Consider the following 144179-nt stretch of genomic DNA (forward strand, 5'->3'; position numbering starts at 1 on the left):
ATAAATGCGAAAGTCTGTGTGTTTGTATGTTTGTCCGTCTTTCACGTGGAAACAGAGCGATGGATTGACGTCATTTTTGGCATAGAGATAGTTTATGGACCAGATAGTGACATAGGCTACTTTTTATCCCGGTAAAATGCACAGTTCCCGAGGGAACAGCGCGCGATAGCCTAGTTCCACGAGGGGGAAGCTGCGGGCAAAAGCTAGTTTTTATAATGAGCTGTGGATGAGGGTATCTCTAATAACGCTAGGTGGCGTTATGTTTGGGATTTTTGTGTAACTAAATAAGCCAATCCCAAGCAAGGCTGTTACGTCAAACAATACTATCGACCGCCATAGAAAGCTCTAACTGTAACGTGACCAAAATATAACAAGATTAAAACATTCAATTCTTATGTAAGATACTGTACAGATTTAAAAGGCAGAAAAAAAAGAAGCCAGAAGAAATCATCATTTCAAATGTTCTTTTTTTCGAGCTACGGACCTTAATATAGTTTACCTATTATATTTAGCAGTTCTACATTGCATTTAATTATTGTTTTATTACTAATTTTCTCTTTGTGAAACTCCAGTGCAACTCCACTAAATTAATTAAACCTTATCATTAAAAAAGTCCATCTATTACAATAACATCAACTTAACTACGTCCCCTATAACTATAAAAGTTGGTACGTTTTTGTGTGGAAGTCAGTGTTACGCCATACTGATAAAAAAACATTAATATTGAGAAACAACTTTTCCCATAATATTCAGTAAAATAACAACTTTCAAATTAATTACGTCGATATAATCTAATCTACTTTTTACTTCTCGTAACTAGAAGTATATACGATTAACAAAAATAATCTATAATATCTCTAATTTATGATTGAACTTTATCGAGTCAAAATTGAATCATAAATTAGACATTATTATATATTAACTAGAAATGTTAGTAGATACAGACGGGAGGCTTTCCGAAGTTAAAAATTTTGCCATGCGAAGTTCTACGTTTTTTAAAGAGTTCGTTGCGATAACACAAGCAACTTGCAGTATCAGAAAATCCGATTTGGCAGATGTTGGGCGATCGGACTGGTAATAATAACCCTGTTTCTCAACGCTTACAAGTCTAATAGTATTAGTGTTTTGTCTCGCAACTTGAATGAGAAAATGAAACAAAACACTAATATTATTAGACTAATATGCTTCGAGAAACTGGGCCCAGGCCGACACTCTTTTCGAATTGATCGTGTGAGTTCTTTCAAAGAAACCCGACGTTTGTGCGTTGTTTTCCAATATGGCGTAACGTCAATTTAAAACACGTGCTGAGATCAAGCCGTATGTAAGGGTTCGAGGCAATACAGTGTTTCCAATTACTAAAGGGGCAAAATTGCCTACCAGCCGACTGATGACGGTAGTACAAAGCTCCTCCTAAAATTTCAAAAACCCCATTAATTTTCAATCCAATCCATTTGGATTTCCACCAGTAAGACTAGCGATTATGTTCAACTAAAGTGAACATTAGTTTAGAGCCTCAAAATTGATTGAGTTGATTTATGACACAGAAAACGTTTCAAACGTGGGCGCGTTGGACCATCTCAAATAATATGAGCAAGTTGGCAACGTCTCTTGCGACCCATAAGCAATAAACTGTTCTCAAAAAATTTAGCGTTTCAACGCTAACACGTTTGAGACATTTCTTATGATAGAGAACTAATACAGTCCAGGTAGACTACGGGAGTTTTGTGATTTTGAGAAACAATTTAAAAAAACTTTGTTTGTTAGGTTTGATGTATTAAAAGTATATTAGTTTATTTGGGAGCGTGGACTGTAGATTTTTGTTCTGGTCTTCACAATACAAGTCTGCTTTACACTGAGATGTATTCATTAAGCGAACACCAACACATATTGTACAATGAGAGAGCAAATAATAGGGAACACAAGAATTAATTAGTCTGATTCACAATATTCGAAGATCACCATGGGCAATCGGATCTAGCAGTGAAAAAAGGTCTGCCAACCTAAAGCTACCAACTTTGTGTTGGCAGCAACATTTTTGTATTACTGTAATTATTATTACAGTTCTCAGAACCAACCCGACTAATAAGTACTCACTGTTGCTTACTTATTATATATTAAATCTATATCGTCTGAAACATTTAGAATCTAACACAAAGTAAGAAAGATTCGAACTAAATTTATGAAGGAAACTTAGAAAATACGACGCAAAAGTAAAGTTTGTTATAATGCTGACGATACAATTCCCGAAGTATCACAAACAAATTCTCCAATACAAGAAACTCCAGCAAGACTTCATTATTCTAAGCTAAAAGTTATCTTAAGAAGTAAACGTAAAGTTGATGTTTTGTTCCTCTAATAATTCGTATCATAGCAGTTCATTTAACTTGTTTACTGTTTCTGCAAATTAAATTGTGGCATCATTTAGGTTGTGAATGTGTTGCCATATGGTCGTGCGGTGCGGTGAAATTAAAAAAGTAATTTAAGATACTTTTAAAGTGAATTTACAATTTTGTGTTATGCCTAAATAATACCACTTAATTCAATTTCAAGTATATTTTCTGTTATATTCTGCGGTGGAAGACTTAATCTGCGTTGTTAGAACGATAATTGAAAACAGATTTATTCCATTTTTGCTTAAGTAGAGTTTTAGTTGAAGATTTACGTAGAAGCTCCGATCGGGATCCAAGGAAAGTGAAATCAAGATTCGTTTCGACAATGTATTTATAGATATTACGTGCCTTTGAAACTTAATGGTTCATGAAAGTAGTATGTTTATTGTTGTAGATTGTTTTAAAGAGGTCAATTACATTTCATATGTCATCAATATTTTGTAACAACGCTAATTGGGACCTAAAACTAAATATTTTACTAAAGTAACTGTAGTATTAAAATAAGTCGTAATAAATGCGAGTTTTGAGAAAAACAGTTTAATAAAAAAAACAAATTTTAATACTAGGTACTTACTTTTTCGCTGGCTGTACTTTTTAGTGACTGTACTTTTGTTGTCACCCAACTTACATACGAGTAATGCGAGTAATTCAAGTGAATCCGACCACTGTATATGGGTTAAAATAAACATGCGAGATTTGACCCAAACTTAAATAAAAGTTTATAAAAATTGAAGATTATGTCCACAACGTTTCCTAATTGAAGTTTATAATGCATCATAATCAAATCTTTACATTTCATAAAATTGGTAATACACTTAAGTGAATTGAAGGTTTTTTTCCATAACAACGTAAGTAGTAAAAATAACTATACAGATAGTTCAAAACACAAACTTTAAGAACAGAAACTATTAGCACATTTTTCGGGGTAAGTAATAGAATATACAAAAACAAAACATATAATATTCATTACATATAACTTCACTTTCTATATTTTTTTAAATATAACATACGTTTGCTATAACGCTCATAACGTATAAAGATAAAATATATAATTTCATTAAGTATATATAATGAGCTGTGGACATAAATACATTGAGCATAACGATTATTATATAATATTCGCAACCTCTAACAATCAAAACATATAACATTCATTTAATCTTACAACGGAAAACATAACGCTTAAAAATATAAATCAGAAAAAAATGTTTCACTTCTACGATTTCTTCACTGCTATAACAAAAACCTTAAACAGGCTAACACTTCGTCTTAGCCTGAACCTAAACTATCCAAATCGCTTCTGCTCCGAACCGTCATGCTCGCTCGCTTCGCTCGCTCGCACAAATTTTGTAGTAAAACCTAGAACTAGAATATATGGTCCTTGGTAATACTAAAAAAAATGTGGTTTAAAAATTTATATCACTTGATGTTATATCATATTAATGTTATATAAGAAGTTATTACGTATTATAAGCGGTATAATTTATGTAAGTATGTTATATTTTATGAATTTAGCCCATAAACATGTTATTTCTTATAAAACAACTGTTATACCAATCGAACGTTATACATAATGTAATTATACATAATGAACGTTTAAATATCTAAGGTTTTTATATAACTTGGGACGCACCCCATTTTTCGATTGTTTTAGCGATTTCTTCAACAAATTGAGAAACTGAAAGAAAATATAACGAGTTTGTCCATTTTAGTCCAATAGTGTGTAGCAGTGTAGGTACGTAGCATACATCCTTATAAATCCGGGAGATCCGTAAATCTTAACAAACACTGTTCGGCAAAACTTTCTTTCGTTTAATCAACATTATCAGACCGTTGGAATCAGTTATGAGTTCTTGAACGTTTCAAGTTCCCCCGTTGGGCAATTAGTGATGTTAGTTATCCCCTTAGGAAATGCTTATCTATCATACCTACACTATGTTTAGTTTCATTTAGACGGTGTTAAAAAATTAAATTCTAATTAGAATATACGAACACTATTTAGAATTTCGTACCTCAAAATTAAAAACCGGCCAAGAGCGTGTTGGACACGCTCGAAATAGGGTTCCGTAGCCATTATGAAAAAATTAAATAATATTTTTCAAAGGATTTCGTATTTTGTACGGAATACTCCAAGTTTAGGTATATTTTATACCTTAGGCTGCTATTTACTCTTAAACTACTAATAATTCTAAAGAAAACTTAACCGTTATAGTTTTCCTTGTAAGTTTGATATACTTATACTTTGACAGACAGACAGACATGGCGAAACTATAAGGGTTCCGTTTTTGCCATTTTGGCCGGGAACCCTAAAAAACTAGTTTTTTTATCAAGCACAATATCAAGCAGAGAGCAGAGTAACCCTACTATGAATGAAGATACTTTCCTTGCGGTTACGTAAGTCCTTTAAAAGTTAGTCATGGAAGGATTAACGAATTACCCGAGCATTAACTTCTACCTCTATCAAATAAAAGGCATATGCCAATTTCAATTAGGTCCGTACTTTATGGAGGTTTTGTCAAAAACTCTGGTAGTACGAGTAAACCGTTAATTGCCGCTTTATATATTTTTTTTACTACTAGGAGGGATGATGGAATCTTCACTTTTATAACTTTTTTTTTTCTGGATGTGCCTTTTACTCGTATTGTTGACTTTTCTTGCATTGTCCATCCGTATCTATCTTGTTTCAAGTGTATTCAACAATTCTGCCCGGACTACCAGAATTTTATTACTATAATTATTATATTGTACTGCCGCATAACTGACGTATTTATGTCAAATTTCAGTTATTTTTATTTAAAATACCTAAACCACAACTTACATCCGCTCGTTGCAAGTTAGAAAAAATCTTTCAGAAAGTTAAATAAAATAGTAGTAAAGGCCTCGGAAAAAATGACCTACAAAATACTTATGTCGGTGGCCGATCGTAAAATCCGCCAAATCACGAAATTCCAAGGCATTACGTGAAATGGCGCCATTTCATGAATTGGCTAAGGGACATCCGCCATATCGTTCAAAACTCAACGTTTAATGATTTGCCTAGTCACGTGTAGGCAAATCATGAAATTCATAGGCATATCATGAAACGCCGCAATATTGGTTCTGGCACTTCGCCGGCCGCTGCCGCGGCACGCTCGCTTCGCTTTATGGGCTGGTGCGTTGTGGTCACAATTAATACCTGTTTTCTGTATCGCTTACTTTTTCTGATGTACAATAAAGAGTATTTGTATTGTATTGTATTGTATTGTAATACTAACCACTCCTCGCTTCGCTGGTCGTACCAAAATTTTCATTATTTTCGGCATTTCACGATGTGCTCGGTATAGAGCTAGGAATATCGACGAATGCGTAGCTCTAAGCGATCTGCCGTATTGTTTTCTCAGGCACATCGTGATATGCCTGGCCAACTTTTAGCCATTTCATGATATTATGCCTAGGAATTTCGTGATCTGGCGGATTTTACGATTGGCCGCCGACACTTATACCGTTTCCTTTTGTGAACACTTAACAATTTTAATTGTCCTTAAGTTGTATTTGGTTTAATTTGACTTTGATATTATAGCTGTTCGAAGGAAACTTAAAAGAAACAACGAAACAATAATTCAAACGACCTATTTCTTTTAAATCTCTTTGGAACCTAGCACAAGGCATAACTTATGGGTTCATTTTTGATATAAAAGAAAATAAGATTGAAAAGAATCCTTATAAAATTGTGGTTGGAATGAAAATATGATTTTATTATCCTCTTTTTAATCAAATGCAAAATTACTACCATGACTTGTAACTATGAGAAAAAATACAGAAATATTCATAAACTTTCCGCACAGAACTTTGAGATAAAGTCTGACCGATCGCTACTGAATAAATGTTATTGTGTTCTTTTTTTTTATTCGACTGGATGGCAAACGGGCAAGTGGGTCTCCTGATGGTAAAAGATCACCACCGCCCATAAATATCTGCAACAACAGGGGTATTGCAGATGCGTTGCCAACCTAGAGGACTAATATGAGATACCTCAAGTGCCAGTAATTTCACCGGTTGTCTTACTCTCCACGCCGAAACACAACAGTGCAAGCACTGCTGCTTCACGGCAGGATTAGCGAGCAAGATGGTGGTAGCAATCTGGGCGGACCTTGCACAAGGTTGTACCACCTGTCTTTAATTTTATTTTACACACAAAACGCTGTATAGGTTAAAAATAATCATAAAATAAGTATATCATAATCTTGAAGCTATTTCAGTCATATCGGAAACGACGTCATTTACTTTATAATTTGTTTATCGAATTGCTATCTTGTTTTCAATAACATGAAATTATTGCGTCAAATATACCATTGACGCACTTAAACCCTCGTCAATTTTGATCCGACAATAATATCGTCTACGTATAAACTCAAATTCACCCGATTATCATTGCAAAATAAGAGTAAGTAAATTATTTTACCTGTGACTTTAGAGTTAAGGAAATAAGGGTCAGGATGCCAGAGGTTGTCGAAAAATTCCGGAGGTAGGGTGACGTGGTCGTCGCCTTCCTCGAAGATGTCTTCCGGGAGTTGGAGACGACTCTCACTCCACGTCTGTCTGATGAACATGTCTACTCTGAAAAGGATTGGATAAACTTTATTATAAAGATATTAGTGGTTATTTATAGGAGGACTAAAAACTATGTAATTTAATTTGAAGGGTCCACGGAAAGAACATATCTAGTCACCTAAGCAACTTTTTGAGTTATAGCGGTTTGAAAGTTAGTCATCACGAACAATTACTATGGTTACCATTTCTTTAAAAGTGAAAAATATAAATAAGTATATTGCTTTCAGATATCCTTAATTCAATGGTAAGTCATAGTACTTTGCGACCTCTACATTTTGAGATTAAAATCTTAATTAAAAAAAAGGTGACTGGACATGTTCTTTCCGTGGACTCTTCATTTGATAATTTTATTTCTTTGTTCTTAATTTGTATTTGTATGATCCGAGTCCACCAGGAGTTACCAGGGATCTGTCTGTTAGTCAAAGACGGTTGATGAAGGTAAACACCGACGACGGCAGAATCATTTTATCTAAACCTTAGCTGTCGGGGGAAGTTGACAGGTTTTATGGACAGCTATAAATACACGACAACCCAAACACCCGTCGAAAATGAAGCAAAAGACCCGAGGGCTAGATTAACCCGACACTTCACACGTCAGCCTGTACGAGATGTATGGCCGCCTATTGCTTACCTTAGAAAATCTGTATGTATATACCTGTGTTTTCAGTACTGCTTACTGTGTTGGTGTGCAATAAAGAGTTATTGTATGAGTGTATTGTATTGTTATTGTATTGGCCCTCAAACAGCTGAAGAATGGCAAAACCCCGGGTGACGACAGAATTACAGCCGAACTCCTGAAGGCGGGTGGTAAAGCAGTCCATAAGACGCATACGATGCAATTACTCTTTATTGTACACCAGAAATAGTAAGCGATACAGAAAACAGGTACACAGAGAAAACCTACTCAAATAAATCTAAAACTAAACTGCCCAAATAAAACAAAAATTCTAAGAAATAAAATTAAAATATAAAATGAAAAAAAAATAAGTACAATAAAATAGTAAAAAAAACAACAAACACTAAAACTAAAACCTAAGCTACAAACTAAAAACCACCGTTCCGCGTCGTACCCGGCTCAAAAATGCCCAAATTCAAACTCAACAAACAAACTAACAACATCGAAAATTCAAATTCTCAACTTACGACAGTGAAATAGAGACTCACTACAGACAAAAAAAACGTCTTTTCCTTAAAAGACCTCTTAAGAGAACCCTTGTTCCGTAGCCAAAATGGCAAAAATGGAACCCTTATAGTTTCGCCATGTCTGTCTGTCAGTCCGTCCGCGGCTTTGCTCAGGGATGCACGAATATATGAAAACTATGCCGACAAATTGACAAAAAATTAAAAAAAAATTTTTTACACTACTTCCCATAGACGTAAAAAGTGGGGGTAATTTTTTTTCTTATCCAATCTTGTAGAGTGGAGTATCGTTGGATAGGTCTAGACATATTGTTATAGACAAATAAAATGTATAGAAATATATTGGTACTGTAGGTACGTATTGTGACCTATCCTATTTCGTAAAGGTGGTTGGGCAAATGGGATGTCTATTATTTTTTTAGGGTTCCGTACCTCAAATGGAAAAAACGGAACCCTTATAGGATCACTTTTTGTACGTCTGTCCGTCTGTCTGTCTGTCAAGACCCTTTTTCTCGGGAACGCGTGGAGGTATCAAGCTGAAATTTATATCAAATACTGAGGTCTACTATCCCTTGGAGCTGTTAAAATATCAAACTTCTAACCCAACGCAATCAAAAGATGCAACCGTTTATGCTGCCAATTTCTGCAAATTTTCGAAACTCGCAAGGGAATCAAAACCTACAGAGTACTTCCCGTGAACTCAGAATCTTGAAATATAGTATGAAGGTAGCTATTATAACACAACCAACTAGAAAAGTCTGAAAACTTTGATTTACATGTCTGTCTGTAAAACTCATCGACCAATATAATCTGACCCCACACTGCGTACATTTTGCTTAAGAGTAGGGCTCTGCATACACTGGATGTATTTAATCACTCGGAAAAAGCGAGACTATCTTCAAGACACGATTCCCGTTTACTTACATAATATTTATAAATGTGTACGGAACCCTCGGTGCGTGATTCCGACTCGCACTTGCCCGGTTTTTTAGTATGTTTCGGGCACCAGAATCCACGTTAAGACCTAGATGTGTATAATCCCATTATATGTAGTACAAAGTTTCGTATTATTAATCCGGCACGTTGTTTATAAGTACCTACGAGTACCTACCAATGCAATGAAGTTACTCGCGTCCTGGCAACAATTAAGAAGTTCAACTAGCCATAACCAACTTATTTAACAGAAATAACTGCGGTAAAAAAAAATTGCCTCTTGTTTACTGAAAAACAAAGTAAGTATCAGTGTGGAATTTCTTAACTTGCAAGTTTTTGGTAATACCTACAATCTGAAATACAAGCTTTTTTGCTGACTGTACTTTTTGTCGACTTTACTTGCATTGTCATTTAAACTACATTTGCATACCTACCTTTCAAGTCGATGCTATTAACCGTTGAAGAGTTCCGTCCTGCGGAGACGATCCTGGCCGGACTACCAGGATGTCACTACTAGATTATTGTATTGTCACGCAATTTACACAAGTAGGTATTCTGAATTTCAAGTCAATCTGACTACTAAAAGTTGGTCAAATTTAACTTGCAAGATTTGATTACAGACAGACAGAGAGACAGACAACGGGACAGGGGAAACTGAATAAAAGCTTGTAATAAATAATACGTTTTTTATCACCCTAGCACCCTGAAATTCTTAATAAAAGGTAAAAAAGTTCTAGTCGAAGTATTGGCCATAAAATATTGAGCATTCATTGGTGAATAAAGTTTCATTTATAAATTCCAACCACGTCCCGACAAGAATTTGTCTAATGCATTCTAAGCCCTGAAAAGGTTGAGAAAAAGTAGTCAATATATTATAATAGTAAAATGCAAAGTGCCTCCATTGAATAGTTTGAGCGACAAAAAGATCACTAAAACGTAAGGTCAGAAGAGCCACTTACCATCGTAAGTGAGGCACTTGGAGTGGGTTATAAAATATTGGACCTTTTGCAAGGAAATTTGAAGTAGAAGTACGACTTCTGGACGCTTAAGCACTCAGTTGTTTTGTGCGGAAATCGCAGCGTTAAGGTAAACGTCCACTTGTCGGTATCGTACGCATCGGACGCATCGCACGCAACGGATCGTAGTATTCTTTGTATAGAAACTCATATAAGTGCGTCCACCTGTCCGCATCGTAAGCATCGCACATTTCTGTACAAAGCAACAAATCCGATACGTCCGAAGCGTACGATGCGGATAAGTGGACGCCTACCTTTAGGCGGATGCGATTAACGGAATGCGTTTCCGCGTCCGCGTCTCGAACAACGCGGCATTATTTTTTGCGGCAAGCGCGTACGTTGAACGTTAAACGCATACGTTTAAACTAAACACGGTAACTTTGTTTTATGCATAGATACAACGCTGCGTCTGTAACGCGATTTAAATAATTTGCAATTACCGCAGCGGTAGAAAGTATTTTTGGAATTTAGTGTCTAGTAAAGCAGTAGTAGTGAAGCCGTGGTGGCCGAGTGGTTTGACCTATGGCCTCTCAAGCAGAGGATCGTGGGTTCAAACCCCGGCTCGCACCTCTGAGTTTTTCGAAATTCATGTGCGGAATTACATTTGAAATTTACCACGAGCTTTACGGTGGAGGAAAACATCGTGAGGAAACCTGCACAAACCTGCGAAGCAATTCAATGGTGTGTGTGAAGTTCCCAATCCGCACTGGGCCCGCGTGGGAACTACTGCCCAAGCCCTCTCATTCTGAGGGGAGGCCTGTGCCCTGCAGTGGGACGTATATAGGCTGGGATGATGATGAGTGTCTAGTTGGTGAACGTGTGCGAATAAAAAAAAAACGCAGTTAGGAAGCACTAAGCGCTTGCGTTGAACGGACGTATTTCACGCAATAAACAAGAATACACGTATTATGCCGATAAATTATTTTCTATGTGCGTTTGACGCATCGCCCCACCCCTCGATTACCGCTGCGTTCACCGCGTAAAAAATGTAAGCAATTAGATTATCTGATGTAAAATCATGTGCGTCCAACTCATCGCGTTTGACGGAGCGTTTGTCGTATTATAAACGTCACTTTGATGCTTTTTTTATTTTTATTTTTTTCAGATGGTAAAGAATTTATCTAACTATGTAAATAGGTAATGTAATTGTTTTCAAGCCTTACCGAAAATCCATGTCTTCCACATTAATAGAGTTGACATCCACTACGTATATACTAAACTCCACCATGACAGGATGTCCTTTGCGAGCAGGAGGCCGCATTTCTAAAAAAAAAACTATCGGTTAACATGTGTGAAAAAGCTGTCACATTATTTCGAAGAAAAAGGTGCACAGGTGTAGTCCAGGTAATGTGAATTGACCATCTGTAAGCTTCACTAAGTACATGACAAGTTACCAATTCATATTTCTTGAACTATATCTAAGTTGTCCAGACAAACGTAACGCTAGTGAGTTAAAGCCGAGTTTAGACTTGCAAGAAAAATCGTACGGCGCTCGATTGACAACTACAAACTCATTGGCTTTACGGCCTCGCAATGTAATGCAAGTTGCACGATTTTTCTTCGGCTTTAAGTTTGTATTCATTCACCTCTCATAGAATTTCCATACCAAGGGGATTATATGAAAATCATTTTATATGGAGTGAACTCCACAAAAAACAGACAAATTGTGATTTTCTTTTTTGATTTTTTTTAAACCCGTGAGAGTAATAAATATCATGATAACGTCTCGGAAAGTCGGAAGTGCGACTATCATTTAATTACCGCACACTGTATGACAGACATCGCTTACTCGCGCACTGAGTTTCTTGGTACAGTCAGAAATAATATGTAGGTAAGTATTCGAACAACTCATAATAAGTGGCCACGGTCTTATTACGTCGGAATATATAATAAGAGTCTGTGGTACAATATTTTTGAAGGATTAGATAAGTCCATATTTTTGCACACGACTGTACCAGACATTCACTTTTTGGCGCACGCGGCGGCCATACTGTTATTTTTTGTGGAATAGGCTTCAAGTGAGTCGTTTGAGTGTTTGTGTATTATTATTTATTTTATAATACAGTTACATACTAATTTTTTCCTTAAAGAATCCTTGATTTTCTGGCGAATATAGCAGTTCGGATTAGAAAAATGATGACGTTAATAAAATAAAACGATCGCCGACCGGTAGCAATTTTTCAACGAAAGTAATACATGAACAATACAATACCATAACTCTTTATTGCACATCAACACATAGCAAGCAGTACAGAAAACACCGGTATATACACAGAGATTTTCTGAGGTGAGCAATAGGCGGCCTTATCGCTAATAATAATTCTATTCACTTTCGTGCACAATTTATATTACATAATTAAAAATGTATATTTCTTATCAAGTTTAACATTTCTATTATGATTTCTATCATTAATTAATTATCTATCGAACGAAAATGTTTACGTCAACTCATGTCTTGCACTTGTCTCATTGACGTTTCTATATTATTTTACATTATTTTACACATTAATTGTACCTATAAATGAGCGTGAGTTTTTAACAATTCAAAGTTTTATTTTTAACAACACAGACTTATCCATATTAAGATTGTATTTTTGGAATTTTTTTGTTTAAATTCCAAATTTTTACTTTTCCGGTCATCCCGTAAAACCTAAATTGAAAATACAAACTGAAATATAGATGCACAGAAAAATCAGGTTTTGATTGCTTAGTAACGACATCTCTTGTCCGGGTGAGCGGTTAGTTCCAATGGAGTGCCGAAAAAAGTTTCTCGATGAGGGCTACGGTATAGATGTCGCTAGCGTCACTGCTTAAGTGGCTAAAATAAGAAACAAACAAGCTGAGATATGAGGTGCATAGGGGAAATTCGTGTCTGTGCCTTTGACCATCAGTGGTGTAGCGGTATAGCACGCGGTACGGAATACCGAGGACCTGGGTTCGATTCCCAGTGATGGTCTTATTTTTCTGGTTTTTCTGTGCATCTATATTTCAGTTTGTATTTTCAATTTATCCATATTAGTCATTACGTTGGACTTCAAAGTGACATAAAATTCTACTGGTCGATCATTACTCATGATCAAAAAGTATAAAATTAAAGTTATAGTTTACCTTTTACATAGTTTTCTGGCAATACTACTCGAGGTTTGAGTGTGTGGTTTCTTTTCGAGACAACGTCATTGCACAGCCTGTAACAAAATAAAAGAAAATGTTTTATCAACTTTATTTTATACATTTTTGGCTTTAAGAGCGTTTATACCTGCTGAGCTGGCAACGTGAGCTGGCAATTTTTAGGGTTCCGGAGCCAAAATGGCAAAAACGGAACCCATATAGTTTCGCCATGTCTGTCTGTCTGTGCGTCCGCGGCTTTTCTCAGTAAATATCAATGCTAGAAAGCTGTAATTTTGCACAAATATGTATGTAAACTATGTCGACAAAAAGGTACAACAAAAATAAAAATAAATTTTTTTTTACTGTACCTCCCATATAAACGTAAAGTGGGGGTGATTTTTTTTTCTCATCCAACCTTGTAGGGTATCGTTGAATAGGTTTTTTGAAATCATTAGGGGTTGCTAAAACGATTTTTCGATTCAGTGATCTGTTTGCAAAATATTCAACTTTAAAGTGCAAAGTTTCATTAAAATACAGCGACCCCCCCCCCCCGCTAAAATCTATACCGGTAGGTGGATAAATTTGAAAAATTCAGAATGGTAGAAACTTTCAAGGAAAACTAAAACGGCTAAGTTTGCTTGAGAATTTTATAAGTTAGTTATAGATTAGAAATAGCAGCCTAGGTATAAAAATATACCTAAACTTGGGAGATTCCGTATAAAATACGAAATCCTTAGAAAAATATAACTTATTTTTTTCCTAATGACTACGGAACCCTATTTTGGGCGTGTCCGGCACGCTCTTGGCCGGTTTTGTTAGTATTTCTCGATTATTAATAATTGAATGAAAATTAAATATGTGGTCTGATAGAACTGTTTTTTCTTACTAGGTATATAAGTTAATGTGTCTACTCCAATAATTATGCGCGATAGACTTTTATTTTCTGTAAAAACCGTTAAAACATTTGTTCGTTTTTAAAGAATATAAAAGTCTATAACGAATAATTATTGCAGTATACACATTAACTTATACATTGAGTGAAAAGAGTTCTATCAGACCACATTTTTTTTATTTTCATTCAGTTTTTATGGAATAATCGAGAAAAACCCAAAAGTTATATCGTGGAGTTAATTAACGTCACAACACCGGCTAAACATCATCATCATTTTAACTGTAGGACGTCCACTGTTGGACATAGGGCCTCCCCCATATACCTCCAGTTGCTTCGGTTGGAAGCGGTCTTCATCCATCGTGAACCAGTGGCTGAATCACCGGCGCTAGTATGAGAGCTAATGATCTAGTCTACGAGGAGATTCGTTGTATGGAGACTTCCGAATAATGCTCCCGCCTATGAAACTTGGCACATTATGAAAATAGGTAATACAGATTTAATTTATTAGTTTACGTTTTTTTTGATATTTTGTATTTTTTATAAGTATAATTGTTTTTTTTTTATTAATTATTATTTTTTATTTTTGTATTTCGTACTTTTTCCACCTTTTTTCTCACGAATAAATGGTTTTGATACAGATTCTAGATATACAATAATCCAACAAATTTTCTTACTAGAAGTTAGGCATTTTTACCTAAAAATGAAAAATCGTTTATAGCTCACTGCGAAAAATTCCTCAGACTGAAATTCTTTCTGTATACGTACCTATGTACTTCTTAGAATATGTATTTAAAACTATCCAATTATTTTTCGATTTCAGAGATATCGCAAAATTTAACTTTTAACATTTTGCACTATAACTTCTACTGAATTTTTTTTTCAAGTTATAGTGCAAAAAGTTAAAAAAAATTGCGGTATCTCTGAAATCGAAAAATAATTGGATTTTTTTACATATACATTCTAAGTAGTACATAATTTCAGTCTGAGGAATTTTTCGCAGAGAGCTATAAACGATTTTCATGTTAAGGTAAAAATACCTAACTTCTCGTTAGAAAAGTTGTTGGATTATTTTATATCTATAATCTTTGTACCTATTTTCGTCATGTGCCAAGTTTCGTAGACGGGAGAATTATTCGGGTAGCAAAAGCCTCGTTGGTCGTACTATAATCTGCTTTACCGATTGAGTAGGACATACTGCGTCAACCTGTCAACCTGCTAAACATAATCAGGTGACCATAGCAACCCTACCAACTACACCTTGGCACTGACAAACACTGACAATTAAATAGAACATTATTTGATTGAAACTTTTACGAAGTTGTTTATTAAAAAGGTTTTGTATTGATATGAAACTAGATATACTTATGTTAGAGTTGTATACTATTTTACCCTTGTTATCATGTCAAGTAAGTATAATTTGATAATGCACTTGTCTACTTAGTACTTTGGCTTCAAAACGTACTAAGAGTCTATGACTGTAAAGGAATCAATATTAATAACTGACGAAGGTTTTCCTACCCCCACTGTACATACGAAAGTTGCAAGTTTAATAAAGTCATGTAAAAAAATATGCACGCATATGCCTTCTGGCAATATCACTTTATTCAGAACTTTAATACCATGGGACGAGGATTCAATATAACGTAGTACTTACTGAAAACTCTGACGTAAATGAAAATTATCATACTGCCAGCCTAGCACGAGGATATTTAAATGTGTGCTATTTATACTCGCTGGCGTGTTTTTAACCTATTTAACGCTAAAATGAGTAAACTGAAAGAGTTTACTAGATATATCTAACATTCACACCCTTTTCACGGACTTTCCTTACTTCATTTGGTCTGTATTTTTACCCCCCGACGCACAAAGAGGGGTGTTATAAATTTGACCGCTTTGTGTGTCTGTATGCCTCTGTGTCTGTGGCATTGTAGCTCTTAAACGGATTTGAATGCGGTTTTTCCATTTGAAACCGAGTTTTCTTGCAATGGTTCTTAGACATGATTTAAAAAAAAACGGTTCAAGCAATCGATCGTTCTTCAAATTTCAAGTCAATCCAACTACTGGAAGTTGGTTGAATTTAACTTACAAGATAAGATTACAGACAAACAGACAGAGACAGACAGTCAGACAACGGGACAGTGAAACTAAATAAAGCTTGTAATAAACTCGCTCATCAATGGTTGGCAGTCAGAACTCGAGCTCACTCCGAGAAAACAAATGGCGATCAATTTATTCTACAAAGTTCGAGTACGAGCGTCGATTACGAGCACATAAGACTGGAGACCTAAATACATGCGAATTTGAAAGAAAACAATTCTGTCAACAAGCTGAGGTGCTGGGGGAGTTGCGATCGGTTCGAAGTGCTCCGAAGTATTTCGAACCCGATCGCTAGGGCGTGCATTGTAATGACTTTATGTTTTCTATCGATATGGATAAAAAGTTTTGCAAAAAGGTTTTTCAAGCAGTAGGTACACTCAGGTAAAATATAAATGCCAACTTTGAATCTTATTTAAGCTTTAACTAAACAAGTTAAAAAGTACTTTTTCTCAAACATGACATGAAATATTGACGTTGTGTTACAAATAATAGGCCGGGATGTATCGCAAGTATGTATAGGCAAGTCACTGTACAGTTCACAGAGTCGGGTCACCTACCTTCTACTACGTCTCTAATCTTATGTGCTCGTAGCCCGTCGCACTCATATAGCTTAGTAACAATAAACTATCAAAATATTAAGAACAATTGTACGCTGTACCTACTTACTATTTTGATGAACAAAACTAGCGGGATTACGCACAAACCTTTCGCCGCTTACCCATAATTATCTAGTTTGTAACTATACTCGTTTGTTATTCATCATCAGTGTTGGGACAAGTGCTTATACTCTTACATTATATTCATTAAGACTATATAGGCACGAATTAATAAGGTATTAAGAGTACCAAGGCACGAAGGTACCAAGAAATTACAATAAAGTATTTTTTTTTTTTTTTAGAACAAAAAACATTTATCAAGTATAACTATGTAACCAGTTGCATTGGTTATAAACCGTGTCGCAACTGTTTACGCCCTCCTCAGAACATTTATAGAGCTATGTTCTAATAAAAAATACATACTTGTACATGCATGTATAAAATTCTTAGGTTAGTTTTATTACTTTAAATATCTATGTTAGTATTGTAAATATTTTTTAAGAGAAGTGTTTTAAGTGAACACGTGCTTTACGCCCACTTACAAGCGTGAAAGTGATACTTAGATAGCGTCATTCACGACGACGCGTGCCGTAGTTGTTATAAAAATGTCATTAATGTCTTATTTTGACAGCATCATGCGTCTTCGCGGATGGCACTTAAATATCTATGTTAGTGTTGTATATATTTTTTAAAGAAAGTGTTTTAAGTGAACACGTGCTTTTACGTCCACTTACAAACGTGAAAGTGATACTTAGGTAGCGTCATTCACGACGACGCGTGCCGTAGTTGTTATAAAAATGTCATTAATGTCTTATCTTGACAGCATCATGCGTCTTCGCGGATGGCACTTAAATATCTATGTTAGTGTTGTATATATTTTTTAAGAGAAGTGTTTTAAGTGAACACGTGCTTGACGCCCACTTACAAACGTGAAAGTGATACTTAGGTAGCGTCATTCACGACGACGCGTGCCGTAGTTGTTATAAAAATGTCATTAATGTCTTATTTTGACAGCATCATGCGTCTTCGCGGATGGCACTTGGTACAATTAGTTAAGATTGTTGACAGTTAATTAAATTACCAATTACAACATATCACCCCAAATACTTGCGCTAGTTTCGTCTAATTACTAACTCAGTCTCATGATATGTGAGATTTAACAGAAATTTAGTAACCTTACTTTTACATTCGTAGTTATGAGAGTGGGTAGATGTTCAGTAACCTATTCAACTCATTGTATATGTGTGCCGAAATATAAAGAAATTGTGTTTTCACAAGTGCAATACGGAATTTTCTAATTTTGCAAATGCGGCCACCCCCTCGTTAAATAGCGACAAAGGATAAATTGTAAAGTTAACAACGTTAGGACTATGACATCTCTGGTACAGTCACCAGCGGTGTACTGCCTTTTCGGCGAAATATGTTTCGCAAAATGTCACTTAGCAACCAACCTTTAGCCAAAGTTTCATTTGGCAAACTAATATTTGGCATAACTTTACTTCGCATTTTTTTTATTTCGCAACATTTTTACATTGCAAAATTTTACTTCATCACACATTTATGTGGCAAATGATTGGCTTAGGCAAATAACAAATTGTCAAATAACATTTGGGCAATTTTTTACATTGCAAAGTTATACTTTAATTTGATTTATACGAGCGAGCGAAGCGAGCGAGCAAGACGGTTCGGAGCAGAAGCGACTTGGATAGTTTAGGTTTAGAAGGCTAAGGCGGGAGCGAAGCGGAGCGTAGCTCCCGCCTAAGCCTTCGATGTTAGGTTTTTTTTTATAGCAGCCAGGATAAATGACACTAGAAAAGTAGGTTGGATGCCATTCAATAAGTTGCTAAATTAAGGTATGCCAATCAATACATTTGACGAAAACATAAATGACATCTTAAAAAAATTCCAGGTAATAATTTGCATAATAATAATTTATCGAATCATTAGTTGGAAAATGATATTAGTGCGAAACGTTGAGTTGGGAAATAACATTTCGCCTAAATAAAAATATGGGATAAATAGTTTGGGAGTTAATAATTTGCTAAATATTTTTCGCCGATACATTAGTAAACCGTCACCAGCACCAATATCTGACACAACAAGCGTGCATAAATTTCTGATACGTCTCTATTTCTAGGGCCGGAAGGACGTGTCAGATATTTTTGCACGCTCCGCTGTGGCTGATATTAATGCAGGTGACTGTACAACACCGTTTCACGCAAAGGGAATCTAACTTCATGTTCAAATAGGTCATTGGGTGCGTAAAGGTGCACTACTGATTCCCAACCAACGATCACTCTAACAAAAAATGGAACCGACTTCAAAAACCTTGAAAATATTTTTATACTAGTTTGAAGACGGTGCCTCAGCATGAGCCAGCAGGAGTGGTGGAGTCGTCTACCTCACCTACATACTATATATTGGGCTTCAAGCACTCCTGCTGGCTCGTGCTGAGGCACCGACTTCAAACTAGTAGAAAAATATTTTCAAGGTTAAAGTCGGTTCCATTTTTTCTCAATTTTTTTTTCCATGGTTTTTAGTAATTTGTCGTCAAAATGCATCTCATAACAATTCCATTAAGCTCAAACACAGCATAGTTATATCATTTTATAACATACCGGTACCTACGGTCCTTTATCAGGGTCCAGTTCACTAAATGATACTTTCTGAATGTAAATACTTGACTTGATGTTAAAAATGCCAAAATCGCTATAGGTGTGCTTTAAAAATTTGAGGGTTGCCCTCGATTTGTCTAAGATTCAATCATCAGATCCTGACTTGGTGTCAATGAGACCACCCCGGAAGTATTTCCTTTAGAATTAACGTTATCGCGTAACAAACATAAAAAAAACACTCTAATTGAGAACCTCCTCTTTTGAAGTCGGTTAAAAATGTAGCGACATGGAAGAATTAATTTGTGATTTGAATGAAATAGAAATGCTGGTTTCGTGCTCACGATGTGTTCTATTTACTTTTGCGCATACAATATGGAAATAAACATAAAACTAATCGATTTAACAAGTGAGCGAGTTACGAATCCAAAAATAGTGGCGTGCCGTGCGGGCTGGAACAATCGATGGCCGCCTTGGCCTGCAGGGCTACTACGAAACTCGAAACTCGAAGTTCGTGTCATGCGGTCCCTCTGACACTTTTACTATTTAATACGAGAGCGAGAGGGACGGTACGATACGAACTTCGAGTTTCGAGTTTCGTAGTAGCCCTGCTGGAAATCGACTACTTCCCACGTAATTTCTATGGGAAATTATAATATTTATCTTTAAAATCATTTGAATTCTATACTTTGTTTTTTTTTTAGCTTTGAAAAACGTTTAAAAAAAACAATAACTATTACTTATGATATCAAAAGAATGTAAATTGTCATATGTCCTTGCTAATTGTTACATATTTACTGTGACTTATTTATCAAAAGTTTTTTTTTCTTTGAAATGCTAAAAAAAATGAAGTAGGTACACTTCTGGTAGTGGGTAGTTCTACGAGCGCTTAAACCGATACCAACAATGAAGAAATGAGTGAACATAGCTGCATGCCTCAGCATAGCAATTTTATTTCTATGGGGAATCATAATATTTCTCTTTAAAATCATTTTTAACTACCTTTTACTGGCAATGGCTATAGTTCGGGTTGCGTGCTGGGATGGAAGAGATGAACAAAGTAGGTAGCTAATATTCTTTAATAACACATGTATGTTATAAGAAAAGTTCAGAAGGCGGGCTAACCAGCGTGAGTCGGGGCGCGTTGGTAGGCGCGTGGCAAGTAAGGTGGTTGTGTACCGACTGGCGTCCGTTGGCCGCGGGCCCCGCGTGGTTAGCTAAAATGCTGATCACACAATATGTGGCAGGGGTGTCGCCACATCACTCCCCCCCTTTTGAGAAAATAAAATGTATACACAAAAAACTTAGCCAAAAATAAAAACAATTGACAACTTGTACCTCTTTTCATGACTGACTGTACTCTTATATTGTTACGGTAATGCTGATGCAAATAAATCGACGCTGCGCTCATGTTTACGACGTTTGTAATATGATCGCTCTGTGCCGCGCTGACGCTGCTCCACTGCTATGCAACGTGACTGGGCTGGAATGCGGCGCTTGTAGGTCCCGCTTGATCATGCTCTGACGAGAAAGTCTTCATGCCATACGCCTTTGCGGCTGTAATGACTTCATGAGCGACCTCTGCGTGTAATGGCATGACTCCCTGCGACGAACTCGACGGTGCAATGAAGTCCTCTAACCACACGCTTTGGCGGCTGTGATGGCTTCAAGGAATGAGATGACGTTCGAACGAAATATTTGCTGATGTAACGATATGTGTTTGTGTAAGATTGGTCCGAACGGTGCTATCTTGCTTTTGCCGCTATCAGATAGCAGTTCGGTGGTCTGACTGCTCGACTGTTGAGGCTTTTACTTCTGAGGTCACTTTGTGGTTTCACTGAATTTAACCGCCTGGTTAGCTCACAAACGAATCTAGTTAGCACGTGTTCGAAAACTGGGTCACCACTTTAACTACCTTTTACTGGCAATGGCTATAGTTCGGGTTGCGTGCTGGATGGAAAAGATGAACAAAGTAGGTAGCTAATATTCTTTAATAACACACATGTATGTTATAAGAAAGTTCAGAAGGCGGGCTAACCAGGCGTGAGTCGGGGCGCGTTGGTAGGCGCGTGGCAAGTAAGGTGGTTGTGTACCGACTGGCGTCCGTTGCCGCGGCCCCGCGTGGTTAGCTAAAATGCTGATCACACAATATTGTGGCAGGGGTGTCGCCACAAATTCTACTTTTGGTAGTGGGTGGTTCTACGAGCGTTTAAACCGATACCAACAATGAAGAAATGAGTGAACATTAGCATGCCTCAGCAAAGCAATTTTATTTCTATGGGGAATCATAATATTTCTCTTTAAAATCATAAGCCGTTTGAATTCTACTTCGGTAGTGGGTAGTTCTACGAGCGTTTAAACCGATACCAACAATCAATAAATGAGTGAGTATTAGCATGCCTCAGCAACTACTCAGCATAGCAATTTTATTAAACGATATTGTAAATGCAGGTAGTTGTGCGCCGGTGTTAGTTTCGTCGGGCAGTCGCGCGAGCAGAGCGGTGGTGCGTAGGTAGTGCGCGTGCGCGTGTTGCGGCAGAGTCGCGTGCTGCTATGAAAAAGGGCTACGAAATAGCCCGAAACATGTCCAGCTAAACTCAATTTAAGACGTGAGTTATCCGTTACAATATCGTTTAATATGAGTGGGTCTCACTGTAGTCTAATGTTCAAAATATCAATTTTATTTCTATGGGAATTCTAATATTTGTCAAAATCATAAGCCATTTGGATTCTACTTCTGGTAGTGGGTAGTTCTACAAGCGTTTCAACTGATACCAATAATGAAGAAATGAGTGAACATCAGCATGCCTTAGCATAGCAATTTCTTCGAACTCAAATTTATCACGAGCTTTACGATGAAGGAAAACATCGTTAGGAAACCTAACCTGTAATCTACCTAAATGTATGCACACAGGCGAAGAAATTTAAAGTTATGTGTGAAATTCCCAATCAGCACTGGGCCCGCGTGGGAGCCAATTCCCTAGTCCTTTTATTCGAGGAGGCCTGTGGCGGGCAGTGGAACGTATGTATAGACCGATGAGATATTTGTAAGTATTTTTTGACAGCCGGTAAGTTTTGAGCCGACTTCAAAAAAGGAGGTTTTTAATTCGTCTCTATGTTTTTTTTGTGTGTTTGCTACGCGATAACTCCGGCAATTGTTGGCCGAATTTCAAAGTTATTTTTTTGTTCTAAAGGACATACTTTCGAGGTAGTCACATTGACACCAAATCTGAAAATCTGATGATGGAATCCTAGAGAAATCGAGGGCAACCCTTTAATTTTTAAAGCACACCTATAGCAATTTTGGCATTTTTAACACCAAGTCAAGTATTTACATTCAGAAAGTATCATTTGGTGAACTGGACCTGATAAAGAAGACCGTAAGTACCGGTGCTCGTCATAAAATAATATAACTATGCCGTGTTTGAGCTTAATGGAATCGTTGTGAGATGCACTTTGGCTACAAATCACTAAAAACCACGAAAAAAAACTTATTAACAAAAAATGGAACCGACTTCAAAAACGTTGAAAATAATTTTCTACTAGTTTGAAGTCGGTGCCTCAGCAAGAGCCAGCAGGAGTTATTGAAGCCCAATATATACATATATTGTACTAGGTGAGGTAGACGACTACAGTTCCACTGCTGCTGGCTCGTGCTGAGGCACCGACTTCAAACTAGTAGAAAAATATTTTCAAGGTTTTTGAAGTCGGTTCCATTTTTTGTTAATTTTTTTTTGTACACACATTTTTTTCGTAAAAAAGCTTTGTAAAACTTTTCAAGTCAATGCCCTCAGTGAAGACCTAACAGAAACGATGCCGAATTTCCTCCATGCTCCCAGTTTAATAAAAAAAGCTAATCGGAAATTCTTTGCATTACGCGTCGGTTTCATAACATTCTCTGAAAACCTTTTGCTCGACAAAGTTTGCGGCAAACCGTGTCTGTTAGCACGAATATTCATTTTATCATAGTAATCGACAGGAGCTTTATTCTGTTAAGTTTACCGACCGCTTATAGGTTTCTGGCGTGTTTCGCTGAAGTAAAAGAGCACTTGGAATACTGTTCCCTTTTAATATCATCATAAATACAAGGGTTTTGATCAATAGCTTGTATGTATGCGGGGAAAACTCATCTTTGATGTCACAAAAACCTTGTACCCCGTCAAATGACATTCTTAAATACACATTAAACACCCAAAACTCGAGAATTAACATTGGTATTTTCATACAAACACCTGCCACGATTGGGGATCGAACCCAGGACCTCGAGCTTCGTAGTCAGGTTCTCTAAGCACTGGGCTATCCAGTTGTCAGAATAATCATCTAACATAACCAGCACTGGAAGGATGCGGATGCAAACATTCGAAACACCCCTGCCTATCAGTACTCATCTTCGGTCTACATAAGTAAGTAAGTTAACAATGGATCTTAATACAAAATTATAACAATCACACATTTAGCTGTCGCATAGCATGCAAAAATATTCCTTAATCTATTTTGAGTAACTCAGCTATTAAAATTGTTGACAAATTTTTGGCTCTAATCAAGCATATCATACAGGTCATAAAAAGTCTAAGAAAAGAATCAATAATAATTTTAAGATTAAATAAGTTATTAAATAAATAAAAATTGTATTACTTAATTAGAAATTGCAGATCCTAATTACAACTGCCATGGTCAAAATACTCTTTAATGTTATAAAAATTATTATCTATAAGCCATGAATACAATGTCCGCCTAAAATTTTTAATGTCACAGATTTCTTTAATATAAATTGGTAAATGATCAAAAAATTTAATTGACATTATGTGACAGTTATTTCTGAAGAGTGCGCTTTTACATTTCGGTCTTATTAACTTGTTATGGTCTTTAATACGAAGTTTTGGGTTTACTACAAGCTTTGTAAATAGATTTGGGTTTGTCTTTACAAACATCCCCATTTCCAAAATATATATACTAGTCAAGGTTAGTAATTTAAGTTTCTTAAATAAAGGTCTACAGGAGTCCACTGCAGGTCACGGACTTCCTTTCAGAAACTTTATTTTAGTATGTTTTAACTTCATAGCGAGGAAGTTGGGGATGTGCAGGTGTTTTAAGCCGGTGAATGACCGGCACTGTCTTTTGGGTTCTCCCTTCCCAGTAGCGCAATAATGGATTTTTTACTTTTCATGCTCGTAAAGTTCGTGTTTATGCTGTATTTAGGCGACAGAAAATGACTTTTTATGCTCTGGTGCACAAAATAAAATCTTCGTCTAAGACCAAGGTAATCAGGTGTCAACAGCCACAAACAAAAAAGTATTTATATTAAATCTAAAAATAAATCAATAAGTTAAAAAATGGAATTATTCATATAATAATGCATGAAAAATAAAAGGTACATAGAAAGTGAATAATTGTTTTCACTGTTGCTATTTAATTTCCTCGCAATCGAAGTGAAAAGCAGTGTAAAACTCGAGCATTAAACCCACTTTCCCCCCGACATGTCTATCCACCCTCGCCGTACCGGTTCGGGTGGCTATATGAACGTCTTGGGTAAAAGCCAGCCGAACCGGTACGGCGAGGGTGGATAGACATGTCGAGGGGAAAGTGGGTTTAATGCTCGAGTTTTACACTCTGCTTTTCACTTCGGAAAAATAGTAGATTGTAGGTACCTATACAATCTACTATTTTTCTGACTGCATGCCGCCATTTTCTATAAAGCACAACATATCTAGGTCAAATTAAAAAACTTAAACAAATAATAAAAAAAACTTTGGCCCTTCGACTCAACTCAACCCCAAAGAAATTATTTCATAGCGGGCCTACGAATAAATAATAAGTCAGAAATTGTAACTGCGTTATAAAAAATCCGTATCCTAGTGGGTGGGGCTTAAAAGCGTGTTCTGCGCGTCATTTGACTGACATCTGACATTGCATCACGCGTGCCAACCAATCCCTGCTTTCTTTCTGAATTTTAACCAATCAACAAGCACATTCGCAACTTCGAAAATGATTCGTATTTGAATCATAAGTCGTTTTGGTGTATGGTATAGCCAGTTTTTGTGCGGAATTTGTTCTGAGTTACGCTTCCAGACTTATTATTTTGTAGTAGCGGAGCCAACTATTCACAAGAATTTCACACATTAACCGGCATAAAAACCCTTCACACAAGCTGTAAAGGGCAAACAGTAATTAAAGCCAGACAAGAAGGTCGCGGTCGAGGCCATGGCAGCCATGAATCAGCGCGATAAGAAAAGAAGCCTGCATGTTTGCTTACTGCAGCGTAATCTATGGCCGTGGACATAGCTGCAATCTAATCTAGTGTGAGTACGTCATTGGAGTATGCTTTAGTGAGTGTCGGTACCACATAGTTATAGCCATAGTTCAATTCAAAATTGCTAATACTACATATTATAGCTTGTACTCTGCTATGCAATCGGGCCCTGGTGTTTCAGAAATCAGCCCGCTGGTAATGAAAAAAAAACCCGGTCAGGTGCGAGTCGGTCGGCTAACCGAGGGTTTTGCACTTTGTGAGAACCTATTTCTGAATATTAAATACATATTTTTTTATGTATAAACACATATGTTAGTTTCTTACCCCTTTAGATTTTTGACAAATCGCATCTTAAAGTGCACCCTTAAGAAATATGTCTGCTGAATTTGCAAGTCTGTTGCTTCAATGGTTAAAGTATTTTCTGTCAGTCGGTCCATCAGTCAATTACGATATTATTATTTAATAGGTACAAATAGATATCAACTTTGTAGTAGACTCAGACACCTGAATAACAAAGTCTCTTTGCTGGCTAGACATGGTGTCCTTGGACCTAATATTTACAATCAACGAACATTGTTAAACAAGGTTTTTGAATTGTTACAAGACGTCCCATCACCATGCCACACCGAAAAGATAAGTTAACATTTGTATAAATTTATAATCAATTTTTAATCGACTTCAAAAAAGGAAAAGATTTTCCATTCAGTTGTATCATTTTTAACCAGTCATCGATCTGACTAGTGAATCGTGAATGCAAAAATTTGTGAGAGCGTCGAAACTTTAAATCTGTAGGTACGAACAGCACCCCAATGCCACAAACAGAAACAAAAGAAAATTATCTCGTTTGGAAATGGCGTGACAAAGACCGGTTGCATGCAAAGTAGAACAAAGGAAACAAAAGAGAACATTTCTTTACAGAGGTAAATGGGAAACAAAGCACAATCAAATTTGATTGAAACTTTCCATATTTAATGTAAACAAAACAGATTTATTTATTTTTATAACGTTTTTTACTTTCGTCATAGTCAAAATACCACAAACGGGACTAATCACTGAATCACATCACGAGTAATATTTACCTCAACGTTTCAACCCCATTACAGTGGCCGTGGTGGTTATTTATGTTTATCTGTTTTTGTTATCATGAAATATGGAAAGTTTGTAAGCGGATTAAGAATTACGTGTGACGTTCTAATATGCAGCATGTGGACAAAATCATCTTGATATTTTTTGATACTTTTAATACTTGTTCCCCGTAAATAAACAAAATACATTTCCAGCACTGCACTGGTAGATGAAAAATATTTCTGGTACAAAAATAGTATAGTGCAGAAAGAATGTTTGCTCGGAATTTTTAAAATCGGAGCACGACGGGTCTCTTTTATTAAACGGATCGCTCCCAATGTGAAAATAACTTGTTAATGAACAAATACTTGAAACAACGATGTTTTTAGGGAACCAATAATTCTTATTACAATATAATACGATCCTACGAATGCTGTGAATTTAATTGTATAGTATAATTTATAATCTAAAACCTGCTCTGCTTTTCTACCTAGAACAAACACTTCGTGAAACATAACACTGCTTACACATCCTACTTATATCCATATCCATATACTAATATTATAAATGCGAAAGTGTGTTTGTATGTTTGTGTGTTTGTCCATCTTTCACGCCGTAACGGAGCGACGGATCGACGTGATTTTTGGCATAGAGATAGTTTATGGGCCCGAGAGTGACATAGGCTACTTTTTATCCCGGAAAAATGCACAGTTCCCGAGGGAACAGCTTGCGATAGCCGAATACCACGCGGGCGGAGCCGCGGGCAAAAGCTAGTAATAAAATAAATGTTAAGGTTTGTGAATAGTTATAGGCTTTCACGTTAAATCGTTCGGACGGATTCTGAATAAAGTTTGGTAAAATAGATAGCTCAATTTCAAAAATACCATATAGGGTATCAGAGGTCGTAATGTCTATCGTGCTGACGTTAGCGATCATATCACCATCTCTTTCTACACTCTTATACAGTGTGACAGAAAGAAGTGGTAAAAACGATTGTGCTACCCAGTGTTAGGCAATAAGGCCTCAGGTATGAAACTAACACGTGATAAAAATATTTCATTGAAATCTGGAAACTCTAAGATAATTAAGTATGTTTGGGGCGCATATAGCGTGTTTGAAAATTCCATAAATTGCATTCCATTACATAACACATACGTTAATTCCGTCTAAAAGTTTTTCAAAAGTAGAAAACCTGATTTCAAATAAAATAAAAACCGCATTAAAATCGGTCGGATACCGTGCCACAGACAGACACAGAGACACACATAGCGGTCAAACTTATAACACCCCTCTTGCGTCGGGGGTTAAAAATAAAGTTATTTAAACGTTTTATACAGCAGTAACAGAAGATGCAAGTAATCATAATCATCAAGACCTCTACATTTTTTTTTATAAAAGGTCCATGTTGTTCCGTCTACCCTTCATTTGTAAACTAACACACGTGAAACAAAACACTACCTACGCTGATGCGCAGGTAGTGTTTTGTTTCACGTGTGTTACGTGTGTTTAAAAAGCCGTGGTGGCCTAGTGGTTTGACCTATCGCCTCTCAAACAGAGGGTCGTGGGTTCAAACCCCGGCTCGCACCTCTGAGTTTTTCAAAATTCATGTGCGGAATTACATTTGAAATTTACCACGAGCTTTGCGGTGAAGGAAAACATCGTGAGGAAACCTGCACAAACCTGCGAAGCAATTCAATGGTGCGTGTGAAGTTCCCAATCCGCACTGGGCCCGCGTGGGAACTATGGCCCAAGCCCTCTTGTTCTGAGAGGAGGCCTGTGCCCAGCAGTGGGACGTATAAAGGCTGGGATGACGTGTGTTTAACATACTGATGTATTTTATAGTTTGTATATAAATAATGGTGCTCATCAAAGTTCAAGGTAACGTTAGGTTAGGTAACACGATGGTCCAAGAAAGATTGATCACCCAGATAGGTGGGGCAGTGAAAAATATACCCCTGAACACCCCGCCACCTTCGGGTAATATTCTCTATTTTGTTAACTAGCCATTTGGGCTGATGTACAGTGTGATGTTATTTTTATCACCACTCTATCAGTTTAATCACCTTTTTGTCGGATTAAAGTACCCTTTGAAATTTAAAGCGCTGAGGAACTGTTTGAAGTCCCAAGTTAAGTGTTCCTTAGAACAGTTTGTTTTCTTCGTTTACTGTTTTTAGGGATCCGTTAATCAGTTTAGCCGCTTAAAGTGTTCTTGGAAACACTCAACATTAAAGCACTGACGCTAAAGGGTTTATTCAAGGTACACAATTTATAAGATAAGGTATTTGTTTACTTAAATGTTTTAAATGTTAAAAAATGCAATTTACCACACTATTTGGTACAGGCACTTTATTTAACTATAAACGTCGCTTCATGTATTCATAAAACACCTTAGGTTGACTAAATATACCGACATAATACAGTCATTATCATCAGTGAAGAGACGTCTATAGTTGAACAAAAACCTCTCCCTTAGGACGTCAAAATGAACGTCAACTCGCCACTTGCATCCACTGGTTGCCCGCAACTGGCGCGATGGCGACAGTCCACCTAGCGGCAGGTGGCCTGTCAACGCTTAGTCTCCAGGTTCGTGGTTGCTACTCGAAAACTTTTCTCCTCCCTCAATGGATCTTCGAGCGATATGGCCCGCCCATTGCCACTTCAATTTTCTTACTCTCTTTCTTTCTTAATTATTCCTCGAGCTATGTCGATGACATAATACAGTACAATACCAAAACCACAAGTGTCAATGGTTGATCGTAGGTATGACAATACAAAATTAATCATTCTGTTTAAATTTAACGAATCCATAAAGTCTTATGGTAATTAAGTATTCCGCCTAATTTCAGATAAGTTATTTTATAGATCCAATATATAGTTCAAGGCCCCGCGACAAAGCTTAACTGCTTTGTGTAATTCCACATCGAAATTCTTGCGTAAACACGCGATGGTGGTTTCCAGTCGAAATTTTACGTAAGTATTACAAACATGGAAAATATAAAGGTACCAGTTATAAGGCATACCTACACAATCATGCCTGTAGCTTGCTTAATTTTGTGCCAGTAGCTGGAGCACGTTGGGAAACTTCATACCAATATGACAGAATCGTGCAAACTACTTGCTTGAAAATGCTGACGGGTGAGTGAGTACAACATACGGTCCTAGCGCACGTCATAAGCGCTTAGGTGACACAACTAAATACTGAAGATCCGACAGCTATGTATCTCTCCAAATAAATAGAGATTATATACGTACGGAACACATTTTCTCTTAAATAATTTAACGTGGTAAAAAAAGCCGTGGTGGCCTAGTGGTTTGACCAATCGCCTCTCAAACAGAGGGTCGTGGGTTCAAACCCCGGCTCGCACCTCTTGAGTTTTTCGAAATTCATGTGCGGAATTGCATTTAAAAATTTTACCACGAGCTTTGCGGTGAAGGAAAACATCGTGAGGAAACCTGCACAAACCTGCGAAGCAATTCAATGGTGTGTGTGAAGTTCCCAATCCGCACTGGGCCCGCGTGGGAACTATGGCCCAAGCCTCCTTCATAGGCTGGGAATGATGATGATGAATTTAACGTGATGAAAAACTGGGAAATCAAATTAATGTTATCGTTCACTGTAAACCTCGATTGTAATTTTGCATATTGAATTTTGAAAATTCTGCAATGCGAGCCCGTCGGAACCCACAATCTTCTACTTAGAAGTTCATAGCTCAAACCACTAGGCCACTACGGCATTTCATATTGGAATTTAGGGTTGATTTAAGTTAAGTATAATTTTTAATTTATCGTTAGTTTTGAGCGTTCGTTTTGAAATATTGTATGCTGGACCCTGGCAGATTGTGACGTACTAAATGTAACAATAAGAACCTATGTGTACTAACTCACAACCTATCAATAAATATTTGAATTCAAATTTGAATTTGAATTTCCATTTTCAATGTTAGTAATACATGACATTTCAGGCTATATTTTTAGAACAGGTTATTCGAAAAAATATTAACACACATTGTTTTAAAATATTATTAATAATGCTTTCAAATTATTGCCATAATTTTCTCGAAAATACGTGAATAATCAAAGTGGATGTTTATTAAAGAACTTCATTAATAAGTAATTTCCCCTTAATTACAATTTAAACACAATTTACATTATTTCCTACAATTAAAAGTTAACATACATACCTATAAAAACAAAAAGAATTAACCTAAGAAATCTTAAATAACTATAACTATCAGCATAATACAGTCAAAAAGAATAAAAATAAAAAAAATGTATATAAAAAAACTAACCTAAAAATCCCCTCCCCACACGATGCAGCCCGGTTCAAAAGTTATTAATAAACACATATTATTAAAACACTGTGTATGTTTAAATTTATGCTTACATATATAATGATTTTTCTTCATTTTACAAGCTTTTATTTTCATCACACATTTAGGTATGTTTACATGTGACTAGAATTCGTCTAGGCGAGACGAGACGAGAATTGAAATTTGTATGTCAGCGCCCGCGGCGGCTCGCGGCGGGCGCGCGAGAATGCATACAAATTTCTATTCTTGTCTCGCCTCGTCTCGTTTCGCCTCGATTAGTGTATGGTAGCCTGTTATTGATTGATCGGTGGCCATTTATTGACGATTTACCCTACGCCGATTTTCAAAGCTGATTTTTTGTTTTTGCACTGTTTGTACTCGTATTAATACTATTGTATCCTAGCCTTAATCCTAGCTTTACACGCGAAACCATTAGAGGTTAAAAATTAAGATTATTAGATTAGATTGTCGATGTGGGAATGAAGACCGCCAAATTAAAATGGGACTGGGCGGGACACGTCCGCCGCATGCATCCGGATCGCTGGGCCAAAGTAATCACCGATCGGGTTCCATGCGACGGGCAGCGGAGCAGAGGCAGACCTAGGAGGAGATGGCGGGACGACCTGGACCGATTCCAGTCAGATTGGCAAGAGCTGGCCAAGAGTAGAGACGAGTGGAATAAGAAAGGGGAGGCTTTTTCCCTGCAGTGGGACATATTATAAGCTACTTAAAAAAAAGATTAGAAACATAAAATTTGGTAGGTACAGTAAAAGAAGACTGTTGGAGTGTCTGAAGTTTTCAAATTAATGATTAACACCCTGTGTTTACCAGTTGTAAAGTTCTCGAGTGGCAACCACGAACCGGAAGACGAAACGTTGACAGGCCTCCCACTAGGTGGACTGAAGACATCGTGCAAGCGGCGAGTTGTCGTTCATTGTAGCGTTCTAAGGGAAGTTCCTTTGTTCAGCAGTGGAAATTTTTCAGCTGATGATGATGATGATGTAAACAAGATATCTGATGTTTGCTTTATGTATTATTATTATTATAGGTACTTAGCCTGCGTATCGGCACTACAAACAGAAAGTTTATTGTTTGGTTATCTTTAATAACAAACAACATTCGAACTTTCACGAGAACATTCGAGTTAAGATTGGTTTTTTGGAATCTTTTTGTATTTTTTATTTCAATTCCAATTTTTTTTTTTTTACTTTTACGGTCATCCCGTAAAACCTATATCGAAAATATAAACTGAAATATAGATGCACAGAAAAGCCAGAAAAATAAGACCAGCGCTGGGAATCGAACCCAGGTCCTCGGCATTCTGTGCCGTGTGCTATACCGCTACACCACCGCTGGACAACGATACCATCACTACTCTAATGATACACGGAGCAGTCGAACGGTCAGTGGGGCAGTAAAGCATCGATTGCGAAGAATCGATTCCCTATGACTTATTTATTAGCCATCGCCGGCTCTGCCAATCATAGTATATTTGAACTGTCATAACTGCATAGGTGCTTGGGTTACGAACCCCTCAGTTTCAAGATTGGTATCTTTTTACCCGACTGCAAGGAGTGGTATTGTTTTTAACAATTAACATGATGAACCTATCCTATGTTGACACGATAATCATTATTAAGATAACACAGTAACTTAACACACACACACGCACGCCGCACGCACGCACGCACTCACACGCACGCACGCACACACGCACGCACGCAACTTGTTGACACAGAAATTATATTCTTTATTGTTTCTGTTCTGAGAATATTACCGAGCAAGTTGAAGAAAAAATTATTATTTATCGTAAGAACAACTGCATTATATCTACACTTGCCATTGCAAATTGCCTCATGGACGTACCAGTACAGTCAGGCATGAGACACTGTGCCTCATGGGACAGGGTACCTATTAACTAAAACAATCTACTTCTATTTATAGCATCTGAGGAAACCTAACATTTATCGGATTTAATATTAACTAATTTACTACGTGAACAACTACCGAAGTAAAACCTCATAAAACACAAATATAACCAGCTGGCTTGGTTAGGGGCTATTCCCCGAAGACTGGTGTCGTGTGGCGATATCAGTTGCCACTTTACGCAACGTGTGCAGGAAAGTAACGAAGTACCTACTTACAACACGATCAATAATATATAGACTCTGATCTGAAGTCTGCGATCAATGACGAGGTTTTTTAGGATTCCTATCATAATTTATCATCAATTCAACATCCTATCAACCGTGGTTGGCCTAGTGGTTTGACCCATGCTTTTTCAAGCAGAGGATTGTGGGTTCAAGCGGAGGCGAAATTCAGGTGAGAAATTACATTTCAAATTTACCACGAGAATTACGGTGAACGAAAAAGCGCGAAGAAATCTGCACAAACTTTGAAGCTATTCAAAGGTGTGTGAAGTCCCTAATCGGAACTGGGCCCGCGTGGGAGCTACTACAAACCAAGCCCTTTTTAAGAGTCCTGTGCCTGCAGATCGAACGTAGGTATATAGGCTGAGATGATGGATGATGAAGCTTTGGGATTAACCCCCTAAAATTATTACATCTTATGACATCTTGGTCGTTACCGACCCATAAACAGTTTTACCCCTTGACGGGTAATTACCCCCAGGTTTGAAACCAATGCCGTAAGAATTCCGATTTTAAAAGCGTTTTTTTTAAATATCACGGGACAATTCACACCAATTGACCTAGTCCCAAAGTAAGCTTAGCAAAGCTTGTGTTATGGGTACTAAGCAACGGATAATATATAGATACATACTTAATATTACATTTAACACCCAAGACGAGAACAAACATTCGTATTTTTCATACAAATATCTGCCCCGGCACGGGAATCGAACCCGGGACCTCAAGCTTTGTAGTCAGGTTCTCTAAACCACTAGGCCATCTGGTCGTCATCTGGTTATTTGATTTACCCCGTTTGTTGCCGTTTTCAACCGACTTCAAAAATAGGAGGAGGTTCTCAATTCGTCTGTTTTTTGTGTGATTGTTACGCAATAACTAAAGTTCTTTTTTTGTCACCAAGTTAGAGCGACAGAGAGAGAGAGAGAGAGATTTATTTACACAGAAAAAACACGTTAGGTTAGGTTAATAATAATTATAAAAAAAAAACATCGAATAGTATAAATTGGTATAAGTAGGATCTGATGATGAGATCTTAGAGAAATTGAAGGCAACCTTCAAATTTTAAAAGCACACCTATAGCAATTTTGACATTTTTAACACCAAATCAAGTATTTACATTCAGAAAGTATCATTTGGTGAACTGGACCTGATAAAGAAGACCGTAGGTACCGATACTCTGTTATAAAATAATATAACTATGCCGTGGTTGAGCTTAATGGAATCGTTGTGAGATGCACTTTGGCTACAATTCACTAAAAACTTTAAAAAAATCTTTAGCAAAAAATGGAACCGACATCGAAAATAATTTTCTACTAGTTTGTAGTCGGTGACTCAGCACGAGCCAGTAGGAGTGATTAAAGCCAAATACATAATGTAGGTGAGGTAGACGACTATAGTTCCACTCCTGTTGGCTCGTGTTGAGGCACCGACTTCAAACTAGTAGAAAACTATTTTCAAGGTTTTTGAAGTCGGTTCCATTTTTTGTTAAAAAGTTTTTTTTATGTTTGAGGTCCAATCCTAAAGAGAAGCCAGTCCTATGTCACTGCTAACCGCTACGCTATCCTGTCGTATTGTTCTGATGACGCGTGCGCGAGCCCACTCAGGCCAGGTGCAGCCAATTGGCCGCAGAATTGCTTCCGGGAAGCATAGTTGCTCTGGCAATGGTTATCTCATCGATCTTAACATTCCTGTCTGCAGTTGTATTTTTCGCTTTTAGGGCCACGTCATGAGTGGGTAAAACCAGTTCTGTTAAAAAAAAATTAAAACAAGCTGTTTTAGCTGACTGTACTTTTGTTCACTTACCTACTTGCTTTGTCATCCAAATTCAATACTCGTAATATGTATCATCATCCCAGCCTATATACGTCCCACTGCTGGGCACAGGCCTCCTCTCAGAACAAGAGGGCTTGGGCCATAGTTCCCACGCGGGCCCAGTGCGGATTGGGAACTTCGCACGCACCATTGAATCGCTTCGCAGGTTTGTGCAGGTTTCCTCACGATGTTTTCCTTCACCGCAAAGCTCGTGGTAAATTTCAAATGTAATTCCGCACATGAATTTCGAAAAACTCAGAGGTGCGAGCCGGGGTTCGAACCCACGACCCTCTGCTTGAGAGGCGATAGGTCAAACCACTAGGCCACCACGGCTTAATATGTATACCACATTTCAAAAGAGTCCGACCACTAAGTGGCTCAAAATGAATTTGCAAGATTTGACCCAAACAAAAAAAACCACAACAAACAGGGTAAATCGAATAAAGGCTAATAAAAACGGAATAGGAAACCTGGTGGTAATTGCTCCTCATGGGGTAAAATTATTTTTGTGAAGTGGCAACGACCAAAATTTCATCAGATGCAATGAGTGCAAACTCAACGGAAGAAGTACAACACTAACTTTAAATTTAGAATAATTAAATACGAATTTTACGGTATAGCTACGTAAATAAAAAAAAACTTAACTTATGATCAAAAGTTGTTCGTCTGCGTATTTCAAACTTTCAGACTCTCGATTTTAGTTTGAATTTTTTATCCATGCACATGGTTCAAATGCAAAAAAATATAAAATAGAGACATATTTTTATGAAGCAACGAATATACATTTTAATGCAGTGAAATCTAGTGGATGTTTTGAAATTTTGGAGTTTTTAATGTCATTATGCACGTGTTAAGTTTGAAATGGATTTGTTTGATCCCAGCCTCATCCCATAATATGCCATTTGTGCGAGCGATTTCATATGTTTTTTTTTACCTTTTAGAGGCAAAGTCATCAGGTCTACGCCAACACTAATATCCTCCTAACGCCGAAGTCAAATTTTTGATTTATAAACATCAAACTGTATGTAATTTATGATAGTTTGATGTTCAAATATAATTACAAAAGGACTCTGGGCGTTAGGAGAATACCTATGCTTAATTGTTGTTTTCTTTTTTGACGTTTTTTTTTGCATTCCATATTTTAAGGTTGTTATATTTTTGTGTTTTGTAATAGGTTCATTATTTTTTTTTACACTGAATACGTAAAATAGTTCCAACGGAAGACTGGCGCCTGCGCTACAAGGCCGAGATCATGCTGTTTCCGTCTTGTAAAATTTCTTGTAAAATTTCAAAAAGCTTATTTCTGTAGATGTGAAACAGAACCTTTCTGTGACTGGTTATCTTAATTATGATTGTTTTTTTGTAGTCTTTTTGTATTTTTTATTTCAACTCCACTCCAAATTTGTTACTTTTACGGGTATCCCGTGAAACCATATCGAAAATAAAAACTGAGACATGAATGCACAGAAAAATCAGAACAAGAGACCAGCACTGGGAATCGAACCCAGGTCCTCAGCAATCCGTGCTGCGTGCTATAACCCACCACACCACTGCTGGACAGGAATCTAGACAAGAATTTATCCTATGCATACATATCTCAGGTTGCTTATTTCTACTATGCTACTTAAGCAGCAGCACTAGCGACATCTATGTTTCGTCGAGAGACGTCACATTCTTTCGGAACTAACCGCGCACCCAGACAAGTCAAGAGGTGTAGAGATGTGTTGGTTCGATTCCCAGTGCTGTTCTCTTTTTTTGGTTTTTCTGTGCATCCATGTCTCAGTTTGTATTTTAGATATGGTTTTCTTAAGTTATTAAGTTTATTACCGACAACAGTTACTGCTGTTGACATTTTGTTGAGAAGTCACTTCACGATTTAACTTTGAAACCTTAACAAGATTTCTCAGAATTAATTAGGCGCTAAATGAGTGCTAGAAAAGCACTTAAACAATTCGTGGCGACAAAACTTTGGTTGTTGTAATACTTTGAATGTAATTTTAATTGTTTTTCCGGTGATAAATTTATGCTTATCCTCGTAAGTACAAAATTTAGTACGCACGTCAATGCAAATGTTCATGAATCTGTTCGTCTGTCTGTCACAGCGGCAGCGCTGTATCTGAAGAACCGTAATAGATAGCTGTTTATACAGAGGTAATAGGTTTATAGGTAGGTAGGTATAGGTAAGGTAGGCTTACTATTTCTGGTGTGCAATAAAGAGTCATTGTATTGTGTTGTAATCCGGCTTATGTTATGGATGTCAATGGACAGCGGTGATTGCTTTCCTTCAGGGGACCCGCCTGCTCATTTTCCCCTATGATATATTTTTTTAATGTAAACTATATTTCTATGACCGCTACGAATAATAAAAAATAAAATAAATATTTCATTAGTCTCAAGCAACCAATATATAATCACCCCAAATTGCGTAATTTTTTCTTAGCATGGGTTTCTGCTAACACTGGAAATTTTACGGAACCGTTTTTTAATGATTGTTATGTTTAAGGCTGTATATTGTTAAGCTTATGGATTTTAAACTTTTATATTTTTAGTTTAAATTCTAGTCACAGGCTCGCGACGTCGAAGTTCCCAAGACGATCCCATAGAGCTTATGGGAACGGAAGCAATACCATGCCCTCGGTACCGCTCTGCTTTCAGAGCATGACATGAGTGCGTGTGAGCTAACTTTGGGGGCGGCAGACGTGAACTTGCCTCCGAAATCCAAAAGCTTAATGGTTACTTGACCTGAAATGTATATTTCAGAACTAAATTATTGTTATTATTATTTTAAAGTTTATGACGGTGGAAGCATTCTACACTTCCACTGAACGTAGATATAGTTTAGATATAGTTAGTGTTTAGTATTGTAACTAAGGGACCCCATACATCCCTGTATTTATTTTATTATTATTTTTTGTATTTTTTTTTCTTTAATTGTATAATATAGTTTTTAAGTATTTTATTTGTAATTATATTTTTATGAAAAAATGACTTTCTGCCAAGTTTCTTGCGGCGCATTCTTCTTGGCAATGATGGTCTTTCCGAAAGCGCTGGTAGTTTAAAAAAATGAAGTGTAAAAGTGCCCATTGCGGCCTATTTACTGAATAAATCATTTGAATTTTTTTTTAATTTGAATTTGATTCACGATTTTCACGGTTATGTCATTGTTATCATTAGATGCCTTTCTGCTTCGTCCATTTTGTCATCGTCTTAAACAACCACTTTGACGCACATGTGCGTTTTGGGCACCTGACTAGTCTCGAGTCTGGCAGCCAGCAGTTACGTGTTAGACTCAAAATATGAATGCCTAATTTAAAAGAAAGAAAAATAAACCAATAAACTAAACGCCTGATTTAAGAAAAATATTTACTCGTGATAGAACAAAAATAAATAAAACGTATCACGGTCATGTAATATGGTCTCAAAACAGCATAATGCCGCACTTATTTTATGGACGGCAATGGTTTGAGACCATCAAAAAAAAAAAAGTTCTCACCACCATAACACCATTATAAAGTCCGAGCAATCCTAAGGTTCACTTCATAAGCACTTTGACCTACAAAGTCCCAAAATAGCTTGCACAGAAAAAATCAACATAATCATAAGTCATCACCATTAAAAACTTACTTAATTTTAAAATACTCTAGCATCACTTAAAAAACGTAAACAAAGCTACGATATTAAACCGGACTTACGAGTTTGTGGAACACTTTCTCGCATTTTTCGTGGTCACATTGCTTACACCCCTTTAGTTTTTTTAATTTATTTTTTTAATTTTTCGTATTCGGCGCGCTTGAGGCGGCACTCGCGGTGGTTTAACTGAAACCGCTGCAAACCTTGCGTGTTGGTACACCCACCGCCCGCCTTACCAGTCATCGTCAACCTGTACACCATGAAATATAAATTAAAAAGAAATTAAAACGTTTATTAGTTCACTTAAGTAGATTTGTGTAGAATGATTGTAAAATTAAACCCAGTGGATTATTGCTTCTATATTAAAACTTTTACTAGGTACCTACAGATAAAATTGCCTACAATCCCAATTAACTTCAATGACTGATCTTTAATTGAACATACCTAGGAAATAACTAGTAAAATTTTTTGTTAAAGTCTGAAATGTAGACGTTCATAAGTTCATTCAAGCTTTAACAAAATTTAAAACGAAAGTCAGTGGTTCAACGAAAGAATTTTGTATTTTACCTTCGCTACACATTAAAAAAAAAAGCGATCATGGTGTCAGGTTTTCAAGCCTAAACAAAATATTAAAATGATAATTCATCTATTATCCGACACCATTTTGATACCAGTCCTTCATACCTTATTAAAAAATGTTATTTTACGATTTATGATAAAAAAATGTTATTTACAATTTGTCCTAAGCTGAGCGGACTATTCTCAAATCAGGGTGGCAAGTACCTAACGTTAAAAAATTGTACCTTAATTTAATAATAAATATTGTTTTTAAAATAAAATAAATTTACTATTGATTTTACTTTGAAATCAAATTTTACACGTATTTCGTATTAGGTATTATTTAGATTGTAATTTTTTAAATCAAATTATCATTCTATTAATGTTCCTTTTTTAATTTAAGATTCGATATTAATTTAATATTTAATAATAATAATTCCAAACTAAGCAAAGCCTGTACTATGGATAGTACAACGGATTTGTTGCTTAAAAAATTCTAAGATATCGATCGCGATTAAAATTAAAAAATTGTTGACGACGGCTGTCATGACGAACGTTGGCCGGTTAGTAATATGACATTCGACTGCGGCATTCGTCGTTGGTTACGTGGAGTAGCGTGGTCAGCCGATGACCTTGACTGCTGATGATGATAAAACCACCATTAGACTGCGTTTCCAATGAACTAAAAGAATTTCTTTGCTCACCCGCGACCTTATGATAGCGAAGTGTATGCAAGATATGCGTGTTCATGCAGTTCCTCCACCACTGCACTGTAAGAACACACACAAATCACACGCACCCATCTATCACCACCACTACACTACACTGACGCGTTTCGAACTCAACCAGAACTTATCTTCAGAGCAACATAACCACAAACACAACACCACATCAAACAAACACCTAACATCTGGTAGCCTGGTGTACGGTTGAGCAAAGAAATTATTACACGACTGCCCGAAGGAGGGTTATATTTTTCGAGCGTATGTATGTATGTATGTACTCGTATGTATTGTATGTATGTATGTGGGTATGTATGTCCATTTCCTTGGTCCTCGCTGCAGCCTAAACGGCTAGACGGATTTTAACATATGAGGTATCATTGAATTCTTCATAACTGTCGGAGTGACATAGGCTATATTTCAATATGGCGTCTGCAAAAAAATATGGCGGACGAATGAAAAAAATATATTTTGTATTGTAATAATATGGGTATCAAATAAAAGCTAATAATTAGCCCATTCTAAATATATATGGGTTATAATACTTTTAATCTACCGTTTTCACATAAATATCAAAAAAGTGTAAAATAAAACATTAAATTATTAAAAAAAAAAAAACCCGACTGCCAGAACTAAAAGGAAGAAAATAAGTCTAGTGCTCCAGAACTCGTATTTAAATCGTGACGCTCAAAAACTCTTTAATGGGTCCCGACTGTTGAACTTTAAATTAGCTACTTAACAGTTCTAGAGCACTAGACTTATTTTCATCCTTTCGTTCATTGATATGGACCTGTGCAAAGTAACGCCTTATTCAATAAATAACTGTGTTTCCACCTTAGATGTGTGAATGTGTGTGTCCTAATGCAATATAAACTCTCCATTTGCCTAACCGCGCACAGCGCAGCTCTGTGAAAAAACTTTCGGCGGAGCGAAAATAGGTAAACAAAGCGTTTCTATTGGTTATTGACCAACAAACTCCTGAAAACGCATCCCCGCACATCTCTGGTAAAAACGGCAGCCTTACAGTCTAATAGTTAAGAGCAAAAAACCAGCCCGATGTGTTGCGGTCCGGCCCGGTGCGCGCTGTGCAGTTATTTATTTTTTCTACTCCTATACTGTAATCTGTGATTTACTTAATCACGAACAGTAATATAACAGCATACATAAAAAGATTCTGGAAAAGTCTATATTGTCTATTCCCCATAACAGCACTGTATCGTAATGTTGCTAAAACGATACTGCAAACTGCAACCACTTACTTTTTTTTTTCTTAATTCGTACGTTCGGACAGGCTAAGGTGCAGCCAGTTACATATTTTATATGGTTTTTATACAGAATAAAAACTTTCCGAACATAATCCATAGCCTGCCAACGCTGCCAACATAAGTAACGCGTATTTTTAACATCGTCACAGGCAAGTAAACGTGAATCAAAAACAAAATTTAACTTAGACAAACTTTGACATTTCATATTTGTCACTTGTTTATTGTTGTTTACCTTCTCTTTGCGTTTGCCATACTTTTTACTAAAGTATGAAAACGTTTAAAGTTTACTATTTCTCTAATTTTGTATTGTAATTTATAAGTATCCAGTCGAAGAAAAAGTATTGTATGCAACGTTGTATAAGTAAGTCAAAAAAAGTTCGTGGCGTCTTTTTCTTACGATCTTCGCTAAAGCTCACATCGTAACTCACGCCACTCACCTTTTTTGAACCCTGTTATACAACTGTTGCATTTAATACTATAATCGTATGGCATACATTTAAAATAGGCTTAAAAACATATCCATCGTCATCTTTGCCTATTTGTATATCGCCTTGATGTTTGTCACTCGTTCAGCATCACCCAGGGGACACGTGCAGGGTTGTGGTGGGTTTCTCCTGCGGACGCGAGTAACATTCGTCCCCCCGCGCGCTGTGCAGAATTCCGTATCAATATGCGGCAATTATTTAATATTCTTTTTATATTGATTATTCCTCTTATAAAAAGCCTTGGTGGCCTAGTGGTTTGACCTATCGCCTCTTAAGCAGAGGATCGTGGGTTCAAACCCCGGCTAGCACCTCTGAGTTTTTCGAAATTCATGTGCGGAATTACATTTAAATTTACCACGAGATTTGCGGTGAAGGAAAACATCGTGAGGAAACCTGCACAAATCTGCGAAGCAATTCAACGGTGTGTGTAAAGTTCCCAATCCGCACTGGGCCCGCGTGGGAACTATGGCCCAAGCCCTCTTGTTCTGAGAGGAGGCCTGTGCCCAGCAGTGGGACGTATATAGGCTGGGATGATGATGATTCCTCGTAAACTTGTAAAGCTTACTAACCTGGATTAGATTTTCTTTTCTTTCGAATTCATTATATAAGGTGTTAATTAAATGTGCCTTAGCTGTTTTTTTTCATCGAATATCCGTACAGAATTGCAGTCGATTTGATTAATTTAAAAATCGGACTTAAAAAACTGAAGAGATTTTTTTTTCAAGAAGCAAATAGTTTTATTAAAATCATTTTCTCAAAAATGTCCGTAAAAGTTGACGTTATTCTTTACATATCAGAAGGTGAAGTGCATAGTTTATGGTCAGCGAAAAATTAAAAAGTTAAAAAGATTGCAGGCGCGCTAGCTCGAAAAAAATGAAGTCTTATTTTTTTTTAAAGTTAAGAAGGCCATGGAAATGTTGGCACAAGTCGTATACAGCCAAGTCTAATGGCCGGTATCCTCCGGTATCAGATATTTTGTTGGAACTCCGGACTTTTTCTATTGGGTCTAAAATAGCTTGTGGTGTTTTCGGTGGAAAAATACACCTGCAGTTTATTTTTAATGAAAAAAGGCGGGAAAGCATAAGAAAAACATTGGAATAAAATTAAATTGTATAATATATTTTGAGAAAAAGTTTATTCTGTTTCAGAAATATTCACCATTTTTGAGAAAAGCTTTATATTAGTCTCGGCTGGAATAGCAATTGTTGGTTTCGTATTATTTAAACGGACTCGCAAGCTCGTCCGTTTAATACACATACTCAGCCAGCCACGCCTACTTCCAGGCCACGACAATAATCTACTATTATTTATTAAAATACTAATTATTTTTTATTATTGTAATACTCACACACGACAATACAATACGAACATCGTATGTAAAAGTACTAATATAATTGTTTTGTGAATAGAGGAAAACATTTTTGCTTCATTATACCAGTGAATATCAATATCACATCAATATAGTCTCTTATGTTTTGCTGTTTCAAACTTTATTGTGGAACGATATTGTTGTCTGTGAGACTGTGAAATCGTAGACTAGGCATATCTAGAATTATCGTACAAAGCACGCGTGGCTTCATATTTGTGTCTAGACTTCAGACTGACAATTTAACGATGGGGCTTTGTGCTTTATTTCAGAATTAATAATATTCTAAACATAACAGTTTGAATTTTTGGTATAACTCACTGTGTCTTAACCTCAAATAGCGATCAGAATTTGGGTTGCGGGCGGTATAAGGATAAGTTGCGGAATTATTTTATTAAAATATGTTCTAAATATATTTTTTTTAATATATTTTATAAATTTAGCGGTAGTTTTAGGGTGAGGATTCAATTATTCTTATACTTTGGGTCGCCAGCTAAAAAGGTTAAGAATCACTGGTTTCAGATAATTATTATTTAATTAATGTGCCTAAACCACAGTGTAAGAAAATGTGTGTAATGTATGTAAGTTCTTGGACTTTGCCTAAACACGGTATGTCATTGCAGAATACTATCGAAATAAAAAAAGTAGAATTATAAAGCCGTTCCAATAAAAAAGTTAGGAAAGGAAGACGCTCCGCTCACCTCTTAAAAAATCGTCATATAAATGTTTACTCGTATTAAGTTTTTGCTAAATATTTAATTTTTAATACTTACAAACTTTTTTGCTGTGTACTTTTTTAAAATTCGACTGGATGGCAAACGAGCAAGTGGGTCTCCTGATGGTAAAAGATCACCACCGCCCATAAACATCTGCAACACCAGGGGTATTGCAGATGCGTTGCTAACCTAGAGGCCTAGTGCCAGTAATTTCACCGGCTGTCTTACTATCCATGCCGAAACACAGCACTGCTGCTTCATGATAGAATTAGCGAGCAAGATGGTGGTAGCAATCCGGGCGAAGCTTGTACAAGGTCCTACCACCTGCAAGTTTTTTGTGGACTGTACTTGCATTGGCATCCAAACTAAATTTCTGTACCAAATTTCTAGTCAATGCCGTCAAGCGTTGAGGAGTTCCGTCCTGCGAAGACGATCCTGGCCGGACTACCAGAATTTCTTTACATCGTCACGCGATTTACATAAGTATGCCAAATTTCGAGTCAATCTGACCAGTGGAAGTGGGTCGAATTTAACTTGCAAGATTTGACTATTACAGGCAGACAGACAGACAGACAACGGGACAGGTGAAACTAAATAAAAGCATGTTTTTTCACAGCACTTACGTCTTTTTTTTGAAGCTCAATTTTTCGGCAATAACTCAAAAAAATTTTGAAAAAAAAAAATGAAAATGTTGAAAACAATTTTGGCTGAATGACATATTCATACATAATGAAAGTGAGGAACCATTATTTCCAAAAATATTGACAAGTTTTTTTTAGGAACTAAAACGTTTTTAAAAGACCTGTAATTTTTTTTAGTTCCTAATAAATGTATGGAATGTTCGCCCTAAAATATTTGTTTTTGTTATTTGATACCCAAACTAAGCAGCGGCCGTCACAAGACACCTACGAGTATACTCCAAATTTCATCACAATACATTTTGTAGTTTTTTAGTATAATGCGTGTGACGTACCTACTACACAGGACAAGGCTAAAACTCTAAGGGTTTCGCGTTTTTATCATTTTAACTACCTTGAAAACTGCGCTGAAAGTTCAGTGGTTCAGTAAAAAATCGTAGGTACTTATGTCAAAATGTTCGCTATAAACGGTCGTATCTATACAGATCCATTGTTATCAGAGCTTTGTCCTCCTAACACAGGTGTAAAACGCCTACAGGGCTGGAATGGAGAGCCATTTGTCACCCTAGCCATAGATTTTGTGGGATAAAATAAAGCATTTTTTGTTTTTTTTTACTTTGATTTGAAAGGATGCTTCAAAATTCACATTTTTTTCTGATCTGAGGGCATCGCATTGTGTAACTCTGTATGGTTGTGGAAGGGAGACTCCAATAGAGAGATTTCTCTCCAGGCAGGTGTTATGCCTGGGGACCGAAGTCCGAAGAAAGAGCATCGGAACTTGTGATGGCGCGATGTAGAACATGGCCGGAGTTTCTATCGTTGATCACTAAATGGCGCTAGTAGTCGCTACAGTGTTGTTTAATCTAATACGGTGACCTTGTCCCATCGATCGGTTCCACCACCAGCTATGGCACTTGATCTATTCACCCCTTAAAATAACGTAAATGGTTGTATCGCTTGACCGTAATTATGAGGTTTTACGTTACAACGGTAAATTATATTGATAGATCGTCAGTATAGGTAGTTTGTGTTTGAATAAATCACATAATTATCACAAATTAATACATTGACAAATTGACCTCTTAACGAGCTTTTCTCATAGTAATGAGATGTTTCTTTGGTTTGTTATGTGAGTATTATGAACACTAGCTTATACCTGCGGCTTTGCTCTGTTAGTTGAATTAAATTCCTTGATTTGACCAATAAAAACTTTGAAATAGGTATGTACAATATTTAGGATACGGCAAATTCAGGATTTGTCAAATACCATATTAGATACGGGAAGAGCTGGTTCCATCTAACTCTAAAACAGAAACGGAAAGGTAAAATGTCTCTACTGCAAACTAGAAACGTGCCCAGGATTTATTTATTAATAACCTAACCTAATCAACTTAGAAAAAAAATTGAAAAGGCCCCGACATTCAAATTTCAAAGTTCGAAAAACAGCTTAACCGATTTAAACGAAACATAGCTAGGAACCCACGTAAGGAAATTTGCTTTTAGGTAAAAAAACCGCGTCGAAATAGGTCCATTTGTTTGAGAGCTATAACGGCACAGACAGACAGACAAATAGACATTGGCGTCAAATTTATAACACCCCTCTTTTTGCGTCGAGGGTTAAAAACCTACCAACTTCGAAAATATATCAATAAAGAGGGTACTCGCGCGTTACCGAGGTATATACTAGAGCTACATACACCCCGTCCAGATGCTCAGCGCGCGAGAGCATACCTACCTACCTACCTACCTACCACCTACCTCTACCTAGCTCTAGTACCTTGGGAAAGCACGAGTGCCGCGCGCAAAACGCTACGTCTGGACAGGCTCAAAAGGCTCAAAGTTGCTACGTCTTTCTTGTTGAACCCAGAATTTATTTGACACTTTTTAGGGTTCCGTACCTCGAAAGGAAAAAACTGAACCCCTGTCAAGACCCTTTTTCTCAGGAACGCGTAGAGGTATCAAGCTGAAATTTATATCAAATACTCAGGTCTACTGTCCCTTGGAGCTGTGAAGAAATCAAACTTGTAAGCCAACGCAATCAAAAGATACAGCCGATTATGCCGCAAATGTCCGCAAATTTTCGAAACTCGCAAGGGAATCAAAACCTACAGGGTACTTTCCGTGAACTCAGAATCTTGAAATTTGGTACGAAGCAACGTCTTGTAGCACAAGTAAAGGGAAAATTGCGAAAACCGTAAATTTTTAGTTATATAACAAAAATATTTTTAATAATTTTAAAGTTACTAAGTACCTACAGGTTTGCACGGAACCCTCGGTGCGCGAGTCCGACTTGCACTTGGTCGGTTTTTTTGGTAGCTATATTGTGTGTTACTAACAAATGTCAAACAATGGATGGTAAGAGTCAATTTAATGAGAGCATTATTGCCTAGTCCTTGAAGTAGGTAATTGCTGGCTGAATATTGGCTTTTAAACGGACGAGCTTGCGAGCAGACAATAAGACTTGAAACCTTGAAGACTAGTAGTTTATTGTTTCACACGTTCGGATGGACAATCATTTTCACCACTTCTGTCTTTCACAGGCTATAGCAGGGTTTCTCAAACTTATGGCTCCACGTACCCCTGTTAAAGTTTCTAGACGACAGCGAACCCCCCCGCCCCAAAGAAAGTAATAAAACTGGCTTTTGGAGAAACTAAGTTTATTTTTATTTCAATCATCATGATAATATAATGTATATTATTTATTTTAATAAAAGGTAACAAATATAAGTAAGAATCGTCTTGCCAACGAAAATACAAACTGAAACAAACAACAACAAATAACAAACAAATAAGTGTCAAAATTGGAGTTGAAATAAAAAATTCAAAAAGACTCCAAAAACCAAGCTTAATCATCTTGCCAGTCTTGCAGCCACCATCACGAAAACCTTGTCGCGAACCCCCTACCGTCGAATAGCGAACCCCTAAGGGTTCGCGTACCCCACTTTGAGAAACCCTGGGCTATCGTATGAAGTTAGACAGAAATGGTGATCGCTTACGCGTTAGATATAAACCACCACAGGTTGACTGTGTTTGGATTTTTCTATAAATATTCCGATGGTTTTTATTTCATATGAATAAAATGGCGTATCTTGACACAGTATGTCAACTCAACTACGATGTTTTTATACAAACAAGTACAAACGTATTTCTTGAGAATTATTTGCTGTTATAATTATAGTTTGTTTGTTTAAGCATGAATTATTATTTGAAATTTGTATCAAAATATTCCGTAGAAGTAAATATGATGCGGTTACTAACAAATTGGAGCAACAGCGCTAAGTCAAGGAGAAACCAATTGTAGCTGTAGATTAGCTAGATCTTACGTAAATTACGCTTTATTCACGTCTGTTTACTTCGTTCTCGGTTATCATGAGTAGAAACGATTGTTTCTGGAAAAGAACTAGATAGAATACTCAATTATTCCAGTTTCATTCAGTTCAGTCTCGTACCCAGGTTATTCGAATTTATCGTAGATTAGGTACACATCTCTATCCCATGAGAATTCAGAATAAGCCTATCGTAATTGCCTCTACAGGGCTTTACACCTCGGGTCACCGGGGTCTATCCAGGAAGTTGTCGGCAACGTGATGGGTCTGCTAGGATTCCTCCAGGAGCTGGGTTGGCATGAATAGTGCCTACAGCCAATCACGCAAAATAGGCGCACTAAGTCGTCTAGTTGCGGAAAACAGCCCGCTGCTAAATACCTATTACCTATCCTTATTCCTCTTCTACATCATAGATCTTCGTCACTACCTTTAACGCAATTAAGAGTTAGTTTGAGTTTCAATGAAACTTTTATAAAAAATTAGTTTGGACACGTAATGATTCGCCGACAATTTTTACGCAGATTGGCAGACAACGTTTCGCCGAGTATAGTTAAATTGAGAAAAGTTTTTCCATTGCAAAGTCTTCATGACTTGGCATAAGATTGATTTTGACTTGGCCTGTGTAAAATTTGTTTTCACTACATTATACCGGTATACGTCTTGTTTCGCAGGCTAACGTTTCTTAACTCAACCTTTAGTAGACTATTCACTATTCAGTTAGCTTATGAGTTACTAAGCCGAACAACTATTAACAAAAATTCGTTTAGAAAGCCGATTAACACCGACACATTTTGAACGTTTGCTCCAACAACTATATAATGTATGTTGATTTATTATTCAGTTCAGTTAGTCAGTCCGTACTTTTATTTTAATACATAATGAGAATTGAATAAAGAAGATAATTAACTAGACTGCCAAACCGATCTTAATTTGTCCGATAAACACCTCAAGATTAAAAAAAAAACAACATTTTACTATTTCGGGTGAAGTAAATCTCATCCGGTGCAGCCTAGGACGTCCACCAACGAGATGGATGGAAAACCTTTGATAGGATTTTTAACGGTGGATGCAGGCCGCTGCTAACCGAAGCGCGTAGGGGCTTAATGAAAATAGCAATGTTGCTTTATATTAAGCTTCAAGTGGCGTGATGCCGCAACAAATCACATCAGTGATGACGAGTATGTCAAAGGTTGTGTACAATAAAATCGAAGTGTTGTTCTTATTGTTAATATATAACACATCTCTTGAAATGTATAAAATATGTATCCTTAAATTGCTTACCAGTAGCTTCAAGAGAGTACTTTTCGTTTCCAATATACGTAGACTTGCCTAACGAACATGTTCTCTCCATGCTTTTGCTAGCTTCATCCATAATAATATTATAAATGCGAAAGTGTGTGTGTTTGTATGTTTGTCAGTATTTCACGTCGAAATGGAGTGACGGATCGACGTGATTTTTGGCATAGAGATAGTTTATGGGCCAGAGAGTGACATAGGCTACTTTTTATCCCGGAAAAATGCGCAGTTTCCGAGGGAACAGAACGCAATAACCGAATTCCACGCGGGCGAATCCGCAGGCAAAAGCTAGTATTAATATAATGTCAGAAATAACACTGATTCCGGATGACATTAAATTTGTTATTTTTGCTCTGAGCAATTGCAGTGTCCAAATTGTGAGTCATTGCTGCTAGGCGTCCGGCTGGATACAGGATCTGGACGCTATTTGATGTAAATTCCTTTAAGTGTCGCTGTTTGAACATAAATTGAATTGGATGGATAATAAATTGATAGATACAGCTTTATGACTTTGAAGAGAAGATGTTGGTACTGTAGCATTTGTGTAGTAGTTGATTAAGTCAAAGCGAACTGAAATCGTCGATTAAATATGTAATATACTTGCAAAGTATTATTGTATGAGTTGTGTTTACTTAGACATATGTACATCATACTAATCCTACTAAGTAATATTATAAATGCGAAAATTTGTGAGTAGGTATGTGTCTGTTTGTTACTCTTTCACACTAAAACGGCTGGACAGATGTGGATGTAATTTTGTGTATAAATACCTGGACACCTGAAATAACATACATGTAATTTTTAAATCATCATCATCATCATCCCAGCCTATATACGTCCCACTGCTGGGCACAGGCCTCCTCTCAGAACAAGAGGGCTTGGGCCATAGTTCCCACGCGGGCCCAGTGCGGATTGGGAACTTCACACGCACCATTGAATTGCTTCGCAGGTTTGTGCAGGTTTCCTCACGATGTTTTCCTTCACCGCAAAGCTCGTGGTAAATTTCAAATGTAATTCCGCACATGAATTTGGAAAAACTCAGAGGTGCGAGCCGGGGTTTGAACCCACAACCCTCTGTTTGAGAGGCGATAGGTCAAACCACTAGGCCACCACGGCTTTTTAATATTTTTTAAATGAACTGAATTAATTACTTTGCTTACCCGCGATCTTATGATAGCTACGTTTATGCAAGAGTTGTGTATTTAAGCAGTTCCTTTACCTCCACATTATAAGAACACACACAAATCACACAAACATCTTTGTATTGCTCGTCTTAGTGGGATAGGTAAGGATGTTATTGTTTCTATAATTTTGTCTTTGCTCTCCTAATTTGTTGTTACAATTGTTTGGGGGTTGGAGACCTGGTGACCTGACACACAGGTTTCCCCTAGTTCGGGCACCAGTCTCCACCGCACAATTTTTGTATCTATGCATATTATTACTTGTATGAACTGTATATCCTGTAGTGGAGTAAATAAACGAATTTATTTATTTATCTACCACCGTCACCACACTTCACTGACGCGTTTAGAACTCAATCAGAGCTCATCTTGAGAGCAACAGAACCGTTCACCGTGCTACCAGAGACATCTGGTATTGTGTGATTTCTGTGGTGCGAATTCTTTGATATGAACCTACGCAAAGTAACTCCTGATTCAATAAATTATGTAATTTTTATTCCGCTGTCCCGACGGCATTTTTGGGAATTACCTAAGTACAGTCAACGTCATGAATAAGTGATCACTTTTGTACCTTGTCGCTTTCAGTCGTTACATGATTTCGTATGGCTACTTGACATTAAAGTGATAAGGTACATACTCTAAAACTGTAAATACGAGTATATCAGGATTTATTTCAGGGCCATCGTGTAGAACCCTTTAAGTTAGGTTAGTTTTATAAAAATCCTGAAATATTTACAGTCTCAGAAATATTAAACAGTTGCGAAATGTATCAGGATGCAAACGTTAGTTGCTAAACATTAATGAACCATCAAAGTGAAGATAAACGAACCCGAGATGTCAAGATTTGTAGCCAGGCCATCGGACACGGCACGGATTTAGAATAAGATTTGAGGGTATCGTAAAAAGTGACTCAGATACCTGACGTGAAAGTGAACAGGAACTCTATATTGTCAACTACGATTTGCAGAGCGGAAGGTAAGGGCCACCAAACTATTTTCCCAAGAAAGTTGACGATCGGATGGCCAAGTGGTTAGGAACCTGACTACGAAGCTTGAGGTCCCGGGTTTGATTCCCAGCCGGGGCAGATGTATGAATAATACGAATGTTTGTTCACGGGTCTTGAATGTATTAAATGTATCATCATGTCAGCCGAATGACGTCCACTGCTGGACATAGGCCTCCCCCAAGGCTCTCCACTCAGACCGGTCTTGTGCTTTCCGCATCCACCGCGATCCCGCGATCTTAACCAGATAACCAGTTTTCTTGACCAGTTTAATATGTATGTATCTACATAAGTATGTTTATCTGTTGCCTAGTATCCATAGTACAAGCTTTGCTTAGTTTGGGACTAGGTCAATTGGTGTCAAATGTCCCATGATATTTATTATTATTTAAAGTCACCAAACCACTGCGCCACTGCTGCACTGTGTTGGGCTGGCCATGTCAGCCGAATGCATCCACTGTGGTGGGCTAAAATGCAACTGAGTGGATGCCACAGGACGGATGGCGACAGCGGGGTAGGCCCAGACGGAGATGGCGGGACGAACTAGACGTATTTCTCGACGACTGGGCTTTCAGGCTGCTGTAGATCGGGAGAAATGGAGGACATGAGGGGAGGCCTTTGCCGAGCAGTGGGACATCAATCCAGGCTAGATAATCCATACTAATATAAAAAAATGCGAAAATGTGTATGTTTGTACGTTTGTATGTTCGTCAGTATGTCACGTCGAAGCGGAGCGACGGATCGACGTGATTTTTGGCTTTATTTTATGACCCAGAGAGTGACAAAGGATACTATTCATTTCGGAAATATGCACAGCTCCCGAGGGAACAGCGTGCGATAACTGAATTCCACGCGGGCGAAGCCGCGGGCAAAAGCTAGTAATAATATTATTTCAAGTCATCATGAATCTTCGCTACTAATTTCTCCTTCACCTTCGTCATCGCAGAAGAGTGGCTTCCCTGTCGGTATTCTACAGGCTACATTTCGGTGTATGTGCTTCGGAATTGCACGACTTTATTACACCTGCTCCTTTCTTCCACAGGTCGACCAGAAGTAGGTGGGGTCGCTACCTTTACGTTGTCAATATTCCCAAAATCCGCACAAAGCGTTTTCGCTCTTCCTTCATCAACCGCACAGCAAAGAAGTTTAATTCCCTGCCTGCGACTGTGTTCCCTGAACAGTTCAATTTTGCCGCTTTCAAGTCTAGGGTGAATGAGCATTTACTAAGCAAGCGTACTCCATCGCAGGCCTCATCCTCGCTTTCCATCAGGCGTAATTGTGGCCAAACGCAAGCCTATATTGTATGTAAGAAAAACGAAGATTGGTTTTTAGAGTCTTTTTGTATTATTTATTTCAACTCCAAAATATTTTGTTACTTTTACGGTCATCCCGTAAAATCCATATCGAAAATACAAACTGAAAACTGGACCAGTCCAGTCCAGTCCAGTGGTGGTGTAGGGGTACAGCACGCAGCACGGAATGCTGAGGACCTGGGTTCGATTCCCAGCGCTGGTCTCCTTTCGTGGTTTTTCTGTGCACCCATGTTTCAGTTTGTATTTTCGATAATCCTCAATCGACAATCACGACCATACTGTCAAGAGTATACCGACTAATTGACCTTGAACTTTAGCCATGTATATGCAATTCGTGGCCACGTTTGACGGGAAGCGCTAAATTGCCGTCGTTGTAACAAAAGATGCACGTTCGGGACCGAGGCGACTATTCATCATTTCGCATAGAGTATTTGAAAATAGAGCTTTAAGTCCATTGAAACTCAAAAGTCAACACGCTCAAATCTTATAATATCTGAGGATATTTTTTTGAAATTAATTCAGTCGAAAATAGCATTCGAAAAAAGGATAACCTAACTCAACCGACAAAAAGTTGGAAACCCCCGACTTTGTCACTTCAAAGTCCAATATCTCAAAAACGGCTGAACCGATTTTAGTGAAACATGTTTAAGAACCATTGCTAGAAACCCTGGGTTCAGATTAAAACAAACCGCATTCAAATCGGTCCACCCGTTAAAGAGCTATGGTGCCACAGACAGACACACAGCGGTCAAACTTATAATACACAACTTTTTGCGTCGTGGGTTAAAAATGGCATTCGAAAAAAGGAAAAATCACCCTGTTCTTCATACAGCCACCATCACCAATATCTCTGACACAATAAGCATGAATACATCCTACCTATAAATACAAATAAGTATATTTATTTCGTTTCGTTATCACAGGTAAATTTAAGATATAGATGACATTCGGTTTAAAAGTACAGCAGGCTATAATATGATTTACCGGTTGGCGTAGGTAAAGTCGTGTTCAAAACACTACTGACTTTCCCTTTGTGTACTTGTGAGCAAAAATTTCAACAAAAATATATGAACGCGACTATGGTTAAGGCGTGGCGTGTTCATATATTTATACCCGACTGCCCGAAGGAGGGTTATGTTTTTCGAGCGTATGTATGTATGTATGTAGGTATGTATGTCCATTTCTTTGGTCCTCGCTGCAGCCTAGACGGCTGGACGGATTGTAACCTATGAGGTAGCATTAGATTCTTCATAACTGTCGGAGAGACATAGGGTATATAATATTTCAATATGGCGTCTGCGAAAAAAAATATGGCGAAGGAATAAAAAAAAATATTTTGTATTGTAACAATTATGGGAATCAAATGAAAGCTAAAAATTAGCCCATTCTAAATAAATACGGGTTATAATACGTTTAATCTACCAATTTCACAGAATTCATATTTCTAAAGTATAAAATAAAAAAAAACCTTAAATTTAAAAAATCAAAAACCCGACTGCCTTAAAAACTAAAAGGAAGAAAATAAGTTTAGTGGTCTAGAACTCTGTCAAGAAGCTCATTTAAGGTTCAACAGTCGGAACCCATTCAAATCGTAACCAGCTCAAAAAATCTTGGTAATGGGTCCCGACTGTTGAACCTTAAATGAGCTTCTTGACAGAGTTCTAGACCACTAAACTTATTTTCTTCCTTTTAGTTTTTAAGGCAGTCGGGTTTTTTTGATTTTTTAAATTTAATGTTTTTTTTTTCATTGAATTTTTGCTCACATATTTACGAGTATGAACTCAACTGTACTATACAAAGTTATTTCGTTTTTGTTTTAACTAGTTGTTTTTAATTTTTAATTTAAGCAGCGGCGTGGGGAAGCATGCAAAAAAACGGTGCGCATACGTTGCGTCACTGCGCTTCCGTACCCACCGATTTTTAAGCAGCTGTATGGCTGCTCCTTTACTCGAAATAAATGAATTCTTTCCAGTTACCCTCTGTTTATATCTACTCCAAGAAATGACGTAGAACATGACAATGGCGGTCTAGCGCCGCTTCAATAAGGATATGCCGTCCGAGCCACCGCTCTTTAACTACCAATTACTAGCGCTAATAGATCCACGCATCGGCTGCGTGGAGGGGGGACAAATGAAGTCGAAGCCGTGGTGGCCTAGTGGTTTGACCCATCGCCTCTCAAGCAGAGGGTCGCGGGTTCAAACCCCGGCTCGCACCTCTGAGTGTTTCGAAATTCATGTGCGGAATTACATTTGAAATTTACCACGAGCTTTGCAGTGAGGGAAACATCGCGAGGAAACCTGCACAAACCTGCGAAGCAATTCAATGGTGCGTGTGGAGTTCCCAATCCGCACTGGGCCCGCCTGTGATACGATGTTTTCCTTTACCGCAAAGCCCGTGGTAAATTTCAAATGTCATTCCGCACATAAATTGCCAAAACTCAGAGGTGCGAGCCGGGGTTTGAACCCACGACCCTCTGTTTGAGAGGCGAAACACAAATACTAGGTCTTGAAATAATCAAAATGACTAAACAGTGAAACTTGCTGTCCTTCTGCTTTTTTTTCTAAATAAAAATTACAATAAACTACAGGATGGTACTGAAATCGTGAAGTTCTATTATTTAATTTTATGTAAAAAATATCTTGAAACATTTACTAGAATCAATATTACTCTATCACAAAGATAAATACACTCAACGGCACAAAATTTGGCCCACGTTTCATACAAAATGACCTATTCTTCATACATTTGAGGGCCAGAGTTTTTGCCGCTCAGTATATTTAGATTGAGGTTATTATTTTGCCAAGAATTTTCACTGAAGAATGCTGAAAAAGTGAGCGAGGCGTGGAGGTAAACAACAGGGGGTAAAATATCTGACATTAGTGTTAATAAGTTTTTCAGGAAATGTTTTTGTTTTGTTTGCCTTAAAATAGTGGAAATCCACATCTCGGCCTACATACGTCCCACTGTTAGGGCCTCCTCTCAGAATGAGAGGGCTTGGCCCGTAGTTCCCATGCGGGCCCAGTGGCCATTGGTAACTTCACATACTCTTCTCTTCTTCTTCTTCAGCCCATAGCCACCCAATGCTGAGTGTAGGCATCCTGCATTGCTCGCCACTCATCTCGGTCTAGTGCTCTCCTAATCCAGCACCTTCCCGCCACTTTGACCAGGTCGTCGGTCCACCTCATCTCCTGTCTACCAACGTTTCCCCGCCCGGTTCTGGGTCTCCACTTCACACACACCATTGAATTACTTCGTAGATTTCTCACGATGTTTTCCTTCATCGTTAGGCTCGTGGTGCACACTCTAATTCCGAAAAACACAGTCGTGATTTCGTATTTGAATCCACAATCCTCAGCTTGAGAGGTCGTAAGTGAAACCACTGGGACACCATGGCTTCTAATAATACAGCGTGTCTCTGAATATGGGGTCTTAAATTCAAGGTTTGATTCTACTCGCATATAAATAACTAAGCTACTTTTATGATTAGTTATTTGGAGTCTTTTTGTATTTTTTATTTCAACTCCAAATTTGTTACGAGTACATTTCCGGCCATCCCGTAAAACCATATCGAATATACAAACTGAGACATGGATGCACAGAAAAACCTCTTTTTCTGGTTTTACAGCCAGGTTTCTGGTTGGCCAGCGCTGCAAGGCTACTACGAAACTCGAAGTTCGCATCATACCAAGTTCGTATCAAGCCAAGCGAACAGCGCTGAGCGAGTATCGCTGAGCTAGTTTTATAGCTCAGCGAGTCTTATAGCTCTTGTCGCTGCGACAAATGATGTAAGAGCGAGTTCTCGCCGGCAGTGTGAACCGCCAGCGATCAACTATTAATATATGGGTCTCTTTTATTCACACAGGATCTTATATCTTTTGTTCGTTTCTTGAGCGAGAAAATAGTCGATAGCCAATCGTTTCCTCGCCGGCGGTGAGACAACTGCCTAAGACTAATGAATAACTGATGCTTAGAATTCTAAGTAGGCTAGGAACGTTGTTAATATTAAATTTCCTTTTAAGGGATGAAGGAGGAAAAGAAACAAGTTTTCACAAGCTTTTATATAATTTGCAAAGTTCTTTAGTATTAAGTAGTACTTTTGTAATAATAGTAGTAGTAGTACATCTCAAGAGACTCTCGCTAGATGGCTGGATCAAGGACCAGATACAGAAGGCGATACTTCTGGACACGGCACGCATCGTCCGGAGGTTCCTCACTCTGCGGCCCTGACCACCGGTAGCTTGGGCCCTACCCCGTTACCGGCGGCAAACTAGGTAAGGTTTTTATAATATTTTTATTTTGTATGTACTTTTCTGTATTTTACTTTTTAGAGCTATTATAAAAACCTAAACCTAAGAATGAAAGAAAAATAAAGAACATAAATAGCGCAACTACTTTAAAAATAGCCCATACTGTGTATTTCGTGTAGAACAAGCCAGGTGGACAAAAGTCATTATCAAATTAAGATAAATAACATGTTTAGGCCTCCATATTAACTAATTATTTATGACTAACTTTCTAATTCCATGTCATGTAAGAGTGATAAAGTCAAATAATGAGGTTAGAGCAATCACACTATTTAATCATTTGCATTTGTGTGATACGTTCATTCACATCTCTCGTGATTATACATTCGTTTATTAAAAATATTAGTGATGGATCATGTATGTGAGGATGTATACGTACTATATGTTTTTCTTTTACTCAAGTCTTAATACCCATTGCAATAACGCAAAAAATAAACTTAAAAACGTGTCAAAATACGTAACCATTTTTCCACTTTGATAGAGTCGGAAATACCTTCCACCCGTTTCCACACGTCTGGATTTTATATATTGTAGAGCCTTACTTCTCTTACTTACATTTTTATACTTTTCATCCCCCTTTAAATAGTACAACAAATATATTTTTTAGTTTTTCAGTACTTACCCCTGTTTTCGGTGTCAAAGATGGAACTTTTTAAAGAATGGATGAAAAATGTGTAATTTTGTTATTTTATTTTATAAGCAGAATGAAAGATTTTTTAAGTAAATAAAAAAAACATTTATCTCGTAAATATGCCTAATTTCATGAAACTATAACTAAATATTTTAAAATAATCATTAATCGAACTAATGCACTCCAAAAACATCATCCTAGCCCTACGTCCCACTACAGGTCTCCTCTCAGAATGAGAGGGCTTGGGCCGTAGTTCTCACGCGGGCCCAGTGCGGATTGGGAACTTCACACACACGATTGAATTGCTTCGCAGGTTTGTGCAGGTTTCCCCACGATGTTTTCCTTCACCGTATTAGCTCGTGGGTAATTTCAAACTTAACTTCACACATGAATTTCGAAAAACTCACAGGTGTGAGTCGGGGTTTGAACCCACGATCCTCTGCTTGAGAGGCCATATGTCAAACCACTAGGCCACCACGGCTGAACCCAAAAACATACAAAAATAATATTTTGTTCTCCTGGCGGTTTGTTCTACACGAAACGCTGTGATGTGTGTATAATCAAATTAATCAATGTTCGCAATGTCTTTTTGTCCAATATTCCTCTATCAGTGCCTTAAGACGAAAGTATTTAATTTAACCAATGTGTGCTTGCCTTGCATTACGCTGAATGGGGCCCAATTTATACTAATCAATATTTTTTTATATGTATAAATATGTGATATTGATAACCTCCTTTTTTTGAAGTCGGTTAAAAATGGGAAGTACTTGCATTGCGCAGTTTCCAAAAAGCTCCCTTTGCTATTATTATCACACCTACGTGACCCAAATACCTCATTGTAAATGCTAGCTAAAGAAATTTTTGCATAAGTAAAATCCATCATAATAACTTTTGTAACAAGTTGGCCAAGTCTTGATTGCTCTACCGCTTCAATATAAAAAGATTACAGGGCAAATGGATCAAAAGAGCGAAAAACCTTATTATAGAGAAGTACAATGTGATAAAAACCGATCTGTATATTGGCGTAGAGGCTGTAAAACTGCTTATATGCAAAATGAACAATGATACCTATGAACTGTCAGAGGTTTAATTTTATTTTGTCAATGTCAAGTGAGTACAATGGTTCTTATTTTTTTTTCAAAATGATGAAAATGAATAAAACATGATCTGAATCTGAAATCTGAAAATTTTGAATGAACTGTTTTTTTTTTCGAATTCGTATACTTCGCTCAAGCACTATCGGGCACAGTATACTCGTAAATTCGTCCTTTCGGGTAAATTATATTGGTAGGAACTCCTTTATTCGCTACGTGCTATAAATTATGTATTTTATGGGACTTGTACCGAATATGATATTGTTCTGATCCGGAAATTAACATTGCGATCAAAAATAAAGCAGAAAGTGTTTTCAAAATCTAGCAACAAACACTGACCTGGTTTAATTAATGTTTTGCCCATTCTTCTGGATGGTCATGTACTGTTGAATTAAAAGTATAATATTAAAAGTTTATTTGGCGTTTAAGTATTAAAGAGTTATATTGGATAACTGCTACGGCAGTCTATTCCGGAAAAACGGGTGTTCCCTTCTTTCGCAGACAGAAATTTCGTAGAATTTCGTTTCGCAGAAAATGTTTCATATAATATTTGGTCCTTGTATTTTTACTTCGATTATTATTGTTTCAACGACTATTTACTTGAATGAAACATATTTAACAATAATCTCACTTTATTATTTATCAAATTTATCAAATAGTAGAATTATTTTTTAACAAATATTGTTTATTCGATAAAATATATTAGAATATGTTAGAAATAGCTATCAGCAAAGTTGGTTCATTTAGGTTAGGTTAGAACAGTGACCTCGTCGGAAACGACTCGCTACTAGAAAAGTAGGTTAGGTTAGGTTAGAACTGCGACCACATCAGAAAACAAATGGCATGTTTTCTTGGTAGTAAGTTTAATTTTATGAATATTTGATTTGTTATTCTTTCATATGAATATCTAAACAAAAATGTATATTTGTAACAAAAATCAATGATTTAAATTTCTTCAAAGTAAGTGTTCTGCGTATTGATTATTCTATGAAACGATAATACAATTAAAAATTTCTGTTAAACGATATTCTATTAAAATGTTGTCTGTAAAACAATGTACAACCCAAAAAACGAGGAGATAATTTCTAACAATCAGGTGCATTTATGTGATATGCTTGTTTAAAGGTATTAGATACTCGTATGTAGGTAAGTCTCGGGGTTAGTAATAATTACGAGTAAAATTATCAACAACTCTCACGATGTCGTCATTCCACCTAGTGGGAGGTCTGCCAACGCTTCCTCTTTCGGTTCGCGGTCGCCACTCGAGAACTTTTCTCCCCAACGGTTATTTGTTCTTCGAGTGATTTGGCCCGCCATTGCCACTTTAACTTCAACTTGCGGGCAACCGGTGGATGCAAGTCGCGAGTTGTCGTTTTAAGGGGAGGCACGTCTTCGATTTGATGATAAAATTGTCAAGTTCAAAATATTTGGTCTCACTTTTGCTGGTGTGGTTTTCAGATATCGTTAGGTATTTGATTATTGTGAGAGAGAAAAAAATAGAATGTACGGGATTAATAAAACAAATAAATGTACGGAAAATTTGTATATTGAGGGAGGATTATACTTGCAAAGGTGAGGTTAACGTACGGGTTCACACGATTAGGCTACGATGTGTTTCCATTACACAAAGCTAATGGCAGATACGAGAAACAAGAAAAACAATTTTTTTTTGCTATTTGACAGGATATAATGTTAGGTAAATATTATAACAGAAACTAAACAGTGTCATGAAAATTATTCATTTTCCTTGTTATTTTACAAATGGATAGTGTCCTGGGTATAAAACATTATTAATATTATTACAATAAAATTGATCTGTCAGTTTGATAAAAAAATATCGATACTTAGGTAAGTATTTTTTCCTTTGTCAATCAAACGAAAAAATACGATAAGGCATGTGTCAATGTCCTTTCTAATTAAAAGGTGATGTCACACCACAGGTGTATTTTTATTTTTTGTTTACCTAATTAAAACTAGGTGGTCAAATATACTCGTACTTACTCGTACTATGTAAATTATGTAGATCTATTCCCTAATTAATTTTTGAAGATTTTATATTTTTACCGGTTTTTTCTTCCAACTATGCTCTTATTTCATCATAACCGCACTAAATACCCAGCACAAAGCGGGACTTTTCTGCTCTTGAGCAGAAAAAAATTATGAAAATCCTTTATTGCATTGTTTTAGATTTTTTTTTTAATTGCACCACCAAAGAGGTAACACAAGTATTTTTGCTTTAAAATAAGCCTGCATAGTATAAAAAAATCAAGTGTTAGGTTGTTCAACCTGACGGTCTTATGAACTTTGTCTGATTGCGTACAAAAATGGTTTTTTTTTTTTTTTTATTCAACTGGATGGCAAACGAGCAAGTTGCTACCAATCCTACCAAAAACAATAATTAGCCGTATATTTAAAAAAAAGGCTTTGTGTGTTTAGTTGGCCAACCTGGCGCCCATCCGAAATTTGACAGATCGCGGGTAAAAATATCTCCTACTGGTTACTAACTCTGCCAAAAAAAGAAAAAAAAAACAAATTGGCGGGAACTATGTGAATTTTCCGTGGGCATTTTTTGAGAGTGCGAATGTAAACTTACAAAAATGGAATCATCGAGTGCTAGTGACATTTCTTTCCTATTTGGCATTTATTTATCCACGAAGACGCGTGATTTTGTCAAATTTAACCATTAATGACATTGTAATAAGAACCACGGCACGCGTCATAGTGAATGACTCTACCTATAGTTTAGCATGAGTTTTTTTTCGTCTACTATTCCTGTAATAGTTGAAAGAAAAACAGATTATGCACGTCGCATTAAGTAATTTATATTGCCCTCGTGCTTTTTAAAGCCCTCGCTAACGCTCGGGCTCCAAATCAGCACTCGGTGCAATAATAAATAACTTTCTCCTTGGTGCAACAATCTACTATCGTTTCGTTTTAATGACACCATGTAACCCTTAAATGTATGTATTTATGTAACCTTTTTGTTTTTCCTTTTTGTACAATAAAGAGTATAAACAAACAAACACACCAAAACAAAATGTGCCGTATTTTTTAAACGGTTTTTTTATCTTGCCCTGTTTATTTATTTATTTATTTGGGTCAAATCTTGGAAGCTAAATTTGACTCACTTCCAGTGGTCGGATTGACTTGAAATTTGGCATAATTATGTACATCTGGTGACAATAATCATCTGGTAGTGACATCCTGGTGATCCAGCCAGAATCGCCTCGGCAGGAGGGAACTCCTCAATGGTTAATGGCATCGATTTGGAATTTGGTACAAAAATGTAGTTTGGTTAGAAGACAACGCAAAAACAGTCAACAAAAAGTAAAGTCAGTAAAAAAAAAGCTTGTAGTATTAAACATGATTTTTAAACAAAAACATGTTTTATTTTTAGTAGAATAGCGTTATCTATGAATATAAAATAAAAATCTAATATAGCTGCCAACAAAATGGCAGATTAATTTTTCTTTCCACAACCCCAACAATATGGGTATCAAAAAATAAAAGTAGACTATGAAAAACAAAAACTAAAAACCTGAAAATAAAAAATGAGTATTTTTTTTTAACTTAACGGTTTTTATTGAACAATAGATTAAAATGATGTAGACAATGTATTAAAACCTACAAAAATATTCGGTAGGTCTTAAGTACCAGTCATCACACCACTCTCCTCATCAATCTAGGGCATTGAACAAATAAAAAAATAAAAATCGTTGAGCGCGCCTAACCTGCGTAAATACGTAAATAGCATTTACATATATTATGATATAGCGGTTGACTTGATAGAAATTTTACGCGCCCAACGCTTTTATTTTTTTGTATGTTCAATGCCCTAGATGAGGAGAATGGTGTGATGACTGGTACCTACCTAAGACCTACCGATTTATTTTTTAAGCTTTGAGTACCTGCATTGTCTTAATATTTTTTTTTAATAAAACCGTTTTAGTTCAAAACATTTTTTACTTACTCATTTTTTTTCAGCTATGGAACCATGCACGACGGCAGCTAAGTAATAATATATTTAATCCATTGTTTCCTTTCCTTTTTTATCCAATGGAGTAAAAGTCGGAATCACAATTCATTTTTAACTTAACACAATGGCTGGGGTTCACTCGTTATTCTTTGTAAAGTATATGGTATTATTAGCAATAAAGTGTGCCAAACATGAGACAGACTCGTCCAGACAAGTTTAAAAGAAAGAAAAAACATAAAACTGCACTTCATAAAGTTTCTAAGAAACACAGTGCCTATTGCTACAAAACTACAGCTCATTTTTTAGGGTTTCGTACCCGAAGGGTGCCAACGGAACCCTATTACTGAGACTCCACTGTCTGTCTATCTGTCTGTCTGTCCGTCTGTAACAGGGCTCTATCTCTTGAGCCGTAATAGCTAGGCACTTGAAAATTTCACAGATTATGTATACCGCGACAACAACAAATCATCGTCATCATCATCATGTCAGCCGAAAGACGTCCACTGCTGGACATAGGCCTCCCCCAAGGCTCTCCACTCAGACCGGTCTTGTGCTTTCCGCATCGACCGCGATCCCGCGATCTTACCCAAGTCGTCGCTTCATCTTGTTGGAGGCCTACCGACAGCTCGTCTCCCGGTCCGCGGACGCCATTCGAGAACCTTCTAACCCCATCGGCCATCAGTCCTGCGAGCAATGTGCCCCGCCCACTGCCACTTTAGTTTAGCAATTTACAACAACAAATACTAAAAATAAAATTAAGTTACAAATTAAAGGGGGTCGTCATACAAGAAACGTGTTTCATTCGGCGGTTTTTGATTGCTAGGCTGCCAAGATGACGGCCGTCAGTTGCTAGGGGCAACGCCCGTGACCCTATGTTGCTTAATGTTTAACTACTTATTAATTTGCGATCTTATTAGTGGCATTTTATGAAACCTTCGATAATTATAATAAATGTCTCTAAGACCGTGGTTTATTTTTTTGTGCAGCATTAACCATTGCATGTTGGTTCACGTAAAAAGAAATGGCGTTTAAAGTGCACCGATATCATGTTTTCTTTTTAATTATAGTCTAAATTTAATTAATTAACTAATTTGTGACATTAGTTTAATTTTGCTTATTAACTTAGAATTAAATGTATTTAAATTTGGACCTATGTTGTTCTTGAAAATAAATGAATTATTATTATGACTAAATAACAATTAATGATCCACATACCTCCGCACTCACAGCTGCTTTATTTTATTGTTTTTTACACAAAAAATATCCGTTATAATTTATACTAAGTATCACTATTTATTTACAAGGTCAAAATTAAAAATCAGGTTAATATTTATTCACTAATTCATAATAAGTACGCGCCGTTCGGCCGAATTACTGCATTCAGCCACTTTTTTTTTCTGCCGCGGGCGCCGCGGCGCATGGCAAGAGTCTAAAGCGCTATTCAGCCTCCGACAGGGCGACAGCCAAAGAGGATGAGAATTTAAAATTGTTCTTTATTTAAAATACTTGCACCTAGTGCTTACATTTTGGGGATAATAATATGTTTTTATTAACTTGTAATGTAATGTAACTAGTTATGTTTGTTCAGGTGGAATTAATATTTCAACTTAAATTTGAAGTGGATATCTTCAACCGATTGAGCTGAAATTTTGCACGCATGTAGTGACACTACTCTTTTTAAATTAATGTCTAAGGTTTTCACAGCTCTTGTTTTTATGAAAATTCTGTAAATTATCGTATAAAAGTGAGTACTAAATTATAATGTTAACCAATGTCAGACAAGTCGTCCTGTCCTGATCGCCATTTTTCATCATAATCCCTTCAGTTTTTATTGCGTGATTGAGTAACAAGCATCCAAGCATCTTTACAAACTATCTCATTGTACGAGTGCGTACCCGCGGTTTCACACGCGTAAACCATTAGTTCCGGCAGTTGAATTGAAATTCCGATATTTGACTAAATTGGCCTCCCACCAGGTGGACAGACGACTTCGTGAGAGTTGCGGGAAACCGGTGGATGCAAGTGGTGAGTTGTCGTTCATTGTGGCGTTCTAAGGGGGAGGCCTTCGTTCAGCAGTGGACGTCTTCCGGCTGATGATGATGATGGTGATGATGATGATGATGACTGAATTGACACGGGAATTTCCAAAATTTTCACTTTAGATTTCATTAACGCTGCGTATAAAAAACCCGCGCCAAAATTCATGTTTGAGAATTTACCCCGGAGGAAGCAGCTAGTCTGCAACGAGGTGTGATTCAACTCGTTTCCTCCTAACTCTTTGGACTGTCTGGTTTAGCACACATTCCAAGAGCATGTCAGACATGCCCAGGATAGGGTTCCGTAGCCATTACGAAAAAATCAGGTAATATTTTTCAAAGGATTTCGTATTGCGTACGGAATCTTTCATGTTTAGGTATATTTTATACATGAACTAAAAGAATTTCTTTGCTCGCCCGCGACCTTATGATAGCTAAATTTATGCAAGATATGCATGTTCATGCAGGTCCTCCTCCTCGACACTGTAAGAATACACACAAATCACACAAACCCATCTATCACCACCAGCACACTACACTTACCGCTATAATTTTCCTTGTAAATTTGATATATCTACTACCATTTTGATTTTTTTCAAATTTTTCCGCCCGACAGTTTAGATTTTAGAGGGGGAGGGGGGACGCTCGATTTTAATGAAAATTTGCACCTTAAAATTTAATATTTCGCAAACAGATTACTGAATAGAAAAATCGTCGTAACAACCTCCAATGGTTTTAAAAGACCTAATTAACGATACCCCACACTATATAGGGTTAGTCGAAAAAAAAACACCCTCACTTTACGGGAGTATACCCTAAGGTACGGTAAGGGGATAATACGGTACGGTAAGGTACGGAGGGTACCCTAAAAAAATTTTTTTTTTTTCGTTTTTCCACTTTGTCGGCGTGGCTGATATGTATATTCATGCGAAATTACAGCTTTCTAGTACTAGGTATCAGTCTCTGAGTTTAGCCGCGGACGGTCAGACGGACAGACATGGCGAAACTATAAGAGTTCCTAGTTAACTACGAAACCCTAATAATAAAATTGTAACCCGTACAGTTCTATTTATCCAACTAAATCAAACTTTCATTCAAATAACTAACATTATTAATTTTACTAATAGCACCATTCCCGAAGGCGGAATTCCAAAACAAAATTGGATTGTATCATATCAAAAATGTATTCGGCGATACGATCCTCCCGAAAGGCTTTACCTAATTTATTAGTAATAAAGCCTTGTTTAATTTTAAATTGAATTTCGTCGTGATAAATTGCAAAATTCCAATGTCGAGGCACACTTTCTATTATTGATAACGAAAGCTTGACTGGCTGAGTTTTTGAAATATCGTTTACATAATTTTGGTGGCCAATTTCACTCGTTGAGATTTTCTTTTTGATTAGAATTTCAATAATACCAGAGGCACCATTCCAACGTGGGCTCCCCTGGCGCCCAGAATTGGTGGCGGTGCAGGCCGTGCCGTGACCTGCCATATATATTGGGCGCCTGCATGCTGCTGTGTTGGAAAAGGCGACGTTCAAAAATCCCTAGTTACTTTTTAACCGACTTCAAAAAAGGAGGAGGTTCTATCTTCCAATGTTTGTATTTTTTTTTATGTATGTTCGCCGAGACTCAGTCAATTGTGGACCGATTTTCATAATTCTTTTTTTATTCGAAAGGGTACTCTTCTGAGGTCCCATTGTGACCAAATCAAGATCTGATGATGGGATCCTAGGGAAATCGAGGGCAAACCTCAAATTTTATAGGCACACCTATGGCGATTTTGGCAGTTTTAGCATTAAGATAAGCATTTACATTCAGAAAGTATCATTTGGTAAACTGGACCTGATGAAGAAGACCGTAGATGACCAATGGAACTCGTCAAAGCTAAGTAATGCTCGCTCGTCATGAGACAAACCGAAACGATCATGATTCATACCTAGATAAGCGACTAAGAAGGAGCTTTAAGTTAATGATTTTTTTTAACTGATCTGATGCTGAAGCCGGAAGGTAAGCAACGGAACTCTATTACAAAACAACGGAACTAAGCCGTGTTTGGACATCATGGAATCGTTGTGAGATGTACTTTGGCTACGAATCACTAAAAAGTGAGAAATAAAGAAAAATTTTAACAAAAAAGTAAAACCGACTCCAAAAAATAACAAAACATGGAACCGACTACAAAACCCTTGAAAATATTTTTCTAGGTAGGTACCTACTAGCTCGAAGTCGGTGACTCAGCACGACCCAGCGGGATGGATTGAAACCCATAGTATGTAGGTGAGGTAGACGACTATTGTTCCATTCCTGCTGGCTCGTGCTGAGGCACCGACTTCGAGCTAGTATAGGTACCTACCTAGAAAAATATTTTCAAGAGATTTGTAGTCGGTTCCATGTTTTGTTATTTTTTTTTGGAGTCGGTTTTACTTTTTTGTTCAAAAAATCTTTTTTTTTCTTATCAATTTTTTGTGTTAATTTGAATTTTACAGTGCATTACTTTTCTAACTGTAATGCTGTAATTTCCACCGGCAGCCCTGCAATGAGTTTAAACACACCAAACAGGATTACTGCTAAGACCATTAGTGAAGTCTTCGAAACCTTTCAGTATTACTCGCGCGTGACGGCGAAATGGTGGATGGTGAGTTTAATTATCTATTTATTTATTTATTAGTCTGTGTGTCTGATGGCTACATAAGTGTGCATAAGAAAGTTAAATATTTAATAACAACCGATCAGTATCAAGCAACGGAGTATAAAACCCTCAGGACGTATACATGTCACCTGAGAACCACGTCACGTCATAGGTATGTTCAACCGTAACTCACAATTATTACGGTAAGAGAACGAGAAACATTAGTCCACGATTATTTAAAATTATTTCAATGGAAAATGATTGTAATAGTCTTAATTTTTTTAAGAATAAACTAAAAAAGCATTTGCTAGAAAATTTAGATTCGCAAAATATTATATTATATTAAATTGATAGGCGCGTCCCAAGTTATATAAAAACGTTAGATATAATTTCACATTATAAACGTTCATAATGTATAATTACATATGTATAACATGAAATACTATAAATTCATTAAGTACAACGTTCGATTAGTAAATAACAGTTGTTATATATGTTTTTTATGGCGTTAAATAAATGTATTTTCTTTCTTTCTTATATACATACTCGTACGTTTATAAGAAATAACATGTTTATGGGCTAAACTCACATTATATAAAATTCATAAGGTAATATACCGTTTATAATACGTACCTAATAAATTCCTATATACATTAATGTGATATCATATTATTATCAAGTGATAAACTTTGTTTCTACTTTGTTTAAACTTTGTTTCAATGGTGCGTGCGAAGTTCCCAATCCGCACTGGGCCCGCGTGGGAACTATGGCCCAAGCCCTCTTGTTCTGAGAGGAGGCCTGTGCCCAGCAGTGGGACGTATATAGGCTGGGATGATGAAACTTTGTTTCTAAAATACATGGTACATTTTTTAATTTTAAAACCAGATAATTAGGTGTTTATATCCCTTTATTTTTGTATTGCATAGTTTTACTTAAAAAATTGTGCGAGCGAGCGAAGCGAGTGAGCAAGACGGTTCGCAGCAGAAGCGACTTGGATAGTTTAGGTTTAGGTTTAGACTTAGCCTTCGTGTTAGGTTTTTTTAAAGCAGCGATAAACCGTAAAAGAGAAATAAAAAATATTTTTTATCTAAGCGATGTCGGTGTCGGGGGACCGCTAAGGTTAATACTTTAAAAAATACAACATATTTAGTTTCATGTAGCTTAGCGGTCCCCCGACACCGACGACGCTTAAATTAACTTAGGCTAATTTTGCGGGAAATCAGCATAGTCCCCGCGGGATAGAGATAAACGAATTCTTCGCAGATGAAGTCGCGGGCAACAGCTAGGTAGCGCATAATTATTTTTTACTTTTTAATTGTCTTTTCAAGCAGCGTTTTTTTTCGGGCGTTTTTATTTTTATTTTTGCTGGCGTTTTTTTAAGTCGGGGGTTTTTTAAATTTCAATTTAATTATTTCTTAAATTTGATATAAGTAAAATACTTTTCATCCATTAAATAGATGGGTGCAAATCCTTTCTTATTCGGATCATAGACTATATATTATACAGCTGCTATTTCAGCTTCTGTCAAATCGAGGTCAAATCAATTAATATCTGCCCAGTGCCTTCCAACACGTTACGCCTGTAATGAATCATTGCTCTTCTATTATCAACAGGCGTTTTGATTTATGACTTCCATGAATGTGCCCAGCTAAGTATGGAAAACTGATGTATTTGCGCATAAAATGAAAATATATACTTGGAGGCAGCCATTCAACGAGGGAATGTTGCCAGTTTTTTGGGCACCATGCCACGGGGGCCGTTTTAGATTTAATTTAGTTGGTATTAAGTTTTGAAGTTAGGTATTTAGTTTATAGTTAAGTTTTACTTATGGTTATTCTTTCTTAATATGCGTATTCAAAGAAATAAGACGATAGAAAAAAACCTGTTAAAAATGTCTTAGTGTTTGACCAATAGATGACTCTCTGTTGCTAATAACATAAGATTAATAATAGCATCCCAAAATTTCAGTTCAGTCATAAAAGTTTGCACCAAGTGTTTTTATGCAACCTAAATTAAGACGACGATGTAATTTTTAGAAATTCCCGCGGGATTCTATTCTAAGCCCTGTTACTTCAAGCCAACTGTTAATTTTGACGATTTATGCATGTAAAACAGCGAATAAATGCTTGTATATAATAATTACGGGTAACAATACGCGCGCACTGTGCTACATCTACTCGTTCACGCTTGCCGAGACTTGGTTAATTGTAGACAAGCTCCATGCCTATTGTAATACAAACGCTTGAATGCCATTTAGGCGTTTGAAAGCGCGTTACTGTATTCTGAAGGCGAACATTTTAGACGTGGACCTCGAAATTGCTTCAGCTCTTGTGTTTGGTTTGACATATTTTTATTGCTAATGTGTAAATACGTTGTAAGCGTTTGCCACAAGCTTCTTTTGATCTGTATTCAAAAACCGACACTGATAGGCGACAAGCTCTTGCAAGCTCACGCAAGTCAAGCTACTCTTATTTTATACGATTGTGTCTGTGAAAGGTTGTCGAAGTTTAGCTCATTTGTTAGTTCGTTACCTCAAAAGTATAAATTCCTTGTAGAAAGAAAGAAAGAAAGCAAGAAAGAAAAACATTTATTGCCACAAAACACATTAAATAAGATATAAAGAGCGTCGGCGTCAGCATATTATGCTGCTGGCGCCGGCCACGAGGAGCGATGCCAAACAGCCCTGTTTTTCAGCCGACACCCCTCTCAGTATACTCCTACAGTACTGCCAGGTGCGGGTAGCGATTCACCGAATCGCATTTCACCTCTAACTAACAAAATTTCAATAGAATTTTGTACTTGATGCAATTTTTCGCGTAGCTTTTTACATTTGTATAAGTACGGCAAATCGATTAGAACAATGCATTCGCCGATATTCCTAGCTCTATACCAGGCACATCGTGATATGCCGAAAAAAAATTAGGTACGACGAGCGAAGTGAGGAGTGGTTAGTATGAATTGTGACCATAACGCGCGAGCTGAGCGAGCGAAGCGAGCGTACCGCGGTAGCGGCCGGCGAGGGGCCAGAACCGATATGGCGGCGTATCATGATAATGCCTAGGAATTTCATGATCTGCCTAAACGTCACTAGGCAAATCGTTAAACGGTGAGTTTTGAACGATATGGCGGATGTCCCTTAGCCAATTCATGAAATGGCGCCATTTGACCATATGCCTAGGAATTTCGTGGTCTGGCGGATTTTACGGTCGGCCGCCGACATATTATACCTATAAAACAAAGCCGTGTTAGTTATACCATTTATATCACACACATGTACAGTCGAGCAAATTGAATCATGACCCAAGGTGGAACCTCTGTGCTACTAATGTCATGTTGACATCTCATACTTTTATCAAGGAAATCATAGTGAAATTGATTATTAAAAGACTGTACTACAAAGATAACACTTGTGTAGCAGCGGCGCGGCCTCGTTGTTGCTGCTGACGTCTAGTTTGCGGCCTTATAAAATTTAATGCCACGTTTACACTCTTGCCGAGACTTGCTAAACGTCTACAAACTCCAAGCCTATACAAACTCTTGAATGCCATTTACACGTTTACAAGTGCGTTAGTGTATTCCGGACAGGTAGGCATGGCAGACGTAGATCTTGGCGTCTCGTAACGTGAGCGATCCTAAGCACGAGCCGGTATAAACACGTCGCAAGCGCGCTTGCCGCAAGCTTCCTTTGATCTGTGCTCAAAAACCGACACTGGCTCGGATCGGCGGCAAGCACAGGTAGCTCACGCAAGCCTATCTAAACAGGGGCGTTTACACGCTTGTGCTTGTGAGAGCTTGCAAATGCAGCATCATAAATAAATTATTTTGTACCCGACTGCGGTGTATGTATGTCCGCTCGTAACTAAGAGTACTCAACGGCTCAACTGATTTTGAAAAGAGATTACGTTATCAGTACGTCTTGACAGTATGAATGTCATAGTGTAGGTGTACAATCGAGGAAACTGAATCACGTATCAGGGTGAAACCTTTGTGCTACTAATGTCATGTTGACGTTCCATACATTTACCAAAGAAGTCACAGCGGAAACTGATTACGAAAAGGTTCCACCCTGGCCACGTCTCTTTAGTCGCCTGCTAGTTTCTTCGACTGTACAGTCAACAACAGAAGTGGATGAGCAGTTACGGTGTCCAAAATGATAAAATGCTCATCTTCTTTTGCTGTAGGTACTTACATAAAATTCTTAAATAATAAAATGGCGGATTTTATGCGCCTATACGAATAGATATTTTTTTCTTAACCTTTATTGGTGTACAAATAAAGTAGTAATTTGGTTTTAGAAGGCAAATTGGAAAATAAAATTAATCTAAAAACTTTTGAAGAGAAGCCGAAAAGCATAAAGAAAATATCTCCAATAGTCTTGAACTCTGCTAAGCATTTGATTGACTCAAAATTTCTAGTAATAAATGGAGTTTTTATTTGAAATGTTTTTTTTAATTCAGTAGTACTCATTTAATTAATGTTCAGTAAACCTTCACTGATAGTAAGACCTGCCCTTAGGAGATATATTTTACTTGTTTTCTTTTAATAATCTTTCACCAGTGGTTGATCCAGCCGTGGTGAAGACTGGAGCCTACAAGTACGAAGATGGCACTCGTTACGTCGGCGAGTGGAACTGCAAGGGGCAAAAGCATGGGATGGGTCACCTCGTGCTGCCTGATGGGACGAGGTACGATGGAGCCCTGAGCGGAGGCCTATGCTCAGGGCTGGGAGTCATGGCGTTCCCGGATGGAGCCAAGTGAGTATCAAGCGTTGTGGCTTCCCATAACATTATGTTGAGTGGGGCCCACTTTATACTATTCGATGTTAATTTTCTATTCTTTCCCTTATTTATGAATTTAGCAATATCCCGGAATTTCAATTGAACTGCCAGATCTATGGATTACGCGTGCGAAGCCGAGGGCAAAGTCTAGTCATCTGACATTCTCTTTCTCAAGTAGGTATACCACCCAAATATCATCCTAAATTGTACTGCAAGAACACACTTGCTGGTTGTAGGACTTTCTGCAAGGTCCATCCAAACTGCTACCACCATCTTATTCGGTAATCCTGTTGTATTTCAGTATGGCTATAAGACAGCCATGCACATAAAGTATTTTATTTTAGCGTTTTAGGCTGGCAATAATAATAATACAAAGTTTCATTGATGTACATATTTTTCCGCTAAACTGTCGACTTTATCGACAGATAAAGTACTATCTGCATACCTACATGATATACTACCATAAGGTGGCCGCCACTCTAATTTGTATAAAAAGACCGTGCACGGTTGGATCGCTTATTATCAAACATAATAATATAGTTAAGCATAATTTAGTTTAGCCGAAATATTGAAAACCCTAATCATCATAAAAAAAAATGTTTTTATTTTCGGACAACTAATTTGGTCCATAGCATGTTAGTAACAATAGAAACTTTATAACTATGTTAGTATATCTATATTGGTATTATTTATTAGACGCAGGAGCAGCGTGCAGCATGTTGAGCCTGCCAAGAACAGCACTGTCCTGCCTCTCTGCGACCACCTTTAGGAGACTGTTAGAGCTGCCTCTCATTCTGCGTATCAGTGAAGCGACTTTCTTACGCATAAGCGCATAAAAGTCGTCCACGTGAGCGTCAGCAAACATGCCAGAAGCACTGCAGTAGCGAGGAAGCCCCACCATCATCCTAAACAAATTATTATATAATATCCGTATGGAATTGTACGATTTTTGGATATAGTTAGTCCACAGACTGCTGCATTAAGCATACATAATTATGCATAAAATTCAAAGAGATGAACAATATGAACATTGAAAGCATAATCATAAATAAAAAAATAAAAAAAACACTATATTTTCTTCCAGATACGAAGGAGAATTCATGCAAGGCTGGTTCCACGGGCACGGGGTTTTCTGGCGAGCTGATGGGATGAAGTTCGAGGGCGAGTTCCGAGGCGGCCGCGTCTGGGGTCTGGGTTAGTAATTCCGCCACCATCCAATAGATGGCGTTTGTTGTTTAGGGAAGATTGGCGTTCGTCTGTGATGCCTGCAGTCTCCGTTTGTTTTGTTCCGAAATATAAATAATTTATAGCACATAAAAGTTTTCAATGGCTGATGAACCAGATCACGCCCTTTAGCATGTCTATCAACATGGTATTTTTTATTTAGAACTTCCTCCAATCATAACTCCAAAAAGCCATTGAATTACCCGTAGATTGGCTCACTAATGAGTTTTCCGCGTGGATTCCTCTCAAATTGTTTTTGCCCGAGCCCGAGGGGCTACCAAAAAAGTTAGAGAAGAATGCGGTTGAATTAACGTAACCCGTTTAAGTTGCTCCCGTGGTTTATGTTTGCGTATCTCTTTAATATGTTCTTAGTAGCTTCACCTTTAACCATCACCTGCCCGCGAGCGGCGCGCACTCATTAACCTTAACTTAAATCGATCAACTTCATACTTCATTGTGAAAGTACTGACATCGCAGCGGAACTTTTGGCAGGCCCCTTTGTTAAAGTTCTTTGGTGCCCTTAAGCGTTTTACACTTAGTTAAAAAAGTTTTATTTCGTCTCTATTATGTGTTTTCAAGATTAATGTTTCGGGGATTTTTGGTGCTGCTTCCAGAGCAAGTTTTAAGTACATTACCTGCCAGAAGGCAATTTATCATCGAATCGAGGTTTCCTGCGACAGCTAGCAATGATAGTCCAAGGTTTGGCAATAAGGAAATTCACCTCTTACGTTGGTATTTTTACAAAACTTTCTAATAAATCACTACTTGCTGATCCGGTTATTAATAAATTAAACAAAAAATAATATATTAGCATAGCTGTTCAACGAGGAATCGCTGCCAGACTTTTGAGTATAATGACACGGGCGGGGGCCATTTCTAGATTTAATTTCGCATTAGGAACTAGTTTCTATTTAAATTTTAGTTTAGTTATTTAATTTCTTCTTTTTTATTTAATATACATAATATTTTTGCGTGATCTCTTCTTTGTTATATACGATAGATACGTAGATAAGCTAAAAAATTATTGAATTTACAATAATTTGCATTGCGCCAATCAAAATCCTGAACTTTGCCTGATGCCTTTTGGCCACCAGTGGCCACCATACCACGGTATTATTTATTTATTATTTAAGGAACAGTTACAATATTAGAACATTCCCACTTGCTCGTTTGCCATCCAGCCGAATAATAAAAAAAAAACCAAAATAGTAGATTATTGTCGTAGCCTGAAAGTAGGCAATTACTGGCTGAGCATGAGTACTACGAATGCGAGTCCGTAATTAGATCTAATATCGAAGAAGCCAATGAAAGTAGGCAATTACTGGCTGAGCATGAGTACTAAACGGACGAGCTTGCGAGTCCGTTTAACTAATACGAAGCCAGCAATTGATATTCCAGCCTAGACTGATATAAAGCTTTTTTCAAAAATGGTGAATAATTCTGAAGTAGAATAAACTTTTTCTCAAAATATATTATAACATTTAATTTTATACCAATATTTTTCTTATGCTTTCCCGCCTTTTTTTCATTAAAAATAAAATGCAGGTGCATTTTACCGAAAACACCACAAGCTGTTTCAGACCCAATAAAAAAGCCCGGAGTTCCAACACAATATCTGATACCGGCCACTAGACTTGGCTGTACATACGACTTGTGCTAACATTTCTATGGCCTTTTTTACTGTAAAAAATAATTGTGACTGATTGCAGGCGCGCTAATTTATTATTGTCGAGCTAGCGCGCCTGAAATCTTTTATTTTTTTTTAATTTTTGGCTGACCTTAAAACTATGGACTTCACCTTCTGATATGTAAAGAATAATGTCAACTTTTACGGACATTTTTGAGAAAAGGTACTTTACTGGCAGTTCGGTCCTTATCCAGACAATTCCACCCGCAGGTCTGGTGACATTCAGCGACGGAAGCAACGGGTTCCCGAGGAACGAGGGTTTCTTCCAGGACTGCCGGCTCGTGCGGCGCAGGCGCTGCCCTGAAGTCACCCAGAGGGCGCAAAAGGTCGCCTACATGGCAAGAGCGCAGTGCCAGCAAATGTAGATACGATCAGGGCTGGATTTAGAGATCTGCAAGTCTTTGGACAATGAAGAATTGGTTTAAAAAAAAGACTGTTACAAATAACGGTTCAAAAACTAATAACACCCTTGAATCTGAGCTTGCCTGACCCTAGATCATCGACATCTTTGTACCTTACGGCAGGCGCGGCGCGCTCCGCGATATAGGCACGCACGCTCGCAGTCTCTCGCTTGAGCGTAGCCTAAGGTATCGCCAATATTTGGAACAATTATATTTTTTCTTTTAGAAATATAAAATGTTACTCGCAAATGTGATGAAAAACATCAGCGACAGCACGGGCGGTACTATAATTACGAACATCGACTCATTAAAGCCCTGTCTTCGACTTCGGGCTTCTAATAGACTCTCGTTAGTAATTCCTTATTTACCGCCCTTAAGACACAATGTACTATTTTGTATCTGTTTTTTTTACCTTCTGGATATTGTGTAATTCTAAATTTACGTTTTATTTGCTATGTTTATGTATTGTAATTGTATTATTATTATTTTATTCAACGTCATGAATAACTGATTACTTTTGTATCTTGTCAATTTAAGGTAATGTTTGAAAAGCCATACGAAATTGTGTAACGACTGAAAGCAACAAGGTACAGAAATGATCACTTATTTATGATGTTGACTGTACAACAAGAGCATAAAACGAGCCATTTTACCCAAGACGTTCATAAAGCCACCCAAGCCGGTACGGCGAGGGTAGATGGACACGTCGAGGGCAAAATGGGTTTAATGCTCGAGTTTTACACTCTGCTTTTCACTAAGTTTGCGAGGAAATTAAATAGCAACAGTGGAAACAATAAAATTATTCACTTTCTATGTGCCTTTTATTTTTACGCATTATTGTTATTATATAATTCTATTTTTTTTTTAATTTTATTGATTTAAATGTTCATTGATTTTTAGTTTTATATAAATTAAAAATTATTAAAAAAAATATGTAGAAACTTTTGTTTGTGGCTGTTGACACCTGATTACCTTGGTCTTAGACGAAGATTTTATTTTATGCACTAGATCATAAAAAGTCATTTTATGTCGCCTAAATACAGGATAAATACGAACTTTACTAGCATTAGAAGTGAAAATCTTTTTTTTTATACCCTAAGACTTGTCTAACAAGCCCAAACACGACTAGGTCATATTGTTCTGTCTTGGAGTTCCAGTGCTTCTCTTCCGGCTCGATGATAAAAATCAATTCGTTCATACCATGTTGCTATATTATTATATTATACATATACGACTAACTACCAAGTTTCGTGTCAATACCATAGTAAGAAGTGGGTGTAATCAGGTCTAAAGATGCATTTACATACATATTTACATAGCTACAGGTAAAGCTAATTATAAGCGTGTAAGCAAGACAGCAGGGCTACTACGAAACTCGAAGTTCGTATCGTACCGTCCCTTTTGCTCTCGTATTGAATAGTATAAAAGTGTCAGAGGGACCGCACGACATGAACTTCGAGTTTCGAGTTTCGTAGTAGCCCTGCAGTTGCTGACCTGTCAAAATATAAAGGGTGTAATTTTGAACGTGATACAAAATAAGTGTTTCGAGCTCAGTTAATATTGGGTAATAATAATGAATTATCTCTTTTGTTGAAATAAGTCTAATGAAATTTGCGGTTTCCATACATTGTTCATGATTTATTACTTCAATAATGTATAGAAACCACAAATTGATTTCGTTAATGATGATTCTAAACATAGGTAATACACCGATTTTCTGAAAAAAAATAATTCAATCTGATCACTGGAAGTGGGTCAAATTTTACTTCCAAGATTTGATCCGTGCAAATATACATTACAAGTTATATAAAAAAGCTTGTAAAACGGTTAACGGTTTTTGCCTATCATTGTTCGTCCACGGAAATACCAAATTTAAGTAAAATATTTCACAAATTAAATACAAAAGAATACAAACCAATGTCATTTATTTTAAGCAATAAATAATTCTAAATAAAATAATAACAGTAAGTAAAACTTTAACATACATCACCTGGTCAGAGAGCCTAATTATTTATTCTCTTAGCTACTAATTACAATTAAATACATTTTAAATACAATTGGTTTTACTCTAGTTTCCCTTGAGTTTCTTGTTCGCTATAGTTTTTTCGTCATCAAGACACTGGCCGTACCTAACTTCCATGCATTTGCTTCCCTGTAACAAAAAAAAAAGTCACATAACACTCACTGTAGAGTCCAATCTATTCGTAACAACAATCTCGTGCAAGATTGATTAATTAATTGAACATTCGTTTGTCAACTTAGTTAGTTCAATTACTTAAGTAACTGCTGTAAATTGTAAATTCTCTGGTCTCCGCGATACAGGCCCAGAGTCTAGTGCGGAGTCCGCCGATGAATCTAAATTGTAACCTTGTTATATTTCAAATAAATTCTTTCTATCTTCATCTGTATTTCCTAATCAGGGTTCCGTGAAATTTGAAATATCACTTTATGCTACGGTTTTAAGGTATTCAATAAGATTTAAATGTAAATTTTGTTTTCACGCCCGTTATAACAAACTAACCACTATGCTTCAGGCCGGACCTTTGTCTACAGTGGCGCCAACTGGTGAGCGCGAAAACTGTAGCCCTCATTGCTTGCCTTTGGTCCCACACTAGTCACGCGGCGACCGGGATTCAGGCATAGAACACTTTACTTGATTTAAATTATACTCGAAAGTATGTTTATGGGCGGTGGTGATCTCTTATCATCAGGAGACCCACTTGTTCGTTTGCCATCCAGTCGAATAAAATAAAATAAAAAATTAAACAAACTTGGGTGCCTACTTCATCATCCCCAGCCTATATATGTACGTCCCACTGCTGGGCACAGGCCTCCTCTCAGAACAAGAGGGCTTGGCCCATAGTTCCCACGCGGGCCCAGTGCGGATTGGGAACTTCACACGCACCATTGAATTGCTTCGCAGGTTTGTGCAGGTTTCCTCACGATGTTTTCCTTCACCGCGTAGCTCGTGGTAAATTTCAAATGTAATTCCGCACATGAATTTCGAAAAGCTCAGAGGTGCGAGCCGGGGTTTGAACCCACGACCCTCTGCTTGAGAGGCGATAGGTCAAACCACCAGGCCACCACGGCTACATGGCAAACCTACCTACTTTGTTACAAAAAATGCCAAAAACCAATAAAAAGAAAGAAACTTAGTAAAACAATAGACGCGTAGTTTTAATAGGTTAACAGTTACATTGGCATACTACCAGTGGCAATAGGAATTAATATTTTACTTACGCAAGCCAGACGACGAGAAAAGAGTGCGATTAATTGACTGACTGATTAATAAGGTATGCCTTTGAATAAAACATCTCGCAGTAAATATCGTAAGAAAAATTACGATATCCGGTGGAAATTGAGTTGTCGTTCATTTACCTACTGTTTAGGCTAGTCAACTCCAACTGTAGAATCTAATTGCTAGTTCTAATTTTGTTTTTAATGTGTTGATTAGATTACTGATGAAAGCAGATAATTTAAAAGATTTTTTATAATTAGGATGTGTGTCATCATTTTATTTTAGTCAATCTGCTAAAAAAAGTCTTCGATGCCCATATCTCAGCATTTGGCATTAAAAATAAATTAATACGTGAACTCTTAAAACAATAACCTCTCTTTCTTTTGTTTTGACAGTTGGTTAAAGCAATATATCTCAAAAGGAAGAGCTTCAGGTATTTTCAATATCATCCTGGGCCTAAGGAATATTTTGCTTTCCAACCGACTGTTATTGGTTGGCTACTCTCTTGTGATCTTGTTTATTCGTATACCTAATGAAATTATACTTTCACCCTAAGAGTAAAGGTTCATTTTATATTAATATTGAGTGAATAATGAGCTTGCGAAATATACTAAACATAATGCTTTTGTAAATTCCAAGCTTTTGGGTGTCTGTTGGTGATTTTTAAAACCCTTTTTGCTTTGACAATCCTTTTTTTCTAACTGTACAATAAAATGTTTTTAAACTCCTCGGTTATTCATCAACTAGCTGTTGCCCGCGTTCCGTTCACGTAGAATTCGTTTATTCTACCCCGAGGGAGCTATGCAATTTTCCGGGATTAAAAACTATCCTATGTCCTTTCCCGGGACTCAAAACTATCTGCGTACCGAACTTCATCTAAATCGGTCAGCGGTTTAGACATGAAAACGTAACAAACAAACAGACTTACAAACTTTCGCATTTATAATATTCGTGGGATACTAGGTATTTTTATGATGAATGTGTTATTTTTCACCAATATGGTTGAGTTAATTTTACCGAACAGCCTTTGTATGGATTTTTTGATTTTTTAATTGAATTTAATCGCAACTTTGACGCGGTACAGTTTTAACATTTGTCAATGTGTGGAATGATTAAAAATGATGATTCAATTATTTGCGCTTAAGGACATTTTTAATGTGAGTACCTCAGTGTGAGTACCAAGTGTTCCCTTAAATTATCAAAATTGAAATTAAGTTTTATGATTCTAACCTCGTCGTTACCTTATAGTCCAAAAAATTCTACAGTAAAAAATCAAAAAGGTAGCCTTGAATCATGTGCATTCTGGTGCACACTGCCAATTTAAGGGGTCATCACTATTTCGAAAAAAAAAATCGTATTTCAAATCGGTGTCTAAACTACCTAAAAGTAAAACTCACTCAATAAGATCGTTTGTGAGATACTGACGACCTTTTTTATAGTAGCAACGGTATGCTTTAAGATTAAATAACATGGAAAGTACAAAGCGGAAACAAACTTTCACTCTCATTATTGCGTCAAATTGGTTGACCGCTGTGTTATTTTCATCGTTCTGTTACATAATAATTCTGCTCGCCAGCCCAAACTGTCCAAAGTGCATTAAAAAATGAGAAAGCTTACCAGATTTCTTATATTTTGCACTACTTAAGTAATATCTTTTATGAAGAGTTATATGCGTAATTGTTTTAAATTGCACTCGTAAAAGAAGAGAAAGCGCTCTTTGCTTTATTTCATTTTTTTTTTGAAGCCGTGGTGGCCAAGTGGTTTGACCTATGGCCTCTCAAGCAGAGGATCGAGGGTTCAAACCCCGGCTCGCACCGCTGAGTTTTTCGGAATTCATGTGCAAAATTACATTTAAAATTTACCACGAGCTTTACCGTGAAGGAAAACATCGTGAGGAAACCTGCACAAACCTGCGAAGCAATTCAATGGTGTGTGTGAAGTTCCCAATCCGCACTGGGCCAGCGTGGGAACTACTGCCCAAGCCCTCTCATTCTGAGAGGAGGCCTGTGCCCAGCAGTGGGACGTATATAGACTGGGATTATTATTATTATTATTATTTTCGGTCGAAAAGTATGACATTTGTTTCCATCATGGTGTGGTTAATATTTTTTAAGTAACTTTCAAAACTATAACAATACCAATATCATTTAGCAGTTACATTAAAATTCTCAGAAACGGGGGTTCCTAATATCTGAACCCTAAACATATCAAGTATTATAATCGTATCCAATAAGATTACATCTCATTCATGTCGCAACTCAGGAAATTGGAACCATCGAGAAAATTTGACATCGCACTCGTATGTAGGTATACTACCTACTCAAAGATATTGTAATTCTCATTTTTAGTAATTCATTTACCTGCAAGGAATACTGTAAAATTTATTCGATTTGAATTGTTTTATTCCAATAACAAAATTAGGCCATATTTTTTCTCAATCTCCTTCATCGTCTCTTTCTAATGGTAAATACAAATAAAGTTACAAGCTTATGCGCGTTAGACAAATCTTAGATCTAAAGCGCTGTTGGTATATTCAGAAGATAAGCGATAATTATTTATGACGAGCTTTTGATAGTCGCTGATAAATAAAGTTGTATAAATACTATAAAATGAAGCTCACCTTTGCCAGATACGCCTTCATGTAGAAGTTTCCGAAGAGCACGATGAAAGATATCATGTAGAATATGAGAACGTAGTGCATCCACAGGGGGAATTCGCAGCCCATGCGGATTCCGTTGATGCCCAGGACGAGAGCGCACGTGAATTGGATCTGGAAAACAATGAAAAATAAATGTTAATTTCTCCGGTCTAAGGTTTATTCAAGAGGGTTGATAGGTGTAGAGAAAGAAGAAGACTAACAGTTAGAATCAGTATGGCACCGAACAGACCGAATCAAATCATCTGCTGCTTCTAGTTGTAGGTACCTACGATGCAGGTTCCTTTCTCTAGATAGGCTGGTAAAATCGTGTGGCCAAATCCAAAATACATACCTACTTCGATGATTGAAGCTAAGTTATTTAGAGCACCTGCTCATGAAGGGCCAAGCAAAGGTGGGATGGCCATGTTGTGCGAATGGAGGATTCCAGATTTCCTTTTTACTCACAGCTTCCTCGGGGAAAACGCTAGTCCAGAAGGCAGTTTTTGCGTTACAAGATAGTTCACAAGCGGCGATTAACATCTTGCAACGTACTGTATGATGGTTGGCAAGAGCTTGTGCATGGACAATCTGATTGGCGTATAAAAATCAAATTGTAAATAGTTCGTCTTGAACATCTTGACTCCAAGCGCCAGTTACAAAAAAACTAAATCCAAACCTGTGTACATGTACTCGTACACTTGTGTATGTATACTGGTAACTCTTCGGGACAACTGTTCTGTGCGCCTGGCGACCGCATATTTAGCACAACTTCGGAATCATAAGCCATATAATTTGCTCACTCGAGTGAAACATAACAACTTAGTTCGTGAAAGGGTTCGCCGTTGGCGGATATCACGACATATTAACGTTATACAGAATTCGTTAAATATTTATGAACCAAAAAAAAAGTGATATCTTTGAGTTTTTAGCTAGATAAATACTCAGAGTGATATCAATCATTATCTCTGTCTAGCTCTAGACCTTTGCCATTAAACCTAGTAAGTTCATTGTATTTACGAAGGTCCCTTTCGCAGAATCTTTATCGGATTTTAAGAGTATTAAAATCAAGTGGTTTTTATTGTTTGCATGCTTACCCAAGCCGAATTTGGCGCACAGTGAATAACATGTATTATGTACCATCTTGTATGTACCCATTTTCTGCAATAAACTTTATCTTATCTTATCTTACGTGTCAAATATTTTGTGGTAGTCTGACAGACTAACCCTCTGTTTCATCATCCATTGATTAAATTTATTTGACGGATAAATGTGATGCCCTCTGTTTTGTTCGAATAGATGAAGACGGCATCACATTTATCCTTCAAATAAAACTAATCAATGGGTGGTGAAACTGCCCCTTAATATAATACTATTAAGGGGCAGTTATACCAATATTTTTTTACTCAGGAACTTATCGAATGATTTCTGTTTTTTATTTTCTGAAAATTACTAATTATATGCTTACCAGTTGAAGAATGGTGAGGTATTTTTTCCACCATAGGTACTTGCTGACGGAAGGACCGAAGACAGATAGGCCGTAGTAAGTATACATCAGCACGTGGATTGCACTGTTCACCATGGCAGGAAGGAAAGCTGAAACAAACGTTCAAAATAAGAAAATTATTCTAAGGAGATTATATTTTTACAAGCTTTTATTTAGTTTCACCTGTCCTGTTGTCTGTCTGTTTGTCGGTCTGTCTGTCTGTATACTTATGTAAATTGCGTGACAATACAATAATCTGGTAGTGACATCCTGGTAGTCCGGCCAGGATCGTCTCCACAGGACGGAACTCTTCAACGGTTAATGGCATCGACTTGAAATTGGTATGCAAATGTAGTTTGGGTAATGATACAAGTACAGTCAACAAAAAGTACAGTCAGTAAAAAAATCTTGTATTAAACATGAAATTTATACCAAAAACTTTTAAAATAACAAGAGCTCAATCGCAAGTCGATTCTATTGAAATATAAAAATACACATTCATTTATTTTTAACAAAAATAATATGTATGGTGGGGTAGAGGCGACATTTAAAAATAACTAGCTTTCTTTTCGAATTTTTTAGTGCCTTTCTAAACATCGCAAAGATTTTATGATTCTGAAAATAGCTAACCCAATAACCTAAACTCTGAAGCCTACGTTATTATGTGTAGACTTGTTAATTTATTTTGGTTATTAGAGTGTGAAATCCAATTAGTATACGTTAAGTTCATAAAGATACGAGTAATTGTGTCAAGTAAATTCACGAAGGTCTGTGTGTGTGTGTGTATTCGGTACTCCTTCATGCAAAAATGGCTCAACTGATTAGAATGAATTTCGGTATCTAGATAGCGGGACGTATGAAATAACAAATAGATTAATTTTTATCCCGATATTCACGGGATCAGGATAATAACAATAAAAACATTTAAATATTTCGAGCAACTTGGCCCATACAATAAATACCTTACAGACAGAGATACATACAAATACCTGGAAAAATAAAAATGCCCTGAATACATGAGGCTAGGTTTTCAACAACTAGGTTTGCTCATATTCAATTTACACACTGTATATCAAAGAGTGTTTCACTGTCGGTAGGCAACCAACAACAGAAAATCATATTTTCTACCATTGTTGTTATCTTCAGAATTTTAGCTATTTTTATTAGACTTACTGGATCCACTGGGCACCCATTTGATGCCAATCCACCAGAAACTGAACATGGTGGAGTGATGGTAGACATGGAGGAAGGTCAGCTGTTCATCCTTCTTCCTGAGGATGAAGAAGAATGTATCGCAGAACTCTAGCAGCTTCGAGAAGTAGTACCACCACACTGCGTCCGCTATCTGAAAAAAAAAGTTAACAATTACTTATACGTGTTCTTGGCCTTTCATCATCATAAACAATAGGTGGAGATGAGCGGAGCGGAGAGAACACGTCTGCAGGGCTACTACGAAACTCAAAACTCGAAGTTCGTGACGTGCGGTCCCTCTGACACTTATACTATTTAGGGACGGTACGATACGAACTTCGAGTTTCGAGTTTCGTAGTAGCCCTGCTGATGACAATGAGGCGGAAACGAGATGTGGATTCAACTAATATGATTGGTCGATTCTTCCACGTCTCCTCTCCGCTCCGCTCGTCTCCGCCTCAGTGGAGCCACAGCCTAGATACCTGTTTCACCACTTAATGATAAATTTTATGTGACAGATATTCGTTTTGTCGAAATAAACAGGGCATCGCATAATGTGTTACTTACATAAAATTTATTGATGCGTGATGAAGCTACAATTTTAACATGATTATCTATGACTATGATACATTTTGATTATCTATTTTCTACGGTTGCATTGCAGGAGACCATAATAATAATTCATTGTTTGAGTTAATTTAAATTTCGGTTCTTTTATCTTTTCATTGTACTTTTAATGTCTACTCGTGTCTGATATTGATTTCCTGTCATTGATATCCGGAAGAGATCCCTTTAAGGGATAATTTCGCCTCTGTACATCTTATTATCCTGTGTTCTGTTATTTTCATTGTTTTACAATACAATACAATACCAATTTATAATAAATATAAAACTTGATACCTCCTAGTATTCATGAGAAAAGGGTGATGACAAACACACGGATACTGAAGTTTTTTTTTGTGGCACGGAGACCCAGAAGCACTTTATATAATTTTTTTAACGATTACAAGTATCTTAGGTAAATACTTACTTGTAACTCATCCGAGTCGTACTTCTGCCGACACGGCTCGCAAATATAGCTATATCTTAGCCTAAACGAGGCGGTCAGCAACCTTACGGCTATAAAGGCATTTAGACCAGCCATGGCCAGGTTATAGGGCACCAGGAGCCATGTCAACTGGAATGGCTGACGGTTCTTCATTAATTTTGGTCCTAGCCAGACGATGAATAGATATAGCGCTGTGTACACGACTGTGGGGAGAGGAGAGTCCACTAGCGGCCATCCTTTTGTTCTACCATCTGTAACAAAAAATAAAACTGCTTAGTCTCTAGTAAAGGACTCGTGAAATATTTTTTACGGTCAAGTGCAGTGTGTCATTACAAAGTTCATGTCTCAAAAACGATATCCGAATTTTATCAAACATACCTAAAAGCCACCAAAGAACAAAGGAAAAAGAAAAGGAAAAAGGATTATTAAGGATCTACCCTGGGTCATGATTCATGTTCGACTGTACGATGCCACAGACAGACAGACAAACAGACATGGGCGTCAAAATAACACCCCTCTTTTTGCGTCAGAGGTTAAAAATACCGTGGTATTGGCCTTATTACGTCTTTGGTCCATATTTTGGATAATTTCTTATTATTAAACTCGACGTTTGTAATAATGTCGTGCGTGGCCTTTGTAACGCTTAATAATCTATAGCTCTGCTTTCCCACAGTGAAATACGACTAGTATTAATTGAATGTAGCCTAACTCACGATTCATAAACCCACCGAATGAGCTGCTAGAACATCAGTAGAATCAGTATTCTACTGAATCTAAGGTACCTACTGTCTATCAGGTATCTTAAAGAAAAATAGATATATATTTTTCTCACCAATTTTATGAGTTCCCAACATTTATCATGTCATTAGTATTCAAATCTTGTCAGATAGAAATAACTCCTTAGATATCTTAAGATCGACGGAGAGCAGCAATAGGTATTCGATAAAGCGGTTTGATTTCTTTGTATTTCGTGTAAAATTACGAACCTATTCTCTTTTATGTGTAACTCAATAACCACTTTCAGAATATTACGAGTATCTTGAAATGTTATATTTTCTTTAAGAGTATAAATTGAGTTAAAATCTATCTTTGAAGCTGCAATTGCTTTGAACAAAATAAATGAATGGTTGAAAGCACAGCCACAATACCGTTACGTTCCAAAGATAACTAAGCTTAAATAGAATTATAATGTTTTAATATTTCTATACTACGGTATAAATATACGACAATATGTAATACCTAAGAGATTTTTGAGTCGCCGGACGAGATTTGAATTCGCACTTGTGGTTGTGGCTGTGGCCAGAGGTGTCTTGCTAACTTGTGGGTAATATTTACCGCGTTGGTCCTTTACTCGTAACAGGAGCAAATAATTAAAAAAACATAGATCGTATTCGTCAAACTAAACGACATTAGTTCATCGGCTTTTAAAACTAATTGAGTCTTTAAATATTGCCTTTTCAAATGAATGAAATACAATTAATTATCAATGTACGCTATCCTAGAGCCCAAATTGACGTCGCCTGTCACCTACCTGTCATGCTACAAACATCAAAAATGTTGCTTTAAATTGAAAGTGGAGCTGCTATGTAGCTGAAAATTATTGGGCTCCGCAGAAAAGCAGCGTTGCTGCACCCACTTGTGTAACAAGTAATAACACATGCTGAGTGGAGACCCTTTTTCGCTGACAATTGATGATTGGTGCTGGTTAGTGGTGGTAATTTTGGAACTGTAAATAAACATTTTTTCTTTCTTTCAACTGATCACGCACCGGGGCTTTGGCGATCGAGCTAGCAGTCAAAAAAGAGCCTATGCCTAGCAGTGGAACAATAGTTTTTTCACACCTCTCCTTCAAAAAAGTAACTTTTCCTCCCTGACGAGAGGGAGCAAAGTGCAACTTTTCTGTTCAAGGCTTTTCTAAGGATTTTATTGCAAATGCAATTTTTTGAAGTTGATAATCGTAAAGCCACGCCTTTGTCTATGCTGATTGCTCTTTAATAATACCTATTTATTTATTTATTTTTCAAATTTTTTAATGCTCGGTGTGAAAAGTTGTATGAGCCACTCGGGAGCAAAATTATTTTCATCTTGGGCGTTAACACTTGAATCCGTCATTACGCTCAGGATTCTACTTTAGAATCCCTCGATACGCTCAGGATTCTATTGTAGAATCCTTCGCTACATTCTGGATTCAATGTACGCCCCCGCCGTAAATACACCATTTTGCTCCCTTGTGACACAAATAACTATTGAGACATCAAAGATTACCTAGTCTGAAACTCAGCTAGAAGAGTTAAATGATTGTTTGAATCAGCCTTTACTTTACGGAAGTCCATATCAATGAAGGGGAACAATTACTTTGCTCACCCGCTGCTCTGCTGTTTGTTTGCTCTGAAGATGAGCTCTGGTTGAGTTCGAACCGCGTCAGCGTATTGTGGTGGTGGTGATAGATTTGTATGCTTTGTGTGTGGAGGTGGACGAACTGTATGGAAACACATTTCTTGCATAATTGTTTCATTATATTAACAAGAGTTATACTTGGTTTTGTAGGGTCACATTCCTGAACAACTTTAGAAGGCGAGTCCTGCAACTTCTCTGATTTAAGTAAGTAAGTTTGTTTTATTTTCATTAAATGTGGTTAACAATGGAATGGAATGGAAGTTTTAGTGGTAAGCGTAGTATGAGTTAGTTCACTGCTCACAACGTAATAGCGACTCGCAAAATTTCAATAGCCGAGTTACATTACTTACACTTGAATTTGTAATGTTAATTCGACAGTTTTGATGTAGGCGTTACAATTCAAGCCCACGTTTATCACCGAACCGGTCAGGTTCAGGTTCAGGTGTGGGTCGTACGTACATACCTATTTAGGAAGGGTTTTGTATGAATTTATGTCAAATATGGTTGCTAGCCGGGTTGGGTACGGGTTGGTACGGTACGGTCGCCATGGTACCGTTTTTGTCAAACTTAAAAACTAAAATTGCTAAAAGTGTCTCCGAAGCGGTAACGTTTTGTGTGCTCTACCTACCCCATTTGGAAATACAGGCGTGATGTTTGTGTGTGTGTGTATTGTGAGACACAGATTTAATTATTTCAATAAGTTACACGGATCAGTCATATTATTAATTGAATAGATACGTGATGGACCTGTTTTTTTAATAATAGATTTTTAAAACAGTTTATTAAAAAACCCTGAAAATACACGTTTCTTGTATATTTATTTGTCATTTTAACTAGGGGGGCTACGAAATTCGAAAATCGAATTTCGTTTTCGACCGTTCCTCTCTCTCGTATCAAATAATATTAGCGTAAGCGGGACAGCAAGATAAGAAGTTGTAATTTTGTACTTCGTGCCTTACTGTTAAGGTAGAAAATATACTTTCCTATGACAGGCGGCCGGACAGAAAGCGCAACTTGCGACAAAAAACTTGGTCGCCGTGTAGTAACTGTTACTAATTCATTTCTTTAAACTTCACAGGATTCATTTAAAATTATGACAATCAGGATTTGAAGCTTACAAGAAATAAAATAAGAGTTACTTACTAGGATCGGGTTAAGTGGCAAGCTCTCGTTTCGGAGGCCAAGACTCATTTTGGGTCACTGAGCCAAACTAGTTAGTTAGTTAGTTACTAAATTGTAGCAGTAGCATGGGTAATGGCTCCGTTATAACCTTTTAAATACGGAGCCCTAAACATGGGTATAACTTAGTCCCAGCAACCCTTCGTGGTCATGGGCCTTTGAATATCAAATACTTATTAAGTTATCTATAGTTTCAAGTTCAAGTGTCTCCATTTAAATTTCTTGTTCATTTTTTTCACTGCGTCACAACGAGGGTCGCAAACGTTCTCAATCCATTGCTCGGTTAAGACTAACGTAAGTTAGTTAGTTGGCTAAACGGGCAATGCAATAAAAATCGCCAACTGATCGCTGAAAGCTGTACCTAGCTATATAGTACGCTTTGGTTAAGTTTGAAGTAATTATGTTTACTGTGAAAATGATTAATTGCTGTTAGAATATTCATTTTCAAGAAAAAGCAATATTTACTGATATTGAACGAAGGAGCTGAATGAGAGAATTTAAAAATATAAGGCTAGCTTTAGCCCACGACTTCGTCTGCAAAGAATCCGTTTGTCTTCCCTCGGGAAATATGCAATTTTTGCGGGGCAAAAATTATCGTATCTCCTCCGGGTTCTGCGGTTTCGACGTGAAAATACAGACATCAGGGCTGCAAGGAGGCTACTACGAAATTCGAAAATCGAAGTTCGTATCATACTGTCCCTCTCACTCTCGTAATAAATAAAATTAGCATCATCGGGACGGCAGGAGACGAATTTAGAATTTTGCATTTCGTAGTATAGGGCTACAACGAAACTCGAAGTTCGTGTCGTGCGGTCCCTCTGACACTTATACTATTTAATATGAGAGCGAGAGGGACGGTACGATACGAACTTCGAGTTTCGAGTTTCGTACTGCAGACACCATCCTAACTGTGATTGCAGAAAGGATTGACTGTCCGTACATCATACACTGTTGTGGACTTCACAAGCCCAGTAACATGTGAGATGGTGTGAAATTGATAAATGTTTTTAAATTTTATTGGAACTAACATAATATGAGTCACGAGCTTCGAATAAATCGGTCATTAACGTACTCTTGGTTCTATAACGTAACCGGCCGCTGGTTGTTACTCTCGTTTATGTAAGATGGTCGATATAGCCGTTAAGTTATATAACGGTCAAGTTTGAGCTGAAATAATACTGAGTTCCGTATTAACAAAACTTTATGTGCATCCATCTATCTTATTCGGGATCGGGTATAGTGATAGGTATTTTAAAGGCAAAAGTTTGTGGGTATTTTATGTATGCGAGTTACAGGTGTTTTTGTAAATAAATAAATAAATTATAGTTATCATTCCGACTTTTAGGTTAATATATATAGGCCTCTAGGTTGGCAACGCATCTGCAATACCCCTGGTGTTGCAGATGTTTATGGGCGGTGGTGATATTTTACCATCAGGAGACCCATTGCTCGTTTGCAATCCAGTCGAATAAATATAAACCGTTACAGAGATAGAACGAAAACAAAAAAGAGGAGTCCGATACAAGAACCATAATTGTTTACACCTGCAGTACGTTACGAACTTGTGTATTATTCCGATCATTTTTTAAAGATGTACCTAACTACGGATCCCTCAGTGCGCGGGTCCAACTAGCACTTTCCCGGTTTACTATTCACGGAACCTAAAAAAACCTTTTATTGACCGCAAAATATAATGTCCACTGGTGTGTTATATAAAACATCACACTATTACGTCATGTAACTCGCGAAACGTCGTAAGCACATTCATGGTACGGCTCATACGTCATTTTATTCCTGCGGCTTAGGAGAAAGTGGTCGTAGGCGCAGCTTCCGTTTGCGCAACCATCTCAAGAACTGACACGGTGCATAAGCATATAATTCCAGATTAGGAAGTATCATTAATGCGAATGAAAAATAACTTTAAAATTTAAAAAAAATATTTAAAAAAACTGCTAGTACGAAATTCGAAAATCGAAGGTCGTATCCACGTCGTATCGTACCGTGCCGCTCACTCTCGTATTAAATACATTAGCGTCAGCGGGATGGCAAGATATGAAGTTCGAATTGTGCACTTCGTAGGATAGGACCTGAAGGCCTACTCCAAAGTTCTAAAATCGAAGTTCGTATCGTACCTTCTCTCTCGCTCTCGTATTAAATAGTATAAGTGTCAGAGGGACCGAACGACACAAAGTTCGTTTTTCGAAATTCGTAGTACGAAACGAACTCGCGTAGAGAGGGCTTCACACAGTGACCAGCATCAATATCTAATATGGGTAAAAAACTTAAGAAGATGACCTGGTTGTATGTAGTAGTGTGCAGAACTGGATACGGGACTTAAGTCATTTTTCGAATATGGAACGTCGACTTATCTATACGGACATGTTACCATAACTATTAATTAATCTATGACGTTACTACTACAACCCGACCAAGCTAAGTTTGCACCTCGCGTCTTAACAAAAACAAATCAAAAAATTTAAATTCAACAAATAGGAGACGAAAATTCGTACGCGTATCGGCGACAGAGACGCTTACGCGACAGGGCAATCGCGGAAAGGTACATTTTAAATTTTTGAACTGTTCTTGTTAATTGCGAGGTGCAAACTTAGCTTGGTGGAGTAGTTCAGAGAAAAAAAATGAATTTATTTCAATAGGCAGGTATTGTATGTGTATGTGTGTATGAGAAAAGGGGGAGGGGCAATAAATGCACTGAAAAAGTACAAAAATATTTATTTGTGATTCTTGCAGCCAGACTTTTTATTTGCCATGATATCACACGGTACAGTATGTATTTGATGACGTTTTTGCGAACCGGTGCAGATTTTTTTGACATTCATAAGTGCTTGTTATAGCTTAAATTTAATAAAAATATTTTGAACTAAAAGATCTTATGATGGTTGAGCTTATGCAAAATATGCGTGTTCATGCAGTTCCTCCACCTCCACACTGTAAGAACACACACAAACCCATCTATTACTGCTTTTATAATTTAATAAACAGTCTTTGGAATGAAATCAAGTATTGTATATAATAAAATAGACAAAAATACTTTGACCTATTCAAGAGATTAATTGTTTTGCAATAGGTTCTAGGTTTTCACATCATTGAATGTCTGTGGTCGGATAAATGGCGTCTTTGTTTACACTTTTCATAAATTGAATCGAAATACAATATACATCTATTTTTTTTGTGAGCTTTAATATTACTTCAAAAGCCAAAATGCAATTAAAAAACACTCTTTTTAGACAAGTAACCAATTATAAACGTTTCATATTAGATTAGATAAGAAATACTAAGTCCAATTTTAAATTTCATAAATTTAAATCTCAAAAAAGTATTTCTGCGACAAATAATTAAAAGTGATGGATGAAATGTACGGAGCGAGGCTAGTTTAATGAAGTGTTTCTATTGGTCCATAAAAAACATATTCCCCGCAACACAACTTCGCACATCTCCATTTGTCACTGTAACTCCCCAAGTACAAATTAAAACGGTGGTTGTGGTTCGTTAGTCTAACAACTGGTAGCATGGTGTACGGTTGTGTCACTCTGAAGATGAGCTCTGGTTGAGTTCGAAACGCGTCAGTGTAGTGTGGTGGTGGTGATAGATGGGTTTGTGTGATTTGTGTGTGTTCTTACAGTGTGGAGGTGGAGGAACTGCATGAACACGCATATTTTGCATAAGCTTAGCTATCCTAAGTTCGCGGGTGAGCAAGGAAATTATTTTAGTTCATTGATATGGACCTCCGCAAAGTAACGCCTGATTCAATAAATTACACCCTGTTAAATCAACCACGGCCCCGACCGGGGATCGCCCACGATCCAGCCTGGAGATCGTTTACGAGTTAATCGCATCAACTTTGACTTAGTAGGCACCTATTTAAAGACGCTCCGTTCAATCAAAATCACCTCTTTCTACGATGCTTGCTTGTCAATTATTTGTTAAACACCTACTGTAAGTTAGCGTTTAAGTGCTGACTACGTTAACTCGGTTATAACTTGAGCGTAGTTGTGAGATCGTTTTCAATACCTGAGGCATCAATAATGAGCATCGCGCGTGAATCAAAATCGTTAAATAGGTATTACATTTCTCACAAGTTATTGGCAACTTCATTAGAATTTACTGAAAACGTGTAAGATTCATTCCCTAATGAAGGGTCTCTATTTGAAACTTTACAAATGGGCCAGCTAGAATGAAGCTCATAATTGGCTCAACGTTCAATTTTTTTCGTCAGAAAATGTGACAGACTATAGAGTTTTTTGTATATGACATAGTGGAATTTTTAATTTCTCTCTAGTTAGATATCAGTTACTTACATCGAAAAAGACAAACAATAGCACCACTTTTTTGTATTTATTAGTTAGAAGACATAAACAATCAAGACAGACAGAGTGGTCAGAAAGAATGCAACAAAAAGAATTAAGACCCAATTACCAAACTCGGAATTTAATTATGAAGATTTATCGCTTAAATTACTATAACGTTTCGAACAAATTGCAGGGGCCGTGGTCACGAGTAGGATGAAGAATCACGAGTGCGAATATAGATAGTATGTTTATTGTTTGTTACGCTTTCTCGTATAAAATACTGAACCGATCAAAATCAAGGTTATAGATACGGTGGTATGTAGATACTTAAAAAGACATAGCCTCCTGAATCCATATCAGGTTTATTTTAACAGACGTAGTCCTTGAGACCTAGAGGAGAGTTGCCAGTTTTGTTATTTTGAAAATTATTGCAGCATTTTTAGGAGCAGAGTCAGACCAAAGAGAAGATGGCGGGACGACCTAATCGCTTTTCTGCTAGATTGGCAGATGCATGCCCAGGATAGGGAAGAGCGGCGAAGGAAAGGGGAGACACTTGCCTAACAGTGGGACATACCTCAAGCGACATAAAAAAAATGTTTAGAATTCTTCGTTCATTACAAAAATATATGCTTTAAAAATTACCTTTGGCTATTATTATTAACATTATTATTATTATTATGAGTGAATGTTTGTATGTTTAGTATATCACGCAATAACGACTGAAGAGATTCAAATTAAACTTGGTGTACAGATATACAAATATATGGATTTAAACAAGGGTTACAATACTGCCCCCCTAAGCCGAAAGGCGCTATCTCAAAAAATCGCTTTTCTGTCATTTACACCATGTGATGCAGAATGTTTTAAGCTACACAATAGTATTAATAACTTAAGTGTTTTTTTTTTAAGATAGCGCCTTTTGACTTAGGAGGGGAAAATATCTCGGTAATGCATTCCCGTGCATTAGGCTGCATTTCGACCAGAAATGTGCAAGGATGTGTTGCGAGAACCAATAGAATCGCTTGACTTACCTTGCCTCGCATAGCAAACAGTAATGTGTTTTTAGTTCACCTGCTATCAATACAACGCTGTTGCGAACGTTGTGTTGTGTTGTGTTGTGATAGTATTTTTTAACGCAGGCGTTTAATAAAAAACTGTCGATGTGGACTTAATTCAAATTCAAATACGTTTATTTGTAAAACATAGGTGAAAACAGGTGGATATAAATGACAGGTGGATATAAGTGAAAATTACGAAAGTTTGAAACATTGTCTCGGAAACTATCAAAACTGTTTCATATAATGCTACAAATGTTCCTAAACTAATCCCTTATCCCATTACCCGTACACAGGCTATTAATTAAAAGTAGAGAACAAGTTGGTGCTATACGGAACTATGGAATTTATTATACCGGGTGTGGCCTGTAATTATGATCAAATAATTAAAACATAGATCATACTCGTCAAACTAAACAACATTAGTTTAATGACTTTTAAAAATAATTAGTTTTATTTTTTATTACTTGTAAGTTTATTCGAAGAAGCAATGTAAAGCAAAATGCTTGATGTTTGTAGCGTGACAGGCGACGTCAGTTGCATTATAGGATGGCGTACATTGATAGCAGTATTTAATTTGTATGAAAATAGGAAAATTCAAACTCCATTATTTTTAAAAGTCGCTGAAATTTTGTTCAGTTTGACGAGGACGATCTACGTTTTAATTTTTTGCTCGTATTACAGGCCACACCCGGTATACCTACCTATTGTTATTTACTTCTTCCTATAAACTAAGTTTTAGAATTAAAGTTTTTAGTTCAGTTTACATTAAGTTTAAAATTTTAGTCCATAATATTTTTATTGTAAAGAAGTCGTAGTGAATAAATTACACAGTGTACATATTTAGAAGATTGTTCAATGCAACTTTAGCAAATAAGAGAAAGGAAATAATTTAGACTGGCCTTTTCGTTTTCTCCCAGACAATTTTGTTTTTAGTTGAAGTAAAAGTTAACCTAGAAAGTTAGCGAACATTTGTCACTATACGAGAGATTATAAATTAATAATTCGGAAACACTGGACCATGAACGGTGAAGCGTTGACAGGCCTCCCTATATTCTAGTTGTTCTAACATGATTCAAATGACAGATTCCAAACTGACGGAGCTAGAGTCCCTCCTACTGTTACGCAAACTATCGATTCGTTTCCATGTACAGTCACCAGCACCAATATCTGACACAACAAGCGTGCATAAATATCTGATACGACTCTATTTCTCGGGCCGGAAGGACTTGTCAGATATTTTTGCACGCTCCGTTGTGGCAGATATTAATGCTGGTGACTGTATCTAGTGCTAAAAGTGGCAATAGCATTATTACTTGGTTTAAACCACCGTTACGTATCGAACTGAAAGTCTTATTTGAATTTAAAATATAGTTTATTCTACACTTGGAGTGTCACTTTCCGGCTGTGACGAACAATCTATGCTAACTATTAATAAGTTCGTTTATTTTACCGCTTTTATTTTTACCGATAACCCTCACCTCTAGCAATTGCGGCCTATTGAAATAACATTGTAAGGGGGTTCATTAGAGAAAGTAAGTTAATATAACACAGTGCCTACGCAGTAACTTAACAATTTGTTAGCGAATTTGAGTTCAAATATTCGAAAAATCAGCAGTTTTAATGTGATTTCATTTTTAGGGCTCCGTAGCCAAAATGGCCAAAACGGAACCCTTATAGTTTCGCCATGTCTGTCTGTCTGTCTGTGCGTCCGCGGCTTTGCTCAGGGACTATCAATGCTAGAAAGCTGTCATTTTTCACAAATATCATATGTAACCTATGCCGACAAAATGGTATAATTAAAAATTCATAAACAATATTTTTTAGAGTACCTCCCATAGACGTAGATGGATTCAGTGATCTGCTTGCAAAAAATTTAACTTTAAAGTGCAAATTTTCATTAAAATCGAGCGTCCCCCCCTCTAAAATCTAAACCGATAGGTGGAAAAATTTAAAAAAATTCAGGGTGGTAGTAAGTATATCAAACTTACAAGAAAAACTATAACGGTTAAATTTTCTAGAGAATTATTAGTAGTTTAACAGTAAGTAGCAGCCTTAGGTATAAAATATACCTAAACTTGGAATATTCCGTACAAAATAGGAAATCCTTAGAAAAATATTACTAATTCTTTTCGTAATGGCTACGGAACCCTATTTCGGGCGTGTCCGACATGCTCTTGGCCGATTTTTCAAGCATTATATCTCCGTTGGAAAAAATAAAAAACAAGTAAACGCCTCACAAAGTTACATAATCATCATAATGTGTCATTTGAATCATCTTAGAACAAAATTAGAATGTAGGTAGATTGACGGCATCGCGCGAGTTGAGGGCAACTGGTGGATGCCTGTGGTGATTTGTCATTGTCATGATGTTGTATAAGGGGAAGGCATTTAATCAACAGTAAACGTCTTGTATACCTTCCGCCGCCTAACTTTGCCTAAAAGTTCATTGCCACGACTAGTACCACAAAAACTATAAAGGGATAATTTCAATAATCACACACACACACACACACACACACACACACACACACACACACACACACACATACAAACATCACGCCTGTATTGCCTGTAACGGGGAAGGCAGAGCACACGAAACGGTACCGCTTCGTAGCCGGAAAAAAAAAACTTAAAATATTAAATGGAAACTGATTGATCGTTTTTTGTTTTCTTTTTTGTTTCTAGTTGTGTACTTAATGTAACTGAAATAATCCTAGGGTCGACTCTTATTGAATTATCTTATCTTCAATGAACCGAATAATTATTATCAGAATACGAAGACATGATACAAAAGCATGTACAAATGTACTTTTATCAAGTATATGGTTACTGAAGACGCCAGAATATATTAAATCGATTTACACAAGGATATTTGTTACTTTCGATTCTAGATGAACGAGCACGGAAAGAGTAATGCCAGTAATATTATTCCAATGTTATTGATGTTTATTCGCTATTCAGCGTCGGTAAATAACGGTAAAAAGATTTTTTTTCCATCAAGTAGGTACACAATGGGTAGGGGTATGTTATTGTTATCGATCAGGCAACTAATAGAATATAGGTAAAAATACTATGTTACTATACCTATCTTACTTTAGTGGGTCCCATTATCTCTCTTTTTATTATTAGGGTTCTTTCAGCTGGGTGTGTTAGTTCTCAATGCGCTCTGGGCCCGCAATAAAGCTACGGCCCAAGACCTCTCATACTGAGAGGAGCCCTGTGCCCTGCAGTGGGACGTAATAGACTGGGATAATGATGATGATGATGATGATATTTTATAAAATAGCTTAAAAGCTTTTGTTTCAAACAAGGAATAAAAACTCGTGAAAAGACTTGAAAAGACTATTGTAGTGCTTGTAATAGTGACAAACATGAGTTAGTGGATTTCAATAAGTACTAAATCGCTAATCGCGTAAGGGGGTATACTCGTACTAAGCAAGGGGGTGCATAAAAGTTTTAAAATTAATTAGGTACGTTTACATAATAAATTTATTTTTATGTTTTGTAAATTCACACAATAAATTTGTTTTCCAGTTTACATATTATTATCTATTAAATTATCTATTAATTATTAATTATCTGTTTATTTACGTATCTTATGTTGTTAATGGTGTGTAGTATGTCTTTATAACGGTCCGGGGGCTGCCGACGGTGCTGGCTGAAAATCAGCGCTGGGGTGTTTTTAACGCTTCAGCATTATGCTGAGCCATTATCCGATTCACAACCGCAACGACACATAAGTACCTTTGTATTGTTTCTTTGTAATGTTGTGTCTTGTTGTGAATAAATGTATTGTCTTTCGTACTATCTCATATTATTAGCATGTACTTTGTTATGCGATTGGGCCCTGTATATTATATTACCGAACTTTCCTCCTGAGTCCTGAATTTTTCTACACATACAGTGGCTTAAAAACTAAACAAAAGTCACTAAATTTGTTACTATATAAAAATATTTCAACATAATAATATTATTAAAGCCGTTAATTGAACAAGTTGTACTTCATATAGTACTTATTCTTACTGTTGGTTTTTCATATAAAGTACGCGAAGATTTACGAGGCTATTGATTATTCGCTCGATGGCTAGGTGTAAAGAACTTCCCAAATTCCCTGTCAATATTGAATGAAATGTCGTTAATAGACTAAATTATGTTTAGGACTCGTCATTTGAGAAAGACAGAAATCATTCGACCTGATTTATAGTCGTTTGATGTTAAATTGGTTAAAGATTTTTAGTCTGGAATTTCGAAGTATAAATTGCCTAGACTAAAGTGGGGGTGGTTTTTTTTTCAATACCCCATTGAGTTGGGTATTGCTGGATAGGTCTTTTAAAGGTCTTTAAGGTGTAGTAAGTATAGGTATCAAATTAACCACGGAAAATTATAACGGCTAAGATTGCTTGAGAATTATTAGTAGTTTAAGAGTAAATAGCAGCCTCAGGTATAAAATATACCTAAACTTAGAAGATTTCGTACTTACACAATACGAAATCCTTAGAAATGTATGACTTGATTTTTTCGTAATGAAACCCTATCTTGGACGTGTCCGACACGCTCTTGACCGGTTTTTATAACGTCCTAAAATTAGGCCTACTTTTACCTATTGAAAAAAAACTTGAAATTGTACGTGACCTAGAATTAATAATATCAATATATTTTTTGGTTTACGCAAATATTATATTGATATATTCTTGTAAGTGCCATAATAAATGTGTATAACTTATTATTGTAGCGCGTATTATTGAAAGAAAACGTATATTAATAGTGGATTTCATATAATAAAATAGAACACGGGAGGATTGGAAGATCAAGAAGTTTGTCTCATATTTATTAGACAAAAGGTACTTATAACAAAATTCATGTATATATTTTAATAAAGAGAAAGTAAAATTTGCGTATTTATTTGTTCGTGTTTTAATGTAGGGCTAATAACTTTAATTACGAAACCAATTAAAAAAAATATTGTAAAGTTACGGTTATATCAAATTAACATATTATGGCTACTTTTACTTTGCTTTTTAATACCGCGAAAGTACGGCAGACAAAACTGTGAGCTAAAACTAGTGTTAAACCTTAGTAATATTTACATACAATCATGTTAGGCGTGACAAGAACGTACAAGCAATAAATCGTCATGATTCCGCCGATACACAAATGTAGGCAGTTCCAGAATTTATATAAGGCATGGCTTACTTGGGGCACGTACACTGCTTGCAATATAAAGACTGTAAAGCCCTACATAAACATACTATACGTATGAATAAGTATAATCTAACCGGGTTGGTGAATGAGATGAAGCACGCGTCCCAAAATGATTCCAGATCAGCATAATGGCAATCTTACGAACGGCGGTGGTCTCCCTCTGGGGCCATGACTTGAACGATTCTCTTAGCTTTTGCAAAATAACGTAGACCAAACACTAATGTATTATTATTATTTTTTTGTAATTTTTTCTTTAATTGTATACTGTAGTTTTTAAGTATTTTATTTGTAATTATTTTATTATGAAAAAAATACTTTCTGTCAAGTTTCTTGCGGCGCATTCTTCTTAGCAATCATGGTCTTTTCGAAAGCGCTGGTAGTTTATAAAATGACGTGTAAAAGTGCCCATTGCGGCCTATTTACTGAATAAATGATTTGAATTTTGAAATTTGAATTTGATTTGTAATCATAAGCACAACTATAAAACTTGTTTGTTCAAAACTTTAGTATCATGGGCGGTCAGTGGTGAAAATTCATATTCTTAAAATAAGGTTTCTGGTTATATGATAAGAAATCGGTGGATGCATGTATGGAGAATCAAAAAAAAAATAGTTTATATTGTACAATGTAAAAATATATTTTTATAAACGTAAATTTCTATGAAATTGCGAAAGGTATCCTATATAAATTAAATACTTAAAATTACTATCAAGACAAGACCGGGCACTACGTATATATATATAGTAGCTGTAGTTTTAGGCTTTTGTAGTTTATATCAATTGGTGGCGTCATCTCTTGACTACTAGCTGAAAAATTTCGATAGTGCTATCTTTTGCCGAACAGATGACTATCTCGAAAGACGAAACAACTAAAAAAAAAAAAACTGAACTTACCTGATAACGAGAGGGTCCATAGGTAATAGTCATAATATTCTTGTATAACACTTTGTGTTGAATTTAATATATGTGTCGTCATTTTTCTAATTTTATCTGAAACAAAAAGAAAAAAAAAATTAGTCACAATTAACCTTGCCAGCCTGCTGAAAACAACTGCACGTGCGTGGTACTAATTTCAAAATTAAATGGTTTTACATCAATATTTCAGAATCATATCATAACATATTTTTGATACATCTCCAATAACTCTTTTTTTCCTTTTGTTAATTTATGACGACGGAAGCATTCTACACTTACACTGAACATAGATATAGTGAGATGTTTAGTTTAGGGCTGTTTCACCATCCATTGATTAGTGTTAACTGGCGGTTAGGTGTGATGCTGTCTCTATTGTTTTGTTCGAATAGACGAGACGGCATCACATTTAACCGTCGGTTAACGCTAATATGATGAAACAGCCCTTAGTCTTGTAACTAAGAAACCCCATAGATCCCTGTATTTTATGGTTTTTTTTTAATTTTGTACTGTAATTTATATTGAGGTAGGTATTTTATTTATAGTTATTTAGTTTGGTGTTTTTAAATGACTTTCTGCCAAGTTCTTTGCGATGCATTCTTCTTGGCTTCCGAAAGCGATGGAAGTTTAAAAAAAATTAGGTACATGTAAAAGAGCCATTTATTTGCGACCTATATTTGGAGAATAACTGATTTGAAATTAAAATTAGAATTTTTGCAATTTCTTTCTTTGACCCATCTCCATAATATGTAAATTTCAAAAAAATGATGCAGATGCCATGTCACTGCGTTTAAGAGCGCGCAAACATTTTGTCCCAACTCGTCACTGGCGCGATCTCCTTCCCGCGGCCCGTGTTTCGCCCGCACACTACAACGGTTTGCTGTGTGCGTAATACGTTGGAGTTTTTTGAGCACTAGCATGGAATGCAACGTAACACGCCGCACCTCACAATAGGTACTAGTAAAATTATGTGATATCATAAAAATAAATATAGCCTCGCAGACGTGGATTCACCGGTTCTGACTTGAGGACATAACTAATTTTAATTTTCTCACATTAAAGGATACCTATAAATTCGATTCTTTGAAGAAATACCAGTTTCGGCAATATCACCTCAAGGAGACCAAAACCACTCACTGCTATTTTTAAAGAGACGTGGTATAAAATTGGTGTATTTCGTGGCAATAAAAAAAATATTACGATAATCTTGATCGTATTCCTGAGTTAGTCGTTGCTTTCAAAACACGATTAAACTAATTTGGCTCGATAGATTTTATTGCCAAAGTGAGCTCTTACTTTGATTTAGAAACCAAAAATACTCCGTTATTTATAAAGACACTATAATCAAATTACTAAGTCTGATTTACAAACAAAACGTAATAATAATATCTGTTGTGGTATTTCTTAAATCTAAATCGTAATTTTTTTGCATTTATTTTATTTCCAAATTTCTGATGAGCAAAGACTTACGCCACGCCGACGACATATTGCTTCTCTGTCACTTCAACGCAGAGAAACAGTGAGCGCTTAGGTGCTCTGCCTGATTGACCTGCGTCGCTTTTCTCCACAAAATCCATTTACGAAAAAAAACTTTTACATTTACACTTCTTTCATAACACTCAATCTATGAGTAAGGAAATTATTATTAAATTACGTTATCACTGTATTTTGGGTATTTAAGGTGTTTTAGGATAGTCAACACCGAGAAATAAATTAAATAACGCACAAAAAAAACAAGAAGCACTCATACTCGTACAATGACAGACAACATGCCAGAAGATGTCAGAAGTTGTAAAGTAAGTGTGTTGTTTATTACAAGAATTAGGTAAGTACAGAAAAATTGGTTAGTAGTCTAAATAGTTTTATTGGCTCCATATTTTGTCTATTACTTATAAACTGATAACTACCATAGTAGGAATATAGGACATGTGTTCAAACTTAATACGTGTCATAGTACGAGTATATGTGGCGTTATCTAGGAAAAGGTACCTTGTTGTCGGTATTGAGTTATTGATATTCCCATAATCTACATACATTTAACTATCAAACCATGTAAGAAACATGCATGTAGGTTTAATAGATATTTTATAAAAAATGTTGAAGCTCAAAAGCCAGAAAAGGTGATTATGAGAAAATTGAATTCAAACTTATACACCCAATAAAAGTATGTTGTTGTTGGAAGTTACATAGATAACATGCTATTTGAGGAGTAGATTGTACGGGCTTTCAGGTTTCAAGAACAATATTGTAATTGGACAACTGTTTTCCTATAGTTTACCTTGCCAAAGTGCATAAAAGAACAAAAAAGCTTTATGGATTTTTTTACTTAATTTTCTATTTATAGTATATTTCCATTGGATTTTATCGAAGGAAAAAATATTATGCGTAATTGGACACTAAATAATAATTACTCCGTTTTGAATTAACGTTTTTTATTATATAAAAAAAATACTTTAATAAAAATAACTTTGTGGTTTACAAATGTAATTAAACAGTCAAAATCAACAAACGTTTATATTTAGTACGCTGAAACATAGCCAAATGAGACCAAATTAACTCAAAAAACCTTAAAAAACTAGTTTTTTCAGTCTCAAAATCCAAGGTAAAGTTTAGTAAAAAGTTGGTACAATCACTATATTTTTTCGAAAAGGTACCTTATCGTCGGTGGTAAAATATTTAGTGATTATGAAGTGATATCATTTGAAAACGACTAATAACTTACGAATAATTTTAATAGTCTTAATTTAAGAACACTGTAGTATTAAAACTCTTACCAAAAACCTATAATTTTGTCTCAAAACACTAAATGATCAACGTATTTGAAAAGGTACCTTATTGTCGGACGTAAAATGTTTAGTGACATAGTTAAGAATAAGATCTAAAAAAATGCTTTTGATTTGTAGTTGTAACTATTAATCGTTATTATTATTACTATAAATCAACCTCTAAAGACCAGCAGGTGGTAGGACCTTGTGCAAGGTCCGCCCGGATTGCTACCACCATCTTGCTCGCTAATCCTGCCGTGAATAGCAGTGCTTGCATTGTTGTGTTTCGGCGTGGAGAGTAAGACAGCCGGTGAAATTGCTGGCATTTGAGGTATCCCATCTTAGGCCTCTAGGTTGGCAACGCATCTGCAATCCCCCTGGTGTTGCAGGTGTCTAAGGGCGGTGGTAATCTCTTACCATCAGGTGACCCACTTGCTCGTTTTCCATCCAGTCGAATAAAAAAAGACAAATTGGCGTAAATTGTCAATAAGGGCCTTATCACACTAGCGATTTGCGGGAAAGTTGAAAGCGAGGCAAGCGTGCAGTGAATTCGCTGCGAGCGTATAACGATTTCGCCGCAAGCGCGCAACGATGTCGCTGCTGCGAGCGCATAGCGAGTTCGCTGCTTTAGCGCCAAAAACGCCATATTGTAGACTTTCGTGTAATAAATAGGGCGTCTTCGGCGCTAACGCAGCGAACTCGCAGCGACATCGTTGCGCGCTCGCGGCGATATCGTTTCGTGCTCGCGGTGAAATCGTTACGCGCTCGAAGCGAACTCGCTGCGCGCTCGCCTCGTTTGGAACTCGCCCGCAAATCGCTAGTGTGTTAAGGGTCTAACTGGCTACCGCCTAATGGTGGCCAGTTATTGATGATTTACCTTACCCTAATTAAACGCATTTTATGATGATTCTGATTGACGTTTTTAACGCGCCGACAAGCACCGCAATGGGCCCGCGTGGGAACTAATGCCCAAGCTCTCTCATTCTGAGAGGAGGCCTGTGCCCAGCAGTGGGACGTATAGGCTAGGATGATGATGATGATGATGACGCGCCGACAAAGTACCGACGTCCGACACGTCTTCCAAACCGCACAGAAAGCATTCAAGAGCGGCACCGACAATAAGGTACCTTTCTTACTAAACTTTAAGGGATGTTTTAACTCATAAAAAAACGATTTAAAAACTTGTGTCTCTGTCAAATTAAAATTTAGACCCTGCTTATTAATATAGAGTAAAAAAAGAAACAATGTTTTTTTTCGACATTTTACTTCAAGCGCGATTATCTCGGAAACTAGAACCGACAACAATGGATGGATGTTTGTTACTCTTTCACGTAGAAACTACTGAACGGATTTGCATGAAATTTGCCATACAGGTAATAAATACCCTGGATATGTTCTACAGTAAAAAAAACGCACTGAGGTCTCTGAACCAGATGATGATACATCTACATTACACAAGCACTATTTTAGTACAGTAAGTACCTACATTATTTTGAGACACCCACTAAATAACATGACTTATATAAAACAAATATTCACTTTATTAATCGTTGGGTAAAGTAACTTATTGATTGAATTTTATAACGGGCAAAGTTATTTAGACAACATTGCCCACATGCGTTATAATAGTAGAAAAAGTTCTGACTTACAGGTTCAAATACTGCACTTTGTGCTTTTTGTATTAGTGTTAATAAAATATCCTTTTTTCTTTCTTTAAACGTAATTTCTCCACTCTTGGAACTCCAGTTTTATAAATCTAAAGTACAATTAAAATAGTAAATAATTTATTAATTCAGACAAACTGATTGCATTTAGTCGTTAGGTAACAGTTCATAGTTTGGTTTTTCTAGTAAGCCGTCCCTTTTATCAAATAGGCACAGTTTTTTCTGCGAGTACTCGTATCTGCAAGAATATTTATGTTGAGTATGAATATCCTACTTATGTCAGTTCTTGACTTTTGTTTTTTTAATGTATTTATTATCAGTATGTAATCAAACGATTTGTTTCAAATTTTAAAGTTGTTCTTTATATAGATTTACATCGCCACTCAAAAAACTAATACTAGTTATCATATAAATAAATAAAAAAGACCAAATAAAGAGACACATTTCTTTTATTTGGTTTTGAAGTAGTGACACCTCTAACTTTTTTTCTAAGAATTAACCATACATTGACCTACTACTTGCCGAAATATCAAAGTTTTGTAGGTGGTACTTCCTATTAAAAATAAGGGACATACGTGGCCTAGTTCTGTATTCAATCGGTGTTTTTAGTGTCATATACAAACTGTTGTTGTTATAATTTGTTATTGGTTATTAGCGTTTAACTCATAAATATGATAAAATTATTGGAAAACTCAAACATAATATAGAGGTGTTTGTATACATACGACATTGATAGAACACTGATTGAATACAAATTGCTGATTTTTGACAGGAAGTAACGCCTGGAAAATTTTGATATTTAGGCAAGCAGGCGAGAAAAAATCTAGAAGTTTACACCTCTCTCATGCTGAGGATGCTGGTCTCTTTTTCTGGTTTTTCTGTGCATCTATATTTCAGTTTGTATTTTCCTACCGACTATGGCCTTGTTGTAACAGGATCATAGCGGGTAATATTTGGAATTGGAACTAATATTGACACAAAAGTACATTGTGCATTAAGGGCTGTAAAAAGGGGATTATTAACGAGAGTCTATTAGAAGCCTGATGCCGAAACTGCCCGTGATATGCAAAAATAAAATTATTTTGTATCTAAACACTCACAGAATATAAAAGTACAGAAGATTCTCTTTTTGATGTTGACGAAAGCCGCCATTTTATATGCCTACGTAATTTTTAACTGACTTCAGAAAAAAGGAGGAGGTTATCGGTTGTATTTTTATGTTGGTTCTGAATTTTGGGCAAAAAAACCGTCAACTTTGCCTTAGGGCCATTTTCTTATAAAATCGATTGTCACGAATGAGTATTTTTTGTTCAATAAAGGGTTTATAACTCTCTATTGTACATAAAACATATAAAAATAACAGTTATCAGAGCAAAGTACAATGTTTATTTTGTGTTTATTAAAATTTAAGTTTGTAAAACGTAAGTGCTTTATAAAATTATAAACGTGGGTAATTTTACTCAATATAATGTCCACCTGTGATTGAAAAAATTGCCCGCCAGGCAATGTTATGTCCTTTGAATGTTTTATCCGACTGTACGAAGCAAATGAGGTTTTTGGTTTTCAAATAAAAAATCGATTCTGCAAATGGATCCATATTTTAGTGTATACCTACCTAAATGAGTATAGGTATTAAGTATAAGTTATCTTCAGTTTTGTCTACATTTTGAGAAATATATCTTGCTTAATTTTTAATAATTTTTAATATTTTGATATAGGTATTTCTCTTGCAAGAAATTACTAATACACTTTTAGAAATGTAGGTGTATTTCATAGGCCATAGTTAAATTAAAGTGTACCTAAGAAAATAAAAGTTAGGTGAACTTTAGTATTGTGATAATCATCATCATAATCATCATCATGTCACCCGAAAGACGTCCACTGCTGGACATAATAGGCCTCTCCCAAGACTCTCCACTCAGACCGGAGTACAATAAAGAGTCATTGTATTGTATTGGAATGCAGCTTTGAAAATACTCATAATAACCGAATTTTCACATTTTTCGTAATTTTGGCGATTTTCAATTTAATAAAAACGAATTACCTAAGTACCTAAGTACATAAAATTGAATCAGTTTGAACGTGGAAAATTGTAACGTCATAGCCTTGTCATAGCAGTCAGTATATGACGTATTCAATACAAACTCCATAACAAACGATCGTTTTGACATTTCTGAAAAACTTTAGCGGTACCGTATTTCGCCGGTTGCACGCGATCTATCTCAGAGGGGTCGCGGGGGTGAGGTACAAAACCGCTCGCGCCGTTTGGCGTGGGTGGACTCTTTTGAAGAAATACCAGTTTCGGCAATATCACCTCAAGGATCCATCTCACATTAAGGGACACATTAATTCAATTCTTTGAAGAAATACCAGTTTCGGCAATATCACCTCCAGGATCCATCTCACATTAATTCGATTCTTTGAAGACATACCAGTTTCGGCAATATCACCTCAAGGATCCATCTCACATTAAGGGACACATTAATTCAATTCTTTGAAGAAATACCAGTTTCGGCAATATCACCTCAAGGATCCATCTCACATTAAGGGACACATTAATTCGATTCTTTGAAGACATACCAGTTTCGGCAATATCACCTCCAGGATCCAGGAGCCAGTGAACTAGTTATGATGAGATGTATATCAAAGCCCACAATGTATTGCTATTCAGATGATTATTACTTTCAAACGTGAAAATCCAGCATTACCTAATCCTGTTTTATTTTGTGCTAGTAAGTAGAATTGACGCATGCACAAGAATCAAACAGAAGTGGGCCAGCTTTGCACGGATAATCCAAGAAACAAACTTTGAAGAACTAAGTTAAAGTATAACTGTACGCCTCTCGAACTGTGAATGGGTTTCAGTTAACTTGGACGGATAATTGAAACGAACTCGTTTACATTCTCCTTTTAAGTTTGTTTTGCATTAACCGTGGCTCAATAAAAATTTTTTTTTCTTTAAACGGTTTTAATCAGCTTGCCTTGTTAATTGATTTTGATGTTATATTATTTTTGGGCAACTGCTTCCCATCAGGTGATCCGTATGCTCGTTTGCCCCTTATATAATTTTTTTTTTGGAAATACAGCACTACCGTTACTAACTGTCGGTGTAATTATCATGGTATTTTTTATTTAAATCATGATTTCTATAGGTACTAATACTCTTTGGTCATGATCTGTCATGGTGACAAAATATAAGTAAAGAGAAAGACGTTGGCATGGCGGTTTGCACTAGTGTCGCCCCCTGCACAGAGTTTTACGTAATAATTCCCTATTCCAATTTTATCACTCTACTCTCGTAATACGTATGAAAAAAAAATCGTATGAACTGAGCCGTCTGTCGAAATAAAAGAAACAAAAAACACGGTTTAAATGTTCCAAATTTCATTTAAATCCATCAAGCCATTTTTGCATACGTAATAGACATCCGAACTTCCAAATAACCAAGCATCTAAACGTGTAAACTTTCGCATTAATAATATCATAAAGTTTATATATAGTTTTAGTTTTGGATGTAAGATAGTATTACCTGTGACAAATAAAAGTTTCTGCTCTTATAGCACAATAAACATTATAATAAAATATGGTTGATATTAGATTAATTGGGCCAATCAACTTTTTACCGACACTAATTATAAGTAAACATGTTTTTTCTGTAATTTTATAGATGGTGTACAATGTACATGAATACATGCCATCCTACGTTAGTTCAACCTATTGAACCGTAAAATATCTTGTTGGAAGTACGATTTTTTGGTAACTCCAGATCTATACAATTTTCGTAACGCAGGAGACGCCCAAAGTGTCAGTAAAATAGTTGATTGGCCCAAATAAATGTTTTATACAGGTTCCATTGAAAAAAAAATTGCCGGATATTGGCCGTTCTTTCTATTTATTGTCGGTCAATTTCATAACTAGTGAACAAACAACACTCTCCTTACGAAATTTCTTATAAAGTACACTTGTATTTAAATAATACCGAGTTCTGAATTAATTTAAAATGATAGCTTTGAGATTATATAATTTGATAACAAATGTATACTCGTATTTCAGAATTATGTATATAATTTTCCGCGTGGACACTACGGTCCAAGTCGGTTATTCTGAGAGGAGGCCTGTGCCCTTCAGTGTGATTTATACTCAGTATACGTCTAACTACGTACGTCGTGTTACATTATCACCACATAGACTATAAATCTCTTTTTTTTTTGACGCTGGAAGCATTTTGCACTCCCATTGAACGTAGGAGGTATAGGTACCTACAATATAATACAGATCTAACACAACACAAAAAAATACTATATTTAAAATTAGGAGGAGAGTGCAATATGACTGACAACCGTTCGTTTATGTTCACCATGTTTATCATACAGTTATCCTTTCCGGTTTCCTCTTAATGGTATTTAAATAACATAAATTTCGCATAAAATATTATCGTCAATTGATGAACTTAAGGAAAAATATCAAAAAACCCCATTGTTAAATAAATGCTGTGAAACTTATGTCAGCCAGTAAAAGTGAGTTACACACATAATGTCCGACCTACAACATAAAGACGGGTACTTTTAGTAATTTCCGTGACAAGAAACAAGTTATCGATTCGAAGAATTTCTCCTAGCAGGTTTTTTCTACCTTCATTTTTGATTACAAACCTATATCCGGCGCTAGTGTGACGATGTCGCCATTATTCGTTGAAGAAAGTAGTACGTTATTAGTTGAATCAAATTCTTTTTGTATGAAAGACATAAACTTTCGTGAGATACTCGACTCTCTTCTTGCCCTTTTGACTTCAACTTTCCCTTTTAGTGTATTAACAAAACAATAGACAGTTAAAATTAATGTTTTTTTTATTCACGCTGCTGTGAATATTTCGAATCCTGTCATAACGTTTTTCTGGCACTTTTTGCAATCTTAATTTTGTTGTTACTCTAATATTTTAGTTAAGACTAACCTGGTGTTGCCATACTGCCACGATTTTTCTTGCAGGTCCAAATAGGCTGAAGTTTAGTGTTATTATTATTTCAATAAATTTATATTATGTGCATTAGGGTAATTGAAACAGGAATTCTTGTAAGAAAACTGGGGGCCTACATGACAATGGCATGACATGACTCGTTGAGTTTCTTGCCGGATTCTTCTCAGCAGAGGTTTTTCCGAACCGGTGTTAGATTTTTTTTGACATTCATTAGTGCTTGTTATGGTCTAAATTGAATAAAGATATTTTACTTTGACAATGTTCATAATTTAAATTAAATGTTTATTTATAATTTGCAAATGGGTTGCTTTGGCTTAATCCGATGACTAATGCTCCCCGCATATGAAGCTACTCAAAAATATCTAGTTACAAACTCAAATTACTAGACTGGCCAACGAAAGCTGTCCCAGACAAACCGCGGCAAAATAAAAAAAATGAGGCTGACAACCACTTGCTGTACACTGATTAAACGATGTTGATACATAGATATTTATTCCAGATATTAAATTATACTCGAGACTTTAAGCTGCATCAACATTCATTATAGTAATGTGTGAAAGTTGATGATGCACTTTAGTAGTCCCTTGGTAAATTTTATGACTTTTGTCAGTGCCCATTTACGTAGGTACAGCCCAGACGCATCAATTTTTGGACCATTTTGACCACATTGGCATTGAATACATCTGCTAACATTTTAATTCTAACAATCTTGTTACATTTTGCATTTTGAGGATGGTAGGAGGTTAAATTAAACAAAAAAATACCTATTTATTTATTTCTTATAGCAGAAGTATCAAAATTATTTAAGCCGGGCTAGAATATGACAATTTTTACAGTCTCAAAAATGATATCAGATTAAAGTTTCGTAAAAAATGCTGGACAGCTTTCACTGGCCAGTATAACGAGTTAGTTGAGCGTCACCGCCATTTTTTTTGAGCCTGTACATTTTAGTGGTGCTTACGGACTTGATGGTCTATATCCATGATGTTGAAACGACTGAACAGAGAGATAGACGACTCAACCAAATAGTAAGTACTGTCTCTGTAAAATAAGACTGTGTAAAATTGCTTTGCACTCAATGGGTTATCAGACTATAGTTCTGTTAAACAAATTACCTCTTGAACTAAAATCTATTAGTAACAGTCACACATTTAAACGAAAATTTAAGTATGTTTTGCTGGAGAAGTGTTATTATTCAATAGAGGAATTCTGTAATCGTGCCCGGGAATAATGTTAAAAAGGTCTTTAATTAATTTAAATATTAACTATAAGAAGTAAAATGTTACTATGTAACTAGTTATTTTTGAGTAGCTCCATGTGTGGAAGGCCTAAAGTTTAGGCCCTAAACCTTACGGACTTGACAACCACGGTTGACAGCCTAGCTTTACATTGTGAGATAGGATATGTACGTTCGTTTAAAAAACTGATAAAGATTTTAATTCCCCTGCCATGTCAAGCTAAAACATGGGCAAGCATGCGACACGTCGTGTCATAAGTTTTTTTTTTAACGAAAGCATATTTTATTCCCTTTACAAAAACGTAAAGTTACTTTGGCACAAGTATAAGCGCCGGATTTAGCCAGGCAACTCATTTGCAGTTTATAAATTAACATATACTGAGCTGCAAAAAACCTGGCCCTCAAATGTATGCAATAAAAGGTGATTTTGTATGAAGAGTGGGCCAAACTTTGTGCCGTTGAGTATATATATAACATATAAACTTTGTCATTATGACATAACACAGATTAGGGAAGGTATTTGTATTTGTTTTATCTCGAAAGAGATCGAGCGTGCGCTCAGTCAACCAGGTATTCGATAACATCTGAAAAATAAATATCTATAACCATTAAAATCATATAGCGTTCACCTATTGTGCCGGCACTTCCTCGCTCAATGGTCATTCGCAGAAGTGAAAGTGACAGCGGGACGAAAAATACGTGGATCCGTTTGTAAGAAAGAGAAAGCTAGTGCCCTCTAGCACGTACCGTTCCTTTGAGAGGTGTTTCCGCGAGAAGGGTTTGTATAGTCAGCCGTATTAATTTGATATTGTGAGTTTATGCGATAGACGTGATCGATGGATTGATGATTGAGTTACAATGGCTGAGGATGGAAAAAGGATTTAAGTTAATGATTTGCGGAACTTTACGCTACGGAATTCCTTATTGTATAAAACATAAATGATAAATATTAGTACGGAACTAAGACGTGGTCGCTTACAAGGGCCTAATAAAATAGCTCAAAATCACTCAAAGAGCGATGGAGCGAGTTTGATCGAATCAGAAAAGGAGATCCACAGGAGAAACAAAGTCACTGATGTAGCTCGGAGAATCGCCAGACCTTAGTGGCAGTGGGCTGGGCACATTGACGGCCGGTGGGGCAATAAGGTTCTAGGATGGCGACTACAAAGCGGAAGACGTAGCGTGGGAGGGCCTACATTAAAACGGACTAACTATATTATGAAGGTCGTACGAACCAGTTAGATGCGGGCAGGACAGGATGCATCGTTGAGGAACTCTTAGAGGGAGACCTTTATCCAGCAGTGGACGTCTTTCGGCGGGATATGAATGATGACGATGATTTATAAAAAATACTATTATCTTGTAATTAGAGATAATTCTAGGAGCTAGAATTTCTAGAAATGCTAGTGTTTAAAAACGTAACATCTTAAAAAAACATGGTTTAACATAAGAATAACTCAAAGCAAAGTAAATCGCAAACTCAAAGACGTCGTCTAACAAAATAAGGTTACTATAAAAAAACAAGTAGGTGAGATATTAAAATGTCTAACTCAGTAAGAGCTAGAAACACCAATTTAGTAGGTACCACGTAAATAATTACAACGTTGAAATCGAATCGCAAATTTGACATGTAACTGACTGTACATCGCCTAACTATTACATTTCGAGAGGCATAGAAAGTATCGAAATTGCTTTTACTTACGTAAAGCCATATTATTGTGAGTTACTTACGTAATTTTCAAAGCCTGTTAATTAAGTGTTGTACACTGAAACTTTAAGTTACCTAACGTTAATTCTGTTCAAAATAATGGCTTCGTTTGACAAATTGTTAATAAAACTAAGTTTATCTCCTTTTGATTGCAAGTTATTGTTCAGTTTATATTACTTAGCATAAGTATTCTTATCACATTTAGAATTTAATTTTCCGATTTTTAGATTGATTATACTTACTATTTTAACAACATTTTTGCACACAAAACAAAAAGTAAAGTTAAGGTTGGCAACCAAATTCAATTTCTCGCCATCCCGCAAAGCTAAAGCATACCGCATAAAAAAAGTCAAAAAAATTCTAACTATTCTCGAAACAGTTTTCAAATTACTTAGCGAATCAATCTTATCATCAAAAGCCAGCGTATGTCAATTCCTATTTAGCTTTTTAATAGATAATTAATAATAGTATTTTAAAGTTTTAAAAAATGTTGCAAATATTAGTAGGTATCCATCACAGTCCATAATATTATCTTTTGAGTGTATCAGCTAGCTCTTGGACAAAAACTACAGTTTTCACCAAAGTCGAGCATAAAAGTATTTTCATGATTAAGTACGAAAAAAACACAAGGTGCCTTCGGATGTTGCCTAGTGGTAATCCAGTATTTTATGTTGGACTATACTCGAGTGGGTGCGGCTACTCCAAAGGCACCACGCAAATTTAATTTAAATGTCTTCACTATCTTAATTTAGTAGCGTCTATTTCATTAAAGTAGACAAGTGTGTTCATATATTTTTAGGACTTTATCACCTAATACTAACAGAAATTAAAATTTCGGAGAATAACGTCTGGGTTACTGAAAGAGTTTCGCAAAATAAATACGGTTACAAATTGTGTGTAGGTATAATTTTCTGTTTGAATTTTAATGACTAATATAGACAAACATAACGTGTAGTTACATACCTGTTATATTTTAATGTAAGTTTAATTTTATGGCTGGCAAAGGCAAATGCTAAAGTGAAAGATAAAATCAAATGAACGTTAGATCAACACAAGCTTAATGAGCGTTTTTGAAGTGTATTCTGCCATTTCGCAGAAATATTATTCCCAAAAGTTTCATTTGCCAAACTGTTTTACTTCCCAATATTTTTTTCCAAAACCAAAAAAAAATTTAGTGTTTTTTCCTGTGGCTTGATAGAACACAGTATCTAGCACAGCTTAAGTTTGTCTTATGAAAGCTCTGAAAAAAAAATATGCTTCTGAAAAAAATGAAAGTTTGGCAAATGAAGCATTTGGGAATAATATTTCGGCGAAAAGAGAGAGAATCTTTCAGTAAGGTTCTTATTTATTATTATTAATAATAATAATACATCCATTTATTTCGGGCAACTTGGCCCATACAATAAATACCTTACAGACTAACATACATATAATCAAAAACTAGTTAGGTGACAAAACTTTGCTTAGTTTAGGACTGGGTCAATTGGTGTCAATTGTCCCACGACATTTATTTAATTATTTATTATTATTTAAAATGATTTAAGCTTACCTTGATTCACTAACAACCACAACACTTCACTTAATGTGCGAATTTCAAAACGCAACCTACTCCCGCGCAGCGTCCGCGCGGTTGCGAGTTCGTCTTGCCAACTGCGCCTGCGACGGAATGGTACGGAACACCAAAACTTCCTGCCAGCATCTCTTACTTTCCGAAATCTTTCATGCAATTATACACAAATTATACGCGTAGTATAAACATGTGAACATTTTTGAGCGGGTCGGCGATTCAATGCGTTGTTTGTACAAAGATTTTCTTAAAATTATGGGAATTATGTTTGAATTTTGCATGCAAGTGACATTGCGGTAGCTCTTTTTAGGATTACTTTCATACAATGTAAAGGTAAAAGAACTGTGTAAATATATTTTTCATACTGTCATGTATTTAGAAGAATAATAATTTACTTATGCCAATTTGCTGGAAAAAAATCTATTAAATTGAAATAAGGTGAAGTCCGAATTTTTTAAAATGTAGAATCGATCATTGAGCCGATTAAATTTCAGGATTGAAAAAAAACACTATCGGTTTTTACAATTCTGTGCCCGAAGGGTGACAAACATAACCCTATTAAATACTGCTGTTACATTGTCTGTCAGTCGGTTACAGGGCTGTATGTAGAAAACATTTATAATATTAAGTAGTTTCTCTAACCACTCGACTGGTTCCCAAACTGTGGGCGTTGTATGGGGCATTGTCTTAAATCCGCAAATAAACGAAAAGTACACTTGGATCATCTGCATACGGACCTAGAGATACACGCAGTTATTCTTTTGCAAGGGCATTGACAAAATATCGGTAAAGAGAGTCGCAGCATAAACAAAGACAGGGGATCCCTGCGTTAGGCTATCCGGCCCAGTTGCCATTGATGACGATAATGTAGTTTGTCCACAACCGCCAAGGACTCTGACTTTCTAGGAAGCACGTAACTATACAAAGCGGAACCTGATGTATACTCAAGTTGAAGCTTAAGTAACGTCAGAACGTAGGAAGTGTGCACATCTTACACAAACATAAGTTAAAGTGCTTCACAGTTTCGTTGAGCTGAATCATCTCTCACACTTGCTATGAGTACTTACGTTTGCAGTGAAAATGTTTATTTATTTATATAATTGGGATGCACCAAAAATTATAACCTATAGTTTTTATTTTATTTTTGGAAAGAATAGGATATTTTAAGATACCATTTTCATTGATTTTGAATTTGGATGAGTACTTGATTTTTTGTATTTTTTTTACGAAATACGCTGGATGACGTCACAGTGAGACAGCCACGTTCCATTGTCTAGAAAAAATCAGATCGTACATAACATAATTTGTGGCATTACAATTTGACAATAATTCTAGCACGGCTTAGGGTCCTAAATTAACCATGACAAATAGTTTTATTTATTTCTCTTCTTTTAGCTTCGATTATTCCTATGTTTTTTTAATGGTGTGATAGTTAATAGATATTTTTTATTAAAATCTGATATTTAAATTCTTTTGTATTTACTTGTAACGTAGTAATTTAATAATTTAATTTGTAAAAATACATTGGAAATACTCGTATACATTTCGGACTTTACGATAAATGACGACTGTTTAAAGCCGGGTGCGCATCATGTGATTAAAGTTCTATCTTTGTCACTCTTTGCTACTATAAGCAGTACAGCAACATGTCAAACTGTCAATTTGCTTAAGAGAGTAGACATGCTTTATAACTTGCCTTTGGGACGGGGCACTGCAGGGTCAAATGAGGGTCATTACTTAAATTTTGCTTATTTAATTCAGTTTATCACATTTTTGGAATCTGATTTCTGAAAACGCTTCACAAAGCCTATTCGATTTATTTTATGTTGTCAAAAATTAGGACATCCCAATTTCATGGAGTGGAAGATGGACCCTTTCTTATCAAAATACCCTTAGAATCTGAATAAATAATAAAACAACTAAAACACGTGAGCTTACGATAGAGACGTCTATGTAAATAACGTAGTTATCATAAAGCCGCGGGCGAGCAAATAATTGTTTAATAGTTCATTAATATGGACCTCCACAAAGTAACGCCTGATTAAATACCCACTTACTCACATAATATCCACATGACGTTAATCATTTAGACAAGAAAAAGGGGTGAGAAGGGATTGCGTGGGCAGTAGGGATTGAACTAATATTTTGTGTTTTCACTTACTACTTAAAATATCTGCCTCAGCTTGCTCTACAAGTAGTTTAGTTATATATATTTTTAGACATATTATATCTCCTTTTCTTCTGGTAATCTGTTATCGTCATTTTTTTCATTTGTTTCTATCCCTTCTGACCTCACTATGGGGTGAGCAGGGATTTGCCTATATTTTAGTGTTTATTGTTTAAACTATGAAACTAAACGGCAGAAAATCATTGTATTGTACTGCTTATTGTATGTTACTCATGAAAAGTAAAAAACTGTATCAAAATGTTCTGGTTGAGCCTTATAAAGGCAAATGTCAAAGTAGTAGGTAAATTTATTATCATCATCATCGTGTCAGCTGTAGGACGTCCGCTGTTGGATAAAGGCCGCCCCCATAAACCTCCAGTTACTTCGGTTGGAAGCGGCCTGCATCCCCGTGAAGCGGCCTTAAGCAGGTCATTCGTCCATCTCGTTGTTGGACGTCCTACGCTGCGCTTGCCGATTCGCGGTCTCCATTCGAGAACCAACTTTTCGGCCCCCAGCCTGTTCTCCGTGCTATATAGCTTGCCTATATCACTTTAACGAGCTAATTCGCATGGCTGTTTAGGTGACCCTCGTTCTTCTGGTAGATATATTTTATAAATGAACAAAAACAACTACTTTGCTTACCCGCGGCCTTATGATAGCTAAGTTTATGCAAGAAATATGTAGAAAATACAAACTGAGACATGGATGCACAGAAAAACCAGAAAAAGAGACCAGCACTGGGAATCGAACCCAGGTTCCCGGCAATCCGTGCTGCGTGCTATAACCCCTAAACCACTGCTGGACCAGCACCAGTGCTGGTCTCTTTTTCTGGTTTTTCTGTGCATCCATGTATCTATCAGTTTTATTTTCGATATGGTTTCACGGGATACCCGTAAAAATAACAAATTTGGAGTTGAAATAAAAAATACAAAAAGACTCCAAAAAAACAATCATAAGAAATATGTATCAGTTCCTCCACCTACACACTGTAAGAACACACATAAATCACACAAACCCATCCATCACCGCCACCACACTACATTGACGCGTTTTGAACTCAACCAGAGCTCATCTTCAGAGCAACACAACCGTTTACCATGCTACCAGATGTTGGACGAATTTTAACTAAATTGATGCTTTAATGTCAAAATACGTCAATTCCTGAAAAATTATCATAACAAAAAAAAAGCGGTTTAAAATAAACTTTTCCGAATGCTTTTCTGACGCACACTCTTCTTGTCACCCGGCCGAGAGCACTACAATGAAACCAGCCTATTATCACAAGCAATTGGAGCGATCATTCAAAAGGCTATTATTTAGGTCAATAGTGCTTAGATGTACGAACAGATTCATGCGCTCAAACTATAAAGAACTTACGACCGGAGAAGACTACACGCTTTCTTCTCTGCCAATAACCTAACCAACTTAGAAAGGTTGAAAAATATTAGGAATTGTCATTTAAAAGTTCAATATCTCAAGAACTGATTTTGATAAAATATACTAAAAAACACCGCATGGCAAGTCTCTTTAATTTAAATGGGTATAAACTATTTCTTGTTGTTATCCTGTCCCGTCACCGAGGGGACAAAAGTAGCACAGTTTAATAAAGGAATTAATTTTGTATCACATTATACTAATATGCTTATTAGATGACCTATTATAGAAGGGGTTACCACAAAACTACCAAAAATGCATGTTTGGCAAATTTTAATCCTATAAACTTACGGTTTAAAAAGTGACTCAGGAGCCGTAACTATAGCAACGTGTGAAAAAAAAACACATCGAAATCGGTATATCCGTTCCACAGGTGCCACAGATAGACAGACACGCTTTAGCGTCAAACGTAACAACACCGACATTTTTGTGTTGAGGGTTAAAAATAACGGGCAGGTAAATTCATAGCGGTGACGTGGCATCCAAATCATACGTAATACTCTTTTCTATCGCTCTTCGACTTGCTTTATGAAAATGTTCACTCTACGCTACTGATTCATAGTCACCGCTATCTCCGGCCTATTGTCCTACTGGACACAGGTTTCATCTTAGAATGAGAGTGCAATATTCATCACAACCAACATGACCACACGATATATAATGGTTCATAGGACAATTTTCTATGTGTCCCGTACATAACCTTACCGTAGGTACATAACCAGTGTTTCTTTTATTCGTGCGATGGTGTTATTTGGACGTATTTTAAACATGTATATATAACTTGCTCACAAATATTTAGGTATTGGAATACTACAAGAGTTCCTTTTTTTGAGGCACAGAACCCTAAAAAGCAAAGAAAGAATGCACAGATTTTCTAAAGCCAACTCCCGTGGTTATTACTGTGTAGTACAAACACATCGTGTGACACAAATCAGCTGTATCGTATCTGTAGACTATAGTGACTTGCTATGCAGACAACAGTTCATAATAGAAGGAGAAAGTTTGCTTTCAAGATGCGAGTAAACTGGCTTGCCATTTGGCGAATAAGGCTTATTAACTGTCTGACACAGATATTTTTGTGGGTGCATAGCACGTTGAAAGGCATGTGATTAGTAGACAATGAATACAGGTGCACCGAAGTTCACATAATATTTCAACTCCGGTTATTGGAAGTCCAAAAACACTTTTCATTAAATTGTATCTTATAATAATCCGTAATCATAAAGTCCGTACTAACAAATTATATAATACCCAGGATTTTGTGTAGAATTCCTTTGCCGTATCTTGGGTACCTACTTCTCATTCTTTTGAGATCAAAAAAGTCATAGTAATTAAGCCTTTGATGTACGCAAAATCCCTACATATACGCAATCGGTTCAATAGTTAAGGCATCAAAGCAGAACAAACACAGTCACGTTCACATTTTTAACCTTATAAGTCCTCGCTTACTTCATAAAGTACAAATCAATTGTAAGAATAACTACCGAATGTAATATAAGGAGTAAAAAATTTTCAATTTAGGGGCTGTTTCACCTTCCATTGATTAGTGTTAATTGGCGGTTAGGTGTGATGCCGTCTCTATTTGTTTTGTTCGAATAGACGGAGACGGCATCGCATTTAACCGTCAGATAACACTAACCAATGGATGGTGAATCAGCCCCTAAATCTGAAAAAAAGTAATCATATTCCGCGGACTCTATGACTTGTAATAAGAAATCCAAAATTTATTATATCTAATAAATACGGATGGATGGAAGTACGGACGACTGGGTATAATCCAAGGGCGGTTTCAGACTAGCGTTTTATACGCGCGTATAAGCTCGTTTTTGAAAGCGCGTGTTCGCGAGCACAGGTGCGCTTTTGTTTTCTTTAAGCGTTGACGCGTAAATATAATAAGCTCGTATAAGCGCGCGCGAGAACATGTCCTTTAGACAAAAGTAAATACGCAGCAATGAGCGCGTACGCGTGCGTTCGGTTCAGTGGCGTAGATAACCAAAGGCCGTGGGGCCAAAAATGAACTACTGCTCCAACTAAACTTATAACACCCCTCTTTTTGCGTCGGGGGTTAAAAACATGTAAATGCTTCTTCATTGGAATATGTGTGTTTTAAAATTCATCATCATCATCCCAGCCTATATACGTCCCACTGCTGGGCACAGGCCTCCTCTCAGAACAAGAGGGCTTGGGCCATAGTTCCCACGCGGGCCCAGTGCGGATTGGGAACTTCGCACGCACCATTGAATCGCTTCGCAGGTTTGTGCAGGTTTCCTCACGATGTTTTCCTTCACCGCAAAGCTCGTGGTAAATTTCAAATGTAATTCCGCACATGAATTTCGAAAAACTCAGAGGTGCGAGCCGGGGTTTGAACCCACGACCCTCTGTTTGAGAGGCGATAGGTCAAACCACTAGGCCACCACGGCTTACACTAAAACGGCTAAAATTAATCCAGAATATTTTAGAAGGTGGTTGCTGAAAGGAGATAAAATTTTTTTTTTTCATCATTTTTGGCAGCCGGTGGCTGGTTGGCGTAAGTCCTTAATCGTGCGCTTACGCTTATTAAAAAGGGTTCTGTCAACGGAACACTTAAATATTTCGGTGAATGTAATCGAAAATTTGTTTTAGCGTTTCTCTTGACGACCAGAATAGCCGTGGTTAGAAAACCTGACATATGCTTAAAGTCCTGGGTTCGATCCCCAGTCCGCGCAGATATTTGTGTGAAAAATACGAATGTATGTTCTCGAGTCTTGGATGTTTAATATGTTATTTATGTATGTTTATCCAGCGATGCAGTGATGTCTTAAAATAATCCTTTAACACATAAATCCGTTGAAGTTTTCTATGAACGTAATCAAACGCGGACTAAGCTTTCGAATCTGTTATTATTTATCATAACAAGTTATTTTGCCTTTCAGATAGTCCATTTAATACAAGCTCACCATAAATGATGTCGGCGGCCGATCGTTAAATCGGCCAGATCACGAATTTCCTAGGCATATCGTGAAATGGCGCCATTTCATGATTTGGCTAAGGGACATCCGCCATATCGTTCAAAACTCACCGTTTAACGTTTAACGATTTGCCTAGTAGTAGACGTTTAGGCAAATCATGAAATTCCTAGGCATATCATGAAACGCCGCCATATCGGTTCTGGCACTACGCCGGCCACTGCCGCGGCACGCTCGCTTCGCTCGCTCGGCTCGTGCGATGTGGTCACAATTCATACTAACCACTCCTCGCTTCGCTCGTCGTACCGAATTTTTTTTTCGGAATATTACGATGTGCCCGGTATAGAGCTAGAAATATCGACGATTGCGTTGCTCTAATCGATCTGCCGTATTGTTTCTCAGGCACATCGTGATATGCCTAGCCAACTATTAGGCATATCATGAGATCGCGCCATTTCACGATATGCCTAGGAATTTCGTGATCTGGCGGATTTTACGATCGGTCGCCGACATAATACAATACTTAGTTATAGAATGACTTTGCTTTTGCTTGCTCTGCAAACTGAAGCGCTGCCTTCAGTCCCTTAGCTCTAAAAGGAATTTCGAACAAGCGGAATGAATTACAGGTTAACGATTTGCTATTAATATTCATGGTTTGACTGACAGACAGGCCACCGGAGGGTTTTATTTCATGTCGTAAAATTCACTGTTTAGATTTCCATTTTCTACCTAAATGTATCTGTGTATATTCGTATGCTAAAATCAATAATTATGGAACATTACAATGGTTATTGGTGGGTGATGTTGTTGCCGTTGATATTGAAGCCGAACCCGTTCCAGTCCAAATTAATCCAGTTTTTAAATTTTATATAATTCTCTTCAACCATTTTCCCATTAAAGAGCAACGAACTTGTTTTTAAAGAAGAAAGAAAGAAGAAAGAAAAAACATTTATTTTCATAAGAATCATGGCTTACAATTTACATAATAAACTAACAAGTTTTTTCCGTCTATAACTGTATGGAATTTATTATAAAAATATATGTAAGAGACAGAACATAGGTACTTGTTAGAAAGGCTAAGGCATAACGCGGTTTGAACAATAACAGTTAATATAATCTTACCCGAATCTCCTCGCAGATTACACGGATTGCCGTGGCCTGGCTTAGGTGTATTACTAGGCTTTACCTCTTTCATTTCAAGACGATTACTGACAAACGGAGCGCTCTACCGGAAGCGTTTAGGATTGCGAAATATTTTTGGGTTCGACTATGTACACCGTGTTTTTTTTTATTTTCGTTAACTTCGTCAGGCGGCTCAGTTCATTGATATAAACTAGGTATGTGGCAGGTAATTATGTTTATGGCCAAATAAAAAAAAAAAAATTTTTTTTTTTCTTATATTGTAAGTTCACAGTCAATTATGTACTAAAGCAATTACTTTGCTCACCCTCGATTTAATAATATAGACCTTATATAACCCCACGAGTTTTGATAAATTTAGCCTGACTCAAGCGAAATTAACTTTTGGAATGAAGCGCAGACTTAAAATGACATCCAATGTTCTTAGAATAGAAAAATTACTTACTTCAGAGAAAATGTTTTACTGACTGAACAAGGAAATTAAGGGAGGGTCGGATTTAATTAAACATTGCTTAATCAATTTGGCATTGGTCTCTAAAAAACAATGTTTATTTTTATACTTACATTTTTTTTTCATAAAAGAGGCGAATTTAAGACATCTATTTCAAGACTTTGGTTTTAGTTGGGTTTTAATTTTCATATCCTATTTAAAGTTACTGGCATTATAGCTAACGATTTGCCATGGCGTTAAAAACTACGTTTATTTTTTCCCGTCACAATTATTTAAATAATTTTAAAGTAATCTGTCACCTATCAGTGTTAGGATTAGGCGGTTTAGTTATATCATCATCCCAGCCTATATACGTCCCACTGCTGGGCACAGGCCTCCTCTCAGAACAAGAGTTCTTAGTTATATAACGTTTATTTATTATTCAATCATTCATCAATAAGTACTATTTTACTAAAATGTTATAAAATGATTTAATAAACCTATCTCTCGAAAATGGTTTGGGAATTAGACCACATTGTAAAAAAGTGATCAATGCCAATTGTTTCTTATACTGAGCGGCAAAAAAATCTGGCCCTCAAATAATAATAATAGTAATAACAATATTTTATTCATAAAAACATCCAGTTATAAAAATGACAATTTATACTAGAAAAACTCTGCTTCCTAAGTAGGTAAAACCTGTGCTTTAGGATAAGCAGTGCACCTACCCCAAAATTCACAATTACAGATTTCCGTTTTGAAAAACAAGAATAAAAAAAAAAACAAAATAAAAATTAAGTTTATTAATTTTGTTGTAAATATACGGACCTAAAAAGCTAAAAAATTTCCTACCGAAAGCAGTATTTAATTTTGCTTTTCTTTTCCCTACATTGAGTGCTCGACGCTTATTTACAGTTAATTGCTTATCAAAATGGAGAGTTGAGTGGAATTTAAGCACGACGCTAGTTATAAATAATTGCCTTACGGTTAGCACTTTTGCTGTGTTATAAAGGTAAAATGTAGGTGTCATGGACGGAAAACAATACATGACTTTACACTGCATGTTGAGCTTTTTCTAAATTTGTTAAGTAATATGTCGATGCTCCACCCCATGCCGTTATACAGTAGTATATAAGGGACTGACAAAGCGCAAGATAAACACGTTTCAGCAGATATATATTAGCTACATGTCTCATGTTTCTATAAATATAAATTAGTATTTAGGACGAACTCGTCCACTTAGTATTATCTATATGAGCTTTGAAATTGAGATGTGTGTCTATTGTTACCCCTAAATATTTCATGGTCTTGGTCTTTACTAATGGTTGACAAGAACATGTAGCACTCTATGGGACCCGACATTTATGCGCTATAAGTTGTAAGTGATCCAGTGGTTGACTCTAATAGAGTGCGTTATAAATTTAGTTTTTTCAATACTTATTAAGTGTCAATATATTCTGATTCAGCTAGTCTGTAACCATATTGAGCTCAGCTTGTACTCTCAAAAAGGTCGCCTCTCAAGTGTCTTCTGCAAATAGTAGAACTGTGTCGTCAGCGTACGTAGTTAGTTTTGTTCCAGGTATAGCGTATTTGCAGAGATCGTTAATATAAATTAGGAATAGTGTAGGTCCTAAAATGCTTCCCTGTAGAACTCCGTAGTTGATTGGTAGATCATCGCTCACTATTTCTCCTATGGCCACATTGTCTACGGTTTCTCAGATAGTCCTTGAAAATGTCAAGCGGTTTGCTTCGTATGCCTAACATTTCCATTTTTTCAATAAGCTTCAATATTATGTACAGAGTCAAAGGCTTTCGCTAAATCCATAAAAATGTATATGCATTTTTTTTTGTTTTTCAGTTTACCCGATATAAATCGAGTAAAGTCCAGTACTATTAACGTAAGCTATGTAGGTTAGATTGGCCTAAAGCAGTAGTAACTGTTATTCATTTTCAGCAATGTAACACAAGGTCGACGGAGCTCCGCGAAGTTTAGGCGCTTCGCGCCTTGACGCAATTCTAACCTGACCTGACCTAACCTATTGATTGATATTAATTCGAGATTCGAAATTCAATATTCCGATTATTGAAACCACGAAGTTTATTTTGCCGAATGTCATTATTTCCGAATAAACGATGTCATTTCGGAAAATTGATAATCGGAATACTTTTTCGGGCCAATAACATTTCGTGTTTTTCATTCTTAGGAGTTATTAGAATCGGATATTAAAAATACGATATTTTGAAAATTGAAAATACAAACTGAAATATAGTTGCACAGAAAAACAGAAAAATAATACCAGCACTGGGAATCGAAACCAGGTCCTTGGTATTCCGTACCGCGTGCTATATCTACACCTACACCACTGCAGTGCTGGTCAACGGTACAGACACGAATTTCCCCTATGCACCTCATATCTCAGCTTGTTTGTTTCTTATTTAGCCACTTAAGCAGTGACGCTAGCGACATCAAACTTTCGGCACTCCATTGCAACTAATCGCTCACCCGGACAAGAGATGTCGTTACTAAGCAATCAAATTAAGATTGGTTTTTTGGAATCTTTTTGTATTTTTAATTTCAATTCCAAATTTTTACTTTTACGGTCATCCCGTAAAACCTAAATTGAAAACACAAAAATTCGTAATAATAAATTTTGTGTTTTTAAGTAATCGGAATTATATGTCTTAAGAATTGTGAATCGGAATTAGCAAATTCGGAATAAAATATTTCAGAGTATTTGGGTGTTCCCATTCAAGTAAAATGGCTCATTTTATTAAAAAAATTACCTTAACCTATGTCAGTAGAAAATTACAATAAATTAAATTAAATTAAAAATAAAAACAAAATTAAATTATTAGAAATACCTCATTGTTTAACCATCCCCCTAGAGATGGCACAACAGCGTTTTATATACGGGCAGTCCCATCCGCTTGCGATCATGTTTATAATAATTATAATATTTATTACGTAAATAATTGGTAAGGATTTAATTTGTTACATTTTGTATGGTATTGGCGTAATCAAACGGTGTACAATATCTATTCATTTACCTCATAAAGCCCATCTCTCAGCTTACTACTTGTTACTTGTAGCAAACGATGTTTTATTTATGTGCATAAATTTATTCTGACTATACAATAATACGAAAGGGAAAGTTTAGTCATACTTGTGGCTCTTCACAAAAGTAGGGCTTACCCATCAACAACAGTTTTTAGTTATTTCGAAAAGATTAGGAAGAAAATCTTTATTTATTTTGGAACTTTAATCTATAAATGAGCATACAAGTTCTAACAGGCCTTAACTCTAAAATCAATGTAACAACCACCCCTAATATCGAATGTTAAAATACCTACGGGTAAAATGTCGATGTTCAAAATATCGAAAATTAAAATATCGACTCTATCGAAATATCGAAAATTAAAATAACGAAAGTTTATATTGTCGAATGCGTTCAATATATCGAAAATATATTTATCTATGTTAAGTAATTAAATTAATTAAAATGTACATGTCTTTATTAGGATAAACATATAATAGAATGACAGTCCAAGTCATCAACAACTGTAACTAAGAAACCATTCAAATCAAATATGTGACACGCCTCCGCCGTGAATCAGAGGAGCAGGGAGTAGCTGGTCTAGGTGTCGGATCCACAGGAGTCCGCTGTCTGTCCTAATCTGGTAATGTAGCTGTCCGAGACGGCGGACTACAGTGCCAAACTCCCATTTGGTTTTCGATACCGAGTAGTCCCTTGCTTGGACTCTGGCTCCGGGACTGAACTCTCTCCCGTCTGTACCGTGTCGAGGCTGTCTGGGGGTGGTTTAGGAACTGCTCTGATCTTAGCAGCCAATCTTGTTCGTATTCCCTTCCGAACATAATAACATATGGAGAGTCTCCTGAGGAAGTTGGTGTAGCTCGAAGAACATGTTTCACTAAACGGATTTTCTGTGAGATATCGCCACTCTCCCCCTCTAATTTATGCAGTGCTCGTTTGGCAATCTGTACGAAACGTTCCGCTTGCCCGTTTGTAGCCGGGTGATACGGCGCAATTGTTTTATGTGCAATACCAGAGGTATGTAGGAAGTTTTCAAATTCTTGGGAGACAAATTGTCTCGCGTTATCTGATACTACTGTATAGGGTAATCCAAAAGTATCAAATAGTCCATCTAATTTCTGAATACAGAATGAGCTTGTCATCGTTTTAGTAGGAATAATTTCCACCCATTTTGAAAAGGCGTCCACTACAATAAAAAGTTGATAGCCAGATATAGGCCCTGCAAAATCAATATGAATTCTTTGCCAAGGACCCGTTGGATCTTCCCAATGATGTAGTGGGGCTTTAGGAGGTTCATTTTGGTGTAATCTGCAAGTTCGACATGATTTCACTTTAGTTTCGATATCTTTATCAATATTTTTCCAATATACGAAGCTACGAGCAAGAAGTTTCATTTTTAAAATCCCAATATGGCCAATGTGAAGTTCGTCTAAAATTTGTTGCTGTAATTTTCGAGGAATTATTACTCTTGTACCTTTTAGAATACAGTCATTTTGCAGTGTCAATTCGTTATCATTGTATCCTGATTCTCTAAGTGAATTTCCCGATTGTAGTGTTTGAAACAAGTTCCGTAGTTCGGGGTCTTCTTTTGTTTCTTTGGAAATAATTTCGGGTGAAATGTTTAATGTGTTTATCTGCCTTAGTTGAAATATGCCATGTTGGTCAATATTACTGTCGTTAACTTTTTCAACAGGAAATCGTGAGAGGTAGTCTGCATTGGAATGCTTTGAAGAACTTCTATATTCTATATTGTAGTCAAATCCAGATAGAAAATGTGCATAATGGAATAGCCTCATTGTACTCAATGTTGGTAAGGTTTGATGTGGATGGAAAATTGAAGTCAGTGGCTTGTGGTCTGTGATAAGGGTAAACTTGCGACCATAACAGTAGTGAAAGAATTTCTTTAATCCCCAGAATATAGCAGTTGCTTCTTTGTCGATTTGACTGTATTTCTTTTCACTATTAGTTAGAGATCTAGAGGCAAATGCTATTGGGCGATCTGAGCCATCCGGTAGTCTATGGCTAAGTACTGCACCCAGTCCTGTAGGTGACGCATCTGTTGCTAAAATTAATGGTTTTTTCTGATCGAAGTGTAATAAGACTCTTTCACTGAGTATTTCTGTTTTGACATTCTTGAAGCTTTCTTCGCATTTCGGAGACCAAATAAATTTTGTTCCTTTCTTCAGGAGTGCATTTAAAGGGCTTGTAATAGATGCAAGGTTAGGTATAAATTTATTATAGTAATTTGCCATACCCAAAAAGGTTCGTAGTTCGTTTACATTCGTCGGACGTTGCGCGTTGAAAATTGCTTTGACTTTATCTTTATTCTTATGCAATCCGTTTTTGTCAATTGTATGTCCCAAGTAATTAATACTTCTTTTGAAAAAGTGACATTTTTCCTTATTAACTCGAAGGTTACTTTCTTTTAGTTTCTCCAAGACTTGTCTAAGCCTACAAAGTAGTTCTTCTTCTGTAGAGCCCTGTATAATAATATCATCGAAAAAGCATTTTACTCCATCTATACCAAGTAATAATTGGTCCATAAACTTTTGCCAAAGGCTAGGGGCAACTTTAACTCCAAACATGAGCCGGTTTACCTTAAAAGTACCTTTATGTGTGCTTAAGGTTTGTAATAAGGCACTTTCTTCATCCATTACCATGTTCAAGTATGCTTGTGTGATGTCTAAGGTACAGAACAGTTGCCCGCCATTCATTTCAGCTAAAATATCTTCAATTATTGGAATTGGGTATTGTTCGTCTTTTATAACTTTGTTTAAAGTAATCTTGTAGTCAGCACAAAGTCTGATGCTGCCGTTAGGTTTGACTATCGGAACGACAGGTGTGCCCCAGTCTGAGTGGTCTATCTTTGTAATAATTCCTAATTTTTCAAGGCGGTTTATTTCGTCATCTACTTTGGTTCGTAATGCGTAAGGAATTCTACGAGGTTTGATAAAGATCGGTTGTGAGTTTTCTGTAAGAGTGAGATGGCCTCGAATGTTTGGAATTTCGCCCAAATTTGAATTAAATACAGTGGAATCGTACTCTTCTAGTAATTTTTCTAGTTTCGGTATGTTTTCACATTTTTGGACGGTTCTCATATCGGCAAGCGTGATGTTGAACTCTTTCATCCAGCTTCGGCCGAGGATAGGGTCAACATTCTTGTCTATTATGTATAATTTTCCGTAAAAAGTCTGATTTCCATAGGTGCATTTGACATATACCACACCAGTGGGTTTAAATACTTCACCTGTATAAGTTCTTAGCTTCATGTTAGTCGTGAAAACTTTCTTTTTAATGTTGAGTTTTTATATTCTTTTAATGATATAGTAGAAAGTGTAGCACCAGTATCAAATTCCATATTGACTCTTGTACCTTCAATTTCAATTGGTATAATGTATTTGTCAGAGATTTCACTTTTTACTAAGTTGATCTCCGCTGTGCTGTTGGCGCTGAGGCTGCTTGTAGAGTAATCCAGTAAGTTTGTGTTATTACTTCTACGTCCTTGTAAGCAGACTCGAGCTAAGTGGCCTTCTTTTTGGCACTTGCGACACGTGCTTTTATGGCGCCACATTCATTCGCTTTGTGATCGTTTTTACCACATCGATAACATTTGCCCTTCAGGTCTTTGATGGTTTGTGGATTTGAAGCGTATCTTGGTGCTTTCGATACTTTATTCATATTGTCAAAGGATGTATGACGAATTGATACAGACATGGTTGAATTTTCAGTTTTTCCCTTTTCCATCAACGTGGCGGTATCCACTAAATTAGAAAACAGTGTGGTTTCCTTCTGTTGTAATATTTTTGTACGAATATCTCCATCTTTTAATCCCCGTATGAACTGTAGTGATAAGAATGATTCAACTGTAGGTTTTTTGCAGTGTATACATTTGAATTCGCAATTTAGAGATAACTTTTTCAATTCTGACGCGTAGATTGCAATTGTTTCATCGGCTTGTTGTAAACGTGATATAAAATTATGTTGCGACGCCCATATGCTTGGTTTAGGGTCTATAAATTTATCCAAAATATCTGTAAGTTCTTCAAAAGTCTTATCGATCGGTTCTTCGGGAGAACACAGGTCATATAATCTTTCGTGGATATCTGGAGGTAAAGTAGACAGTAAGGTATAAACTTTCGTTTTAGGATGAGTGATGTTATTTAGTAGGATATAAACGGAAAGCCGCTTTATGAAATTTTTGAAAGTCTCTTTGGCTTGAAATGGTTGAAAATTAATTCTCGGTTGTGCCTCATGATGGGCATTCGTGACGGAGGTTACTTGAGTTATAGGAGGTATGTTACTTTCATTTTTGTATACATTTATCAATCGTAAAATTTTTGTGCGTAACTTCGTATAAATCTCGTCAATCTCATACCTGTATGCCATTTCTACCTCAAGATCCTCCTCTTCCGTCTCCTCTTCTATTCGACATTGTATATTTTGTAAGCCATCGTAAGTATTTTGTAGTGTAAGAAGTCGGGTTTCTAGTTCTTCGTAAGTATGTAAGTTTTGTTCATCTTGAAATGCGTTGTACGTTTTAGTTAGTACACCGCGTAGGGTGGCACGCGCACGTTTGCCTTTCTTTAAATCAAACGACATCGTCGCCAATTTGTTAAGTAATTAAATTAATTAAAATGTACATGTCTTTATTAGGATAAACATATAATAGAATGACAGTCCAAGTCATCAACAACTGTAACTAAGAAACCATTCAAATCAAATATGTGACAATCTACAAAAGTGACATCGAAAGATATTAATATTGAAGTCCAAAATATCGAAGTACAGAGTATCGAATATCCTATGTTTTTATGAACTATCACGTGACAGGGTCGACGGAGCTCCTCTTCGTGGAGCTCCTATTCCGCTCAGTTGGTGCGGCCGGCGAGTGCTAAAAATAACTTGATTATGTAAAATAAATGCTATTAAGAGAAAGGAGCAATATATAAACCAGATTTGTATGTAGGATATTTTAATTTTCAACATTTAAGTATGTTGACATCTTAGATATATTGGCTATCGATAATTTTATTCATTCGATATTTTAATCAATCGACATTTTAATCTTAGACATTTTGACCATAGGTACAACACCTTTCGATATTGTGATACAATCTATAAATTTTAATTTTCGATATTTAAATATGTAACCATTTATCACACATATGTTATAGGTAGTTATAAGTTTGACATGGAAAATATCTTCCTTTTAATAATTATGTATCTTTTACTGTCTGTGTATTATGTATACTGTGTATTATATAATACTATGTATTATGTGTCTGTTCAAAATTAAATATTGACACATGCCAATGTTGACATCGTCACGTACGCAAGCACACACACACACACACACGCACACGCACCCACACACACACACACACACACACACACGCACGCACGCAAGCACGCACGCACACACGCACGCACGCACGCATGTACACTCGCACACACACACACACACACACACACACACACCACACACACACACACACACACACACACACGCACCCACACACACACACACACACACACACACACACACACACACGCACGCACGCCGCAAGCACGCACGCACACACGCACGCACGCACGCATATACACTCGCACACACACACACACACACCCACACACACACACACACACACACACACACACACACACAACACACACACACACACACACACACACACACACACATACCTACACACACACAAGCTTCATCATCAAGATAAAATCGGCACTGAGTTTCAAAACTGAATTTTATGCCTCACAAGAGACCCGCACTCTCCACGACGTGTACTTAACAGTTTTTAGTTAGTATTGTTGTTGTTTTTTATTTATTATTTTATTTTTTTAATGTATTTTAATTATGCTTTATGTAAGGTCCGAATAAAATAATTATATTTCTATTTTTCCCACTGAAATGGGATGAGATGGTTGCACGCCTTTTCCACGCATTTTTCTATGAAAATAATTTTGATTCATATTAAAGTTAGAAAGTTAAGGCAATTTTGTATTGGCAATAAATTCTATCGCTGAAAGACTGATTATTTAAACGTATATTTAATGTTATTCCCCTTTTTAGGGTTCCGTAGCCAAAATGGCAAAAACGGAACCCTTATAGTTCCGCCATGTCTGTCTCGTCTGTCCGTCCGCGGCTTTGCTCAGGGACTATCAATGCTAGAAAGTACGAATATATATGTAAACTATGCCGACAAAAAAGTACATTCAATAATTCAAAAAAAATTTTTTTAGACTACCTCCCATAGACGTAATGTGGGGGTGATTTTTTTTTTCTCATCCAATCTTGTAGTGTAGGGTATCGTTGGATAGGTCTCTTAAAACCTTTAGGGGTTTGCTCAAACGATTTTTCGAGTCAGTGATAAGTTTGCAAATTATTCAACTTTAAAGTGCAAATTTTCATCAAAATCGAGCGTCCCCCCCCCTTCTACGATCTAAACCGGTGGGTGGAAAAATTTGAAAAAATTCAGGATGGTAGTAAGTTTATCAAACTTACAAGGAAAACTATAATGGTTAAGTTTTCTTGAGAATTATTAGTAGTTTAAGAGTAAATAGCAGCCTAAGGTATAAAATATACCTAAACTTGGAATATTCCGTACAAAATACAAAATCCTTAGAAAAATATTACTTTACAATACAATACAATACAATACAATACTTTATTTTTTCGTTATGATTACGGAACCCTAATTCGGGCGTGTCCGACACGCTCTTGGCCGGTTTTTATTACTTAATTAGGTCCTGGCTTTTTACCGGCCGTTGCCCCGGTGCGCTCGTTTCGTTCGCTCAGTTCGCTCGGCTCTTGCGTTTTAATCACAATTGTACTCAACACTCATCCTTGCTTTGCTCTTCGTTGTACCGAATTTCCCGGAACCTAAATTGTCAGTAAAAGTGACCCATCACATTACCAAAATATATTTGAAGTAGGAATTATTTAGAGCATGTGACGCGGACCGTATATAACCGTACGTGGCTTAATCGCCGCGTCCACATGACGGCACCGCGGCGGCACGCACGTGGTGAATAATCGCGGAGATACCGCAGCGTGCTCGCCGCGTGCACGCCCCGCCGAGAAACCGCCGGCAAAAACGCTAGTGTGCACGAGCTCTTAACCCCTTCCAGTGCTGGTTATGTACGGGGAACCCGGTTATTATTTTCTTCCACAGTAATTAAATATTCGCATTTAATATCCGCTGTAGAACTAAGGTTACCGACATAGCCCGAAGAATTGCAAAACTAAAGTGGCAGTGGGCGAGGCACATTGCTCGCAGGACTGATGGCCGATGGGGTCAGAAGGTTCTCGAATGGCGTCCGCGGACCGGGAGACGAGCTGTCGATAGGCCTCCAACAAGAATGGAGCGACGACCTGGTTAAGATCGCGGGATCGCGTTGGATGCGGAAAACACAAGACCGGTCTGAGTAGGAGAGCCTTACGAGAGGCCTATGTCCAGCAGACGCATGTCTTTCGACTGATACATGATGAATTAAATATTTCGGTTCCAATAACAGACGCTTAACATACGTGTCCTGTTCTTGTAATGACTCGCAAATTTAATTTAACGTGCAGTAAATCTGCTGTTTAAGCAATTTACTAACTGTAACGGCCATTAATACCAACTGCCGAGTTGTTTACTGTGTGCGAAATTTTAATGCTCATTATGCTAATAAATAGCAAATTTTAAACATCATAAGTAATAATGAATAGCAAAAATACGCAGCAAAGGTTTCAAAATGGCTGAAATAGTATATTTTTACGTTATCAATTTTGAATACTTTCCAAATATTTAATTTAAAAAAAAGCAAAGGAAAAACAAGTTTGCTCTCTTGTTGCACAAATAACTATTAACAAATATCTGCAACCAAATCAAAATTCACATTAAGTACTTATCTATTGTTCAAGTAACTTGATGGAACTTCTTATTTATCCCGGTTGGCTTGAGACGGTGGGTAGGTTCTCGCCCACGTATATTAACGAATATTTTAGGACGATTAATAACGTTCATGTGAAAGCTATAAGTAAACATTATCTATTTTATTGCCAGTTGAACCATTGTATTGGTGAACTAAAAGAATTTCTTTGCTCACCCGCGACCTTATGATAGTTAAGTTTATGCAAAATATGCGTGTTCATGCAGTTCCACCACCTCCACACTGTAAGAACACACACAAATCACACAAACCCATCTATCACCACCACCACACTACACTGACGCGTTTCGAACTCAACCAGAGCTCATCTTCAGAGCAACACAGCCGTACACCATGTGTGTAGTCTAACATCTGGTAGCATTCAATACATTCTTTGTATTGGTTTCCTTTTAAATGGTGACCTACAATTACACAGCGCAGTGGGCCAAAATTGTGTACTGCCGTTTCGGCAAAATATTTTTCGCCAAATTTCACTTCCGAAGAAACTTATCGCAGTAGTTTCATTTCCCAAACGAATTTTTAGCATATTTACATTTCGCATTTTATTCATTCGGTCAAATTATCATTTGGCATAATTTTACTTTGTCAAATTTTATTACTTACGACAAACTTTTATTAAGCAAACGTTTTCTTTTGGTTAATATTGTATTCCAAAAATATTTTTTGTCAAATTACATTTCGCAAAAACCAACCACAGAAACCAACTGCTACCAGAAAAGTAGGTTAGATTAGGCTAGACCTGCGTCTTACACAGAAAAGAACTGCTATCAGAAAAGTAGATGAGGTTAGACTGCGTCCCCCACAGAAACGAATTGCTACCACAAAAGTAGATTAGGTTAGGTTAAAACAGCGTCCCCCGCAAAAACGAACTGCTCTCAGAAAAGTAGGTTATTATGTCATGCGATATTTTGGGAAGAGTACGTTATGCCAAACGATACATTTGACTAAAAAATTCTTGGTAATATGAAACATGACGAAGTAATTATTTGCGAAACAAAAATTTGCCAAAAAAAAATATTTACTGTAAAATGGCCATAAGTTTTTTTGGCACATGATTTTTTTGCCAAATGATAATTTGAGTAAAATATTTTGGGATGTGATACTTACGGAAAAGTTTTTTGCCCATACATACTACTATTAATATACTATTAGTATTTTGTATACTTTTTACTAACATTACCATTATCTGAAAATTAATTAAAATATATATATAATAATAATCCGGCAAAAATATCTGTCACGTCCTACCTAGACAAATATTTACGCACGCTTCGTTGTGTCATATATTGGTGTTGGCGACTGTACTTGATGACGACACCTATCTTGTGTGTCAACGTGTCCAACAGTTCGTTTCTTGCAGAACTTTTTGCCACGCACGGTGAAACTTTGGAATCAGCTTGCAGCGCTAGTATTTTCGGACCGATAAAACTTGGGAATCTTCAAAAAAACGAGCCTATTATTTTGTAAAGAGCTGGCAACTCAAAAACGTCGATCTGATTTTAATGACACTTAGCTAAGAATCACCGCAAAGATACACGCTTTCACCTTAAAAAAAAAAACGTCCGTTTGAGATCTGTAATGCCACAGACAGACTGGTAGACAGACTGACAGTCATTAACGTCAAGCTATACTATCGTTTTGTATGTTGCTTTAGTTGTATTGTTCACATGTGCAAAACACGCACACACACACACACACACACACACACACACACACACACGCGCACAGTTACTTACTAGGAAGCCTCAACGGAAACTAAACATGTAAACGACGACGCAGTTATAACAATTAAATTATTATTTGCTCCAAGGGTTAAAAATTCAGAAGTGCGAGCCTACCTCAGAAGAGGTATTCTATATGTATCTACTTAACCCGGTTGACGCTTCCTTCGTTCTAAAAGCCAAAGAATACGTTGCAGACGCCTCTCACTTTCACTGAGAACGTAACTTGTTTCTCGTAACCTCAATAGCCAAATTTGAATCCCTAATTGTCTAGAGATTTTTAGTCGCTGCATTTTTACCAACTAGGCAATTATGGCAAGTAGAACAGCTAGTGCACCGCCACTGTGGTTGATAGAAGTGAAAATATGAACTCTTTCTACTATTTCCTGCGTATTTTTATTTTGTTCATTTTTCCCATGTCACGTGACGAATAAATGCTTTCTTTCTCATGACGACAGTGTGAAACAGTGTTTCTAGTTTCAGTCGGCCAAATCGGAAACCTTTTGGGATCACAATCTATTGTCCGGCCGTCTATCAACACCCTTTTTTCTCAGGAACGCGTAGAGGTACCAAGCTAAAATTAATATCAATTACTCGAATCTGCTACCTCTTCTAGGATAAATTGAAAAAATCGAACTTATAAGTCAACGCAATCAAAAGATAGAGTCATTTAAAAAGGTTGTCTCTTTACAAATTGCTGGGGAATTAAAACCTATTGGGTACTTCCAGTTGTTCTAGACACTTGAAATTTATTATACGAAGGTAGCTCTTACAGTTCAATTAATGAAAATATTTTTTCTTATGTCTATCTGCCTAAATGTTAGAAATCATTCTAAAATGATCTCGCATTGCGTGCATTTTGCTTAGAAGCAGAGCTCTGCTAATAATGGATATTTATAGATATAGATAGGGTCCCGACTGTTGAACCGAAGTTTAAGTATTTTTAAGGCAGTCGGGTATTTGATTTTTTAAATTTATTGCTTTATTTCACACTTTTTTGTGAAAATGGTATATTAAAACTATTATAAACTATATATTTAGAATGGGCTTATTATTAGCTTTCATTTGATATCCCACTCGATAGGTTTGAATAAAAATCATTTTTTAAAACTTACATTTTGGCGCCATAAAACCGCCATTTTGATTTTTCAAGAATTTCATGTACCCAGTGTCATTCGCGTCATTAAGACGAATCCAACGACGCATCAGTTATCAAAATCGGTTCCGCCGTTGAGTAGTTACGAGAGGACATAGGAATAGACATGCATACATACCTACATACATACGCGTCAAACACATAACCCTCCTTCTTCGCAGTCGGGTAAAAAGAATTACAAATTCGCATTTAAATATTACTTGGAAGAACGCCTAGAAATATAACCTTAGGCAAGTTAGCGTAATGCAAACTTGCTCAGATATGAACAAAAGGCGTTAACATAAATTTTCCAGGTCTGATAATTTTGTCTTGAATGCCGACGTTATAAGAATTTCTGTCACAAATTGGATTAATGATCAAAAAGGAATCTCTGGGATGTTTTTACATTTTTATGACTACCTTCTTTATTAATTGTAATAATGCAGTAGGTACATAGTCAACGTCTTAAACAAGTGTTCACTTTTGTACCTTGTCACTTTAACGTCATGTTTGAAAAGCCATACGAAATTGTGTAACGACTGAAAGCGACAAGGTACAGAAATGATCACTTATTTATGACGCTGACTGTACCTATTCCTCACGTCGCCTGTTGCCATCCGCATTTTAGAGTGAGATCAAAAGAACGTAAATAGGTAATTTTTGAGTTGCGAGTCGCGTATTTTCGGTAGCGTAATTTTGTAATTTTGGTTTCATACAGAAACCCTGTAGGTATGTGCAAAACTCATTTTGCGTCGCCGCGTAGCAATAACTGGACTTGTGTATACCGAATACAGCAGAAATTAGTACGCGACCGAAAATACGTGACTAACAACTTTTTTGTCTCACTCTTAGGCTGGACATATACATGCCTGTAGCTCGAACACCAATCTTCATACAATTATGACACAAGCATGCAAGCCATTTGTATAAAATGTACAAGCTACAGGCATGTGTATTCCCGGCCTTTGTGAAGCCGACAACACACACGTTCATCTAACGGTAAGAGACTAAGAGATCACCGCCACCCGTGGCGGGCACAGGCCTCCTCTCAGAATGAGAGAGCCTTGAGTCATAGTCCCTGCGCGGGCCCAGTGCGGATCGGGTACTTCACACACTCCATTGAATAACTTCGCAGGTTTGTGCAGGTTTACCTGTGAGTATGTGTAGTGGAGTGAAGTTGCAGCGGACGATAATTTGCACGACTTCAGTGACTATCATGCTGGGGACATTGTAAACATATTGAAGAGCGTATTTCAAACTTTTACCGTAAACTCAGGTTTCTATAGTCCCAGCGTTCATCAATGGTCCAAACGGACTTTTTAACATTTCCAACAATTGCGGAACTGCTAACGTCATCTAGAAGGTTCATCGTACCCTAATCCAATAGAAAATGCACGATGAACATCCTAAACGTTAGCAGTTCTGTAATTGTTCGAAATGTTAAAAAGTCTGTTTGGACTATTGATGAACGCTTGGGACTATAGAAACCTGAGTTTACGGTACATGTAATAAATAATGTAATATCGAGTTATAAAACATTTAATTTCAATAATTAACCATACCGCACATTTTTTTCTAAAAAGTGTCCTACTGTGATCGCACCCGTTATGAGTTCCATTTGAGCATGACGGTAATGAGACTTTTGGGACAACAATATGATAAAAATATTAGTGCCACTTGTCCCATGGGACTACTGGGAGTAAATTGTCTCAGTTGTCCCATGATGGGACAACTCAATGGGACTAGTAGGACAGACGGGGGTTGTTAGCCTTGCAAAAAATTGTACACTCGCCTTTTAAAGACACCCATGTCACTAACGACCTTTCCATTATCTTAGAACTGTAGTCGAACAAATTGAATCATGTACCAGGGTGGAATTTTTGTGCTACCTGTCATGTTGCCATCCCATACTTTTGTCAAGGAAATTATAGTGAAATTGATTATTAAAAGCCCTGGTCCATGAAACAAATTGTTCAACTGTGCCTAAGAAGCATGAAAGATAGCTTGAACTCCACAGTAAAGGGACACCATCCCTCGCGGTGATCTAAGGGCCTACCGCTAGTTGGCGCGGGTGCACTTTGCGGGCGCACGCCTGCGGGCGCGGGTGCACTTTGCGGGCGCACGCCTGCGGGTGCGGGTGTACTTTTGCGGGCGCACGCCTGCGGGCGCGGGTGCACTTTGCGGGCGCACGCCTGCGGGCGCGGGTGCACTTTGCGGGCGCACGCCTGCCGTGTGCACTTACGTTGCAGTTAGCGCTACTCATAATATTTTTCGATAGGCGTCCACCCTCTCCGTGGAAACCGCGTCAGCTAGCGTAGGCCCTTAATGGGTACTCTTACGTCAAGTAGTACGGTAATGGAAATAATCAACGGCAAGGTAGAGTTCATCAGAGCACAAATTGTGTGCCGTAATAAACGCCAAGTTTGCCCAATTTTTTAAGAATTTTTTAAAAAGCTTTTAAGGTCAAGCTTAGGTCGCTCTCAAGCAATAAGGTCGCCTATTGCTTACCTCAGACAGTGGCTGTGTATACCTATACCTGTTTTATGTACTGCTTGCTATGTGTTGGTGTGCAATAAAGAGTTATTGTATTGTATTTGTTTTTTTTCATCTGCTCCTGTGAATTTTTTCAACAGTAAATTTGATAATTAAAATTGGATTAACTTATTGAAAGCTACAGAATTCGTATCCATCATTGAAATAGGCAACTATTTATCTAGCAAAAGTGCAAAGTTACCGGAGAACTCAGAAAAAGTTCTTCGCAAAAGTTAGTAGGTAGGTTTATAGGTAAATAATTAGTGTAGTCCGACGTCTTTAATGGTCTCTGTACCTACATAAGTTTGCATGAGTTAGGTATAAGTTGGAGTAAAGCCATTTATTTACATTAGTATTTATATACCTGATGTTCTATTTTTACACCCACTATTATAATAAGAAGCAACAATAAAAAATAATAATAATAATAATCCCAGCCTATATACGTCCCACTGCTGGGCACAGGCCTCCTCTCAGAATGAGAGGGCTTGGGCAGTAGTTCCCACGCGGGCCCAGTGCGGATTGGGAACAAGAAGAAACAAATAAGAAGAAGCAACAATACTCATTTTTTTTCTATTTTCAGTATTCAGTTTACTAAGAAAAAAAAATTTGGGTACTTGCTAATAAGCTAAATTAATACGATTTTTCGGAACACCTTAGGGCCTCCGCTAAGTCGCCCGGGTGCACGTGTGCTGTTTCAATGGATTTCAATAAAGCAGTCCAGTTATCCGTCTTATGCAGCGCTGTTCACGGCCTGGCCACGAACTCGCGCGACTTGCGGCAGCGGCAGCGGTGAGCGGCGAGCGGCCAAAACAAATTCAAAAGACGCTTGAAGTATGCCACGAGCCACCGCGGCCGGCGACGTCGCGCGCGATTTTACTCGAGCGGCCGGCGGCAGCGCGGCGCGGGGCAGCGCGCGGGGGGAACAACGATACGGGCTATTAGGAGGCATGCCACGACACATAGCGGCGCGAACGGCGTTATTGGCGGGACGCATCGGGCGGTAAAACAAGGAACAAAAATTTTTAGACGATTCGCGCGCGACAAAATGGATACAGAACTATTTTTATCACCGAAATTTTAAATAGGCCCACCATATGGCTGTCGAAACATCCTCAGCATTTTGAGGCATGTGATCAAAAGACTTTGCTTTTCAACCGGTTTTAAAATGATTTTAATATTCAAATTGTCCTGCCTGAAATATAAGCTACTTGCGAGGCACTGAAGAGCAATTTTCGATAACGCCATTTTAATTTAAATACGTCCCTTCGGCTCGATACCGCTAAAGCTACTGCGAAGTACCTACGTGGCATGCTCGCCGCTCCGCTCTCCTCGCCGCGCCGCCCGCCGCCCCGCTCACCGCTTAGACCAAAGTCGTGGCCAGGCCGCGAGTGCGGGTAAAATCTGACGCGCGCGACGCGTGCGCAGTTAGCGCCGCTCTTACTATTTTTCAAGAGGCGTCCAACCACTCCTTGCAAACCGTTTGCTCTAACGAAGGCCCTACATCACGCACCCGCGCGATTTAGCGGAATCCCTTAAGGGGCTACCCGAGTTTTGAATCGTATCTCCTACTTTTGCACTACAGATAGAATTATAAGTCAAACGGCTATCGGTTCTCCAATATTTTATCACCATTTTTGTCTACCGGATTTTGAAAAAAATGAATACTTAATTTTGTTTGATTTTTTGAAACATTCCTTGTCTAAAAAACACTTATTTCGTATCTCTATTGACGTAAAAGAAAGAAAAAACACTTATTGCCACAAAACACATTAAATAAGATTTCATACAAAATAAAAGTTTATAATTGTGACAATAGGCAAAAGATCTAACATATTATACGAAATCTACATATTTTGGTCCGTCTTTGATGTCTCTAAAAACTGGTCAAACCTACCTACCTCTACTCAAATATTCTGAAATAATATGTTTTTCCCGCGCAGTTGACGTTAAACTGAAGAAGTGGAAAAAATGTAACAAAAAACCATGGAAATATTTTTCTACCGGTTTGAAGTCGGTGCCTGAGCACGAATCAGCAGGAGTGATAGAAGCCAAATAGATCGTTTACCTATTATGTAGTGAGATAGACGATAACAAGTTTACTTCAGCTTGCTCGTGCTGTGCCCTTAGTGTAAGTTTTCGGTTACAAAATACGTCTCGATCTCGTTCGCGTTAAGTCTCACTTTGTATGCAAACACGAACAGCGCCTTTAGCGGAACGTTTGCGATATTCGTATTTCCATGCAAATTGAGATTTTAACGCGAACGCGATCGAGAGGACTGCAAAAAATGGTATAAAATTATTTTTATGGTTTTTGGAGTCAGTTAAATTTTTTGTTGTAATATATTTTACATTTTATACTGTTTATTGTACAAAAGGAAATATAAAAGGTTACTAAAAAGAGCTAATTACAAAGGCGGTTATCCTTGACGGGACCTCTGCCAATCAACCTTCAATGCAGTCAATATCCAACTATCAAGCAAAGCAAAGCAAGCAAGCAAGTATCAAGAAAAGCTCGTCCTTGATGATCGAAAAACACGTTGTGGATAATGAACTTTATACGGATGTGATAAGACGTACATTGGAATGGCAGCGGTTAATGTGACAATTTGCCGGATTGACAGCATTGCAAAGTGTTGATTGTTCGTAGTTCAGTATAGTTTCGATAGCTCTGTGATAAACACTCATTTATTATGCGCTGGTGGTATTTCGCGTGAAGAAAATAGGTATGTAGTTTTTTTTCTGTTTTGACCCGTGACGTAAAAATGGGTTTGTTTTCGTTAGCTCATTTAAATACGGTTTTTTCATTATAATACATATTCGCAAATATTATCCAGTCATTTACATTTTATGTAGATACGTTTTTAATTCAGAAATGTTAAATATGTGTCGTAATGCATCCCAAATTTTGAGTAAATCCATAGGCTAGACCTGAATAAATCAAGCAGGGTAGGTAGCCGTGGTGGCCTAGTGGTTTGACCTATCGCCTCTCAAGCAGAGGGTCGTGGGTTCAAACCCCGGCTCGCACCTATGAGTTTTTCGAAATTCATATGTGGAACTACATTTGAAATTTACCACGAGCTTTGCGGTGAAAGAAACCATCGTGAGGAAACCTGCACAAACCTGCGAAGCAATTCAATGGTGCGTGTGAAGTTCCCAATCCGTACTGGGCCCGCGTGGAAACTATAGCCCAAGCCCTCTTGTTCTGAGAGGAGGCCTGTGCCCAGCAGTGGGACGTATACAGGTTGGGAGGAATTCAAGCAAACAGGGATGGTCAAATTGGCCTATCGAAGGCCACACTGATGAAATTAGTTTCATATGAAAGCCCTGATTGCCTCATCATCATCAGCTCAGCCGCAGGACGTCCACTGTTGGACATAGGCCTCCCCCATAGACCTCCAGTCGCTTCGGTTGGCAGCGGCCTTGATCCACCGCTTTAACCAGGTCATCCGTCCATCTCGTTGGTGGACGTCCTACGCTGCGCTTGCCAAATGATTGCCTAATTGTAACTTAATAATATTGGTAAAACTATGCAAACAATTCTAAAACAGAATTGTTTTTTGTTCAGGTTACAATTAAATCACGGTATAGTGAAACGACACACATTCAAATTATCCTTGCCCGCTCATAGACCAAGCTTCAAACAAATTTACCCCTTCTCTTTGAAATAAAGCTTGTTTTCAAATGATTTTTTTTCCACACCTAGGTATTTGATTTTACTTGTTTTTAATATATGTTTTGACTGCCACTACGTCATGTTCATAATGTATCTTTAAACAACACGGCAACTGAACAAATTAATAATAATCGGAGAAAATGTTACAAACTAATTAATTACCATGTCTAATAATCATAATAAAAATATCAAGGGTACCTACTTATCTATATTAATAATCTCGTACCATCAGCCAAATATGTGGTCTACCACCTTAAAGTTGATAATCGTTTGCATGTCATAAAACAATAATGCCAATAGACGTGTCTGTCAACTTGAACGTTCGACTTTAGCGACATATTCATTTGATAGAAACTTGATTAAAAATTGATTGACTACTTATTTGGCTGATGTACCGGTCTACGGTAGACTCGAACGAAATGCACATCAAATTGAAGAGCGTAAAAAAATAGTCAATCCGAGTCGACAACTTGTAGGCGGAAAATTCGGATTATCGAGTATTTATTATATCGTCGCTCGGCAGGCAAACGTACTAAGCGACACTTTGGGCTAAAATGAGTATGCATATCACCAGAATCAGCGAATTTTTCTGCATCGAACTGTCTAGGTTTCAAAGCGATTGGAGCAAAATTTAACTTTTTTTGGCGCTTTAGTCTTTCAAAAAACGCTTGAATTTGGAAGCAATTACTTAATGCAGCATCACTTTCATTATTTTCATTTTAGTACTGTTACCTTTTTGCCAATTTTTTCGATTTACTGTCGTTCAGTCTTTTGGCATTTTTTCTAGTTGCAAATGTTGGACGTTTAGTATTTTGTGCAAAAAAAAGAAAATGCCTTTGTCACTTCAGTAATTATGCCTCCCCGAGTTGAAGTTATACACCTTAGTCGTTTGGTTGTATTGATAAGAATTGAATTATAAGAATTTAGCTATTTGTTCTTAAAAATAAAACATACGTTTGCATTTTAGCCATTTTAACATATACAAAAGCATACATTCAAACAGGATTAGCAAAAAAACTTCAAACGAAATATTATAGATTGGTGAAATTAGTCATTACTCTTGACCTTTATCGTGTATTAAAAAAGTGTTAAGTATATATACGTAGTAAAATATCATTGCAAATTCGATGTTTGGTATATAGAACATCATATTCTTAAGATTAATGATTATTATTCCCTAAAACTTAAGTTCTTTTTATGTTGCCAAAGGATAAAAAAAAAGTAGTATGTATGTAAACTCTTAATTGTACAAAAGAAAAGAAACACAACACAATTGACAAACTTTGAGATACTTGTACAAAGCGGACTTATCCCTTTAAGAGATCTCTCCCAGGCAACTCAATAGTAAATCTATTTCAAAATTTTGTAGTTATAATTTTATCGCTACGGTTGTTTGCATCGATAAAGATGATGTTCGGCCCTAAGTATTTGAAATTTAGAGTTTAGAAGTTTTAAATTGTTTTTATTAATGTTACAATAAATAGCTTAAGTTTAGTCCAGAAGGCCCCCTCGAGTTGATCAAACTGGCCGCATTACCACGTTTAATGGCGATAGACAATCTTTGCACCAGGGAACGAATCCGCGCGGGCGTGAGCGTGAGACCCCCTTTCCGTAATTCGACGTCCCACTTCCCGAATGTAAACAATCGCCTCAAACGCAAGAGGAACAAAATAATAGTGCCGAATAATTCTGCCGTTTTTTGACCGGCAAAAATCCACTGCGGATTGCCGCGGACTATTCAGCTGAGGTGCGAGGCGCGAAGTACTAACGCACGTAACGTCCGACAGCAAACACTTCCCGTTCTGCCATGGCACTAAAGTTAAGCCATCTGGCCTTTGCTGTTGGTTCGACAGAGGACCGAGGCTCCAGAACGCAGAGGATGTGGCGGATATTAAAGCCCTCTTCAGTATGTCAAAGAGAGCGTAAGTAGCGCGGAAATTTTCCTGAACACCGACAAGAACTCAACGCGTGAAAGGCCAGGGTGCGTACCGGTGGCTAGGTATAACAACTTTAGATATATTATTGGTAGATATAACTTTCAGTGGGTATAATGAATTATTGTATATCTGGAATACCGTAATACTATTATATAATAATGTGTTATGCAAAAAGTAGGTTAGGTTTAGAACTGCGACCCTATCAAGAAACGAAACTGCCTGAAAAACTAGGTAGGTTAGAATTGCACTCCAACGATTTCATAAAGA

At 36.9% G+C, this 144179-nt stretch overlaps 3 protein-coding genes and 1 pseudogene across 3 annotated transcripts in view; 2 read left to right on the forward strand and 2 right to left on the reverse strand.

Moving 5' to 3' along the window:
- Window positions 1-14454, reverse strand: part of LOC141445660 (glycine receptor subunit alpha-4-like) — a 41358-nt pseudogene extending 26904 nt beyond the window's left edge.
- Window positions 14455-66537: 52083 nt separating this feature from the next.
- On the forward strand, window positions 66538-76032 carry rtp (MORN repeat-containing protein retinophilin). Its single transcript, XM_074111512.1, has 5 exons — window positions 66538-66608; window positions 67033-67138; window positions 71690-71885; window positions 72994-73103; window positions 75031-76032. The coding sequence occupies exons 2-5, from the start codon at window positions 67129-67131 to the stop codon at window positions 75183-75185; spliced, it is 471 nt and encodes a 156-aa protein (XP_073967613.1). The 5' UTR covers window positions 66538-66608; window positions 67033-67128; the 3' UTR covers window positions 75186-76032.
- A 1097-nt stretch (window positions 76033-77129) lies between these two features.
- LOC141445658 (very long chain fatty acid elongase 4-like) lies at window positions 77130-113884 on the reverse strand. Its single transcript, XM_074111511.1, has 7 exons — window positions 113772-113884; window positions 99856-99951; window positions 84802-85070; window positions 83754-83925; window positions 82563-82690; window positions 81080-81229; window positions 77130-77373 (listed from the first exon to the last, which is right to left on the reverse strand). Exons 2-7 carry the CDS (start codon window positions 99935-99937, stop codon window positions 77290-77292), a joined length of 885 nt encoding a protein of 294 aa, XP_073967612.1. The 5' UTR covers window positions 99938-99951; window positions 113772-113884; the 3' UTR covers window positions 77130-77289.
- A 27033-nt stretch (window positions 113885-140917) lies between these two features.
- Window positions 140918-144179, forward strand: part of LOC141445661 (proton-coupled amino acid transporter-like protein acs) — a 39450-nt gene continuing 36188 nt past the window's right edge. Inside the window, exon 1 of the mRNA XM_074111515.1 lies at window positions 140918-141025. The gene's annotated coding sequence lies outside the window, so the exon portion shown is untranslated. The remainder of the gene's footprint in view (window positions 141026-144179) is intronic.

The sequence above is a fragment of the Choristoneura fumiferana genome, chromosome 2, assembly GCF_025370935.1.
Source record: "Choristoneura fumiferana chromosome 2, NRCan_CFum_1, whole genome shotgun sequence".
NCBI classification, from domain to species: Eukaryota; Metazoa; Arthropoda; class Insecta; order Lepidoptera; family Tortricidae; genus Choristoneura; species Choristoneura fumiferana.

Excerpts from the sequence above, each read along its gene's own strand:
- LOC141445658 (XM_074111511.1), bottom strand. The coding sequence starts at position 99,937 with ATGACGACACATATATTAAATTCAACACAAAGTGTTATACAAGAATAT. Across the intron at positions 85,071-99,855 it reads ATGGACCCTCTCGTTATCAG|ATGGTAGAACAAAAGGATGG; the intron begins GTAAGTTCAGTT and ends TTTTTGTTACAG. Across the intron at positions 81,230-82,562 it reads ACCTCACCATTCTTCAACTG|ATCCAATTCACGTGCGCTCT; the intron begins GTAAGCATATAA and ends ATTGTTTTCCAG.
- rtp (XM_074111512.1), top strand. Across the intron at positions 71,886-72,993 it reads GCGTTCCCGGATGGAGCCAA|ATACGAAGGAGAATTCATGC; the intron begins GTGAGTATCAAG and ends ATTTTCTTCCAG. Across the intron at positions 73,104-75,030 it reads CGGCCGCGTCTGGGGTCTGG|GTCTGGTGACATTCAGCGAC; the intron begins GTTAGTAATTCC and ends TTCCACCCGCAG.